The 144,179-nt window shown below is 48.7% G+C and overlaps 2 protein-coding genes across 2 annotated transcripts in view; one reads left to right on the plus strand and one right to left on the minus strand.

The window, feature by feature from the left end:
• The first annotated feature begins 56,479 nt into the window (after positions 1-56,479).
• On the plus strand, positions 56,480-91,386 carry LOC142922446 (ephrin type-A receptor 5-like). The gene is made up of 17 exons (XM_076063247.1): positions 56,480-57,236; positions 61,789-62,127; positions 65,810-65,874; positions 69,027-69,699; positions 70,313-70,468; positions 71,567-71,932; positions 73,681-73,805; positions 77,180-77,345; positions 78,254-78,356; positions 78,638-78,726; positions 82,299-82,424; positions 83,467-83,667; positions 84,989-85,050; positions 85,525-85,740; positions 86,407-86,556; positions 88,475-88,638; positions 90,494-91,386. Exons 2-17 carry the CDS (start codon positions 62,019-62,021, stop codon positions 90,591-90,593), a joined length of 2,871 nt encoding a protein of 956 aa, XP_075919362.1. The 5' UTR covers positions 56,480-57,236; positions 61,789-62,018; the 3' UTR covers positions 90,594-91,386.
• Positions 91,387-134,099: 42,713 nt separating this feature from the next.
• Positions 134,100-144,179, minus strand: part of LOC142922447 (lysosomal thioesterase PPT2-like) — an 11,752-nt gene continuing 1,672 nt past the window's right edge. The window contains exons 2-8 of the mRNA XM_076063248.1: positions 143,779-143,926; positions 142,938-143,036; positions 140,728-140,832; positions 140,065-140,148; positions 139,500-139,584; positions 138,846-138,903; positions 134,100-135,149 (exon numbers count right to left, since the gene is read on the minus strand). Coding sequence (XP_075919363.1) covers positions 135,006-135,149; positions 138,846-138,903; positions 139,500-139,584; positions 140,065-140,148; positions 140,728-140,832; positions 142,938-143,036; positions 143,779-143,926 — 723 coding nt within the window. The 3' untranslated portion in view covers positions 134,100-135,005. The remainder of the gene's footprint in view (positions 135,150-138,845; positions 138,904-139,499; positions 139,585-140,064; positions 140,149-140,727; positions 140,833-142,937; positions 143,037-143,778; positions 143,927-144,179) is intronic.

Raw genomic sequence — 144,179 nt, forward strand, 5'->3', positions numbered from 1 at the left:
TCTCTCGTCAAATACACGACACGTGGACCAAATTCAACATATTCCAAAGCGGTCGTACACCGCGGTGCCACTGTAAATGCGTTTTGGTGAGGAGAGTACGATGTTGCTGTGATGTAACAGTCGATAACGCTGGTGTTGTTGACGAGGTACAAGAAGCAATGGTCGCCGCCTCAGAGCTGAATGTGAACGTCCATTTCAATGCTATAAAATACTGTGAATTATTAAGGTCTAAAATATGAAGCGCGGTGGAAGGATGGTGTCTGATCGACTTATTGCAGGTTAGAGATGTTAACCTATTTGTATTGTATAATGTCATTGTAGTGGTGTGTGCATTGTCTTAATCAATAATCTAATGGTGTGAAATGCATTGTGTTTTAATACGCAACATACATAGGGTTCACGGCGGGAGGAGAAGGGGACGGTGGTGGTGTACCAGCTACACCAGCGGCAGCAAGAACGCGCCGGCCACGCCATGTTGCCGCTGTGTCTAGCGGTGCTCCTTCTGGCCTCCGTCGCGGTCCGAGGTAACAACCACCGTGAACGCCGACCAGTCCAGTTCGCTTATTGGTTAGAGCCCTGTGAGCCATGCGGCTCTTGAATCGGGTTGCAACCGCAACGAAACAAAAACGTAAATAAGAAACCGCAGCGGCAGCATCCAGCAAGCGTCACCGTGACGGTAATCGTCATTGACGCCGTTGTTCGGCATCGTCTTGTCTAGCATCGTCGTCATCGTCATCCGTAGACGCGTCAGCACCGCCATCGTTTAATCCGTAGTTGTGGCAGCAGGTTTCTGACATCGCGGTTATCAGCAGAGTTCATCATTTGGAGAGGCTAATAGGGTGGCTGGAATCGCCAGTGTTCTGTGCATTGAACAAATTAACAGCCCAGGGCCTGCGCTTGAGCAATGGCGAGCTACAGGAGAATGCCACACGTATCGGAGCATTCATAGCTCGGGGTGAGCAGCTCTATCATGGGATACCTTTTCACCAGTATCAAAGTATTAAATATAACAATAGGTTTGACCCTTTTGACCGAGAAAACAGATGTTATTATATTTTTATTTAAAGCTTTCGTGACTGCAGGGATTCATATTCTTGGTTCTTTCGGGTAAAGTCACCACGTAGAAGGGAAACAAAATAATAACAATATAAAACAATAAAATTCCCTTCTATGTGACTTTAGCGAAATGACCAAGAAAACATGTTATTATGTTCAAATACCAAATAGATAACTATCAAGGAATCAATTACTGCATCAACTAGACGTACTTGTGGTGAACATGCAAATAGACATGCTCTGATAAAAAAAAATATAGTGCATTGTACTCTTTGTTTTTTTCGGTAAAGTCACGTAGGTAAAAAAAATCTATAAACTAAATGAAAACAACTGAATTAAACAACAAAATTAAATGATTTAATTTAGTTGTTTTCATTTATTTTATTGATTTTTTTACCCACGTGACTTTCCCGAAAAAACCAAAGAGTATGAATCCTCGCAGTCACGAAAGCTTCAAATCTGGAACTAGCGCATTGTCTTTGTGCTGTTGTTGGCGTTCCCTGGTCTGACAATGGTGAGGCTAGCCCATTAAGAACACGGCTGTCTCTGGTGTAGACCAATCGCTTTCTCAAAGACAATGCATATAACATTATAGTTCCGTTACTTTTTTTATTTAAAGCTTTCGTGACTGCAGGGATTCATATTCTTGGTTCTTTTGGTAAAGTCACCGCGTAGAAGGGAAACAATAGAATAATAAAAATATAAAACAATAAAATTATCACGACGTTTCGACTGCAACACAAGAAGCAATCATCAGGTGTGAAAAACCACGGCAAGCAATGTTTTTATTATTTCATTGTTTCCCTTCTACGTGGTGACTTTACCGAAAGAACCAAGAATATGAACCAAGAATACAGTTGCGTTATTATTATTAAAGCACTGCATATATTATCAGAGGTTGTTTGCATGGTCACCACACGTACCGTATGTGTGGTCATTTGCAGACTTGGTTCCCTGCAAAAGGTGTCTATTTGGCGTCGGAACATCTTAACACAACTCCTCTTTGATTGCCAGAGAAAGGGTAAAAACCAGTTCTTATTTCGATTTGAAGCTTTCGTGACTGCAAGGATTCATCTTCTTTGGTTCTTTCGGTAAAGTCACCACGTAGAATGAGAATGAAATAATAAAATAACACAAAATTCTCACGACATTTCGGCCACAACGCAAGCGGCCATCTTCAGGTGAAAGGTACAGAACTGTCGGGACGACAGAGCTTCAATGAACGACGTTAAGATTCGTAGCGACTTTTAAGCTGGTTGGGAGAAGTGAGGCACCTCAGCTATTTGATATGTAAACCCCTTTATCAAGGTGCCTCACTTTAAAAGTTGCTACGAATCTTAACATCGTTCACTGAAGCTCTGTCGTCCCGACAGTTCTGTACCTTTCACCTGAAGACGGCCGCTTGCGTTGTGGCCGAAACGTCGTGAGAATTTTATTGTGTTATTTTATTATTTTATTCTCATTCTACGTGGTGGTGACTTTACCGAAAGTACCAAAGAAGATGAAGCAGTTCTTATTTTTATCATAGTGGCAATCGTTAATCGACCCCGGAGGGCGATGGACGCAACTCAACGCCTCCGACCGAGAGCCGCTCACGTTGACCCCCCCGAGCCACGCAGTCGTTTGCGTATAGCGGTCGCTGCCCTGCAAGTTCTCGCTTGTTTAAACAAAAACAAAAATCTGAAACAAAATCTGAAAATCCGCTCCGCATCGCACCGCGAAATACGTTTGTCCACGCGGCATTCGATCTGTCTGCGTGAGGGCACGGTGTGGGAGCAGGCGCCCGCGCACAGAATGGCTTTCCCAAGTCTGAGTTGTGCAATTCCCAGTTAGAGATAATAAAAAAACACGTCCCAACATTGACCTCCACGGGTAAAGACAAGCCTCTCAAGTTTGGAGCTCTCCAGGTGCCACAGTGGCTAGGAGATGTCGACTACCTCGCCTGGTCTACAGGAGGTCGTGGGTTAGATCATGTCCCTGAGAGATGTTAACTACCTCGCCTGGTATACAGGAGGTCGTGGGTTAGATCATGTCCCTGAGATATGTCAACTGCCTCGCCTGGTCTACAGGAGGGCGTGGGTTAGATCATGTCCCTGAGAGATGTCAACTACCTCGCCTGGTCTACAGGAGGGCGTGGGTTAGATCGTGTCCCTGAGAGATGTTAACTACCTCGCTTGGTATACAGGAGGTCGTGGGTTCGATCCTGACCCTGAGAGATGTCAACTACCTCGCCTTGTCTACAGGAGGTCGTGGGTTAGATCATGTCCCTGAGAGATGTTAACTACCTCGCCTGGTCTACAGGAGGTCGTGGGTTCGATCCTGACCCTGACGATGCCTGCTGCTGCTGTATATTTGGAGTTTGTGTCTCTCTCTCATCATCATGGTGGCTAGGAGATGTTAACTACCTCGCCAGGTCTACAGGAGGTCGTGGGTTCGATCCCGACCTTGACGCCTGCTGCTGCTGTATATTTAGAGTTTGCGTCTGTCTCTCACCGTTGTCCCGTGGATTTTTCTCCCAGTCCTCCAGTTTCTTCCTCCACATTTATAAACAACATCACGCATTCAGAGTTTCTTGGCTGCTATACATTTCCACACAATGACAAGTCATTAAGTTGGGCTATCACTTGTGGCCAGGTCGCTTCTGACAAAGAGCCACATAGCTCAGTGGGGCCTTACCTTGATTAATAAGAAAAATAGTTTAGTTTTTATCGTGTATGTTTTATGGAATTTCCGATCTTGCTGCAATTGCAATCTGCTGGATGACATGCTCCGGTATTTTCTTATTAAAACCTGATAAGTACAAGTTAACGACAACATCCCTGCCCAATCATTTCAGAATCAGGGATCTTGATTTATCCTGGAGGAATTCGCTGAGCTATGAAGCTTATTTTTTTTTGTTTAACTCAGGTGCCCCCCCCTCCCCAGGATTCTGTCGCACAAGGGGAATTACCCGAGTTAAAGGGCAGCTCAGCAAGAACAGCGGCAAGACGAGCGTGAGCAGCGGCCTCTGCGTTCGACATCTGTGATGGGCGTGAACCGGTCTCTCTCCTCATAATAATTCATAATAAAGGTTGTTTTTGGGTTAGATTGCGTTTTCTTTGGTTCTTTCGGTAAAGTCACGTAGAATGAGAATAAAATAATAAATTGATAAAATAAAATAACACAATAATATTCTACGTGACTTTACCGAAAGAACCAAAGAAGATGAATCATTGCAGTCACGAAAGCTTTAAATCGAAATTTAGATTGCGTTATTTATAAATGTGCCGTAACCCTCCACCACCCGACACGGGCAATTAGCAAAAAAAAAAGTGTCACGTTGACAAAAGACAAATAGTTCACTACTTTAGCCCCCCCGGTGTGTTGAAGAGTGAATCCACAACATTTACAGTGTGAGTAGTACTGTGACGTTTCGCTGGTAATTGCATCCAGCATCACCGGGCAATTCGCCAGAATGGTGAAGCCCTCGCTTGCTCCTGGTCTTAAATAGAGCAGCAGCAGGGTGACGTCATCATTTAACTCATATCAGGTGCAGTGATTAGAGGCGGAGGGGGGGGGGATTGTAATTATATAATCGATTGGTAATCAGTCAATGGTTATGATTAGTAATGAGTTGTAGATTAGTAATTAGTTGTAATGTGTGTTGTTGTGATTATATGCTAGGTTAGTAATCCGTTAATTATTATGTGTTTCCCCTATAAGGAATTGTAATATGTATTATTTAATAATACTCAAACTGTAAATGTTGTGGATTCACTCTTCAACACACCGGTGTGGGGCTAAAGTAGTGAACTATTTGTCTTTTGTTAACGTGACACTTTATTTTTTGCTGATTGGCCGTGTCGGGTGGTGGAGGGTTACGACACATTTATAAATAACGCGATCTAACCCAAAAACCATTATTATGAATAATATTGGTCGCGAAAGCCTACTACGTGTTAAACTCTCTCTCTCCTCTCTTCCCGTGCAGATGTAACGTTCGCAGCAAAGCTCCGGCTCTCCCTGCAGGAGAGGCTGGACGTGACGGAGGGGGTGAGCTTGACCATCAACTGCTCTTTCTCACCGCCGCCGACCGACCCGAATCACGTCATCGTCAAGTGGTCCGTGTTGCCCGCGTTCTACTCGAAGAACACGCCCATCGGCGGCGTCATCCAGGTGACGGGTGGACCTCATCCCGGCTCTAACTTTGAACGACTTGACTCCCCCGTCCGTGTCGCCGCTGGCATTGACACGCCGCGGTTTCTGTTTAACCGGCGGCGCGTTATTTGCGCGTGTTTGTTTTGCTCCGGAGGAGTGACGGTGTCACTCAGTGACCCAGCTAACGTCTCATCGAGTGCCACTTTTTTTGTTTTAAATAAGGATCTTGTTTTAAGAAGTTTGCCTAATTTCGTAATTGAACGGCTTCCTATTGAATGAAACTGGCACACCCAAGGGGTAAAGCCCCACTTGCACAAGGAAAGAGCGTGCGATGTTCCAAACAAATAAAGTGGACTCTTTGATTATCCACACTAACAGATCGGGAAGACGGCCGTGGATAATTCAAAGTCACGGATAATCCATAACTTTAACCAGTTTCTGTGGATCTCTATGCCAGAAACCACCAATATAAGTTATACATTACTAGACTTAAGGCTTTCGTGACTTCACGAGTTCATATTCTTTGGGTCTTTCGGTAAAATTTCGATTTAAAGTTTTTGTGACTGCAGGGATTCATCTTCTTGGTTCTTTCGGTAAAGTCACCACGTAGAAGGGAAACAATAAAATTATAAAAAGAAAACAATAATGTTATTATGTTTTATTATTTTATTATTTCCCTTCTTTCGGCAAAGTCACGTAGATAGGTTCATTTTCTTTGAACCTATCTGCGTGACTTTTACCGGAAGACCCAAAGAATATTTACATGTCACTGACGAGACGCGCATGCCGAGTGATAACACTTTACTGCCCCTGCCCAGCAGAAGGCTCCGCCCACTTAAGCGGATGACGACGGGGCCACAGCCAATCGGGCATCAATCAAATCGCGGCCGAATTCGTACGCTGCAGGAATTAAACAATAAAAAAGTCGTACATCGCGAAACTTCGCCGCCTCCTCCGCACCGGAGTCTGGGAACGCTGCGCGAGCCGCCGGGAGCCGCTGTGGGACGCTCGGGAGACACGGGCCGGAGACGGGCGGGCGGGCGGGCGGGCGGGCGGCAACACCGGATCGCGGCCTTTCCTTTTTTCTCGTCCGCAGATCTACAACTCGGGCGTCGACGTCGTCGGGGTGGCCGCGCTCGTGGGCGACGTGGTGAAGGGCGACTGCTCCGTGAGGCTCCGGCGCGTCTCCGCGGGCCTCGGCCCCGTGATTGGGTGCATGGTGGTCTGCGGGCGGTGCAACACGGAGGACGTTGCAGTGGCACGGGAGGCGACGCTGAACGTGACGGTCGCAGGTGAACGGAGCGAGCGGCGTTTTGGGGGGACCGTCCGATCACGAAGGGCCGCTTGGCAAAAGATGGGTGGGTGTGGGTTGGTTTTATTCTAGATTTGAAGGGGACTCCAAAAACCTCAACGGTAACTCCACCCAACCCCGGTCAATTAAAATCCAAAGGGGCATCCTCTTAAAAAAATCCGTCCCCAATAAACAAGGCACCGCCAGTGAACTTGAAACCAACGCCGGGACCATCCTTTCAACATCACCAATCCATATCGACGCCTTAATCTGGCTCACAATGCCTAAACTCCCGCCATTAGACACTTTTTTTTCCAAATGTTTTTTGCTGTGGTTTTCACACCTGATGATGATCGCTCGCGTTGCGGTCAAAACGTCGTGATTTTTTGGTATTTTATTTTTACCTACGTGACTTTACCGAATAGAACCAAAGAGTGTGGGTTGGTTTTATATATCTACGGGAACATTTTTGGCGGTCTCACGATGATGACGAAAAGAAGAGGCTGCTTTTTTTACCCCTTTCCGTTCGTCACGTCCTGAAGATGTTGCAGACGCCACTGCCGCCGTCTGTTGAGCTTGGGACTCTCGGTCCAAATTAGGCGACCGGACACACGGGTACCCGGTTTGTTCGTATCTCTGAAAGTTCCTAGTAGGACGTTCGTAAGTAGAGGAGTCCCTGTGATCAATTATTATAATAATATAAATTATCTTCTTTGGTTCTTTTGGTAAAGTCACACAGATTGACAATAAAATAATAAATTGATCAAATAAAATAACACAATAATATTTTATTCTCATTCTACGTGGTGACTTTACCGAAAGAACCAAAGAAGATGAATCCTTGCAGTCACGAAAGCTTTAAATCGAAATATAAATTATATTTGTAAATTCTGATATCGCGTTTAGCATCTATACACGCTAGCATAATGACTCCCCCCACCGCCCCCCTTTAACGAGGATTCCTTTAGCGCTCACTTTTCCCAGGGGGCCGCACCTCGAGCACTGAGGGAGGCCTGCCTGCAGTGTGCCGGTGGCGTGCGCGCGAGGGGAGAATTCTCGTGTAGCACGATTCACGCGGGCCCGAGGGATGAAGCCGGTGTCATCCCGTGCGACGGCCCGAGCGGGGAGCAGCGGCGTTGGCGGTTAGCGCTACGCTGCTGCTGCTACGAATCTGGCGGCCCGAGTTCGATTCCCGTTCGCGGCCAACGCCGGTGACGGTGATTTGATCCGGCGTCGGCCTGAAACGAGTTTCCGGTGCGGTTTGCAAACTTCGCCGCTGGGGAGACAAAGGCGAGCCGGGCAAGCGTGGTGCTGGACACCCACCCGCCTGGTTGTAGTGTGCCAGCTTTCATAGTCGCTGCTCGCTAGCGGCACTTGACCTAACCGTCTGTCGAGGCTACGCCTTTGATACCCTTGAGCGTCCTGCGTGATAACGTCGCACGTTTTGGTGCACATCGGTCGACCCCACGGCGCCTGCTGCTGGGTCTGTCCCCGTGACCTACCGCCAGTCTTAAAGTGCGCCGAGCCTGGCGACAAGCGCCGTGTTGTTGTTGTCGACGCCCTTAGAAGAGAGCGTGCGGGGTTAGAGTGATAACGGTGAAGATGCCCCCCCCCTCCCCCCGGTGAGCCGTGTCCAGGCAGTGCCACGTTTTAGCGATTGATCCTCCTGCCTGCCTTGCCGCAGGCGAAGTTTCAAGTTTTTTTTTTCATTTCATTTTATCGGGCGCGGCCCTGCGAGCCGTGCGGCTCTCAGGTCGGGTGCAGCAACAACAGCAGCGAACGAACAAAACGCGAAGCCGCGTTGAGCCGGTGGCGCCGCGTGCCGGTCTCACCGAGCCCCTTCTCCGTCGCCGCCCCGGTTCTCTGTCAGCCCCGCGGCGGCACGGTGGCGACGCCGCCTCCGACCCCACAGCGACCGCGCCGCTCCCCTCGCCCACGAAGGGGACGTGGCTGGTGGCGGCGGTGGTAGAGGCGGTGGCGGTGGCGACGTTGACAGCGCTGGGCTTGGTGGCCGGGGCTGCTGCCTTCGTCGCCGCGTTCGTAAATAATAATAACACGAGGACACACACACAGAGAGAGAGAAAGCACACTTAATCAAACAAACTGAGTACAGTTACGAAATGTAATGCAATGCAACACAGAGAGTCGGTCAACACACAAATAACGCATAGCCTGGTTGATTACTTTCTTACAAAGATTGCTCAACTAAGCAAGAGAATTGAAGCAAACGCGATCAGGCGAGGGCAGGAGGCAAGAGCCCACGTGGCTAGGCCCCGCGCTGTAAAGTTCCAACCTGGACATCGCTTCCATGCTCGCTGATACTCAATTGACATCCCTACGAGAGAGATAGCGAGGCTCTACCTCGGTAAACAACAACAACAACCACCACAACCACAACAACAACAACCACCACCACCACAACCGCGATGAGAATTTCTCACCTCGGATTTCAGTTCACGCGCGAAGCTGCAGCTTCCTGTTTCCTTGTGACGTCACGCAGCAGCAGGTGGCTTGACGTCGCTTCCGGGCTACGCGCAGTGCAGTCACCGCGCGTAGCTTTGCCCAAATAAGGATTGGCACCGGAACAGAAATCGGCAGCGGCCGAACGGAGGTGACGTCACGCTCAACAGAGAGCGGTGGTCGCGGGGTGGGCGACATGACGTCACTAGCAAGGCCCACCGCCCCCTGGCGTTTGACGCCGATGAGGGTCACGCTGAGCGGTGACGTTAGAGAGCAGGGGTCAGAGTTCAAGTTTGTTGACAGAAGGGGAGCGGCAGTGACGTGGTGAGCACTGCGCTCCCGACCAGCCGAGTTCCATTCCCGCTCGTGGCCAACACCGCCAGTGACGATTTTCTGAACCGGTCCTGAGCCTCCCCTACGTCGACTCAGCCTCAAACGAGTACCCGGTGCGGTGTGTAAACATCGCCACTAGGGAGACAAAAATGCAAAAATGCATTTCAAATGTAGTCTCTTAAATTACGTCCTTGCTATGAAGCAGATCAACAGACACGACATCTTTCATTTATCGATCTCTCCACGAAACAAAGGAATGTTTTACACAAACTATAACTAGCACAGCCTTCTGAGAGTGCATTATTGATTCAGTGCAAGCCACCTGTGGACCCTTATTGGTGCACAGCGTCTCAAAAGCAGCCGGGCTGCTTCAACCGATAGTTTCGGACATCCAGACGTTAATCAGTAAAGAGCATTTCTAGACCTAGTTAGACAAAATCTACGTCAACACGTAATACAAAATTATAATTCATGTTGTAGAGAATGTATCTCCTCTACGTGTAACTTTTGAGTGGTATGCCTTGTCACTGATGAATGATACGAGTGTGCTCCCTATTTCCAAGACAATGAGTTGCTCCAGAGGGAGATGCTTCCTGAAAACACAAAAACACACTTTGACCTGTATCACAAGAACAATGAGTCTCACCCGAGTTATCTATACAGGTTACTTCTAAAAGACACGCTTTGTCCTAACATCACTTAATCAATGTTTGACCCTTATAGACAAAATGTTTTTAACAAGACGATATTTGAAAAAATACACACCGTCTGCTTAACAGTGTATGTACAACATACTATTGCGCCATTCAAAACGAGTAGGCCATTGCATGCGGGCGTCTGGGTCAAAATTGAGCAAATTCCAAACATTACCTACAAACTCCACAACTGAGATGGCACGTCAGTGATCGCCCCCTACTGACAGGCTCTTGTCCACATGCAGGCCGGTGCAGGGCCACCACCTTGTGCCACACAGGGGCAGCTGCTACTTGGGGGTGCTCTTCGAGTGTTTGAGACGAGATACGATACAAAACTCCGAATTGCCAGAGGCGATGAAGCAAGCACCATATAAATGGAATTATTAGAACCTTGTGAATGCTTGGGAGCTTATTGGCTCTCGCTCCTGGTTAGAGATCTACCCAACCCACAGGTCCACAAAGACTGGCCGCTCTTACCCTGCAGGTTGCACCTAGGAATTGAGTGTTCAACTTCACATTCTTGTCATTAAAGGCCTGTGACAAAGGTGCATCTATTGGAGCGACATCGTCTCAAGCTTACACATCTACCGGGTCTCCATTTGACTTTGTATTGTCTCGGAGGAAGTCCACCCACACCTCCACTTCCACAAACTGCTGGGAATTGCCTCGCTCTGCCTCGCAGTCAGAATTCTCCTCCTGCTTCACGTTGCCTCCATCGATGTGAAGGTCCGATATAGGAGTTGAATCTTCATCTTCACATTTTACCTTCACTTCTTCGCTCTTCACCATCACTTCTTGACATTTCACCTTCACTTCTTCACTCTTCACCATCACTTCACATTTCACCTTCACTTCTTCATATTTCACCTCGATACCTTTAAAAGTGTCCAAGCTGGGATTTTCTTCCGTTTCTTGTTTCATGAGGAATGGGCTCATTGCGGCACTTTGACTTTCACAAGCTGATTTCAGACTCCACTCCTTGTGGATCTTCTGATGCTTGTGTGTTCTCTGGTGTACATGAAGAGTTGGTGACTGTGCAAACGCCATCCCACACACACTGCACTTGAAGGGTTTCTCTCCTGTGTGTGTTCTCTGGTGTGTTACAAGAGTAGATGAATGTGCAAACACCTTCCCACACACACTGCACTTGAAGGGTTTCTCTCCTGTGTGTGTTCTCTGGTGTGTTACAAGAGTAGATGAATGTGCAAACACCTTCCCACACACACTGCACTTGAAGGGTTTCTCTCCCGTGTGTGTTCTCTGGTGTGTTACAAGAGCAGATGAAACTGAAAAGGCCTTCCCACACACACTGCACTTGAAGGGTTTATCTCCTGTGTGAGTTCTCTGGTGTACATGAAGATGTGGTCAATGTGCAAACGCCTTCCCACACACCCCGCACTTGAAGGGTTTCTCTCCCGTGTGTGTTCTCTGGTGTCTTTGAAGATCTGATGACTGTGAAAACGCCTTCCCACACACACTGCACTTGAAGGTTTTCTCTCCCGTGTGTGTTCTCTGGTGTTTTACAAGAGTAGATGAATGTGCAAACGCCTTCCCACACACACTGCACAAGAAGGGTTTCTCTCCCATGTGTGTTCTCTGGTGTGTTACAAGAGTAGATGACTGTGCAAACGCCTTCCCACACACACTGCACTTGAAGGGTTTCTCTCCTGTGTGAGTTCTCTGGTGCCGTGTCAAATTTCCAGTACGATCCGTGCTGTATGCACACTTGTCGCATTGTTGCCTTTTTGCACTGATCTGCGCCGAGTGCCTTTGCTCCATCAGACAAATTCTGCAGAGGAAGCGACAGCTGCAGACAGAGAAAAAAAAACAAAATCCACACCATGTCAGTATTGATGCACAGAGGAATGCATATATACACAGTAACACGTGACTAAAGCGTCTATACTTATTCATATATTCATGTTGTAGTGAAAAGATGTCCCAAATTCATCACACGGGCTGTTATTGCACACAATGAGAGGGCAAATGGTCGTAAACATTCCTGGAAGCCCTCGTATCTTCAAAATGAATGTCAACCCAAAACTCCGAGCACACAATTTCGGCTGTCTGGCTTCAAATGGAATATTTATGAAAGCTAAATTCAGGTGACATAGAAAAGGGTGTTGAAAATAATACTATTTGTGTTATGCAGAAACGCACAAATTAATGTTCAATCGAAACTTAGAGGTGTGAAGCCAGGCACAGATGCCCTTGAATGCTGGGATGAACAGTTCCGACTTCAGCTGCACGTGTGCTGTGATAACTTCTCGACTACATTCTTAGAAAGAGTAGCAGAGGAAAACAAAAATAAACTACGGTTTTGATATAACCTCCGTGCTCAATAGAGTTAATAGACTTTACTGCAAATACAAACTTGACCCTGTCACACACTCAGAGGTGGAGCCAGGATTTTCAGGTAGGAGGGGCAACCCCTTCAGCAATGAAAAATGATAGGAGTTGTTAGTAAGTAGGGAGTTGTTAGTAAGGAGTTGATAATAAGTAAGGATTTTGATTTAAAGCTTTCGTGACTGCAGTAATTCATATTCTTAGTTTTTTCCGGTAAAGTCACGTTGAAGAGAAACAACAAAATAACAAAATATATATAAAACAATAAAAAAATTCTCTCACGACGTTTCGACCATAACTCAAACGGTCATCATCAGGTGTGTCGGTTTGCATAAATTTATTTTGAAAACGGCATATTTATATATATATATAAATAACGTTTGCGTCACGCGCAACGATGGCAGTTTGCCAGGACTAGTCCATCTATTTTTTGAAAAGAGGAGGGGGGAGACGAAATTTGTTTTTATGTATGCTGTCTGAAAGCCACTGTAAGCGTGAACAATCAATCAAGAACTGAAATGATTTATCAAATCTTTCCAATGATTGCTAAGATAGAATCCATCTTCTCGGTTGAAATTGTCTCTGTGTTTGTATATGTGGATAGCCTCATGAACGAATCTCTCATGGAAGCCAGATGGCTTACAAAGAACCTTGATTGATTGTTCACGCTTACAGTGCCTTTCAGACAGCATACATAAAAACAAATTTCGTCTCCCCCCTCCTCTTTTCAAAAAATAGATGGACTAGTCCTGGCAAACTGCCATCGTTGCGCGTGATGCAAACGTTATTTTTATATAAATAAATAAATAAAAATGGCGTTTTCAAAATAAATTTATGCAAACCGACACACCTGATGATGACCGTTTGAGTTATGGTCGAAACGTCGTGAGAGAATTTTTTTATTGTTTTATATATATTTTGTTATTTTGTTGTTTCTCTTCAACGTGACTTTACCGAAAAAACTAAGAATATAATAAGTAAGGAGTTGTTAGTAAGAAAGGAGTTGTTAGTAGGGAGTTGTTAGTAAGTAAGGAGTTGTTAGTAAGAAAGCGGTTGTTAGGGAGGAGTTGTTAGTAAGTAAGGTGTTGTTTGTAAGTAAGGAGTTAGTGAGGAGTTGTTAGTAAGTAAGGAGTTGTTATTAAGTAAGGAGTTGTTAGTAAGTAAGGACTTGTCCTATGCTTTTTATTAGACGCGTGTGAAAGGCATGGCGCTCGCTGAAGGCGTTTGCCATCAGGGAAGTCGTGTGCTGTATACGCAACTGCGCACAATTCTGTGAGTTGTTTGTAACTGCTTTGCCGTTACTTATTGCCAATTATGGACTCGGACTGTTGTCCAATCATAGAGTCCCTGGCAGGTAATAATATGCCACACGGTGGCAGTGGGAATCGCAAAATGCTGATTTATCTATATATATAAAAGAGAAATGTGTGGATACGTGTGTCTGTTCGAAATTGTTTAGCATACTTCCCAATATGCTAGACATTTGAGATTTGGCATGTGGGTAGGTTCCATAGGGTACACAATGAAAAAAGAATAAAAATAGACTTTTGTATTTTGGTGGGGGGGTGAGGGATATGATCATAGAGTGTGTGATGTCAACCCGCAAGACACCTGAGTTAAGCGCTCCGTAATGCTTACCCCTTCCATATGGCTCTTCGCGCGCCGTACTTCTAGAGCTGTTAACAGCGTGCCGGGAGATTTTAGGTGGCGCTTCGCTCCTGGCCGATGAAGCCATTAGCTTCTCGGAGTTTCAATACATATCCGTGCGAAGAACGGGTACAACGGCTATCTTAAATATGAAGCAGAAATTACATCAGTTTGTTTGTGTGAAGCAGCAAAAACCGCTCCAACGCTGAGGTCTGGCGTCATGAAATTTTCACAGCTTATGCTGTCTGGAATTTCTAAGTGAACGCCACTATTTTCAGCTCGCCACGTCATTCCCCTCCCGAGTGGCCAAAATCGACCTTGCGTAGAAGTGGATTAAGGTTAAATTTCCTTGAGTGAAAACATCCGATTTAGGTAACTTAATTTGTTTCGGATTTTTTCCTTCGTGCGAGCATCAACATTTACGGGTTTTTCAGAGAAATATAAGGGAATATGAAATGTTTCCAAGACAAGAATCCAAGTCCCGGGTGAAGCCGGGTAGTGAAGCTAGTTACTAATAAACCCCAAGGATCCGATCGAAATTAGAGATTTCGATCGGATCGTTGGGGAGGAACGTGCCACCCCACCCCCAATGGCTCCACCACTGTGACGCACTGGCATGTTTCACAGGTGGTGGTGTGTCCAGACCCACGCCTGGCCACCTTCACCTGCTCAGTATTAATGCTTCCTCACTCCACCAAGTAATTCATTGAGGATAAATCAACACAGCCGAGGCTGCGTGTCTCTCTCACTCTCCCCGTGGTTGCATGGATTTCCTTCCTGATCCCCGGGTTTCCCCTCCACATGTAGAGAGTGAACACCGCCACGCATCTAGAGTGAACACCGCCACGCGTCTAGAGTGAACACCGCCACACGTCTAGAGTGAACACCGCCACACGTCTAGAGTGAACACCGCCACGCGTCTAGATTGAACACCGCCACGCTGTTGACAAGCCCCACCTTGTTGTTGTGGGCAGGTCGCTTCTGAAAACAAGAGCGGTTTGAGCAGCTCAACGTGGGCGTGGCCTGGTAAAAAAATAAAAAAATACAACTGTGATTATTTAAAACAAAACAAAGTTACAGAGTAGCGAGCCAGGTGAAGAGAAATTTAAACTAAAGCAAGATACTCTTCGGTTATTTCGGTAAAGTCACGTAGAAAAAATAAATAAATTAAATAATAGTTTCAGTTTAACTTTATTTGGTATAGCCCTGTGAGCCATTCGGCTCTTGAATCAGGTGCAATCACAACAAACAAAAAAATAAAACGTGAACAAGAAAACATCTTGAAGTGACTATGTGACTGTGCAAACAGAATTCCAGGGAAAAACAGCAAAATATTCCACAATAAGCACCGTACACCATCGCTGTGTGCAAATAGCATACGACGTTTCGATTGCAACACAAGCAATCATCATCAGGTACAAGTGAAAAAGAGAGAACAAACCTAGAAAACTTAGAAACGTAATGCAATACAACACAGAGAGTCGGCTAACGCAACAGTCAACAACATCCCAGCTGGTTGATAACGTTCTTCCAAAGATTGCTCAATTTGAGAGAGACAAAACACAGACACGGAGACACATAGATAGAGATAACACAGAGACACACAGAGAGAGATACACGCATAGGCACACAGAGATACAACGCCTCTGTGTCGAGGCCTTAAATAGAGAGAGAGGGGGGGTAGAGAAATGAGCAAGTCAATGCAAAGCCGTAGTCATGGAGTCAACATTGGGGGGGACCAAATCTTCCAGGGGGTCTGGGAACCCCCCCCAGAAAAAAATGTAAATTTGAAAACTAATTTCCTGCCATTTCCTGCGTAAAATATTAACAAATTTCACTAACACATGGGATGGATTGTGTTTATTTGATACAATCATGTCTAATATTGTATTGTATTACATTGCTCAGTTTTTTTACTTTTCTTGTTTCATAGTATGTAATGGCAGAGATTAGGGATTCATAAAGTACAGCGCAATCATATAAACAGAAATCTATGCATTGTTATATGAAGACAAGTCCAGATTTTGTGGCCAAGGTTTAGAAAATTGTTGTTTTTATTAACATAGCATAGCAATTATTATTTAGAAAACATTTTTATAGCATATTATATAGCAATATATAGCAATATATTTGGGGGGGGGGGGACATTTTGAGCATATTTGATAATTGGGAGGGTTGTGTCCCCCAATATATATAATAATTATTATAATATATTATAATTACGGCCTTGTGTCAATGAGAGATTTGGAGCTTTGGTAACTGCAGTAAATAATAATAACACGAGGACACACAGAGAGAGAGAGAAGGCACACTTAATCAAACAAACTGAGTACAATTACGAAATCTAATGCAATGTGTGGGGGCTACCGTCCCCCGCCATCACTGAATTGTCGGGGCCGCTGCCCACCGACTCCCCCGTTCCACTCACACCGCTACCCCCCGGCGGCTCCGTCAGGTCCAGACTAACGACCCCTAACGTCTCGCCCCCCTGTACCTCTGCCTGGGATGTAGACCGCGTTTGCATAGTTTAATTAGCGGCTCGTACGCTCCGCGCTTTCGATGCGTTACACTGTGCAAAGGCGGGGTGGGGCTGTAAGCGCGCTCGCCAGTAAATCTCCGTCCCGCCCGTAAACAAACAGGCGCGGCGCGTGTTTCCCTCCCACCCGCGCTCCACGTGTGCCGACAATAACAAACACGCCCCTACCCTCTGCCCGTAAACAGACCAATCGCACACGAAGGGGTTGGAGCCGGGGGACGGGCGGGCGGGGTTTCTGCCGTGAGCGCGCCGCTGATTGGGGACGCTTGCTTGGCTCTGAGTTAAAGATCCCGCTCAAACAGTCGCGCGAATCCGCGCACGCTCGGCGCTCTAACTCGCTATCTCGCGACCAGACCCGTGTGCGGGTGCGTGACCGCGGCACCGCCACCCAGGTACGCGATCGCTAAGCACTATGGTGGGCAATCGTGCGGGCACGTAAACACCACCCGCTTCGTCTCGAGGTGCACAGCCGCGCATACACGTAGACACCCAGCGCACACTGCCCTCCACTTCACGCTCCCAAAAGGCCACGCAACACAGTTGTTTTTCCCCCCACTAGCGAATTTTATTTACCTGTGATGGTATGGTCAGTGGACGCTAACCTATCCTTCGGAGGTCTACGAGTCGATTTCCCCTACCGCTCGCCCCGCTCTCTATCCTGGATGTAAAACGGCTGAACTTACGCTTTTCTCACTCGTACTTACTTCTCCCCGATGTACTGACCGCTGTGAGGGAATGAGGCGACGAGCCTGCCGATGCTGGAGTACGTCTCACGGACGTCTCGGATGGCTGACTCTCCTGCTCCCGGGACCGCGATGATCTTGAACCAGAAGAACCCCCTTGCTACCCCGATTCCCCCCCTTTTTATCCTACCTACAACAAAGGAATGTTTGCTCTTTCCGACCCTTGGCCTCCCGTCCAATCAGGGGCTCGGATTCTCCCGCCCTTTCGATGTCCGGATCCCAGCTCAGATGACGTCGCCGCAGTGATCTCACCGACGTCCGCTCTCTGTTTTCCCGCTACCAGTCCACTGACCCGTGCATGTGTGAGGCTCCACTCGCGGTGGTTCGATGGCCCTTGCCGCGACCATGCAACTTTAATATCAGGTCGTGGCGCCGCAGTGCATGTCAGCTACAGGGGGGAGGATCGCCCAATTTCCCGGCCGCAGGAAACCATGAAGTTCGATCCCACTAGGGACTTCTGGACAAAAACCTATCAGCCGGGTGACCTCCCCTCCTGGCTCTACGTGGGGCGTGTGTACGTTCGTGTGTGGGGGGGGAGGGTGGTGAGGGTGCACAGCGTCGGCGTCGACATCCCCGGCGGCACCACAAATGCAACACAGAGAGTCGGTCAACACACAAATAACGCATAGCCTGGTTGATTACTTTCTTACAAAGATTGCTCAACTAAGCAAGAGAATTGAAGCAAACGCGATCAGGCGAGCGCAGGAGGCAAGATCCCACCTGGCTAGGCCCCGCGCTGCAAAGTTCCAACTTGGACATCGCTTCCATGATCGCTGATACTCAATTGACATCCCTACGAGAGAGAGAGCGAGGCTCTACCTCGGTAAACAACCACAACAACAACCACAATCACCACCACAAACACCACCACAACCGCGATGAGAATTTCTCACCTCGGATTTCAGTTCACGCGCGAAGCTGCAGCTTCCTGTTTCCTCGTGACGTCATGCAGCAGCAGGTGGCTTGACGTCACTTCCGGGGTACGCGCGGTGCAGTCACCGCGCGTAGCTTTGCCCAAATAAGGATTGGCACCGGAACAGAAATCGGCAGCGGCCGAACGGAGGTGACGTCACGCTCAACAGAGAGCGGTGGTCGCGGGGTGGGCGACATGACGTCACCACCGCCCCCTGGCGTTTGACGCCGATGAGGGTCACGCTGAGCGGTGACGTTAGAGAGCGGGGGTCAGAGTTGGAGTTTGTTGACAGAAGGGGAGCGGCAGTGACATGGTGAGCGCTGCGCTCCCGACCAGCCGAGTTCCATTCCCGCTCGTGGCCAACACCGCCAGTGACGATTTTCTGAACCGGTCCTGAGCCTCCCCTACGTCGACTCAGCCTCAAACGAGTACCCCGGTGCGGTGTGTAAACATCGCCACTAGGGAGACAAAGGCGGCCGGGCGTGGTGCTGGCCACCCACCGCCTCGTGTGCCGTCCCACCCTTAATAGGTGCTCGCTAACATCACTTGCCCCTACAGTCTGTCCAGGCTACACGGGGGGTCTTTGTGTTAGGTGCTCACTAAAAGCACTTGCCCCAACAGTCTGTTAAGGCTACACGGGGGATCTTTGTCTTTGTGTTAGGTGCTCACTAACTGCACTTGCCCCAACATTCTGTCCAGGCTATACGGGGGATCTTTGTCTTTGTGTTAGGTGCTCACTAACAGCACTTGCCCCAACATTCTGTCAAGACTTTATGGGGGATCTTTGTCTTTGTGTTAGGTGCTCACTAACAGCACTTGCCCCTACATTCTGTCCAGGCTATACGGGGGATCTTTGTCTTTGTGTTAGGTGCTCACTAACTGCACTTGCCGCTACATTCTGTGCAGGCTACACGGGGGATCTTTGTCTTTGTGTTAGGTGCTCGCTAACAGCACTTGCCCCTACAGTCTGTACAGGCTATACGGGGGATCTTTGTCTTTGTGTTAGGGCTCACTAACAGCACTTGCCCCAACATCGTGTCCAGGCTATACGGGGGGTCTTTGTGTGTTGGGAGCAAGTTTGAGTGGCGTGTAGCCGTGGGAGCTGAACGGGCGCCTGCTGCTACTGACAGTCGTTGACTACGGTTGGACAGACGCTGATAGACAGACACAGACAGACACAGACAGGCGGACAGACACAGACAAGAGGAACACAGAGACAGAGAAAGATAGACAGAGACAGAGACACACAGGCAGAGAGACACACAGAGGCGAACAGAGACACAGACGGACAGAGAGATGTTGAATCGAACAAACTTAACTCGCTCCATTGAAAGAGATTCCTCAACCTTTGCCCATCCCCGGAAGTCGTTCCAGTTTATATTTCATTGTGTGTGGTGTGTACGTGTAAGCAATGTGGGATATCGATGTACACAGATATGAACAAGATCATCAGATAAGACGTCTTTCATTCTCTTTGGATCTTTCAGTAAAGTCACGCAGGTAGAAAAAAGAAAATAATAATAAAATAAATCTCGACGTTTCGATCGCAACACGAGCGGTCGTCCTCAGGCGAAAACATCCAGACATTGTCGCGTCAGAAGTCACGTGAGCTACGTCACGTGACTAAGATAAGGTGACCCCCCCCGCCCACCCCCCCCCCCGTGGCTCGCCCCGCTCAGCTGAGCATCGTCTTAATGCGGTGGGCTCACGCAAAATTAATTTCTGTAAGACGAAGATACTTTGAAAACCCACTGACTATACTCTTTTATACAAGTGTTGTGTCCTTAACAAACCACACGGAGACGTCTGGTTGAGGCAACGCGTTTATTATAACAACTCTTTCGAACTCGGCTCTACACACTACTATAACACGAAGGGGTACGGCCCCTTCCACGACGATAGCCTCCGGGAGTGACAGCCTCCCCTTCTATCGCAGCCTGCACACTCCGGGCTCTGCTACCCACGGGTCCCTTAGCCCGGCGTTAGGGGAAGACTGGACGACCCGTCCCAGCCAGGGTACGGGAGCTCACCTCTGGTCCGCTACAACCCGGCTCTGGCTAGAGCCTCAGTTGAGGGTCCCCAGGTGCTGGTCCAGTCTTCAGGTCTTCGGATGTCTTCAGGCTTGAGTTCGTGAACACTGCCCGGCCCGTCCAGAGGGCCGGACTTTTAACCCCAGGTCGGGGTCACCCCTCCCCTCCTGACCCCCACCCCCCTCTCCTAGAACCTTCTGGAAGGTCTTATCTTAAGGGGCCTTAGGGATGGGTGGGGGGTCAGGGGTGTAAGTCTCTGGTCACGGGGGGGGGGCCGGGGGTTTAACCTTTGGTCGACCCCTACGCACTTCGCTCTCTCTCGGCTGCCCCCTGTTGACCCGTGAACGTGGTGGCACGTCAGCTTACAGCGCCTTGTTATGGGGCTTACGCACAACTTAGTGACTAACGCTGCACGTTCCGTCGTTTTCATGCAGGGGGCGCTGCAAACCTACGCGCCCCCTGCATGAACGACGGAGGCGCAGGGACAGTCGTTCGATCGCGTTGGAATCGATCTGCAGACGGCGGCCTTCTCGCACGGCCAGCTCTGTGTCGCCTCATCTCGATCCCACGATCCCAACCAGGTGAAAGTCCGCATCGAACCGAATCCCCCGGCAAGGCCATCTACTTAACGATGAGAGAAAATTCACACAAAATATCGTTTTCAATGAATAAGCTTTTAATGAAGAAATACAATTATCTTATTCAAAACATAATACAATTCAAAGTTTTTTTCATTTTCAAACTTCAAAACGGAGCATCGGGAGCTTGCGTGGAGGCGTCGTTCGTGTGCAATTTTTTTCGTGACTTTCCTGGCCCAAGGCCGTCAATGTTTGTGAGGGGCGCCGCAGGCGGTCAGGCTTGCTTCAACCCTTGGTTGTGAACATCCAGACGTTAATCAGCATGGACCATTTCTAGTCCTCGTTCACCAACATATAAGACGTCATGCAAAATTCTCACGAGTGTTGTTGTGGAGAATGTATCTGCTGGATGTGCTCTGCCTTGTAACCGAATAGAAATCTGTACCAAAAATGCATTTCAAATGTAGTCTCTTAAAATTACCTCCTTGCTGTGAAGCAGATCAGCAGACACGACATCTTTCATTTATCGATCTCTCCACGAAACAAAGGAATGTTTTACACAAACTATAACTAGCACAGCCTTCTGAGAGTGCATTATTGATTCAGTACAAGCCACCTGCGGACCCTTATTGGTGCACAGCGTCTCAAAAGCAGCCGGGCTGCTTCAACCGATAGTTTCGGACATCCAGACGTTAATCAGCAAAGAGCATTTCTAGACCTAGTTAGACAAAATCTACGTCAACACGTAATACAAAATTATAATTCGTGTTGTAGAGAATGTATCTCCTCTACGTGTAACTTTTGAGTGGTATGCCTTGTCACTGATGAATGATATGAGTGTGCTCCCTATTTCCAAGACAATGAGTTGCTCCAGAGGGAGATGCTTCCTGAAAACACAAAAACACACTTTGACCTGTATCACAAGAACAATGAGTCTCACCCGAGTTATCTGTACAGGTTACTTCTAAAAGACACACTTTGTCCTAACATCACTAAATCAATGTTTGACCCTTATAGACAAAATGTTTTTAGCAAGACGATATTTGAAAAAATACACACCATCTGCTTAACAGTGTATGTACAACATGCTATTGCGCCATTCAAAACGAGTAGGCCATTGCATGCTGGCGTCTGGGTCAAAATTGAGCAAATTCCAAACATTACCTACAAACTCCACAACTGAGATGGCACGTCAGTGATCGCCCCCTACTGACAGGCTCTTGTCCACATGCAGGCCGGTGCAGGGCCACCACCTTGTGCCACACAGGGGCAGCTGCTACTTGGGGGTGCTCTTCGAGTGTTTGAGACGAGATACGATACAAAACTCCGAATTGCCAGAGGCGATGAAGCAAGCACCATATAAATGGAATTATTAGAACCTTGTGAATGCTTGGGAGCTTATTGGCTCTCGCTCCTGGTTAGAGATCTACCCAACCCACAGGTCCACAAAGACTGGCCGCTCTTACCCTGCAGGTTGCACCTAGGAATTGAGTGTTCAACTTCACATTCTTGTCATTGAAGGCCTTTGACAAAGGTGCATCTATTGGAGCGACATCGTCTCAAGCTTACACATCTACCGGGTCTCCATTTGACTTTGTATTGTCTCGGAGGAAGTCCACCCACACCTCCACTTCCACAAACTGCTGGGAATTGCCTCGCTCTGCCTGCAGTCAGAATTCTCCTCCTGCTTCACGTTGCCTCCATCGATGTGAAGGTCCGATATAGGAGTTGAATCTTCATCTTCACATTTTACCTTCACTTCTTCGCTCTTCACCATCACTTCTTCACATTTCACCTTCACTTCTTCACTCTTCACCATCACTTCTTCACATTTCACCTTCACTTCTTCATATTTCACCTCGATACCTTTAAAAGTGTCCAAGCTGGGATTTTCTTCCGTTTCTTGTTTCATTGCGGCACTTTGACTTTCACAAGCTGATTTCAGACTCCACTCCTTGTGGATCTTCTGATGCTTGTGTGTTCTCTGGTGTACATGAAGAGTTGGTGACTGTGCAAACGCCATCCCACACACAATACACTTGAAGGGTTTCTCTCCTGTGTGTGTTCTCTGGTGTGTTACAAGAGTAGATGAATGTGCAAACACCTTCCCACACACACTGCACTTGAAGGGTTTCTCTCCTGTGTGTGTTATCTGGTGTGTTACAAGAGTAGATGAATGTGCAAACACCTTCCCACACACACTGCACTTGAAGGGTTTCTCTCCCGTGTGTGTTCTCTGGTGTGTTACAAGAGCAGATGAAACTGAAAAGGCCTTCCCACACACACTGCACTTGAAGGGTTTATCTCCTGTGTGAGTTCTCTAGTGTACATGAAGATGTGGTGAATGTGCAAACGCCTTCCCACACACCCCGCACTTGAAGGGTTTCTCTCCCGTGTGTGTTCTCTGGTGTCTTTGAAGATCTGATGACTGTGAAAACGCCTTCCCACACACACTGCACTTGAAGGGTTTCTCTTCTGTGTGAGTTCTCTGGTGCCGTGTCAAATTTCCAGTACGATCCGTGCTGTATGCACACTGGTCGCATTGTTGCCTTTTTGCACTGATCTGCGCCGAGTGCCTTTGCTCCATCAGACAAATTCTGCAGAGGAAGCGACAGCTGCAGACAGACAAAATCCACACCATGTCAGTATCGATGCACAGAGGAATGCATATATACACAGTAACACGTGACTAAAGCGTCTATACTTATTCATATATTCATGTTGTAATGAAAAGATGTCCCAAATTCATCACACGGGCAGTTATTGCACACAATGAGAGGGCAAATGGTCGTAAACATTCCTGGAAGCCCTCGTATCTTCAAAATGAATGTCAACCCAAAACTCCGAGCACACAATTTCGGCTGTCTGGCTTCAAATGGAATATTTATGAAAGCTAAATTCAGGTGACATAGCAAAGGGTGTTGAAAATAATACTATTTGTGTTATGCAGAAACGCACAAATTAATGTTCAATCGAAACTTAGAGGTGTGAAGCCAGGCACAGATGTCCTTGAATGCTGGGATGAACAGTTCCGACTTCAGCTGCACGTGTGCTGTGATAACTTCCCGACTACATTCTTAGAAAGAGTAGCAGAGGAAAACAAAAATAAACTACGGTTTTGATATAACCTCCGTGCTCAATAGAGTTAATAGACTTTACTGCAAATACAAACTTGACCCTGTCACACACTCAGAGGTGGAGCCAGGATTTTCAGGTAGGAGGGGCAACCCCTTCAGCAATGAAAAATGATAGGAGTTGTTAGTAAGTAGGGAGTTGTTAGTAAGGAGTTGATAATAAGTAAGGAGTTGTTAGTAAGAAAGGAGTTGTTAGTAGGGAGTTGTTAGTAAGTAAGGAGTTGTTAGTAAGAAAGGGGTTGTTAGGAAGGAGTTGTTAGTAAGTAAGGCGTTGTTTGTAAGTAAGGAGTTGTTAGTGAGGAGTTGTTAGTATGTAAGGAGTTGTTATTAAGCAAGGAGTTGTTAGTAAGTAAGGACTTAAATTTTGATTTAAAGCTTTCGTGACTGCAGTAATTCATATTCTTAGTTATTTTTGGTAAAGTCACGCTGAAGAGAAACAACAAAATAACAAAAAATATATATAAAACAATAAAAAATTCTCACGACGTTTCGACCATAACTCAAACGGTCATCATCAGGTGTGTCGGTTTGCATAAATTTATTTTGAAAACGGCATATTTATTTATATATATAAAAAATAACGTTTGCGTCACGCGCAACGATTGGCAGTTTGCCCAGGACTAGTCCATCTATTTTTTGAAAAGAGGAGGGGGGAGACGAAATTTGTTTTTATGTATGCTGTCTGAAAGCCACTGTAAGCGTGAACAATCAATCAAGAACTGAAATGATTTATCAAATCTTTCCAATGATTGCTAAGATAGAATCCATCTTCTCGGTTGAAATTGTCTCTGTGCTTGTATATGTGGATAGCCTCATGAACGAATCTCTCATGGAAGCCAGATGGCTTACAAAGAACCTCCGTCTTGGAAAAGTCAATGGCATGTGAGCCTACTGAATTAGAACAATGATCTGCTACGGCCGAGGTGTTGGTCCTACCGTGTTTAAGGTCTGCTTTATGTTCACGAATGCGGTCCGAGATATGGCGTTTGGTTTCTCCAATGTAACTACTACCACAGAGGCAACTTAGTTTGTAGACACCAGGGTATTGTATGTCCGGAATCACATCTTTTACAGACGGAACCAGATCACGGATTTTATGTAATGTGTTGAAACGGACCTGGATCTTGTGTTTATTCAAGATTTTGGAGATCTTTTTTGTGATCCCAGCAATGTAGGGTAAAGTGATGGTTTTGAAAGGCTCCTCAAGAGGGTTCTTCTTCATGGTTTGAGTGATAGCTTTGCGGATTGTATAGTCGGAGTAACCATTAGCCCTAAGAGCTTGGTGTACGTGCTTGAGTTCACTGCTTATGTGTTCCTGGTCGGATATGCATTGGGCTCTATGATACAGAGTCTTGATGAGAGAATTCTTCTGTGATGGATGGTGGTGGGAATCCGGTTTCAGATAAGCATCCGTATGGGTAGCTTTCCTGTAGACAGAGTGGCTCATTGAACCATCAGGTCTCTTTTTAATTAGGACATCCAAAAAAGGTATCTTGCCATCTATTTCGACTTCCATGGTAAATCTGATGGCTGGGTGTATGGAATTGATGTGGTCGAAGAATTGGTCTAGAGCAGGCCGGCCATGTGGCCAGATGACAAAAGTGTCATCCACGTACCTCTTCCATAAGGTTGGGCGCAGAGTGGCAGTCTGGATGGCGTCAGTCTCAAATTTCTCCATGAAAATGTTAGCTATAACTGGAGAAAGGGGGGAGCCCATTGGGGTGCCCTCAGTTTGTTTGTAGAAAGTTCCATTCCAAGTGAAGTATGTATTGGTTAAACAGTGTCTCACCAGGGGGGGTACCTCAGTGTTTAGTCCTTGATGAACCAAGTCTTCAATGATTGCAATGGTGTCAGGTACAGGAACCTTGGTGAATAAGGAAACTACATCAAAACTGACAAGCAGGTCGTCTGGGGACAGGGAAATACCCTTGATTGTTGATACCAGGTGAGTAGAATTTTGTACCGCAGAGGTGGTCTTTCCAGTGAAAGGACGCAGGATTTCAGACAAAAAACGAGCTAGTTTGTAGGTGGGGGAGCTGATAGTAGAGACTATGGGACGAAGAGGTGTATCAACTTTATGTATTTTTGGTAAGCCGTATAATCTTGGTGGCCTGGCAGCAGAAGGTTTCAACGAAAACTGTTTAGATTGATCAATTAATGCGGTTGAATCAGAAATTATTTTGTTGGTTTGTGTGACGAGGCTGTTGGTGGGATCTCTTTTTATTTTTGTATAACTACCATCGTCGAGTAATTCTTTAATTTTGTTGTTGTATTCTATTTTATCCATGATGACAGTAGCATTGCCTTTGTCAGCTGAGAGAACTACAATATCATTCCTCTTTTTTAATTTATATAATTCAAAATGCTCATCTTTGCTGAGGTTGCTAGCTGGCATCTTAGCGTTTTTGAGGGTTGCAGCGATTTCAGATCTTGCTACGTCTGCAGCGATGTGACCCAGGCCCCTGAGAGCAACGTCTACTTGGGCAATTATATCATTAACTGGTATGTGTTTAGGTGTGACTGCAAAGTTTAGACCTTTAGCTAAAACGGATTTCAGACCATCGGAAATAGAACTGTTACTGCGATTAATTACGACTTTATTAACGTCTAACTTTTTGGTGTGTGGGTCCGGTCTTTTGTTGAAGAGGAGGTTAAATTTGGAAATCAGGTTTTCCTTACATTTGGTCGACATAGTAGCAGCTGAAGAGGCAGTCATATTGTCTACATGTTCCCAATCCGATGTGGACATTATTGCCGTCAATGATAAGTGTGATTTGTAGAGTGTCTTGTCTAACTGATCTAGTTCTGTGCGTATAAGTCTGATTTTTTCTGAGATAAGAGCTAAGCTAGTTTTGAAAAGAATTCGTTTCGCATTAGAAGAAGTTACAGTAGCAGAGGTGAGTGTAAATGCGATTGGTATTACCCCAGAGTCGCGGCATCTCTTCAGGAAGGTGAGAGACTCGATCAGCTGAGCTTTCTTATCCCGGAGTTTGTTGAAGGATCTTAAAGTTATGTGAAAACCCTCCCCGTAGAGGCGATTAAATTTTGATTTAAAGCTTTCGTGACTGCAGTAATTCATATTCTTAGTTATTTTCGGTAAAGTCACGCTGAAGAGAAACAACAAAATAACAAAATATATATAAAACAATAAACAATTCTCACGACGTTTCGACCATAACTCAAACGGTCATCATCAGGTGTGTCGGTTTGCATAAATTTATTTTGAAAACGGCATATTTATTTATATATATATATATAAAAAATAACGTTTGCGTCACGCGCAACGATTGGCAGTTTGCCCAGGACTAGTCCATCTATTTTTTGAAAAGAGGAGGGGGGAGACGAAATTTGTTTTTATGTATGCTGTCTGAAAGCCACTGTAAGCGTGAACAATCAATCAAGAACTGAAATGATTTATCAAATCTTTCCAATGATTGCTAAGATAGAATCCATCTTCTCGGTTGAAATTGTCTCTGTGCTTGTATATGTGGATAGCCTCATGAACGAATCTCTCATGGAAGCCAGATGGCTTACAAAGAACCTCCGTCTTGGAAAAGTCAATGGCATGTGAGCCTACTGAATTAGAACAATGATCTGCTACGGCCGAGGTGTTGGTCCTACCGTGTTTAAGGTCTGCTTTATGTTCACGAATGCGGTCCGAGATATGGCGTTTGGTTTCTCCAATGTAACTACTACCACAGAGGCAACTTAGTTTGTAGACACCAGGGTATTGTATGTCCGGAATCACATCTTTTACAGACGGAACCAGATCACGGATTTTATGTAATGTGTTGAAACGGACCTGGATCTTGTGTTTATTCAAGATTTTGGAGATCTTTTTTGTGATCCCAGCAATGTAGGGTAAAGTGATGGTTTTGAAAGGCTCCTCAAGAGGGTTCTTCTTCATGGTTTGAGTGATAGCTTTGCGGATTGTATAGTCGGAGTAACCATTAGCCCTAAGAGCTTGGTGTACGTGCTTGAGTTCACTGCTTATGTGTTCCTGGTCGGATATGCATTGGGCTCTATGATACAGAGTCTTGATGAGAGAATTCTTCTGTGATGGATGGTGGTGGGAATCCGGTTTCAGATAAGCATCCGTATGGGTAGCTTTCCTGTAGACAGAGTGGCTCATTGAACCATCAGGTCTCTTTTTAATTAGGACATCCAAAAAAGGTATCTTGCCATCTATTTCGACTTCCATGGTAAATCTGATGGCTGGGTGTATGGAATTGATGTGGTCGAAGAATTGGTCTAGAGCAGGCCGGCCATGTGGCCAGATGACAAAAGTGTCATCCACGTACCTCTTCCATAAGGTTGGGCGCAGAGTGGCAGTCTGGATGGCGTCAGTCTCAAATTTCTCCATGAAAATGTTAGCTATAACTGGAGAAAGGGGGGAGCCCATTGGGGTGCCCTCAGTTTGTTTGTAGAAAGTTCCATTCCAAGTGAAGTATGTATTGGTTAAACAGTGTCTCACCAGGGGGGGTACCTCAGTGTTTAGTCCTTGATGAACCAAGTCTTCAATGATTGCAATGGTGTCAGGTACAGGAACCTTGGTGAATAAGGAAACTACATCAAAACTGACAAGCAGGTCGTCTGGGGACAGGGAAATACCCTTGATTGTTGATACCAGGTGAGTAGAATTTTGTACCGCAGAGGTGGTCTTTCCAGTGAAAGGACGCAGGATTTCAGACAAAAAACGAGCTAGTTTGTAGGTGGGGGAGCTGATAGTAGAGACTATGGGACAAAGAGGTGTATCAACTTTATGTATTTTTGGTAAGCCGTATAATCTTGGTGGCCTGGCAGCAGAAGGTTTCAACGAGAACTGTTTAGATTGATCAATTAATGCGGTTGAATCAGAAATTATTTTGTTGGTTTGTGTGACGAGGCTGTTGGTGGGATCTCTTTTTATTTTTGTATAACTACCATCGTCGAGTAATTCTTTAATTTTGTTGTTGTATTCTATTTTATCCATGATGACAGTAGCATTGCCTTTGTCAGCTGAGAGAACTACAATATCATTCCTCTTTTTTAATTTATATAATTCAAAACGCTCATCTTTGCTGAGGTTGCTAGCTGGCATCTTAGCGTTTTTGAGGGTTGCAGCGATTTCAGATCTTGCTACGTCTGCAGCGATGTGACCCAGGCCCCTGAGAGCAACGTCTACTTGGGCAATTATATCATTAACTGGTATGTGTTTAGGTGTGACTGCAAAGTTTAGACCTTTAGCTAAAACGGATTTCAGACCATCGGAAATAGAACTGTTACTGCGATTAATTACGACTTTATTAACGTCTAACTTTTTGGTGTGTGGGTCCGGTCTTTTGTTGAAGAGGAGGTTAAATTTGGAAATCAGGTTTTCCTTACATTTGGTCGACATAGTAGCAGCTGAAGAGGCAGTCATATTGTCTACATGTTCCCAATCCGATGTGGACATTATTGCCGTCAATGATAAGTGTGATTTGTAGAGTGTCTTGTCTAACTGATCTAGTTCTGTGCGTATAAGTCTGATTTTTTCTGAGATAAGAGCTAAGCTAGTTTTGAAAAGAATTCGTTTCGCATTAGAAGAAGTTACAGTAGCAGAGGTGAGTGTAAATGCGATTGGTATTACCCCAGAGTCGCGGCATCTCTTCAGGAAGGTGAGAGACTCGATCAGCTGAGCTTTCTTATCCCGGAGTTTGTTGAAGGATCTTAAAGTTATGTGAAAACCCTCCCCGTAGAGGCGATTAAATTTTGATTTAAAGCTTTCGTGACTGCAGTAATTCATATTCTTAGTTATTTTCGGTAAAGTCACGCTGAAGAGAAACAACAAAATAACAAAATATATATAAAACAATAAAAAATTCTCACGACGTTTCGACCATAACTCAAACGGTCATCATCAGGTGTGTCGGTTTGCATAAATTTATTTTGAAAACGGCATATTTATTTATTTATGTATATATATATAAAAAATAACGTTTGCGTCACGCGCAACGATTGGCAGTTTGCCCAGGACTAGTCCATCTATTTTTTGAAAAGAGGAGGGGGGAGACGAAATTTGTTTTTATGTATGCTGTCTGAAAGCCACTGTAAGCGTGAACAATCAATCAAGAACTGAAATGATTTATCAAATCTTTCCAATGATTGCTAAGATAGAATCCATCTTCTCGGTTGAAATTGTCTCTGTGCTTGTATATGTGGATAGCCTCATGAACGAATCTCTCATGGAAGCCAGATGGCTTACAAAGAACCTCCGTCTTGGAAAAGTCAATGGCATGTGAGCCTACTGAATTAGAACAATGATCTGCTACGGCCGAGGTGTTGGTCCTACCGTGTTTAAGGTCTGCTTTATGTTCACGAATGCGGTCCGAGATATGGCGTTTGGTTTCTCCAATGTAACTACTACCACAGAGGCAACTTAGTTTGTAGACACCAGGGTATTGTATGTCCGGAATCACATCTTTTACAGACGGAACCAGATCACGGATTTTATGTAATGTGTTGAAACGGACCTGGATCTTGTGTTTATTCAAGATTTTGGAGATCTTTTTTGTGATCCCAGCAATGTAGGGTAAAGTGATGGTTTTGAAAGGCTCCTCAAGAGGGTTCTTCTTCATGGTTTGAGTGATAGCTTTGCGGATTGTATAGTCGGAGTAACCATTAGCCCTAAGAGCTTGGTGTACGTGCTTGAGTTCACTGCTTATGTGTTCCTGGTCGGATATGCATTGGGCTCTATGATACAGAGTCTTGATGAGAGAATTCTTCTGTGATGGATGGTGGTGGGAATCCGGTTTCAGATAAGCATCCGTATGGGTAGCTTTCCTGTAGACAGAGTGGCTCATTGAACCATCAGGTCTCTTTTTAATTAGGACATCCAAAAAAGGTATCTTGCCATCTATTTCGACTTCCATGGTAAATCTGATGGCTGGGTGTATGGAATTGATGTGGTCGAAGAATTGGTCTAGAGCAGGCCGGCCATGTGGCCAGATGACAAAAGTGTCATCCACGTACCTCTTCCATAAGGTTGGGCGCAGAGTGGCAGTCTGGATGGCGTCAGTCTCAAATTTCTCCATGAAAATGTTAGCTATAACTGGAGAAAGGGGGGAGCCCATTGGGGTGCCCTCAGTTTGTTTGTAGAAAGTTCCATTCCAAGTGAAGTATGTATTGGTTAAACAGTGTCTCACCAGGGGGGGTACCTCAGTGTTTAGTCCTTGATGAACCAAGTCTTCAATGATTGCAATGGTGTCAGGTACAGGAACCTTGGTGAATAAGGAAACTACATCAAAACTGACAAGCAGGTCGTCTGGGGACAGGGAAATACCCTTGATTGTTGATACCAGGTGAGTAGAAATTTGTACCGCAGAGGTGGTCTTTCCAGTGAAAGGACGCAGGATTTCAGACAAAAAACGAGCTAGTTTGTAGGTGGGGGAGCTGATAGTAGAGACTATGGGACGAAGAGGTGTATCAACTTTATGTATTTTTGGTAAGCCGTATAATCTTGGTGGCCTGGCAGCAGAAGGTTTCAACGAAAACTGTTTAGATTGATCAATTAATGCGGTTGAATCAGAAATTATTTTGTTGGTTTGTGTGACGAGGCTGTTGGTGGGATCTCTTTTTATTTTTGTATAACTACCATCGTCGAGTAATTCTTTAATTTTGTTGTTGTATTCTATTTTATCCATGATGACAGTAGCATTGCCTTTGTCAGCTGAGAGAACTACAATATCATTCCTCTTTTTTAATTTATATAATTCAAAACGCTCATCTTTGCTGAGGTTGCTAGCTGGCATCTTAGCGTTTTTGAGGGTTGCAGCGATTTCAGATCTTGCTACGTCTGCAGCGATGTGACCCAGGCCCCTGAGAGCAACGTCTACTTGGGCAATTATATCATTAACTGGTATGTGTTTAGGTGTGACTGCAAAGTTTAGACCTTTAGCTAAAACGGATTTCAGACCATCGGAAATAGAACTGTTACTGCGATTAATTACGACTTTATTAACGTCTAACTTTTTGGTGTGTGGGTCCGGTCTTTTGTTGAAGAGGAGGTTAAATTTGGAAATCAGGTTTTCCTTACATTTGGTCGACATAGTAGCAGCTGAAGAGGCAGTCATATTGTCTACATGTTCCCAATCCGATGTGGACATTATTGCCGTCAATGATAAGTGTGATTTGTAGAGTGTCTTGTCTAACTGATCTAGTTCTGTGCGTATAAGTCTGATTTTTTCTGAGATAAGAGCTAAGCTAGTTTTGAAAAGAATTCGTTTCGCATTAGAAGAAGTTACAGTAGCAGAGGTGAGTGTAAATGCGATTGGTATTACCCCAGAGTCGCGGCATCTCTTCAGGAAGGTGAGAGACTCGATCAGCTGAGCTTTCTTATCCCGGAGTTTGTTGAAGGATCTTAAAGTTATGTGAAAACCCTCCCCGTAGAGGCGATTAAATTTTGATTTAAAGCTTTCGTGACTGCAGTAATTCATATTCTTAGTTATTTTCGGTAAAGTCACGCTGAAGAGAAACAACAAAATATATATAAAACAATAAAAAATTCTCACGACGTTTCGACCATAACTCAAACGGTCATCATCAGGTGTGTCGGTTTGCATAAATTTATTTTGAAAACGGCATATTTATTTATTTATTTATATAAAAAATAACGTTTGCGTCACGCGCAACGATTGGCAGTTTACCCAGGACTAGTCCATCTATTTTTTGAAAAGAGGAGGGGGGAGACGAAATTTGTTTTTATGTATGCTGTCTGAAAGCCACTGTAAGCGTGAACAATCAATCAAGAACTGAAATGATTTATCAAATCTTTCCAATGATTGCTAAGATAGAATCCATCTTCTCGGTTGAAATTGTCTCTGTGCTTGTATATGTGGATAGCCTCATGAACGAATCTCTCATGGAAGCCAGATGGCTTACAAAGAACCTCCGTCTTGGAAAAGTCAATGGCATGTGAGCCTACTGAATTAGAACAATGATCTGCTACGGCCGAGGTGTTGGTCCTACCGTGTTTAAGGTCTGCTTTATGTTCACGAATGCGGTCCGAGATATGGCGTTTGGTTTTTCCAATGTAACTACTACCACAGAGGCAACTTAGTTTGTAGACACCAGGGTATTGTATGTCCGGAATCACATCTTTTACAGACGGAACCAGATCACGGATTTTATGTAATGTGTTGAAACGGACCTGGATCTTGTGTTTATTCAAGATTTTGGAGATCTTTTTTGTGATCCCAGCAATGTAGGGTAAAGTGATGGTTTTGAAAGGCTCCTCAAGAGGGTTCTTCTTCATGGTTTGAGTGATAGCTTTGCGGATTGTATAGTCGGAGTAACCATTAGCCCTAAGAGCTTGGTGTACGTGCTTGAGTTCACTGCTTATGTGTTCCTGGTCGGATATGCATTGGGCTCTATGATACAGAGTCTTGATGAGAGAATTCTTCTGTGATGGATGGTGGTGGGAATCCGGTTTCAGATAAGCATCCGTATGGGTAGCTTTCCTGTAGACAGAGTGGCTCATTGAACCATCAGGTCTCTTTTTAATTAGGACATCCAAAAAAGGTATCTTGCCATCTATTTCGACTTCCATGGTAAATCTGATGGCTGGGTGTATGGAATTGATGTGGTCGAAGAATTGGTCTAGAGCAGGCCGGCCATGTGGCCAGATGACAAAAGTGTCATCCACGTACCTCTTCCATAAGGTTGGGCGCAGAGTGGCAGTCTGGATGGCGTCAGTCTCAAATTTCTCCATGAAAATGTTAGCTATAACTGGAGAAAGGGGGGAGCCCATTGGGGTGCCCTCAGTTTGTTTGTAGAAAGTTCCATTCCAAGTGAAGTATGTATTGGTTAAACAGTGTCTCACCAGGGGGGGTACCTCAGTGTTTAGTCCTTGATGAACCAAGTCTTCAATGATTGCAATGGTGTCAGGTACAGGAACCTTGGTGAATAAGGAAACTACATCAAAACTGACAAGCAGGTCGTCTGGGGACAGGGAAATACCCTTGATTGTTGATACCAGGTGAGTAGAAATTTGTACCGCAGAGGTGGTCTTTCCAGTGAAAGGACGCAGGATTTCAGACAAAAAACGAGCTAGTTTGTAGGTGGGGGAGCTGATAGTAGAGACTATGGGACGAAGAGGTGTATAAACTTTATGTATTTTTGGTAAGCCGTATAATCTTGGTGGCCTGGCAGCAGAAGGTTTCAACGAAAACTGTTTAGATTGATCAATTAATGCGGTTGAATCAGAAATTATTTTGTTGGTTTGTGTGACGAGGCTGTTGGTGGGATCTCTTTTTATTTTTGTATAACTACCATCGTCGAGTAATTCTTTAATTTTGTTGTTGTATTCTATTTTATCCATGATGACAGTAGCATTGCCTTTGTCAGCTGAGAGAACTACAATATCATTCCTCTTTTTTAATTTATATAATTCAAAACGCTCATCTTTGCTGAGGTTGCTAGCTGGCATCTTAGCGTTTTTGAGGGTTGCAGCGATTTCAGATCTTGCTACGTCTGCAGCGATGTGACCCAGGCCCCTGAGAGCAACGTCTACTTGGGCAATTATATCATTAACTGGTATGTGTTTAGGTGTGACTGCAAAGTTTAGACCTTTAGCTAAAACGGATTTCAGACCATCGGAAATAGAACTGTTACTGCGATTAATTACGACTTTATTAACATCTAACTTTTTGGTGTGTGGGTCCGGTCTTTTGTTGAAGAGGAGGTTAAATTTGGAAATCAGGTTTTCCTTACATTTGGTCGACATAGTAGCAGCTGAAGAGGCAGTCATATTGTCTACATGTTCCCAATCCGATGTGGACATTATTGCCGTCAATGATAAGTGTGATTTGTAGAGTGTCTTGTCTAACTGATCTAGTTCTGTGCGTATAAGTCTGATTTTTTCTGAGATAAGAGCTAAGCTAGTTTTGAAAAGAATTCGTTTCGCATTAGAAGAAGTTACAGTAGCAGAGGTGAGTGTAAATGCGATTGGTATTACCCCAGAGTCGCGGCATCTCTTCAGGAAGGTGAGAGACTCGATCAGCTGAGCTTTCTTATCCCGGAGTTTGTTGAAGGATCTTAAAGTTATGTGAAAACCCTCCCCGTAGAGGCGATTAAATTTTGATTTAAAGCTTTCGTGACTGCAGTAATTCATATTCTTAGTTATTTTCGGTAAAGTCACGCTGAAGAGAAACAACAAAATAACAAAATATATATAAAACAATAAAAAATTCTCACGACGTTTCGACCATAACTCAAACGGTCATCATCAGGTGTGTCGGTTTGCATAAATTTATTTTGAAAACGGCATATTTATTTATTTATTTATATAAAAAATAACGTTTGCGTCACGCGCAACGATTGGCAGTTTACCCAGGACTAGTCCATCTATTTTTTGAAAAGAGGAGGGGGGAGACGAAATTTGTTTTTATGTATGCTGTCTGAAAGCCACTGTAAGCGTGAACAATCAATCAAGAACTGAAATGATTTATCAAATCTTTCCAATGATTGCTAAGATAGAATCCATCTTCTCGGTTGAAATTGTCTCTGTGCTTGTATATGTGGATAGCCTCATGAACGAATCTCTCATGGAAGCCAGATGGCTTACAAAGAACCTCCGTCTTGGAAAAGTCAATGGCATGTGAGCCTACTGAATTAGAACAATGATCTGCTACGGCCGAGGTGTTGGTCCTACCGTGTTTAAGGTCTGCTTTATGTTCACGAATGCGGTCCGAGATATGGCGTTTGGTTTTTCCAATGTAACTACTACCACAGAGGCAACTTAGTTTGTAGACACCAGGGTATTGTATGTCCGGAATCACATCTTTTACAGACGGAACCAGATCACGGATTTTATGTAATGTGTTGAAACGGACCTGGATCTTGTGTTTATTCAAGATTTTGGAGATCTTTTTTGTGATCCCAGCAATGTAGGGTAAAGTGATGGTTTTGAAAGGCTCCTCAAGAGGGTTCTTCTTCATGGTTTGAGTGATAGCTTTGCGGATTGTATAGTCGGAGTAACCATTAGCCCTAAGAGCTTGGTGTACGTGCTTGAGTTCACTGCTTATGTGTTCCTGGTCGGATATGCATTGGGCTCTATGATACAGAGTCTTGATGAGAGAATTCTTCTGTGATGGATGGTGGTGGGAATCCGGTTTCAGATAAGCATCCGTATGGGTAGCTTTCCTGTAGACAGAGTGGCTCATTGAACCATCAGGTCTCTTTTTAATTAGGACATCCAAAAAAGGTATCTTGCCATCTATTTCGACTTCCATGGTAAATCTGATGGCTGGGTGTATGGAATTGATGTGGTCGAAGAATTGGTCTAGAGCAGGCCGGCCATGTGGCCAGATGACAAAAGTGTCATCCACGTACCTCTTCCATAAGGTTGGGCGCAGAGTGGCAGTCTGGATGGCGTCAGTCTCAAATTTCTCCATGAAAATGTTAGCTATAACTGGAGAAAGGGGGGAGCCCATTGGGGTGCCCTCAGTTTGTTTGTAGAAAGTTCCATTCCAAGTGAAGTATGTATTGGTTAAACAGTGTCTCACCAGGGGGGGTACCTCAGTGTTTAGTCCTTGATGAACCAAGTCTTCAATGATTGCAATGGTGTCAGGTACAGGAACCTTGGTGAATAAGGAAACTACATCAAAACTGACAAGCAGGTCGTCTGGGGACAGGGAAATACCCTTGATTGTTGATACCAGGTGAGTAGAAATTTGTACCGCAGAGGTGGTCTTTCCAGTGAAAGGACGCAGGATTTCAGACAAAAAACGAGCTAGTTTGTAGGTGGGGGAGCTGATAGTAGAGACTATGGGACGAAGAGGTGTATAAACTTTATGTATTTTTGGTAAGCCGTATAATCTTGGTGGCCTGGCAGCAGAAGGTTTCAACGAAAACTGTTTAGATTGATCAATTAATGCGGTTGAATCAGAAATTATTTTGTTGGTTTGTGTGACGAGGCTGTTGGTGGGATCTCTTTTTATTTTTGTATAACTACCATCGTCGAGTAATTCTTTAATTTTGTTGTTGTATTCTATTTTATCCATGATGACAGTAGCATTGCCTTTGTCAGCTGAGAGAACTACAATATCATTCCTCTTTTTTAATTTATATAATTCAAAACGCTCATCTTTGCTGAGGTTGCTAGCTGGCATCTTAGCGTTTTTGAGGGTTGCAGCGATTTCAGATCTTGCTACGTCTGCAGCGATGTGACCCAGGCCCCTGAGAGCAACGTCTACTTGGGCAATTATATCATTAACTGGTATGTGTTTAGGTGTGACTGCAAAGTTTAGACCTTTAGCTAAAACGGATTTCAGACCATCGGAAATAGAACTGTTACTGCGATTAATTACGACTTTATTAACATCTAACTTTTTGGTGTGTGGGTCCGGTCTTTTGTTGAAGAGGAGGTTAAATTTGGAAATCAGGTTTTCCTTACATTTGGTCGACATAGTAGCAGCTGAAGAGGCAGTCATATTGTCTACATGTTCCCAATCCGATGTGGACATTATTGCCGTCAATGATAAGTGTGATTTGTAGAGTGTCTTGTCTAACTGATCTAGTTCTGTGCGTATAAGTCTGATTTTTTCTGAGATAAGAGCTAAGCTAGTTTTGAAAAGAATTCGTTTCGCATTAGAAGAAGTTACAGTAGCAGAGGTGAGTGTAAATGCGATTGGTATTACCCCAGAGTCGCGGCATCTCTTCAGGAAGGTGAGAGACTCGATCAGCTGAGCTTTCTTATCCCGGAGTTTGTTGAAGGATCTTAAAGTTACGTGAAAACCCTCCCCGTAGAGGCGATTAAATTTTGATTTAAAGCTTTTGTGACTGCAGTAATTCATATTCTTAGTTATTTTCGGTAAAGTCACGCTGAAGAGAAACAACAAAATAACAGTTTTGATGTAGTTTCCTTATTCACCAAGGTTCCTGTACCTGACACCATTGCAATCATTGAAGACTTGGTTCATCAAGGACTAAACACTGAGGTACCCCCCCTGGTGAGACACTGTTTAACCAATACATACTTCACTTGGAATGGAACTTTCTACAAACAAACTGAGGGCACCCCAATGGGCTCCCCCCTTTCTCCAGTTATAGCTAACATTTTCATGGAGAAATTTGAGACTGACGCCATCCAGACTGCCACTCTGCGCCCAACCTTATGGAAGAGGTACGTGGATGACACTTTTGTCATCTGGCCACATGGCCGGCCTGCTCTAGACCAATTCTTCGACCACATCAATTCCATACACCCAGCCATCAGATTTACCATGGAAGTCGAAATAGATGGCAAGATACCTTTTTTGGATGTCCTAATTAAAAAGAGACCTGATGGTTCAATGAGCCACTCTGTCTACAGGAAAGCTACCCATACGGATGCTTATCTGAAACCGGATTCCCACCACCATCCATCACAGAAGAATTCTCTCATCAAGACTCTGTATCATAGAGCCCAATGCATATCCGACCAGGAACACATAAGCAGTGAACTCAAGCACGTACACCAAGCTCTTAGGGCTAATGGTTACTCCGACTATACAATCCGCAAAGCTATCACTCAAACCATGAAGAAGAACCCTCTTGAGGAGCCTTTCAAAACCATCACTTTACCCTACATTGCTGGGATCACAAAAAAGATCTCCAAAATCTTGAATAAACACAAGATCCAGGTCCGTTTCAACACATTACATAAAATCCGTGATCTGGTTCCGTCTGTAAAAGATGTGATTCCGGACATACAATACCCTGGTGTCTACAAACTAAGTTGCCTCTGTGGTAGTAGTTACATTGGAGAAACCAAACGCCATATCTCGGACCGCATTCGTGAACATAAAGCAGACCTTAAACACGGTAGGACCAACACCTCGGCCGTAGCAGATCATTGTTCTAATTCAGTAGGCTCACATGCCATTGACTTTTCCAAGACGGAGGTTCTTTGTAAGCCATCTGGCTTCCATGAGAGATTCGTTCATGAGGCTATCCACATATACAAGCACAGAGACAATTTCAACCGAGAAGATGGATTCTATCTTAGCAATCATTGGAAAGATTTGATAAATCATTTCAGTTCTTGATTGATTGTTCACGCTTACAGTGGCTTTCAGACAGCATACATAAAAACAAATTTCGTCTCCCCCCTCCTCTTTTCAAAAAATAGATGGACTAGTCCTGGGCAAACTGCCAATCGTTGCGCGTGACGCAAACGTTATTTTTTTTATATATAAATAAATAAATATGCCGTTTTCAAAATAAATTTATGCAAACCGACACACCTGATGATGACCGTTTGAGTTATGGTCGAAACGTCGTGAGAATTTTTTTATTGTTTTATATATATTTTGTTATTTTGTTGTTTCTCTTCAGCGTGACTTTACCGAAAATAACTAAGAATATGAATTACTGCAGTCACGAAAGCTTTAAATCAAAATTTAATCGCCTCTACGGGGAGGGTTTTCACATAACTTTAAGATCCTTCAACAAACTCCGGGATAAGAAAGCTCAGCTGATCGAGTCTCTCACCTTCCTGAAGAGATGCCGCGACTCTGGGGTAATACCAATCGCATTTACACTCACCTCTGCTACTGTAACTTCTTCTAATGCGAAACGAATTCTTTTCAAAACTAGCTTAGCTCTTATCTCAGAAAAAATCAGACTTATACGCACAGAACTAGATCAGTTAGACAAGACACTCTACAAATCACACTTATCATTGACGGCAATAATGTCCACATCGGATTGGGAACATGTAGACAATATGACTGCCTCTTCAGCTGCTACTATGTCGACCAAATGTAAGGAAAACCTGATTTCCAAATTTAACCTCCTCTTCAACAAAAGACCGGACCCACACACCAAAAAGTTAGACGTTAATAAAGTCGTAATTAATCGCAGTAACAGTTCTATTTCCGATGGTCTGAAATCCGTTTTAGCTAAAGGTCTAAACTTTGCAGTCACACCTAAACACATACCAGTTAATGATATAATTGCCCAAGTAGACGTTGCTCTCAGGGGCCTGGGTCACATCGCTGCAGACGTAGCAAGATCTGAAATCGCTGCAACCCTCAAAAACGCTAAGATGCCAGCTAGCAACCTCAGCAAAGATGAGCGTTTTGAATTATATAAATTAAAAAAGAGGAATGATATTGTAGTTCTCTCAGCTGACAAAGGCAATGCTACTGTCATCATGGATAAAATAGAATACAACAACAAAATTAAAGAATTACTCGACGATGGTAGTTATACAAAAATAAAAAGAGATCCCACCAACAGCCTCGTCACACAAACCAACAAAATAATTTCTGATTCAACCGCATTAATTGATCAATCTAAACAGTTTTCGTTGAAACCTTCTGCTGCCAGGCCACCAAGATTATACGGCTTACCAAAAATACATAAAGTTGATACACCTCTTCGTCCCATAGTCTCTACTATCAGCTCCCCCACCTACAAACTAGCTCGTTTTTTGTCTGAAATCCTGCGTCCTTTCACTGGAAAGACCACCTCTGCGGTACAAAATTCTACTCACCTGGTATCAACAATCAAGGGTATTTCCCTGTCCCCAGACGACCTGCTTGTCAGTTTTGATGTAGTTTCCTTATTCACCAAGGTTCCTGTACCTGACACCATTGCAATCATTGAAGACTTGGTTCATCAAGGACTAAACACTGAGGTACCCCCCCTGGTGAGACACTGTTTAACCAATACATACTTCACTTGGAATGGAACTTTCTACAAACAAACTGAGGGCACCCCAATGGGCTCCCCCCTTTCTCCAGTTATAGCTAACATTTTCATGGAGAAATTTGAGACTGACGCCATCCAGACTGCCACTCTGCGCCCAACCTTATGGAAGAGGTACGTGGATGACACTTTTGTCATCTGGCCACATGGCCGGCCTGCTCTAGACCAATTCTTCGACCACATCAATTCCATACACCCAGCCATCAGATTTACCATGGAAGTCGAAATAGATGGCAAGATACCTTTTTTGGATGTCCTAATTAAAAAGAGACCTGATGGTTCAATGAGCCACTCTGTCTACAGGAAAGCTACCCATACGGATGCTTATCTGAAACCGGATTCCCACCACCATCCATCACAGAAGAATTCTCTCATCAAGACTCTGTATCATAGAGCCCAATGCATATCCGACCAGGAACACATAAGCAGTGAACTCAAGCACGTACACCAAGCTCTTAGGGCTAATGGTTACTCCGACTATACAATCCGCAAAGCTATCACTCAAACCATGAAGAAGAACCCTCTTGAGGAGCCTTTCAAAACCATCACTTTACCCTACATTGCTGGGATCACAAAAAAGATCTCCAAAATCTTGAATAAACACAAGATCCAGGTCCGTTTCAACACATTACATAAAATCCGTGATCTGGTTCCGTCTGTAAAAGATGTGATTCCGGACATACAATACCCTGGTGTCTACAAACTAAGTTGCCTCTGTGGTAGTAGTTACATTGGAGAAACCAAACGCCATATCTCGGACCGCATTCGTGAACATAAAGCAGACCTTAAACACGGTAGGACCAACACCTCGGCCGTAGCAGATCATTGTTCTAATTCAGTAGGCTCACATGCCATTGACTTTTCCAAGACGGAGGTTCTTTGTAAGCCATCTGGCTTCCATGAGAGATTCGTTCATGAGGCTATCCACATATACAAGCACAGAGACAATTTCAACCGAGAAGATGGATTCTATCTTAGCAATCATTGGAAAGATTTGATAAATCATTTCAGTTCTTGATTGATTGTTCACGCTTACAGTGGCTTTCAGACAGCATACATAATAAACAAATTTCGTCTCCCCCCATCTCTTTTCAAAAAATAGATGGACTAGTCCTGGGCAAACTGCCAATCGTTGCGCGTGACGCAAACGTTATTTTTTTATATATATAAATAAATATGCCGTTTTCAAAATAAATTTATGCAAACCGACACACCTGATGATGACCGTTTGAGTTATGGTCGAAACGTCGTGAGAATTTTTTATTGTTTTATATATATTTTGTTATTTTGTTGTTTCTCTTCAGCGTGACTTTACCGAAAATAACTAAGAATAAGTAAGGACTTGTCCTATGCTTTTTATTAGACGCGTGTGAAAGGCATCGCGCTCGCTGAAGGCGTTTGCCATCAGGGAAGTCGTGTGCTGTATACGCAACTGCGCACAATTCTGTGAGTTGTTTGTAACTGCTTTGCCGTTACTTATTGCCAATTATGGACTCGGACTGTTGTCCAATCATAGAGTCCCTGGCACGTAATAATATGCCACACGGTGGCAGCGGGAATCGCAAAATGCTGATTTATCTATATATATAAAAGAGAAATGTGTGGATACGTGTGTCTGTTCGAAATTGTATAGCATACTTCCCAACATGCTACACACTTGAGATTTGGCATGTGGGTAGGTTCCATAGGGTACACAATGAAAAAAGAATAAAAATAGACTTTTGTATTTTGGTGGGGGGGTGAGGGATATAATCATAGAGTGTGTGATGTCAACCCGCAACACACCTGAGTTAAGCGCTCCGTAATGCTTACCCCTTCCATATGGCTCTTCGCGCGCCGTACTTCTAGAGCTGTTAACAGCATGCCGGGAGATTTTAGGTGGCGCTTCGCTCCTGGCCGATGAAGCCATTAGCTTCTCGGAGTTTCAATACATATCCATGCGAAGAACGGGTACAACGGCTATCTTAAATATGAAGCAGAAATTACATCAGTTTTTTTGTGTGAAGCAGCAAAAACCGCTCCAACGCTGAGGTCTGGCGTCATGAAATTTTCACAGCTTATGCTGTCTGGAATTTCTAAGTGAACGCCACTATTTTCAGCTCGCCACGTCATTCCCCTCCCGAGTGGCCAAAATCGACCTTGCGTAGAAGTGGATTAAGGTTAAATTTCCTTGAGTGAAAACATCCGATTTAGGTAACTTAATTTGTTTCGGATTTTTTCCTTCGTGCGAGCATCAACATTTACGGGTTTTTCAGTGAAATATAAGGGAATATGAAATGTTTCCAAGACAAGAATCCAAGTCCCGGGTGAAGCCGGGTAGTGAAGCTAGTTACTAATAAACCCCAAGGATCCGATCGAAATTAGAGATTTCGATCGGATCGTTGGGGAGGAACGTGCCACCCCACCCCCAATGGCTCCACCACTGTCACGCACTGGCATGGTTCACAGGTGGTGGTGTGTCCAGACCCACGCCTGGCCACCTTCACCTGCTCAGTATTAATGCTTCCTCACTCCACCAAGTAATTCATTGAGGATAAATCAACACAGCCGAGGCTGCGTGTCTCTCTCACTCTCCCCGTGGTCGCATGGATTTCCTTCCTGATCCCCGGGTTTCCCCTCCACATGTAGAGAGTGAACACCGCCACGCATCTAGAGTGAACACCGCCACGCGTCTAGAGTGAACACCGCCACACGTCTAGAGTGAACACCGCCACACGTCTAGAGTGAACACCGCCACGCGTCTAGATTGAACACCGCCACGCTGTTGACAAGCCCCACCTTGTTGTTGTGGGCAGGTCGCTTCTGAAAACAAGAGCGGTTTGAGCAGCTCAACGTGGGCGTGGCCTGGTAAAAAAATAAAAAAAATACAACTGTGAATATTTAAAACAAAACAAAGTTACAGAGTAGCGAGCCAGGTGAAGAGAAATTTAAACTAAAGCAAGATACTCTTCGGTTATTTCGGTAAAGTCACGTAGAAAAAATAAATAAATTAAATAATAGTTTCAGTTTAACTTTATTTGGTATAGCCCTGTGAGCCATTCGGCTCTTGAATCAGGTGCAATCACAACAAACAAAAAAATAAAACGTGAACAAGAAAACATCTTGAAGTGACTATGTGACTGTGCAAACAGAATTCCAGGGAAAAACAGCAAAATATTCCACAATAAGCACCGTACACCATCGCTGTGTGCAAATAGCATACGACGTTTCGATTGCAACACAAGCAATCATCATCAGGTACAAGTGAAAAAGAGAGAACAAACCTAGAAAACTTAGAAACGTAATGCAATACAACACAGAGAGTCGGCTAACGTAACAGTCAACAACACCCCAGCTATATTCTTAGTTTTTTCGGTAAAGTCACGTTGAAGAGAAACAACAAAATAACAAAACATATATAAAACAATAAAAAATTATCACGACGTTTCGACCATAACTCAAACGGTCATCATCAGGTGTGTCGGTTTGATGACCGTTTGAGTTATGGTCGAAACGTCGTGAGAATTTTTTTATTGTTTTATATATGTTTTGTTATTTTGTTGTTTCTCTTCAACGTGACTTTACCGAAAAAACTAAGAATATGAATTACTGCAGTCACGAAAGCTTTAAATCAAAAACACCCCAGCTGGTTGATAACGTTCTTCCAAAGATTGCTCAATTTGAGAGAGAGACAAAACACAGACACGGAGACACACAGACAGAGAGAGATAACACAGAGACACAGAGAGAGATACACGCATAGGCACACAGAGATACAACGCCTCTGTGTCGAGGCCTTAAATAGAGAGAGAGGGGGGGTAGAGAAATGAGCAAGTCAATGCAAGGCCGTAGTCATGGAGTCAACATTGGGGGGAACCAAATCTTCCAGGGGGTCTGGGAACCCCCCCCAGAAAAAAATTTAAATTTGAAAACTAATTTCCTGCCATTTCCTGCGTAAAATATTAACAAATTTCACTAACACATGGGATGGATTGTGTTTATTTGATACAATCATTTCTAATATTGTATTGTATTACATTGCTCAGTTTTTTTACTTTTCTTGTTTCATAGTATGTAATGGCAGAGATTAGGGATTCATAAAGTACAGCGCAATCATATAAACAGAAATCTATGCATTGTTATATGAAGACAAGTCCAGATTTTGTGGCCAAGGTTTAGAAAATTGTTTTTTTTATTAACATAGCATAGCAATTATTATTTAGAAAACATTTTTATAGCAATATTATATAGCAATATATAGCAATATTATATAGCAATATATTGGGGGGGGACATTTTGAGCATATTTGATAATTGGGAGGGTTGTGTCCCCCAATGTATATAATAATTATTATAATATATTATAATTACGGCCTTGTGTCAATGAGAGATTTGGAGCTTTGGTAACTGCAGTAAATAATAATAACACGAGGACACACAGAGAGAGAGAGAAAGCACACTTAATCAAACAAACTGAGTACAATTACGAAATCTAATGCAATGTGTGGGGGCTACCGTCCCCCGCCATCACTGAATTGTCGGGGCCGCTGCCCACCGACTCCCCCGTTCCACTCACACCGCTACCCCCCAGCGGCTCCTTCAGGTCCAGACTAACGACCCCTAACGTCTCGCCCCCCTGTACCTCTGCCTGGGATGTAGACCGCGTTTGCATAGTTTAATTAGCGGCTCGTACGCTCCGCGCTTGCGATGCGTTACACTGTGCAAAGGCGGGGTGGGGCTGTAAGCGCGCTCGCCAGTAAATCTCCGTCCCGCCCGTAAACAAACAGGCGCGTGTTTCCCTCCCACCCGCGCTCCACGTGTGCCAACAATAACAAACACGCCCCTACCCTCTGCCCGTAAACAGACCAATCGCACACGAAGGGGTTGGAGCCGGGGGACGGGCGGGCGGGGTTTCTGCCGTGCGCGCGCCGCTGATTGGGGACGCTCGCTTGGCTCTGAGTTAAAGATCCCGCTCAAACAGTCGCGCGAATACGCGCACGCTCGGCGCTCTAACTCGCTATCTCGCGACCAGACCCGTGTGCGGGTGCGTGACCGCGGCACCGCCACCCAGGTACGCGATCGCTAAGCACTATGGTGGGCAATCGTGCGGGCACGTAAACACCCCACGCTTCGTCTCGAGGTGCACAGCCGCGCATACACGTAGACACCCAGCGCACACTGCCCTCCACTTCACGCTCCCAAAAGACCACGCAACACAGTTGTTTTTCCCCCCACTAGCGAATTTTATTTACCTGTGATGGTATGGTCAGTGGACGCTAACCTATCCCTCGGAGGTCTACGAGTGGATTTCCCCTACCGCTCGCCCCGCTCTCTATCCTGGATGTAAAACGGCTGAACTTACGCCTCCCTCACTCGTACTTACTTCTCCCCGATGTACTGACCGCTGTGAGGGAATGAGGCGACGAGCTTGCCGATGCTGGAGTACGTCTCACGGACGTCTCGGATGGCTGACTCTCCTGCTCCCGGGACCGCGATGATCTTGAACCAGAAGAACCCCCTTGCTACCCCGATTCCCCCCCTTTTTATCCTACCTACAACAAAGGAATTTTTGCTCTTTCCGACCCTTGGCCTCCTGTCCAATCAGGGGCTCGGATTCTCCCGCCCTTTCGATGTCCGGATCCCAGCTCAGATGACGTCGCCGCAGTGATCTCACCGACGTCCGCTCTCTGTTCTCCCGCTACCAGTCCACTGACCCGTGCATGTGTGAGGCTCCACTCGCGGTGGTTCGATGGCCCTTGCCGCGACCATGCACCTTTAATATCAGGTCGCGGCGCCGCAGTGCATGTCAGCTACAGGGGGGAGGATCGCCCCCCCTCCTGGCTCTACGTGGGGCGTGTGTACGTTCGTGTGTGGGGGGGGGGGGGGTGGTGAGGGTGCGCAGCGTCGGCGTCGACATCCCCCGGTGGCGGCTTTGCAGCGGTGGGCACGACCTCGGCAGAGTGGCCCTGCTGCAGGGGCCTCACGACTGTGCAGGGGCCAAAACGCGGACGTCTGAGAAGGCACCGGCCCCGTGAGAGTGGCGGGAAATCCGCGGCATAGGTGATGGCGCCGGGGTAGTGGGCGCGGTTCCGCTGGAGCGGCTCCGCTGCGGCGGCACCACACAGCCCCCCGAGGTGCCAGTCCCCGTCCCGGGTTGACTGGAGCACCTCGCCTGGGTTGCCCCTACAAGGAAGCGCCGCGGGGTCCGCGGGACTCGCCCGGCTCTCGTGGCTGGTCTCGACGGTGGTGGCTCCGTCTCTTGGGGTTCCGGCGGCGGTCTCCTTCTCCACTCCAATGGTTCCCTCCGGCCCTGGGTACCTGCAGGCTTGGAGACAAACTCGGGGGCGGTAGGGTTCAGGGGGCGCCGTCCTCGCCCCCGTCCCTCCTGGCTTGGGCCGGGACCCCCTGGGGCCCGGGACCCCGTGGGGCCCATATACTCTGCGAGGCCCCCGGGTATCGGGGGTGTGGGGACCCCGGAGTTTTGGGGTCTTTGAACGGCGGGATTCTCCCTCGCTGGGGCCGCCCTCCATGGTTTTAGTCGCCGAACATTAACCACCATCTCCCGGCCCCTCTCCCCCCCCTGAATCAGTACCGTCCAGGGGGAGATCTGTCGCCCCACCGTCCAGGGCCCCCGCCAGTAGGTGGTTAGCTTCCCCACCTGCCCGGCCCCGACGCGAGGGGTGTGCAGCCATACCTTAGAGCCCGCCGAGTAGAAGGGGGGCTCCATCCGGGGTTGGGCGCCCCGCTCCTGCCGCCGGTGTGCGGTCTCGCCTTGCGGGTAGGCACGGACCCTAGCTTCTCGCAGGGTCCCCATCAGGTGCTCCACGGGGCCTGCCTACAGCAGATCAGTAGGCAGGCGAGACTCGCGACCAAACATCATTAGGAACGGGGTCTGTCCCGTGGAGGTGTGTACTGTGGTGGCGTAGGCGAACAGCGCATAGGGGAGGTGTTCGTCCCAGTCCCGTTGATTCGCGACCGCCATGCGTTTAAGCTTCCCCGCTAGGGTCTGGTTCATTCTCTACCATCCCATTTGCCTGGGGGTGATACGCCGTAGTTCGGTCCTTCTGGATCCCGAACTCCCGGCACAGTGCCTGGAATAGTTCTGCCTCGAACTCACTACCCTGGTCAGTAATGACTCGTTCGGGGATCCCGTGCTTCAGTACGTAGTGTTCCACGAACGCTCGGGCCACTACGAGGGCTGTCTTATCAGGGATGGCTACCGCTACGGGATAGCGTGTGAAGTATTCCACCGCTACAAGAATATATCGGTTGCCCCGGTGGGATCGCGGGAATGGCCCCTGCAGGTCGATCCCGACCAACTGGTTCGTCCGGCTGACGCGGAACGGCCTCAGGGGTACCTGGTATCGCGCCGGTTTCGGCCCGCATTGCTGACACGCGCGGCAGCCCTGCACCCAGGCGGCCACGTCTTGTGCCAACTTGGGCCAGAGATACTGGCGGCGCAGGGTTTCACGAGTGCGCCGTTCTCCGTCATGGCCCCCGAGCGGGTGGTCGTGCACTAATCTCAGCAGCTGGGGTCGCATCTGGGCGGGGACGCAGATGCACCCCGGCTGGCCGGCTTCGGTTCGCTCCCGTACCACCCCGTTCTGCACGCACAATCGGGCATACAAACCACTCCAGGGCCCTGGCAGGGTGTCCTCTTTCTCCCGTAGGGCCGCCTCTACCGCCGCTAGATCTGGATCCCGCAGCTGGATCCGCCTCAGCTGCTCGTCGTCCAGGCTCGGAAAGGCGCAGCCGACGTCCTCCTGGATCCGATCGGGTGGGGTTGAGCGACCCGTCGGGCCCCCTGGTGAGGGCTCCGTGTCCGCCGAGTGGTCCTCCGGGCCCCTGGTTCCTCCTACCGGGGTCTCTGTGGCACATACCGCACTGTCTCTCACCGGGGGAGGGTTAGTCTCGGTGCGCCCCTGGGGGTCCACCACCTGCCGGCAACGGCCCCCCGTGAAGCACGGGCAAGCCTCCTCCGCCCCCGTCTCGGTGCCCACCGCGGGCCGCCTCGACAGGGCGTCCGCATTTGCGTGCGTGTGCCCAGCTCGGTACTCTATTTGCAGGTTGTACTCCTGCAGCTGCGCCAACCACCGGGCCATCTGCCCCCGCGATTCCTTGAATGTAAGGATAAACTGCAGGGCATAATGGTCAGTGCGTACCCGACATTTCCTGCCGTACAAATACGGTCGGAACTGTCTACACGCGAAGACCACGGCATACAGTTCTTGACGGGTCACGCAATAATTCAGCTCAGCCCCACTCAGGGTTCGACTGGCGTATGCGATGACCCGCTCCGTCCCCCCCTTGCACCTGTGACAGCACCGCGCCCAGCCCGCTGCTGCAGGCATCGGTGTCTAAGATAAAATCCGTGGTGAAATCGGGGAAGGCGAGGGTAGGGGTGTGGGTGAGGTGGTCTTTGAGGGTGGTGAAGGCCGTTTGGCAGGCCTCCGTCCATCGATAGGGGTTCTTAGGGGAGGTGAGTTGGGTGAGGGGGCGTGCAATCCCGCTGAATCCCTTAACAAATCGACGATAATAGGTGGCGAGTCCCAAGAATGACCTGATCTCCGTTAGATTCCTGGGCCGTGGCCATTCCACTACGGCGCGCACCTTTTCCGGATCGGTGCGCACCCCCGCCCCGCTGACTCGGTGTCCGAGGTACCCTACTTCGCGCTGCGCAATGTAGCACTTACGCGGCTTGAGCTTGAGATGGGCTGCTCGTAGTCGCTGGAACACCTCTCGCAACCTGGACCAGTGCTTGGACAGAGATCTGCTGAACACTATCACGTCATTCAGGTAAATCAGGCACTGTTCCCACTGTAAGCCCCGCATTACCAACTCCATCAACGGAAGCACTCGAAACTCGAACAGCCCCATCGGGGTGGTAAACGCGGTTTTCGGCCGATCCTCCTCCGCCATCTCCACCTGCCAGTACCCGGACGCCAGGTCGAGGGTGGAAAAATACCGTGCTCCTGCGAGGCTGTCAAAGGTGTCGTCGATGCGCGGTATGGGGAAGGCGTCGCCGAGGGTGACTGCGTTCAATTTTCGGTAATCAACGCAGAATCGGGTCGACCCGTCTTTTTTCGTCACTAGCACCACCGGGGCAGACCAGGGGCTCGTCTAGGGCTGAATTATGTTATCACGTAGCATGTCCACAACTGCCTCCTTGATCTGGGTCCGTTCGGGCACGCCCACCCGGTATGCGGGGAGTTTGATCGGTCGGGCTGCACCTGTGTCAATTTGGTGCTTAACAAGGTCTGTTCGGCCTACATCTGAATCATGCTCGCTGAACACGTCGGTGTACTCCCGTAACAACCCGCGCAGCTGATCGGCCTCCCCCTTAGGTAAATCTGCCCAAGGCACATGTAATGCATCATGCAGGGAGCGATCTCGGCCCGGGGGGTTGGGCCGACCCGCCAGGCCAGATCCTGGTTGTCCTCGGAGTGGCCAGGGTCTTCCGAGTCGTTAGAGTGGTGTGCGTGCAGGGGGTGTATGGTGGCTACTGTGGTGCGTCGTCATAGCAACGCTGGGGTACTGTGTGGGTTAAACACCCGCATAACGTATATGAACAGTCTAGAACGTATATAAACAGGCTAGAACGTATATGAACAGTCTAGAACGTATATGAACAGTCTAGAACGTATATAAACAGTCTAGAACGTATATGAACAGTCTAGAACGTATATGAACAGTCTAGAACGTATATGAACAGTCTAGAACGTTTATGTTTGCAAGTTGAGGCTTTGCTACCCTGCAACTTTCACGCAAGGCGCTGCAGCGGCTGTTGCTGCCCGCTGCCAAATTAAACTCCCGCTTGCTCGAGTTGCGTGAAGACCAAAACAACGAGAACTGATTGCTCTGTTTATGGCCAAAATGCTGCCGTGATGGCAAGCGTCATTCAATTCCTCGCCGTGTTCGCGGTAGCAACTATGTAACGCACGCGTTAACACGTTTGTAATCTTTCACCCTGTCCTGAAATTGTATTTAAATAAAATAATAATAAAAATTACATAAGTGCTTCCGAAATGCTCAATTTTACCAACGCTTACAATGCTGCCTCATTGAGGCCAGACTAACGTGAATTTAACGACTCCATTAAAGTAAAACAGTTGCCGTCCAACAGGAGCAATTTCCATTCAACCGTCGGGTTTTTCTCGCTGGGAAAGACGCAAACGCCTCGCTCGCACAGAGAGGTTCAAAACATTAACAAAGCACCGACAGGCCCCACGGAACGCGACCGACGGTTTGGCACCACGCACCCCGGTGGCCCGTCGCTCCCGTGCGGCAGGTTTTATCGAAACGGAAACTTAACGGGACAGCGAAGATCGGCACGCAAAACAAAAAAGCTGCATTTCGATTTAAAGCTTTCGTGACTGCAAGGATTCATCTTCTTTTGGTTCTTTCGGTAAAGTCACGTAGAATGAGAATATTATTGTGTTATTTTATTTTATCAATTTATTATTTTATTCTCATTCTACATGACTTTACCGAAAGAACCAAACAAAAAAGCTGCATTTGCAAGCTGCATCTTTGCAAAGACTCCACCGCCACGGTAACGTTGAGCACCACAATTTAACTTTGCAGGGGAGGGGGGGGGGACGAGTGCCGCGTCCATTCAGAGTCTCGATGTTTTTCCCCGCGGTCGCGGTAGCGGTGCTCCGTTTAGCTCGGCCGGAGGCGACGACGCCGTGGGGCACGCCGTGCACGGGAGCCGGACACGATTGGGGCCTAGTCCCGCTTGGAAGGTTCAGCAGAAACCGCCGAGGATCTTGCCAATGTATGTAGAAATACAATAAGATTATATTGAAACAAAAAACAATCACGACGTTTCGATCACAACGCAAGCGATCTTCATCAGGTGTCAAGAACAAATCACGGCGGTAAATACAGCAAAAATATGAGAGACGAGAATTCAACAAACCTGAAAAAACATTACGTGAAGCACATCCAGTCAGGCCAACAACACAGCTAGACACTTCCTGGCAGACCACGAATTTCAGAAGAGTGTTACATTTCGTGTTTAACCAATGAGTAATTGTATGCAGTCACAAAAGCTTTAATACTTTATGATCTTGCGAACGCCCAACGCGGCCAGACCCGCCACGGCCCCGAACCCCGCGACGGCCACCGGCGTGTTTCTGAGCGAGCTGCCGGGCAGTCCCCCGCCCATACTCCCGCACGAACCACCCGTCCTGCGCCCGGGGGAACGCGAGCGCAGTCCGCCGTCAGTACGGTCGTGCGTGTGCACGGCGTCGGTCCCGGAAACGGCAGTGGCACGGCTAGCGATTGTACAGGCGGTGCAACTGGCGCGCTCAAGAGGCAGATGAAGGCCCAGCTGCCAAAGTTCGAAAAGAGGAGAGTGGGACACATTTGCTCTGCAACGGCGTTTTCGCAAACTTAATATGCAGGTCTTGGATTGACGAATTGGGTTATTTTTTTTGGACACATTTGACCGCTTCGAACAAACGCTTCTCCTAAAACATGGACCCGCTGAAGACCCCACAGGCAATGGCGAGAAACATATACAGATGGTATAAACGACGGGGCGATTTCTGCCGTCCGAGAGAGGGGATTAGGCGTCTCTCACGATTTAACAAACACACAAGCCGCTCGCTCCCCTGCCAGTCGCTCACTACTCTCCACAGAAGCGCCAAGCTGTCTAAGCCGACGACATCTCGCAGCAACTTGGCAAAACTCAAATAAAAAAACTAATTAAATTTCTCTTCAGTCTCGCCTGGTAACAAAAACAACAACCCCCACCCCACCCCCAATTCTCAATAATCCTCATGCCGTCTGAACCCATCACCACCGTCATAATCACCACCAAAATCACAGTTCCCACCATCTCCACTCATCACCACCACCACTACGATCAGTGTCCATCACCACCACTAATCAATGACCACCACGTCACACATCTCCACTCACCACCACCACCACTAATCAATGACAACCACCAGGTCACACATCTCCACTCACCACCACCACTAATCAATGACAACGTCACACATCTCCACTCACCACCACCAATAATCAATCACAACCACGTGGTACATCTCCACTCACCACCATCACTAATCAATGACAACCACCAGGTCACACATCTCCACACACCACCACCACTAATCAATGACAACCACCAGATCACACATCTCCACTCACCACCACCACCACTAATCAATGACCACCACCAGGTCACACATCTCCACTCATCACCACCACCACTAATCAATGACAACTACGTCACACACCACCACTCACCACCACCACTAATCAATGACAACCACCAGGTCACATATCTCCACTCACCACCACCACTAATGAATGACAACCACGTCACACACCACTCACCACCACCACTAATCAATGACAACCACGTCACACACCACCACCACTAATGAATGACAACCACGTCACACATCTCCACTCACCACCACCACCACTAATCAATGACAACCACCAGGTCACACATCTCCACACACCACCACCACTAATCAATGACAACCACCAGATCACACATCTCCACTCACCACCACCACTAATCAATGACCACCACGTCACACACCACTCACCACCACCACCACTAATCAATGACAACTACGTCACACACCACCACCACTAATGAATGACAACCACGTCACACATCTCCACTCACCACCACTAATCAATGACCACCACAGCACCACCACCACCAGCCGGAGGCAGCGCCTCGCCACTCCGCGCTGCTTCCATGGCCGCGCGGAACGCGAGACGGAGTCGGCGGAGGTCGGAGTCGCCTCATGGAATCGCGACGGTCGATTCAGCGACCGTCGAAAATCGCCGCGCGCGGGACGTAGAATCTCTTCGGCGGTTGGTCGATTTCTCATCAAGCAGGATTCGACGGGGAGAAATCGCACCGACTTTAGATGTCGAGGAATCGATGCGGCGATTGGCTTGCGACGGCAAGCGTCAGCTCAGCGCGTTTCCTGGCAAAACAAAAACCACGAAACCACGTGGTCTGGGTACAGTGAGTCCAGTCCGAGCACAGTGAATCCAGTCCGGGGCACAGTGAGTCCAGTCCGGTTACAGAGAGTCCAGTCCGGGCACAGTGAGTCCAGTCTGGGGCACAGAGAGTCCAGTCCGGTTACAGAGAGTCCAGTCCGGGGCACAGTGAGTCCAGTCCGGTTACAGAGAGTCCAGTCCGGGGTACAATGAGTCCAGTCCGGGCACAGTGAGTCCATCACAGACACAGTGAGTCCAGTCCGGGCACAGTGAGTCCAGTTCGAGGCACAGTAAGTCCAGTCCGGGGTACAGAGAGTCCAGTCCGGGTACAGTGAGTCCATCACAGACACAGTGAGTCCAGTCCGGGCACAGTGAGTCCAGTTCGAGGCACAGTAAGTCCAGTCCGGGGTACAGAGAGTCCAGTCCGGGTACAGTGAGTCCATCACAGACACAGTGAGTCCAGTCCGGGTACAGTGAGTCCATCACAGACACAGTGAGTCCAGTCCGGGTACAGTGAGTCCAGTCCGGACACAGTGAGTCCATCACAGACACAGTGAGTACATCACAGACACAGTGAGTACATCACAGACACAGTGAGTCCAGTCCGGGCACAGTGAGTCCATCACAGACACAGCGAGTCCATCACAGACACAGTGAGTACATCACAGTCAATCCATCACAGACACAGTGAGTACATCACAGACACAGTGAGTCCATCACAGACACAGCGAGTACATCACAGACACAGTGAGTACATCACAGACACAGTGAGTCCATCACAGGCACAGTACATCACAGACACAGTGAGTACATGACAGACACAGTGAGTACATCACAGACACAGTGAGTACATCACAGACACAGTGATTCCATCACAGACACAGTGAGTCCATCACAGACTCAGCGAGTACATCACAGACACAGTGAGTCCATCACAGACACAGTGAGTCCATCACAGGCACAGTGAGTCCATCACAGACACAGTGAGTCCATCACAGACTCAGCGAGTACATCACAGACACAGTGAGTCCATCACAGACACAGTGAGTCCATCACAGGCACAGTGAGTCCATGACAGACACAGTGAGTACAGTCGGGGCACAGTGAGTCCATCACAGACACAGTGAGTCCATCACAGACACAGTGAGTCCATCACAGACACAGTGAGTACATCACAGACACAGTGAGTCCATCACAGACACAGTGAGTACATCACAGACACAGTGAGTCTATCACAGGCACAGTGAGTACATCACAGACACAGTGAGTCTATCACAGGCACAGTGAGTACAGTCCGGGCCACACGTGCTGCTGCTTGTGGTGAACGTGAATGAAACTTGCTCAGATAATAATATAATATTACCACGCGTTGTCTTTACAAAGTGATTGGTCTACGCCAGAGGCAGCAGCAGCAGCAGCCTGCTTGAGGGGCCTCGTCTCACCAACCGGTGCGAGAGCAACAGAACAACGCCCGGAGTCAAGCGGTACAAGCGCAATGCACTCTCCTGCAGTGCTGTAAGCGACGTTGATAATCGATTATCCGGGCTGCTGCTTGCAACGTTGTCCGGCGGTCCCATGCCAATCCGGCACGCAACCGCTCCAAAGGGCCGCAACCGGGTCAGGAGATTGTCACCATTTGATTTCAGTGTCGGATGTGTTATGTACCTTGTATACTACATACACATTAATGACAACACTGCACCCGCGTGCATCATCGCCCCGCGTGGAGCTTTCGAGATTGGAGTGGTAAATACGGCACAGTGAGTACGCTAACCTTTAAAGCAGGACATTTATTTATGCCAATTTCACGTGGTGAACGAACGTGATACACTAAACAGACATGCGGCGACACCTTACAAACATTGCATGCAATTGTGCAAGTACGTGCAAAAATAAGCAATTTAAATAATGATGATTAGTGATTATCCATCGGTATTTAAAATCCGGTGTATCCACACGCCCCACGAAGCCGTCGGATTATCATTATCGATGATCGACCCCACGTCTACGTTGAATTTCTCTTGCACTGTACATAGCCAACCGCGATAATCGGAGGTGCGGGGGGGGGAAAGGACAAACAAGCTAGACACAGCAGAAACAGTTCTAAAGAAATGATACTCTTTGGTTCTATTCGGTAAAGTCACGTAGGTAAAAATAAAACAACAAAAATCACGACGTTTCGGCCACAACACAAGCGGCCTTCATCAGGTGAAGGGACCAGGCTGTCTCGAAGACAGCGCTGGAGTGAAAGTCTTCTAGACAGTCTGGACCCTTCACCTGATGAAGGCCGCTTGTGTTGTGGCCGAAACGTCGTGATTTTTGTTGTTTTATTTTTTACCTACGTGACTTTACCGAATAGAACCAAAGAGTATGGATCCTTGCAGTCACGAAAGCTTCAAATCTAGAACTAGAGAAACGAGTTTGTCAATCGAGACGAATTAACAAGTTGCACAACTCCGGTGGCTTCCTGACGTCGCAAGGGAAGAGCGTTCCAGACGGCCGCAGAAGCGCATCCGAAAGCGCCGCTCTGCTACGCGGTGACCGCCGTCTGTAAGTGAAGCCTCTCCCTGCCGACGTGCCCCCCCCCGCCGAACGAGGCGAGACGCAGTCCGGAGCGCGTCGCTTGCCGTCGTCATCTGGAAGTCGCGACTCGAATACCGCAAAAGTGTTGCCGCCAGTTTTAATACGAAACGCGCCGAGGTTGTTATTTTGATTGAAAGCTTTCGTGACTGCAGTAATTCATATTCTTAGCTCTTTCGGTAAAGTCACGTTGAAGGGAAACAATAAAATAATAAAAAGAGCTAAGAATATGAGGTTATTGTTATTACTTTTTTTTTAACGGAATTAAATGGTCGTCTTTTTTTTTGTGATGAAATGGTCGTTTTTTTTGTTGTTGCCTTTTAAGGGACGGCATGACCCACCGTCAACTTCGAGCCGAACGAGCCGACAGACGAGGTCCCATTTGCCCTTCCCAGATCACGTCCCGTGACCATGAATCGCCCTCGCACCGCGAGACGCCGCCCGGACCACCGGGCGGAAGGAGACCTGTTCCCCGCCGGGCACGCCTGCACCTCGGACGGCCTCCTCGGCGGCGGCAAGCCGCCGACTTTGCCGGCGGCGGGGGAACAGGCTCGCCAGGGCCGAGCGTGGCGCCCGGAGGACGTTGACGGCACCGTGTTCGGAGAACAGGCGGCGGCGGCGGCGCGTGGAGCCCGGCCGGAACGCGGCGCCGGCGTCGGCGGCTTCGTCGCCAGCGCCGGCGGCCGCGAGTACCCCGAGGGAGCCGCCACCGCCGGTGCCGCGCGAGACGACTCCGCGGGGTCCCCTCGCGAGTCGGAGAGGCGCGCGGGCGGCGTGGGCGTCGAGGAGCTGGCGACGCGGGGGCGAGGCGCTCGCGGGGCGAGGAGGACGCGGCCGCCTTGAGGCGGGACGGCGGAGGGAGGAGGCAGGACGACGACGATGACGCGGCGCAGGTTCGCGGGTCGAAGCCCGCGCCAAGCGCGTCGGAAGCGGCCGGGGGCGAGCCGAGGGCTCGCTGCGAGCGCCTGCAGAACGATCTGCGGGTGGGTTTGGCCGCTCGGCAGGAGGCGGACGGGCGGGCGAAGCGCTGCCGGAGGCTCGAGCGTCAGGTGCAGCAGCTAGAGAAGTCGCTTGGAGCCCTGCAGGAGGTGAGAGGAAGCACGGTAACGTCATCTATCGCGGGGGTCACCAAACTACGGCCCACGGGCCAGATCCGGCCCACGACGTCAGTCCATCAGGCCCGCCGACGGTACTTGAATTTGGTTGATAAAACGTATGGAACACGAGACGTTGTGATACAATTTAAATTTAAATATCATGTTTAGAATACTAGGAGATCTTCACGCGTGCGGAGACCTCCTGACTGCTATGTGCCTTAAATTTACTATTTACAATGTTAAATGATTGTATCTAGATGTTATTGTTTATTGTAATGTTTGCTTATTTCGCGCCATCCCAAGTCCTTCCCCGGCTCGTGGTAGCTCCGCCTACGCTCTGACGTTACCATGGTTTCCATGGCAACGTCATGGCAACACGTTACCATGGTTTCCATGGCAACACAAACACGCATCTTTCCCGCCCCCAAGTATTGAACAGAATGATTTTGCGGCCCGCGCTCGTCATTCTCTCCGTTATCCGGCCCGCTGTGAAAAAAGTTTGGTGACCCCTGATCTATCGCGTTGCTCTCTCCTCGCCCGATGTGTTTTGACGGAACTGAATGGTCTAAGTATGACATGTGACTGAATATGCCCATAATGCGCCCGATTTTGTCATATCTAAGAAGCTAAGCGGGTTGAGTGTGGATTGTGCCAAGGACTCACGGCGGGGCTGCTTGCTGCATCCCACGTCCACACTCCTCGCCTTCAGAAAGTCTCGTTGACCATTCTGGCGAAGTATGGTCAAATAACCCCGCACGAACTCCGTGGCGTGGACAGGGCCTCATCCATCCAGTAGATTGACGAAGGGCTTTGCGTGCATTTCCTTTCCGTAAAAAAACAAAAATTAAAATTCTGCCTGTTACCAAATCACACTAAATGTACCTGATCTCATCGGATCTCAGAGGCTAAGCAGGGTCGAACGCGGTTAGTACTTGAATTCTAAAACCTTCAGCAGTTCGGAATATGGTGGTGTTTAGTGTGACACTTTTGTATTTGTGGGGTTTCTCTGGGTGCTGTCATTTTTGTTTCCCCACACGGAGCCCAAACACTTGTTGGTGTCGGCAAAGAAGAATTGCAAAGCGGCACGCTCCAGAAAAAGTCTCCAGACTCAGTGTGGGGGGCTTTGCTGAGCGCTATTTCACGCACGTAATTAACATCGTGGTATCCGGGGACTCCTCTACTTACAAACATTCGACTTACGAACTTTCAGCGATAATAACAAACCCCTGTCCATATGTCCAGTCGGCCTGTTCGGACCGAGATTCGTAAGTTCAACCTCCCAAGTTGGCATCTACATCTACAGGAGATTACACAACTTGTAAACCCATTCCCCGTGTTGACTTCAGGATGTGACTATGTTACACACACACACACAGCTTCAGGACGTGACTATGTTACACACACATACAGGATGTGCCTATGTTACACACACACAGGATGTGACTATGTTACACACACACACACACAGGATGTGATTATGTTACACACACATCACACACACGATGTGACTATGTTACACACACACACACAGCTTCAGGACGTGACTATGTGACACACATACACAGCTTCAGGACGTGACTATGTTACACACACACAGCTTCAGGATGTGACTATGTTACACACACACACACAGCTTCAGGACGTGACTATGTTACACACACATACAGGATGTGATTATGTTACACACACATCACACACACGATGTGACTATGTTACACACACATACACACAGGATGTGACTATGTTACACACACATACAGGATGTGATTATGTTACACACACATCACACACACGATGTGACTATGTTACACACACATACACACAGGATGTGATTATGTTACACACACACATATACAGGATGTGACTATGTTACACACACAGGATGTGACTATGTTACACACACACACAGGATGTGATTATGTTACACACACACACATACAGGATGTGACTATGTTACACACACACATACAGGATGTGACTATGTTACACACACACAAACAGGATGTGACTATGTTACACACACACACACAAACAGGACGTGACTATGTTACACACACAGCTACAGGATGTGATTATGTTACACACACACATACAGGATGTGATTATATTACACACACACAGGATGTGACTGTTACACACACACACAGCTACAGGATGTGATTATGTTACACACACACACATACAGGATGTGATTATGTTACACACACACACAGGATCTGATTATGTTACACACACACACAGGATGTGACTATGTTACACACACACACACGATGTGACTATGTTACACACACAGGATGTGATTATGTTACACACACACACATACAGGATGTGACTATGTTACACACACACACACAGGATGTGACTATGTTACACACACACATACACACAGGATGTCACTATGTTACACACACATACAGGATGTGACTATGTTACACACACACATACAGGATGTGATTATGTTACACACACACAGGATGTGACTATGTTACACACACATACAGGATGTGACTATGTTACACACACACACATACAGGATGTGATTATGTTACACACACACACAGCTCAAGTCCCAACTCGACCTGAGACCACACCCGAACAAACATGCAGGCGCTTTATACAGTGAGGGAAAAAAGTATTTGATCCCCTGTTGATTTTGTACGTTTGCCCACTGACAAAGAAATGATCAGTCTATAATTTTAATGGTAGGTTTATTTGAACAGTGAGAGACAGAATAACAACAACAAAAAATCCAGAAAAACGCATGTCAAGAATGTTATAAATTGATTGCATTATCTCTCCCTGTGTAACATTCTTGACATGCGTTTTTCTGGATTTTTGTTGTTGTTATTCTGTCTCTCACTGTTCAAATAAACCTACCATTAAAATTATAGACTGATAATTTCTTTGTCAGTGGGCAAACGTACAAAATCAACAGGGGATCAAATACTTTTTTCCCTCACTGTATCTCTCCCCCGTGTATCTCTCCCCGTGTATCTCTCCCCCTGTATCTCTCCCCGTGTATCTCTCCCCCTGTATCTCTCCCCGTGTATCTCTCCTTGTGTATCTCTCCCCGTGTATCTCTCCCCGTGTATCTCTCCCCGTGTATCTCTCCCCCGTGTATCTCTCCCCCGTGTAACTCTTCCCCTTTATCTCTCCCCGTGTATCTCTCCTTGTGTATCTCTCCCCGTGTATCTCTCCCCGTGTGTCTCTCCCCGTGTATCTCTCCCCCGTGTATCTCTCCTCGTGTATCTCTCCCCCGTGTATCTCTCCCCCGTGTAACTCTCCCCCTGTATCTCTCCCCGTGTATCTCTACCCCTGTATCTCTCCCCCTGTATCTCTCCCCGTGTATCTCTCCCCGTGTATCTCTCCCCCTGTATCTCTCCCCCTGTATCTCTCCCCCTGTATCTCTCCCCGTGTATCTCTCCCCCTGTATCTCTCCCCTTGTATCTCTCCCCGTGTATGTCTACCCCTGTATCTCTCCCCGTGTATCTCTCCCCCTGTATCTCTCCCCCTGTATCTCTCCCCCGTGTATCTCTCCCGTGTATCTCTCCCCGTGTATCTCTCCCCCTGTATCTCTCCCCCTGTATCTCTCCCCCGTGTATCTCTCCCGTGTATCTCTCCCCCGTGTATCTCTCCCCCTGTATTTCTCCCCGTGTATCTCTCCCCGTGTATCTCTCACACGTACACACACTCACACGTACACACACTCACACGTACACACTCACACGTACACACACTCACACGTGCACACACGTACACACACTCACACGTACACACACTCACACGTACACACACTCACACGTACACACTCACACGTACACACACTCACACGAACACACACTCACACGTACACACACTCACACGTACACACACTCACACGTACACACACTCACACGTGCACACACGTACACACACTCACACGTACACACACTCACACGTACACACACTCACACGTGCACACACGTACACACACTCACACGTACACACACTCACACGTACACACACTCACACGTACACACTCACACGTACACACACGAACACACACTCACACGTACACACTCACACGTACACACACTCACACGTACACACTCACACGTACACACACGAACACACACTCACACGTACACACTCACACGTACACACACTCACACGTACACACACTCACACGTACACACACTCACACGTGCACACACGTACACACACTCACACGTACACACACTCACACGTACACACACGTACACACTCACACGTACACACGTACACACACTCACGTACACACACTCACACGTGCACACACTCACACGTACACACACTCACACGTACACACACTCACACGTACACACAAGGAGAGAGATGTGTGGAGTGGTTTTGGATGGAGGGAGGTGGGAGGGGAGCCGAAAGCCTCAACAAACCTTCACTTCTGCCAGGGTTAATAATTCATTGGTGTCTTCTCCAGCTGGGTCAATCATTAATCGTACACACCCCACTCACTCTGACTCATTCCATTATTTTAAATCCTCTCGCCTGCTCGTCTCCCTTGCAGGAGGAAAAGAGGAGGGTTGGTGAACCGAGCCGATCCATGCATCACCACCACCAGTAGCAGCACCACCACCACCAGCACCACCAGCACCACCACCACCAGCAGCAGCACCACCAGCAGCAGCACCACCACCAGTAGCAGCACCACCACCAGCACCACCACCACCAGCACTACCACCAGCACCACCACCACCAGCAGCACCACCACCAACAGCACCACCAGCACCAGCAGAAATGTCCCCAGGCTCCGTCTCCGCGCCCCTCCGCAGCTGCAGGAGTCTGGCTCCATCTCCTGTCGCCGTTGGCATCGTCGCCGTCTTGGCGGTGGCCGCTGCTTACGAAGGTGGGCGCAGCGTTGGTGGTGCACCAGGGGTTGGTGGTACACACACAGCGTTCGTGGTGTACACACAGTGTTGGTGGTGTACACACAGCGTTGGTGGTGTACACACAGCGTTGGTGGTGTACACACAGTGTTGGTGGTGTACACACAGCGTTGGTGGTGCACCAGGGATTGGTGGTGTACACAGCGTTGGTGGTGCACACGCAGCGTTGGTGGTGTACACACAGTGTTGGTGGTGTACACACAGCGTTGGTGGTGTACACACAGTGTTGGTGGTGTACACACAGTGTTGGTGGTGCACCAGGGGTTGGTGGTGCACCAGGGGTTGGTGGTGTACACACAGTGTTGGTGGTGTACACACAGTGTTGGTGGTGTACACACAGTGTTGGTGGTACACACACAGCGTTGGTGGTGTACGGTGCTTTTTTCAGGAATATTTTTGCATGCGTTTTTTTTCACGGATTTTCTGTTTACGCAGTCACCACATAGTCACTCTGTTTTCTCGTTCGTGTTTTTGTGTTTGTTGCGGTTGGACCCGATTCAAGAGCCGAACGGCTCACAGGGGCTATAACCAAAATAAACTGAAACTGTAGAAAAAAAACATCTGATAAACTGAAGGTGACAAAAACACAAAGCGGCTCGTGGCTCCGCACAACGATGGCTCTTTGAAAGCTCCACGTCTCTCTCCGCGTCTCTCTCGTTCCCCGCGGAGTCAACTCGTTCGCCGAGATGGAGCGCTCCGACGGAGCCTTTGACGCTAGCAGGCGAGGCTGCTCGCTTGTTTAGACGACGCCGACGCCGCTCGAAGCGTCTCACCGCGTGCTGAGATGATGCACAGCGAGCGGTGACCACAAACTGATGATGATGATGCCCCGCGTGGCGGCCACGTCCATTCTTGATGTGGGGGTGGGGGTGGTGGGGGAAGCGGAGGACACGGAGGGAAAAATCCACGCGACCACATGAAGAGAGAGTGTGTACGTGTGTGTACGTGTGAGTGTGTGTTTGTGTACGTGTGAGTGTGTGGACGTGTGTGTACGTGTGTATGTATGTGCGATAGTGTAGCGGTTAGCGCGCTGCGCTATGAACCTGCCAACCCGGGTTCGATTCCCGCTCACGGCCAACACCAGTGACGATTATTCGAACCGGTCCCGGGCCTCCCTTAGGTCGACTCAGCCTCAAATGAGTACATTGCCACTAGGGAGACAAAGGCGGTTGGGCGTGGTGCTGGCCACCCACCCCCTCGTGTACCGTTTCGGCCTTCATAGGTGCTCGCTAACAGCACTTGCCCCTACAGTCTGTTAAGGCTATATGGGGATCTTTGTCTTGTCTTGTACGTGAGTGTGTCTGTGTACGTGTGAGTGTACGTGTGAGTGTACGTGTGAGTGTACGTGTGAGTGTGTGTCTGTGTACGTGTGTGAGTGTGTGTCTGTGAGTGTATGTACATGTATGTACGTGTGAGTGTGTGTCTGTGTACGTGTGAGTGTGTGTCTGAGTACGTGTGAGTGTGTGTCTGTGTACGTGTGTGAGTGTGTGTGTCTGTACCGGGGGAATCTCCATTTGGTACAGCTATAATGGGAGGCTGATCGATGCCCGGGTGCGGTCAAGGGATGGCTCCCTATTGCTCAACCACGTTATGTATGCTGATGATTTGGTAATAGCTGCTCATTCAGAGGAGGAGTTGGAGACTGCTGCTGAGACTGGAGCGTGCCACTAAGAGATGGGGGCCTTACCTTCAGCCACACTAAAACTAGGCACCTGCCTGGATATTTTGTACCATCGGACACTCCACCCCCACAACTCCCAATCGGTGATGGGGCAGTTGTGGAGAGAGTGGAGAGTTTCCCATACCTGGGCAGTGTGCTTATGACTGGCTCCAGTTTAACAGCAGAGGTCTCACTCCGAATCAGTCGAGCGGCAATATCTTTTCATCGGTTGCGTAACGCTGTGTGGAAGCTACCTGGTCTGTCGCTCCGCACTAAGCTTCAGGTCTTCTCGGCCACGGTCATTCCCTCCCTTCTCTACGCTTGCGAAACGTGGACCCCCCTAATGGAACATCTTCGCCGGTTAGAAACATTTAGGCTGGCCTGCCTACGATCCATCCTGGGTTTAACCAGACTGGATTGTGTGAGGAGCTCACAAATCCTTGAAAGATCTGGGCAGGGTCCCATCGGTGAGCTCCTCCGGCAGGCAAGGCTGCGATGGCTGGGTCATGTAGCCCGCATGCCCAGCCACCGCATGCCGAAACAGCTTTTGTTTGGCCGGATTGAGGGGGCTAAGCGGGCGCGGCACGGGCTAGAGAAGAGATGGAGTGATGTGGTACAGGAGGACGTGGAGCTGAGTGGACTTGCCGATGACTAGTACCAGCGGTGTCAAGATCGGCCTCTGTGGAGGAGGCTCGTGAAGGATGCTACTGGGCAGTTGGAGGCAGTCGCCCTCCAACAACAACGGAGGGCGGAGGAGCGACGCTCACAACAGCGAGCGGAGCGCCGGGTGGCTAAAGCACAGCAGGTTGGCACAGTAGGGGGCACAGGTGGTGCATCAGCCAGTCATCTCAGTCAGTCGACCCGTGGCACCTGGGTCTGCCCCGTGACCTCCTGCCGGCGGGCGTTCGACACTTCACGTGGCCTCAGGGTGCACATAGCCTGGCACAAGCGTCGTGGTGACGTCACCGCCACTTAGTGGCGAATGGCGGTTGTTGTTGTTAGCGCGCTGCGCTACGAACCCGGCGACCCAAGTTCGATTCCCTCTCACGGCCAACACCGTCAGTGACGATTCTCTGAACCGGTCCTGGGCCTCCCCTAGGTCGACTCAAGCTCAAATGAGTAACCTGGTGCGGTGTGTAGTAAACATCGCCACTGGGGAGACAAAGGCGGCCGGGCGTGGTGCTGGCCACCCACGCCCTCGTGTGCCACAGTGCCGGTAGCCTTGGTAGGTGCTGCTACTCGTGAGCAGCAGCAGCAGCACTTGCCCCGGCAGTCCGTGACAGCCGTCGTGTACACGGTGGTGGGGATTTTTTGCACGCGGCGTTTTATATTAAATATTTGCTGTTTTTTTTTCCAGGATGTTTCTGTTACGCGTTGTCGCTTTAAGATGTTCTGTGTTCATATTTTGTTTGTTGCGGCTGCACCCGACTTGAGAGCCGCATGGCTCACAACGCTATCTCCATAGATATAAAAGGCAAAGTTGTGATTGTGCGTGTCTGTTCAAAATGTTTAGCGTACTTCCCGACATGCAACAAACTGGAAATTTGCCACGTGGATGCTTTCCAGACTGTACACCATCCTAAAATTATAAAAATACACTTTTGCTTTTTCTTTAGGGGGGTAGCTCAATAATGCATCTATTTTTTTTGCACGTCAAGTGAGCTGTGACGTCAAATCTGTCACGTGACCCGCGCACGTGGAAGCGTAACGCGTTGTAGTGTAGTGACCCGAGTTCGATTCCCGCTCACGGCCACCGCCGGTGACGATTATTTTTTTACCGGTCCTGGGCCTTCCCTAGGTCGACTCGGCATCAAACGAGTACCTGCTCTGCTGTGTGAACATCGCCACTGGGGGGACGTGGTGAATCCTCGTCCCGGGCGTAGCCGGGTAGTACAGCTCGTACCTAACAAACTTGAAACTTCGTCTCTCTCTGTGTGCGCGCGTGCGCGTGTCTCTCCCCCCACCCACCCACCCCGCCGCAGTGGACCTGCTCGACACGGAGACCGTGCAGGGCGACCTCGGCTGGGTCGCCTCCCCGCCCGACGGGGTGAGTCGAGCGTGGAGGCCACGAGACCTCCGTGGATGTTCGGGGGGGGAGGGGCGTCCATAGATGACGTCACGCACTTAGGGGGCGGGGTCAGACATTTGTGACGATGCGTGACGAGAGAGGGAGGTTTGAGAAATGTGACGTCACATCATCAAAATGCGCAACTTTAAATAAATACAGACAACGCTAAGTTGCCTCGGTGGGAGTAGTTATATTGGAGAAACCAAATGACATGTCTCGGACCGCATTCGTGAACACAAAGCAGACCTGAAACACGGTAGGACCAACACCTCGGCCGTGGCAGATCACTGTTATAATTCAGTAGGCTCACATGACATTGACTTCTCCAAGACAGAGGTTCTTTGCAAGCCATCTGGCTACCATGAGAGATTCGTTCATGAGTCTATTCACATATACAAACACAGAGACAATTTCAACCGAGAAGATGGATTTTGGCTTAGCAATCATTGGAAGGATTTGATAAACCATTTCGGGTCTTAATTGATTGTTCACGCTTACGGTGGCCTTCAGACCTCATCCATTATTTTTCGTCTCCCCCCTCCTCTTTTCCGAACATAGATGGACTCGTCCTTCTGAACTGCCAAATCGCTCTCCGTGGTGCTAACGTTAAAAAAACGCCACTTTTTTCTAAATTTCTTGCTGTGGTTTTCACACCTGATGATGATTATGTTAGGGTCGTCGGCCCCCGGGATCTCTCCTGCCTGCGACCCTGCCCGCAAAGTACCGACGCCCCCAGACTCTCCACTAGTGTGGGAGCTGCCGCCGCTGCACTCCTCACCGGGCGGGGAAGGGCCGCCGCGCTCCTGTTCCCCCCCCTGGGCTGTCGAGAGTGATGCCTTACCGGCAGGAAACCCAATCTTCCTCGCTCGCCTCATGGTCCTTGTCGTGTGCAGGTCCTCGAGGGTTGGTAGATTGCAGGCAATTACCTTCTCAGCAGTGTGGATGATACGCTGCAGTCTGCTCTTGTCTTTGGCAGTGGCAGCAGCGTACCAGACGGTTATGGAGGAGGTGAGGATGGATTCAATTATTGCTGTATAGAATTGCACCATCATTGTCTTTGGCAGGTTGAATTTCTTCAGCTGCCATAGAAAGTAAATCCTCTGTTGAGCTTTCTTGGTGAGGGAGCTGATGTTCAGTTCCCACTTGAGGTCCCAGGAGAGAATAGTGCCCAGGAAGCGGAAGGACTCTACACTTTTGACTGGGGAGTCTAACAGGGTGATGGGGGTGAGTGGGGCTGTATTCTTCTTGAAGTCCACAACCATCTCAACTGTCTTTAGAGCATTTAGCTCTAAGTTGTTCTGGCTACACCAGGTCACCAGGTTGTCAGCTTCCCACCTATAGTCAGACTCATCCCCACCAGAGATCAGCCCAATGAGGGTGGTGTCGTCCGCAAACTTCAAGAGTTTGACGGACAGATGATTGGAGGTGCAGCTGTTGGTATACAGAGAGAAGAGCAGTGGGGAAAGGACGCAGCCCTGAGGAGTTCTGGTGCTGATGGAGCTGGAGTCAGAGACTTGTGTTCCCAGCTTAACGCACTGCTTCCTGTCAGACAGGAAGTCTGTGATCCAGTAGGGCACGTTCAGCTGGAAGAGCTTGTCCTGAAGCAGGGCAGGGATGATGGTGTTGAAGGCAGAGCTGAAGTCCACAAACAGGATCCTAGCGTAGGATGCTGGGGCGTCCAGATGCTGTAGGATGAAGTGGAGGGCCATGTTAACTGCGTCGTCCACAGACCTGTTGGCTCTGTAGGCAAACTGAAGGGGGTCCAGGAGAGGGTCTGTGATGGCTTTGAGGTGTGCCAGGACCAGGCGCTCAAAAGACTTCATTACCACAGATGTAAGGGCGACCGGCCTGTAATCATTTAGTCCTGTTGGCCTTAGCTTTTTGGGCACAGGGATGATGGTGGAGGACTTGAGACAGGCTGGTACATGGCATGTCTCCAGGGAGGTGTTAAAGAGGTAGATGAACACCGGAGACAGCTGGTCAGCGCAGTGCCTGAGGGTGGCTGGAGAGACAGAGTCCGGCCCGGTTGCTTTGCGTGGATTCTGCCTCTTGAAAAGTCTATTAATGTCTCCCTCCTGAAAGGAGAGAGTCGTCTCTGTAGTATGGGTGGGGGATGGGGCCTCTTGAGTGGGAAGGGGTAGTTCAGGACAGTCCAATTGTCTTTCAAATCTGCAGTAGAACTCGTTCAGGTCGTTGGCCAGGCGGGAGTCGTTAGTGGTGTGGGGAGCTCTGGGCTTGTAGTTGGTGATCTGCCTGAGCCCTCTCCAGACAGAAGCAGAGTCGTTAGTAGAGAACTGGTGTTTTAGTCTCTCTGAGTACAGTCGTTTAGCCTCTCTCACCGCTTTGCTAAACCTGTTCTTCGACTCCTTGAATCTGTCTCTATCTCCACTCCTAAACGCTTCCTCCTTCTCCAACCTCAACCTTCTGAGCTTTGCTGAGAACCAGGGCTTGTTGTTGTTAAAGTTCACCCTGTTACGTGTTGGGATACAGCAGTCCTCACAGAAGCTGATGTAGGACGTCACAGCCTCTGTGAGTTCATCCAGACTATTGGTAGCAGTCGTGAACATATCCCAGTCAGTACAGTCTAAGCACGCCCGCAAATCTTCCACAGCCTCACTGGTCCACTGTTTAGATGTCCTCACAGCAGGTTTACAGAGTTTTAGTTTCTGCCTGTATGCAGGAATCAGGTGGACCATGGCATGGTCAGAGTGTCCTAGTGCTGCTCGGGGGACGGCGTGGTAGGCTCTACTGACTGTAGTGTAGCAGTGATCCAGAGTGTTCCCTTCTCTGGTTGGGCATTTAATGAATTGTATGTATTTGGGGAGTTCGTGGCTGAGATTACCTTTGTTAAAGTCGCCAAGTACGATAACCAACGAATCTGGATTTGCTCGCTCCACACTCAGAATCTGATCGGCGAGCATGCGTTGGGCCTCTTTAACCTGAGGACACGGCGGCAAATAAACTCCGACCAAAATGAGCGACGCGAACTCGCGAGGCGAGTAAAACGGTTTACAGGTTATAAAAATTGATTCAAGGAGTGGAGAACAATGTTTCAGAATCACTGTGACATCTACACTCCCCCCCACACTCCCTCCCACACTCCACTCCCTCTCCCCTCACCACGACCGCAGTGGCAGCAGCCTACGAGTGGCCAACGCTCAAGGCCCAGGCTGTACCAGGCGCAGTGCCGCCCCGCCGTGCCCAGGCAGGACAAGTGGCTGCGCACCGCCTGGATCCCGCGCGGCGACGCTCGCCGCATCTTCCTCGAGTTCCGCTTCAGCTTACGGCGCCGGTGCCCCCGTCGCCTCCCGGCCGCCGCCGCCTCCGCCGCCGGCTGCGACGACGACACGTTGGACGTTTACTACCGGGAGTCGGACGACCCCGGCGACGTCGCCGCCGGGGTCTTCGCCGACGACGAGCGGCGGCTCTTCTCCAAGGTCGACGTCGTCGGCTCGGGCGGGTCGGAGGTCGAGGCGGCGGGCGACGTGGGGCCCCTCTCCCGGGGCGGCCTCCGTCTGGCGTTCCGCGACACGGGGGCCTGCGCGTGGCTGGCGTCCGTGCGCGTCTACCGCAGGCGCTGCCCGGCCCTCGCGGTCCGCCTCGCCGAGTTCCCCGACGCTCCGGCCGCCGGCGACGGGCCGTGGGCGCTGTCGGAGGTGACGGGGGCGTGCGTGGGCCACGCGCTCCGGCCCGAGGGGGAGCCGGAGCCGGCGATGTTCTGCAACGCCGACGGCGAGTGGGAGGGCCACCCCGGGAGCTGCGTCTGCCGTGCCGGGTACCAGCAGGCGGGGAACGCCTGCCAAGGTGACGCGTTGGGATTTGTTTTAGTAGATTCATCATCGCTTACCCTCGAGAGAGATGTGGAAAGACCCAGCGGACCTCCCACACACTCACTCGCCCACTCACCCACTCACTCACCCACTCACTCACCTACTCACTCACTCACCCACCCACCCACCCAACCACTTATCCTCCCACCCACTCACTCACTCACCCACTGACTCACCCACTCACTCACTCAACCACTCACCCACCCACTCACTCACTCGCCCACCCACTCACTCACTCACCCACCCACCCACTCACTCACTCACCCATTCACCCAACCACTCACTCACCCACTCACTCACTCACTCACCCACTCACCCACTCACCCACCCACTCACCCACCCACATACCTACTCATCCACTCACTCACCCACTTTCTCACTCACCCAACCACTTACCCACCCACGCACTCTCTCACCCACCCCATCTCATCTCTCTCCCCATCTGCTCATCTCTCTCCCCATCTGCTCATCTCTCTCCCCATCTCTCGCTACTGACAGCACCAACAGTCTGTAAAGGTTCATAATAAAGGTGTTAAACTGAGTCTGTAAAGGCTACAGGTCGGGGGGCGGGACCTTTGTGCGTGCAGTGTGTGAGCAGGGCTCTTATAAGGAGACGGCCCAAGACAGCTCCTGCTCCCGGTGTCCGCCACACAGCACGGGCAGCGTCATCGGAGCGACGTCCTGCACCTGCCACGATGGATACTTCCGGCCCAGCGGCGAGCCCCAGTCTGTGGCCTGTGCAAGTTCGTTCACTATGCGCCATACACTACACTATACACTACTACACTATACACTACTACACTACACTATACAGTACTACACTACACTATACACTACACTACTACACTACACTATACACTACACTATACACTACACTATACACTACCTACTACACTACACTACACACTACACTATACACTACACTATACACTACACTATACACTACTACACTACACTATACACTACACTACTACACTACACTATGCACTACACTATACACTACTACACTGCACTATACACTACTACACTATACTATACACTACTACACTACACTATACACTACTACACTACACTCTACACTACTACACTACACTATACACTACTACACTATACACTACTACACTACACTATACACTACCTACTACACTACACTACACACTACACTATACACTACACTATACACTACACTATACACTACTGCACTACACTATACACTACTACACTACACTATACACTACACTATACACTACTACACTGCACTATACACTACTACACTATACTATACACTACTACACTACACTATACACTACTACACTACACTCTACACTACTACACTACACTATACACTACTACACTATACACTACTACACTACACTATACACTACCTACTACACTACACTACACACTACACTATACACTACACTATACACTACACTATACACTACTACACTATACACTACACTATACACTACTACACTATACACTATACTATACACTACACTATACACTGCTATGCACTATACACTACTACACTATACACTACACTATACACTACCTACTACACTACACTATACACTACACTATAAACTACTACCCTACACTATACACTACACTACACTATACACTACTATACACTACACTATACACTACACTATACACTACCTACTACACTACACTATACACTACACTATACACTACACTATACACTACACTATACACTACTACTATACAGTACTACACTACACTATACACTACTACGCTATACACTACACTATACACTACACTATACACTACCTACTACACTACTCTATAAACTCCGTTCCGCCCCCCCCCCCGGCCAGAGCCGCCGTCGGCCCCCAGGGACGTCGTCACCTCGCCGCTCTCCGCCGCCGCCTCGGTGACGCTCCGGTGGAGCCCGCCGGCGAATCCCGGCGGGCGCTCCGACCTCGCCTACTCCGTCGTGTGCCGGCTCCACCCGCCCCCCCTGCGGGGGGGGGGTGGGGAGAGGGGCCAGGAGCCGGCGCCGCCATGCGGCCCGGCCGTGAGGTTCCGGCCTCCGCTCCCGCTGACGAACGCCTCGGTGGAGGTGAGCGGCCTGCGTGAGAACGCCGCCTACACCCTGGAGGTGCACGCCACCAATGGCGTCTCCCGCCTGAGCGGCGTCCCCTCGGCGTTCGCGGCCGTCCACGTCGCCACGTCACGGGATCGTGAGTCGTCGTCCCCCCCCTCCTCCTCTCGCTCACGGCCATCGTCTTTCTTTTTTTGAAATCTCTTTTTCATCTTTAGATATTTAGTTGCTTTTGTCAAATATTTTTTTTCTATCTTTTTTAAATGGTTTTTTAAAATATTTTTTTAAAAATACATTCTCCTTTTTTAAAAGCTATAACATGCACATAACATTATAATAATATTATTCTTAAATGCTATGCAAAAACATGATAATTATATTATGATTAAAGACAATGCCGCCTGCATTTGCAGCCAGCCAATCACCGCTCTGCATCTTAGTTGGCATTTGCAGCCGGCCAATCACCGCTCTGCATCTTAGTTGTCCGCCTGCATTTGCAGCCAGCCAATCACCACTCTGCATCTAAATTGTCCGCCTGCATTTGCAGCCAGCCAATCACCGCTCTGCATCTAAATTGGCCGCCTGCATTTGCAGCCAGCCAATCACCGCTCTGCATCTAAATTGGCCGCCTGCATTTGCAACCAGCCAATCACCGCTCTGCATCTTAGTTGTCCGCCTGCATTTGCAGCCAGCCAATCACCGCTCTGCATCTAAATTGGCCGCCTGCATTTGCAGCCAGCCAATCACCGCTCTGCATCTTAGTTGTCCGCCTGCATTTGCAGCCAGCCAATCACTGCTCTGCATCTAAATTGGCCGCCTGCATTTGCAGCCAGCCAATCACCGCTCTGCATCTAAATTGTCCGCCTGCATTTGCAGCCAGTCAATCACCGCTCTGCATCTTAGTTGTCCGCCTGCATTTGCAGCCAGCCAATCACCACTCTGCATCTAAATTGTCCGCCTGCATTTGCAGCCAGCCAATCACTGCTCTGCATCTAAATTGGCCGCCTGCATTTGCAGCCAGCCAATCACCGCTCTGCATCTTAGTTGTCCGCCTGCATCTGCAGCCAGCCAATCACCGCTCTGCATCTAAATTGGCCGCCTGAATTTGCAGCCAGCCAATCACCGCTCTGCATCTTAGTTGTCTGCCTGCATTTGCAGCCAGCCAATCACTGCTCTCCATCTAAATTGTCCTCCTGCATTTGCAGCCAGCCAATCACCGCTCTGCATCTAAATTGGCCACCTGCATTTGCAGCCAGCCAATCACCGCTCTGCATCTTAGTTGTCCGCCTGCATTTGCAGCCAGCCAATCACCGCTCTGCATCTAAATTGTCCGCCTGCATTTGCAGCCAGCCAATCATCGCTCTTCATCTTAGTTGTCCGCCTGCATTTGCAGCCAGCCAATCACCGCTCTGCATCTAAATTGTCCGCCTGCATTGGCAGCCAGCCAATCACCGCTCTGCATCTTTTTTGGGCGTCTCTCGCTGCTCCTGCTCGCCCCGATGCGACCTCACACATCCGTGCACACCGCTTGCAAACCCCCCCAGCGCGCGTGTTACTCCACTACACATGTAACATTATAATTATATTATTCTTAATGCATATACCACTCTAATTATTATTCTTAAAGACATCTGTTATAATTATCATCATCATAGCCATGTTCGCATGTTCACCACAAAGCACCGCGTGTGTGGCTGTTGCAAGTTGAGTTGATTGCTCGCAAAGCGGCGTCCGTCTGCTTGGTGTTTGAACATCTCACCGCAACTCGTATTTCATTCAGCAGCAAGGGGAAACGCACACCGATTGTCACTCACCGCACCTCGAGACGTTGGCCAGGGGGGTAAACAAACGAGTTAGCGCGTGACCACATGCTGTGATTGCCCGCAGCACCGTCACCCGTGGTGCGTGTCCACACGGAGATCGTCTCTGAAGACGCCGTCCTGTTGACCTGGGCCGAGCCGGAGCAGCCCAATGGCATCGTTATGGACTATGAAGTCAAATGCTTTGACGAGGTGCGTAGCGGCTCGCGATTATCCATTTTACTTGCGCGCGTGTGCGTGTGAATGTGCACGCGCGTGCGTGCTGAGCGGTGGTGCAGCGATACGCGCTACGCTGCGCTACGAACTCGGCGTCTCGAGTTCGATTCCCGCTCACGGCAACCGGCACCGGTGACGATAATCTGAACGAGTCCTGGGTCTCCCCTAGGTCGACTCAGCCTCAAATTGAGTACCCTGGTGCGGTGTGTAGTAAACATTGTTGTATATATAGGTGTTATGAAATTCGCATAATTTATCCGAAATTATGTTAATCAGTGTAATTATGTGCATAAATTATGCTGATTCGAGAGATAATCGTATTAATTTATGCGAGTGAGCGTGGTTATGATAATGCAGGTCGTTATGGATTATAAGGTCGAGCCTCGGTGACGAGGATTGTGTTATGAATTGGAATAACGCAATTAATCGTATGCAGTGACGCAGGCGTTGTGAGCGTGAATGAGAGAGAGTCGATTCGACTCTGCTCTTTAATTCCGTATTATCGATAAGGATACGATTACTCTCGATTGAACATTATGAATTATGTGTGTTATGGATTATGTGTGGTGATAGTGTACTTATGATAGGTCCCCAGGATTCAGATCTCATACGCAGAACAATATTATGCAGGATTTCAGGAAGAATCACACACAAACGTTCTGCTTTTATCAATTTTATTTCTAGCTAACTTTAATTTTTGGATAATATGAAAACTCAATCTCTGGATTTGGAATTTCAACACAGCGTTAACATAATAACATCACGATTGCGTTGTTTCACCTCGATAGCGGCACCTGTGGTTAATTCCCGACGCGTAACGCAATCGATCGGTTGTTGAGAGAGAGATTAAAAATATGCGAACTATTCTATCAAACCTTAACTTTATAATATGCAAACTCGTATACTTGAATTGTTACACAATACGGCACTTGGTCTTTGATTCGTATCCAATCCTTAATACATTCTGATATGCGAAGTTATTATGCTTGAAATCGTCAGCACAGTACCACGTTGATGTTCGTTCATTGATTCATAACGATTATGAATTTAAAGCGTTCGACTGAAATACTTCTAATTACCTTATCAACAACACTCGATGGCCGCAATGCTTCGTTACTTGAATTGTCACACAACACAGCATTCGGTCATTGATCATGCGCGGCCCTTAATGCAATTATTGTCACGTTGTTAACAATAGGATGACTAATTATTATGCAACGCTACTCGTTGAAAGGGCACTCCAACCAGTATTATTCTTGGAGGCACAAATATGCGTTTGAATTCGTTATTTCATTCGTGGATACCAGCAAGATTATGTAGAAAGAAAATATTAACGAACGACTCAAGTATTTCTAATCGACTTCTCAACGCGACTCAATGGGTGGCGATGTTTCCTTTTTAGATCCTTATCTCGGGCCAATCTTTTAATTAATTGTGGCCAGATCCCTGACAGGGAACCGGTTGAGCACGCTCTTCACCCCCGCGAGCGGCGCTCCGTGGTGAGGTGCCAAGAATTAATCCTTGTTAATGGGTCAGTTGGTAATTTATGCGGTTAGAAGTACAGCCCCAGCACAATATTACAGAGGAAAATTATGAACACTCTTAAAAACGATGGATTATTCACTCGGTCGTTGCGATGTTTCCACAATCACGGATGGTTCAATGGCTTGAGGTTTTAGGCTTTGTTAATGACCCGTGTGTGTGTGTGTTGAATGGTATGAGTGGTGAAAGAGTAGGCCAATGTTCGGAATCGATTCTTTGCGTCAAGCAGACGTCTGGTTTGTCGTGTAGTGGGGGGCAGTGTATCATACGTATCAGTTGATTCTTCTTTCAGTAGTTGGTTCGGACTCGACGGATGTTGGTGAACGAGTAGATACGCTCTTTTGCTGCCCGTGTGCAGGGTGGGGTGGGGGCCACTACTAAGTCCCGTGTGTGGCAGATGGTCCCCGCGATAACGATCTGTTTGCCCTGGCGTGAAATTCCTCTCTCGCGCTCTTCGGGAGAGACAAAGGTGGTCGGGAGCACCTCTTTATACTTTCGACTTATATTTCTCAAATACCATTTGGTCCCATGTTCGCCAAGACTCGTGTTTGTAACTACGTCCTCCCGACACCTCTCGGTTTTACCGAGGTTCGAATTGTTATGATAGAATTATTAAAAAGAAAAATAATTATCATCCTGAGTTTAAGAGGTCCGTTTCTTGATTGTTGGAATCCATATCCCTTGGTTCTGTAAGGTTCTATAATGGAATGTCGTGTAAGGTTAACACGTTGTTATTATTAATATTATATTGCAATTTTCTTTAAAACTGTCTTTGCCTGGTTGCCGTGTGTGGGGTGGGGTGTGTCTCCTCATCAAACCCGGCTGGCTTTTCCAGATGGCCCCTTGTGATAAGGTGTAATTCCTGCTTCTCCGCGCTGTGAGAGGGACAAAGGTGGTCGGGGTTGCTTGGGATATTGTTTAAATTATTTTGCAAGTTTACCCGTTGTCTCATTCCTTCTCGATAACCTTTGATGTGACTTGGTATTCCTGCTCCAAGCTTTGTTTTAACAGTAAAAGTATTAAAGGTGAAAATCATTTGATAGCGAATTAATCATTGGATAATATTCACTGATGTGTCTGGTGGCCTGTTCTTAATTGGAGTGAGCGTTAGGATCGCTAATTCTATCTTATTCTTGTTGTTGCCTTTTTTTTTACTGGCAAATAAGGAAAAGAATATGTATACGATTTACCCTGTTGGCGTCTCCGTGTCTACTCTCTTGGTGTTCTGACCTCGGAGGGACCTTTCCTAAGGGCCCATCAAACTCTTGTTCACCTGGAGATGTTTGCCGATAGCTGTTACATCCTCCTCGCCTTGAGAGTTTTATTATTTCTTTATATATATATGGCCTGTTTATGACCGACATCTGGTTTTTCGTGTTTCTGGCTTACGGGTTTTATTCATTAAAAAATATAAATTGTTTGTCACGAAAGAAAGGAAAAAGAAATCTAGGTGTATGCATCCGTAAATATTCTTATGGATATTAATTGTGGAAAAAGGGCCGTATACAACAACATCACCACTGTGGATACAAAGGCGGCCGGGCGTGGTGCTGACCACCCACCCCCTCGTGTGCCTCCATAGGTGGCCGCTAACAGCACTCGCCCCGACAGTCTGCTGACACTATACGGGGGTTCTTTGTCTTTGCATTAGCAAGTGGAGGGCAGTAGAGTTAACACAACAATATGCTGTGAACCACGTGACCCAGGTTCAATGGGTCTCTGTGGGATGAGTCTGAACCCATCCCCCCCCCATCTGTACCCCCCCATCTGTACCCCCCCCCCCCCATCTGTACCCCCCCCCCCACCAGGATGACGACGACGAGAGAGAGGTAATGAGGCTGATCTCCAGCGTGCCGAGCATCAACGTGACGGGGCTCCGGCATGCCGCGGTTTACTCACTGCAGGTCCGCGCTCGCAACGCCGCCGGCTACGGAGACTACAGCCCCACACTCCACTTCCAGACGTCTCCCGCACGTGAGCAACAACACCACCATCCAATCACCACCACCACCCAATCACCACCACCACCCAATCACCACCACCACCCAATCACCACCACCACCCAATCACCACCACCACCCAATCACCACCACCACCCAATCACCACCACCACCCAATCATCACCACCACCCAATCCAGCCACCACCCACCACCACCAGCCACCACCACCCAATCACCACCAACCAGCATCAACCCTACCCAACCACTACCCAACCACTACCCACCCACCACCAACCAGCACCAACCCCACCACCACCAACCACCACCAACCCCACCACCACCAACCCCCAACCACCACCCCACCACCACCAACTAGCACCACCCACCACCAATCACCACCCACCCACCACCAACCACTACCAACCCCACCACCACCAACCACCACCCCAGCACCATCCCCACCCAACCACTACGCCGCCACCACCACCACCCCACCACCACCACTCACCAGCACCACTCACCAGCACCATCCCCATCACCTCAGCACCATCCCCACCCAACCACTACGCCACCACCACCACCCATCCACCACCACTCACCAGCACCATCCCCACCCAACCACTACGCCACAAGGACCACCACCACCACCACCCACCACCACCACCACTCACCAGCACCATCCCCACCCAACCACTACGCCACCACCAACCCCACTACCAACCTACCACGACCCCACCAACAGCACCACCACCCCACCCGTCCTGTCTGTTGTAGTTGTTGTGGTTGTTGTTGTAGGTGTTGTCCTGTTGTTTGTTGTTGTGTTGGTGGTTATTGTGGTGTTGTTGTAGTTGTTGTGTTTGTTGTTGTGGTTGTTGTGGTTGTTGTGGTTGTTGTAGTAAGTGAAGGATGTGTTTGTAACTCTTTCCCTCCCCCTCCCCCAGCACAAGCGACTCAGGAAGTGACCCTCTGGGCCTCCTCGCTGTCCGCTGGCCTCGTGGGGCTGATACTGCTCATCGCTACTGCCTGCATCATCGTCAAGAAGAGGTGGGGGGGGTCACACTGGGGGGGGGGGGTCACACTGGGGGGGGTCACACTGGGGGGTCACACTGAGGGGGTCACACTGGGGGGGGGGTCACACTGGGGGGGGTCACACTGGGGGGGGGGGTCCAACGGGCGTTCTGAGTGTTCCCACGTGATCTGGCTGCACCACCAAGAGGCAATCTCCCTGAACGTTGGGTAAGAGGCGGCACCCTCCAGAGCGAACTCGCTTCTTCAGCACTGCCGCCGCCGCCTTGATGGCTGCGTGCATCGCGTTGCGTTTGAAGGAGGAGGAGCAGGAGGAGGAGTGGTCACTGGCAAGCAGCAGAGTCGGAGCCTCGCGAAGAGAGACGACCTCGCTTCTACAGCGTGCGGGGTAAACGCTGCTCCACCTCGCGCGCACAGACACACACACCACCTCTAAAACACACACACACACATCTCATACACACACACATCTCTCATACACACACACCACTCACACACACACCTCTCACACACACACCTCATACACACACACCACTCATACACACACATACACACACCACTCATACACACACACACACCACTCATACACACACACCTCTAATACACACACACCTCTCATACACACACACACACCTCTAATACACACACACACACCACCTCTCACACACACACACCACTCCTCATACACACACACACCACCTCTCATACACACACACACACCTCATACACACCACTCCTCATACACACACACACCACTCATACACACACACACACCACTTCTCATACACACACACCTCTCACACACACACACACCACCACTCATACACACACACACCACTCCTCATACACACACACACACCTCACACACACACACCACTCATACACCCACACACACACCACTCCTCATACACACGCACACACCACTCACACACACACACCACCCCTCATACACACACACCACCCCTCATACACACACACACACCACCCCTCATACACACACACCTCTCACACACATACACACACACCACCCCTCACACACCACCCCTCACACACCACCCCTCATACACTCACAACAACAACCGCCATTCGCCACTAAGTGGCGGTGACGTCACCACGACGCTTGTGCCAGGCTATGTGCACCCTGAGGCCACGCGAAGTGTCGAACGCCCACTGGCAGGAGGTCACGGGGCAGACCCAGCAGGTGCCACGGGTCGACTGACTGAGATGACTGGCTGATGCACCACCTGTGCCCCCTACTGTGCCAACCCGCTGTGCTTTAGCCACCCGGCGCTCCGCTCGTTGTTGTGAGCATTGCTCCTCCACCCTCCGATGTTGGTGGTGGTAGTGGTACGCCACTCAAGACATTGATGCATGCACAAGTCGCTCTCCGCTCCTCCACTATTGAGAGACAGTGTTCTTCCTCTTCCCACGAAGAGGTGGCAAAAACCCCACCTGCCACCAGCACACCAACCACAATCACCGTTACCGCCATTGCCATCTTCACCCTCGAGCAACGGGGACGGAGCGAAGCGCGTGACAACGAGCGTGCGACTGGGAATCATGTCGCAGCTGGAGAGGGCGGTGTGACCTGGCCTTGACCAGGTCACTAAAGCAGAGATGTAGGTCTTGCTGGAATTCCCTACACATCTGCTGTAGCAGACGGACAGAAAATATCGCATCTGTGCAGGACCGCCCTTTCCTGAAACCGCATTTGGGCTCCGCAAGCCTCTCCTCAGCGTGCCTGGCAAGGCGATGTTGAATAATCCTTGCCAGGACCTTTCCCGGCACACTGAGGAGTGAGATGCCCCTGTAGTTGTTACAGTCTGTGCGGTCCCCCTTCTTAAAAAGGGGGACCGCCAGGGCATCCTTACAATCCTGCGGAACCCGTCCAGTGGTCCAGACTGTTGTTATGATGTCATATAGGGCAGTCTGTGCACAAACGCCACCCTCCCTCAGCATTTCGCTTGGGAGATCATCTCTGCCCGGTGCCTTTCCTGGTCTCAGACTCCGGATCGCCTTCAGTGCTTCCTCAACAGATGGCACCTCAGCCAGCCACTCACAGGGGGTGACTTCTTCCAATATTTGAGGCACCGCAGCCTCAGCAGGGTCATCCCCACTTTGTGCCATGATGTTTTCCTAGCTGAGAGATTTTCCCTCCTCCAGGACCTCACAGAAATGCTCAGCAAATCTGCAAACCGGTTCCTGGGGGTCGGAGATTGGATCACCGTTTTTTCCCCTAATGTTGGTAATAGGTGTGGCGCTGCAGGTTGCTTTTTTGATGGAGTTAAATAGAGATTTGTGATCACGGGCCACTGAGGCAGACTCCATCTCCTCAGCAACCCACGACCACCACCCATCCTTGCAGCGCCTCACGGCTCTCCGAACCTCCGAGCGAAGGATGCGGTAAGCCTCCTCATTCTCTGATGTGGGATTCTGTAGCCGATGACAGTGGGCCTGTCGCTTTTTCTAAACTATCCTGATCACCTCCTCTGTCAGCCAGGGTCTCTGGGGAGGTCTGGACTGCGTAACCAAAGCAGCCAATGCAGCTGCATGAGTCACAGTCCTAAACCTCGCCCATTTACCCTCGACATCAGGAGGAGTGGGGGACGATGCCAACCCCAGCCTCAAGCGATGATGAAATTTTCGCTTGCAACTTTCATCAGATAACTGAGACTAGGCCACTTTAGGTTGGAATGGGGTCCTGGGTGTACACCCACCACCGGAGTGGAAGAATGGCAGGCGCATCTCACAGATGACTAGTCGATGGTCAGAGGGCAGATCAGCTCCACGGTAGGTCCTGGTGTCAAAGACATGGGCTCGCATCCGCTGATTCGTCACTATGTAGTCCAGCAGATGTTCTTGCTTGGACCCGGCATGCATCCATGATGTTGTGTGGATGCGCCAATGTCGGAACAGCGTGTTGGTAATTACAAGCCCATGGGCTGAACAAAAATCAAGCAGCCTCCTACCGTTGTTATTGAGCTGATCTGGCCCATGCCCTCCAATCACTCCAGACCAGGTGCCAGCATCATGACCAACTCGGGCATTGAAGTCACCAAACAAGATGACTCTATCCCGAGGGGCCACTTTAGCCAGCACCTGTGACAGGTCATAGAAGGCATCTGACTCATCGGCTTTGCCTGCATCCCTCCACAGATGTTCGTCTTCGGTGGGGGCATAAGTAACCACGACCACCACTCCTCGTCTCCGGTTGATGGGAAGGCGAGCCCAAAGTAGCCTGGGGCTTACAGCTTCCCACACCTCATCACCACGCTCCCACGCCCCCTTCATTCTTGTGTTCAAAAGAAGAGCCACACCCTGTTGTTTGGCAGTCTGCTGCCTCGAGTAGAGGACTGTCCACCCCTCATTGTGACAGGAGCCAGAACCGGTCCACCGGACCTCCTGAATGCCACAGAGATCCAGGCGGTACCGGTCCAGCTCCCGACAGAGGAGTGGCAGCCTCTCCTCCGCAGTGAGCGTTCGAACATTCCACGTGGCCACACGAAGTGGCTTTTCGTTGTTTCTGGAGGAGACCCGAGGGTAGAGATTCAATCTCCTGGCTCTGCCAATTGGGGTTTGGCCAGGAGACGTCATAGACGCCTGTCCCCCCGGGGCCTCCGGCACAAGCTTATTAGTTACATTTTTTATTCGTAGTTTCGTGGTAAAAATGTTGAAGGTGGAGGGGTTACCGGCCCCTCGTACCCGTCCAGAGCCCCCGTTTAGCCACTGTGGTGGTCACAGACGCCATGAGAGGAGGGGCCAATCGGAATTGGCCCTCCCCCCACAGCACTGTCCACGACAGAGTTTCCCGTCCGGCACCGCGAGGAGGTAGGGGGTTGTTTTGCCGGACACTCACACACACACCACCCCACACACACCACCCCTCACACACCACCCCTCATACACTCACACACACACACACACCCTGTGCACGGTTGATTTCGCCGTTGCCACCCACAGTGAAGATGCCGGGCTTCAGGCTCTACATTGACCCACACGACTACGACGAGCCCAGCGATGCTCTCCGCGAGTTCGCGACGGAAATCGACGCCTCGCGAATCAAACTTGGACGCGTCATCGGAGCAGGTGAACGGGGGGGGGGGGGGGGACGGGGGCGGGCACGTCTGTACCGTGGTACCCGTTAACTAAAACTTACTCACAGGGCGCCCACTTCAAATGTTGACACTGCTGAGAATTTGCAACGCCGCCGCAAGAAATGTTTGTGCCTCCGGGGCTCTGGAGACCGCCTGGAGAAGGTTCCAGGCGCACGGTGACAACGACGGCGAACGAGTGGGAGAAACTCTTTGACTTTTGGAAGCTATTAACGTTACATTTGTTATCATGTTTAACACGTAGGCTTTCGCGAACCCAGATCATCCATACGTGACAAGCCTTACTAGTTGGCTGGGTCGGGTGGTGGCGAGTTTAACCATACATTTATAAATTTACGTGCACTAACCAGAGAAAAAAAATCTCCATTATGGATTTGTTATCATGTTACAGCGTAGTATTATTATTATCCGTTCTCTTTCCATGAAAAACCAATAGTCCAATATGTGTTAACATTTTCTTTGGTTCTTTCGGTAAAGTCACGTAGAATGAGAATAAAATAATAAATTGATAAAATAAAATAACACAATAATATTCTCACGACGTTTCGGCCACAACACAAGCGGCCTTCATCAGGTGAAGGGGACGAGACTGTCTGGACAGCGCTGTCCTCCAGACAGTCTCGTCCCCTTCACCTGATGAAGGCCGCTTGCGTTGTGGCCGAAACGTCGTGAGAGTTTTACCGCGTTATTTTATTTTAGCAATTTATTATTTTAGTCTCATTCTACGTGGTGGTGACTTTAGCGAAAGAACCAAAGAAGATGAATCCTCGCAGTCACGAAAGCTTCAAATCGAAAAGTGTTAACATTGTTTTGCAGCACCCCGTCGTTTGCCGTGGGTTCACACTCCCCAACGCATGCACCACACAGCGACCGGCCAGTGCACAACCAGCAAGCAATCGGCACGTTTTATTCACGTGACGAACCTTACTTAGCAGCTGGACGGGGGGGGGGGGGGGGGGGGGGTCCTCACACCTGCTCTACGTGCTACCCACTGTCATCGACCCCTCGGCCCGCAGGAGAGTTTGAGAAGGTGCACGTCGGATACCTGAAGCGCCAGGGCAGCAGCGGAGGGGCGGCGACAGTGCGCGTGGCCATCAAGACGCTGAAGGGCGGATCCAGCAAGCAGCAGCAGCAGCAGGACTTCCTGTGTGAGGCGAGCATCATGGGACAGTTCGAGCATGACAACATCGTCCGCCTGGAGGGCGTCGTCACCAAGAGTGAGCTTCGAGAACGTCCAATCGATGCCACACGCATTTTAAACAAACTAAAAACTGGCAATTAATCTTTGTTTGTTTTTTCCGGTAAAGTCACATATAAATAAGAAGTAATAAAATAACATAATAGCGTACGACGTTTCGGTTGCAACGCAAGCAGCCATCATCAGGTACAGAAGAACTAAATTTAAGAGAGAGGGGAAATACATAACCCCAGATGTATACAACCGAAACGTCGGACGCTATTATGTTATTTTATTATTTCTTATTTATACGTGACTTTACCGAAAAAACCAAAGATTAATTCCTGCAGTCACAAAAGCTTCGAACCAAGTTTAAAACTGGCAAGTCTGTTATGTAGCTGGCTGTCCAGTTGATTATGCCCGTTGTTGTAATCACTGGTGATTGTACTCAGATTGGAAATGTTGTGGATTTGCTCTCCAACACACCGGTGTGGTGTACTTCTATACTACACTATACACACTGCACATTACACTATACACAACACTATACACGACTATACACTACACTCCTCTATACTACATTATACACTACTATACACTACATGCCACTGGTTCTTTATGTTCTAAAGATGTAGATGCCACTGGTTCCTCACGTGCTGCAGATGTAGATGCCACTGGTTCTTCACGTTCTGCAGATGTAGATACCACTGGTTCTTCACGTTCTGCAGATGTAGATGCCACTGGTTCTTCACGTTCTGTAGATGTAGATGCCACTGGTTCTTCATATTCTGCAGCTGTAGATGCCACTGGTTCTTCACATTCTGCAGATGTAGATGCACTGGTTCTTCACATTCTGCAGATGTAGATGCCACTGGTTCTTCACGTTCTGCAGATGTAGATGCCACTGGTTCTTCACGTTCTGCAGATGTAGATGCCACTGGTTCTTCACGTTCTGCAGATGTAGATGCACTGGTTCTTCACGTTCTGCAGATGTAGATGCACTGGTTCTTCACGTTCTGCAGATGTAGATGCCACTGGTTCTTCACGTTCTGCAGATGTAGATGCCACTGGTTCTTCACGTTCTGCAGATGTAGATGCCACCACCATCTATTGCGCAGAGGTTGAACCTCTGACTCTCGGTTCAGAACGGGCAACCGGACGTACGAACAGGTTTGTTTGTACCTCTGAGAGTTCGTAAGAGGAACATTCGTAAGTAGAGGAGTCCCTGTGTATGAACCCACAGCGACGCATCTTGGCAGAGATACAAGGTGTGTATGTGACCAAGTGATGATGTTACGGTATAAGTCGTGAATGCTGTGCGTGGATTGCTAACGTTTGGTTTTCTTGTCCTCTCGACGAAGGTAAACCTGTCATGATCATCACCGAATTCATGGAAAACCATTCCTTGGATTTATTCCTCAGGGTAAGAAGTGGCAATGCCAAATGATGCGATCATCGGTGTGTTGCAGTCTCACACTCCTCAGCGGTTGTGTGTGTAACTGTCCACAAATGGAGAGCACACGGTGGCATTGTTGTGTGTGTGTGCCGTAGATCCTACTAACCGGGGCTCCGCTTGTGGTGACAACTGCACGCGTCTGCGTCAAACTTCCTTTGTACCTTACGTAGCCAACTGGCGCGGGGGGGGGGGGGGACAAACTAAACACAACAAGCGAGAGTTCTAAACAAATTAGTTTAGACAACGATGACTTAAACGCACATAGCAGCTCCCGGAAGAGCATTTCAGACGGCCGCACAACAAGCAGCACAACGTCACCCAGGCGGCTCCTCATCGCCTCCTCTTCTCCCTCCCTTCCTTCTCCCCCCTCTCCTCCCCCCTCTCCCCCCTCTCCTCCCCTCCTCCCTCCCTCTCTCCCCCCTCTGGCCGGGCACGGTTTAGATGAAGAAGGGGCACCTCGTGGTGACCCAGCTGCTCGGGATGCTGCGTGACGTCGCATCGGGCATGGAGTACCTGTCCCGCAGGGGCTATGTGCACCGCGACCTGGCCGCCCGCAACGTGCTCGTGAGTGGCGAGCTGACGTGCAAGGTGTCCGACTTTGGCCTCTCGCGGACGCTTCTACTGGACGCCGACCCCGAGGGAGCGTACACCTCCCGGGTAAGGCGGGGCAGGAAAAAAGAAGCGCCGGCGTCGTCGACGGCCGACGTTCGGCCGACGTTCGGCCGACGTTCGGCCGACGTTCGGCCGGAGTCGAGGAGAAGGCAAAGCCGCGCCGGCCCGGCGTGTGTCGGCGCGGCGTTACCGCTCCCTAAGGGGCTTCCGTTTTTCGCCGAAAGTACTTGCCGCCGCCGTGCGTCGAGCGAAATGCATTAACCTCACACACACACACACGCACACACGCACACACACACACACGCATACACACACACGCACACACACACACACGCACACACGCACACACACACGCACACACACACACACACGCACACGCACACACACACACACGCACACACACGCACACACACACGCACACACGCACACACGCACATACACACGCGCACACACACACACGCACACATGCACACACGCGCGGTGAAAGTGCGAACGTGCAGCGTACGGTGCCGTTGTCTTTGGGATTCACGGGTCCACACCGGAGACGGTGTGGACCCGTGAATCTCGACGCTCGGCGCGTCGAGGCGGCGCGAACTCGCGACGCCGGCTTTGACCCGGCAAACCCTTCGCCGCGTGCCGACGACGTCGGGCCGCGAGAGCCCCGCGTGCCGGACCCGAGGGCGAGGTCCCGTTGTGAATGTTCCCCACCAGGGGGGGAAGATCCCGATCCGCTGGACCGCCCCGGAGGCCATCGCACAGCTCAGGTTCACGTCGGCGAGCGACGTGTGGAGCTACGGCATCGTCGTGTGGGAGGTGACGTCGTACGGCGAACGGCCGTACTGGGACATGAGCAACCGGGACGTGAGTTCAGCATCGGCACCCCTGTGTGTGTGTCTGTGGTCTCTGTGTGTGTGTCTGTGGTCTCTGTGTGCGGCTGTGGGTCTCTGTGTGAGTACTCTATGGGTCTCTGTGTGTAGTCTATGGGTCTCTGTGTGAGTACTCTATGGGTCTCTGTGTGTAGTCTATGGGTCTCTGTGTGAGTAGTCTGTGGTCTCTGTGTGCGGCTGTGGGTCTCTGTGTGAGTAGTCTATGGGTCTCTGTGTGAGTAGTCTATGGGTCTCTGTGTGTGTGTCTGCGGTCTCTGTGTGAGTAGTCTGTGGTCTCTGTGTGCGGCTGTGGGTCTCTGTGTGATTAGTCTATGGGTTTCTGTGTGAGTAGTCTATGGGTCTCTGTGTGGTGAGTCTATGGGTCTCTGTGCGAGTAGTCCATGGGTCTCTATGCGAGTAGTCTGTGGGTCTCTGTGTGAGTAGTTTATGGGTCTCTGTGTGAGTAGTCTATGGGTCTCTGTGTGAGTAGTCTATGGGTCTCTGTGTGAGTAGTCTATGGGTCTCTGTGTGAGTAGTCTATGGGTCTCTGTGTGAGTAGTTTATGGGTCTCTGTGTGAGTAGTCTATGGGTCTTTGTGTGAGTACTCTATGGGTCTCTGTGTGAGTAGTCTATGGGTCTCTGTGTGAGCAGTCTATGGGTCTCTGTGTGAGTAGTCTATGGGTCTCTGTGCGAGTAGTTTATGGGTCTCTGTGAGTAGTCTATGGGTCTCTGTGAGTACTCTATGGGTCTCTGTGTGAGTAGTCTATGGGTCTCTGTGTGAGTAGTCTATGGGTCTCTGCGTGAGTACTCTATGGGTCTCTGTGTGTAGTCTCTGGGTCTCTGCGTGAGTACTCTATGGGTCTCTGTGTGTAGTCTATGGGTCTCTGTGTGAGCAGTCTATGGGTCTCTCTGTGAGTAGTCTATGGGTCTCTGTGTGAGTCGTCTATGGGTCTCTGTGTGAGTAGTCTATGGGTCTCTGTGTGAGTAGTCTATGGGTCTCTGTGTGAGTAGTACTCTATGGGTCTCTGTGTGAGTAGTACTCTATGGGTCTCTGTGTGAGTAGTACTCTATGGGTCTCTCTGTGAGTAGTCTATGGGTCTCTGTGTGAGTAGTACTCTATGGGTCTCTGTGTGAGTAGTACTCTATGGGTCTCTGTGTGAGTAGTACTCTATGGGTCTCTCTGTGAGTAGTCTATGGGTCTCTGTGTGAGTAGTACTCTATGGGTCTCTGTGTGAGTACTCTATGGGTCTCTGTGTGTAGTCTATGGGTCTCTGTACGTGTAGTCTATGGGTCTCTGTGTGAGTAGTCTATGGGTCTCTGTGTGAGTAGTCTATGGGTCTCTGTGTGAGTAGTAGTCTATGGGTCTTTTTGTGAGTAGTCTATGGGTCTCTGTGTGAGTAGTACTCTATGGGTCTCTGTGCGAGTAGTCTATGGGTCTCTGTGAGTAGTCTATGGGTCTCTGTGTGAGTAGTACTCTATGGGTCTCTGTGTGAGTAGTACTCTATGGGTCTCTGTGTGAGTAGTACTCTATGGGTCTCTGTGTGAGTAGTACTCTATGGGTCTCTGTGTGAGTAGTACTCTATGGGTCTCTGTCAGTAGTCTATGGGTCTCTGTGTGGGTAGTCTATGGGTCTCTGTGTGAGTACTCTATGGGTCTCTGTGTGAGTAGTCTATGGGTCTCTGTGTGAGTACTCTATGGGTCTCTGTGTGAGTAGTACTCTATGGGTCTCTGTGTGAGTAGTACTCTATGGGTCTCTGTGTGAGTACTCTATGGGTCTCTGTGTGAGTACTCTATGGGTCTCTGTGTGAGTAGTACTCTATTGGTCTCTGTGTGAGTAGTACTCTATGGGTCTCTGTGTGAGTAGTACTGTATGGGTCTCTGTGTGAGTAGTCTATGGGTCTCGTACCCCCCAGGTGATGGAGGCAGTAGAGGGCGGCTGGCGTCTGCCGTGCCCCATGGACTGCCCCATGCTTCTCCGCCGCCTCATGCTGAGCTGCTGGCAGCAGGAGAGCTCCTGGCGGCCCTCGTTCAGCCGCCTCGTTACCGCCGTCACTGACGCGCTGCACGACACGGCCAGGTGCGTTTGTGTGTGTGCGTCTGTGTGTGTGTGAGTTTGTCTGTGTGTGCGTGTGTCTGTGTGTGTGTGTGGGGAGCAAGAAAACAACCCCCTACCTCTTCGTGGTGCCGGACTGCAACGCTGTCGTGGGCGGTGCCGTGGGAGGAGGGACAATTTAAATTGGCCTTTCCCTTCATGATGTTTGTGACCACCACAGCGACCAAATGGGGGATCTGGACGGGTGCGAGGGGTTGGTAACCCCTCCACCTTCAATTAATTACGACTAAATCATGAATGAAATTTTTAATTAATAAGCTTGTGCCGGAGGACAGGCATCTATGACATCTCCTGGCCAAAACCCCATTTGGCGGAGCCGGGAGACTGAATCCTCACCATCGGAGCTCCTCCAGAAACAACAACAAAAAACCACTACGCGTGGCCACGTGGAATGTTCGAACGCTCACTGCGGAGGAGAGGCTGCCACTCCTCTGTCGGGAGCTGGACCGGAACCGCCTGGATCTCTGCGATATTCAGCAGGTCCGGTAGACCGGCTCTGGCTCCTGCCACCATGAGGGGTGGATAGTCCTCTACTCGGGGCAGGAGACTGCTAAACAACAGAGAGCGAGTGGCTCTTCTATCTAAACAAAAGAATGAAAGGGGCGTGGAAGCGTGGCGGTGAGGTGGGGGAAGCTGTAAGCCCCAGGCTACTTTGGGCTCGCCTTCCCATCAACCGGAGGCAAGGAGTGGTGGTCGTGGTTAGTTATGCCCCCACCGAAGACGAACATCCGTGGAGGGATGCAGGCAAGGCCGATGAGTCAGGTGAGCACCTGTCAAAGGTGCTCACCTGAGTTGGTCATGATGCTGTCACCTGGTCTGGAGTGATTGGAAGGCATGAGCCAGATCAGCTCAATAACAGCGGCAGGAGGCTGCTAAATTTTTGTGCAGCCCATGGGCTTGTCATTACCAACACGCTGTTCCGGCATCGGCGCATCCACGCACCATCATGGATGCAAGCAAGAACATCTGCTGAACTACATAGTGACAGAAGAGCATGTTCTGTCAGTCAACCCGTGGCACCTGCTGGGTCTGTCCCGTGACCTCCTGCCAGCGGGCGTTAGACACTCCACGTGGCCTCAAGGTGTGCATGGCCTGGCACAAGCGTCGTGGTGACGTCACCGCCACTTAGTGGCGAATGGCGGTTGTTGTTATGTATGTGTGTATGTGTGTGTATGTGTGTGTGTATGTGTGTATGTATGTTTGTATATGTGTGTATGTGTGTGTATGTTTGTATGTATGTTTGTATGTGTGTGTGTATGTGTGTGTGTATGTGTGTGTATGTATGTGTGTGTATGTGTGTATGTATGTATGTGTGTATGTATGTATGTGTGTACGTATGTGTGTACATGTGTATGTATGTGTGTGTGTGCATGTGTGTATGTGTGAGCGATAGTGTAGCGATAGTGTATGTGTGTGTGTATATGTGTGTGTATGTGTGTGTGTATGTGTGTATGTGTGTGTGTGCGTGTGGGGAGCGGTGGTATAGTGGTCAGCACACCGCCCTACGAACCCGGCGACACCGGATTTGATTCCCGCTCACGGCCAACACCAATGACGATTATCTGAACCGGTCCTGGGCCTCCACTAGGTCGACTCGGCCTCAAACGAGTACCCGGTGCGTTGTGTAGTAAGCATCGCTAGCACTGGGGCGACGTGATGATGACGCGCACCGCTTCCCAGTAAAACAAAAACAGGAAACGAGAGCGGGCGGCACAAACGTCGCGACCACTTTGGCCTTCTCACGGTCCCAATGAGGGTCTGCCCGGTGGTCGGTGTTCCACCCTCGTCACCTTCCACTCCCTTCTCTCCCCCTGCCCAGCTTGTCGTCTCCGGCGGCGGTGGCCTCCATTCACGGCGACGCCTTCTCACCGCCAACGCCAACGCCGATTCCGCCGCCGTCTCCTCCCACTCGGTTGTAGTCGTGTTCGCTGGCGCGTCCTCCACTCGGGGTCTCAGCGTTTGCCTCTCGTGTCCCGTTGGGTTTTTCTCACGGCGCTCCCCCGTCGGTTTTAACACTTTCTATTGTTTTTCCCCCGCTCACGACGACCTGCGTCTTCCCCGTGCTCGTTTGTTGTTCGCGTGCCTCCTCTTTGATCCCTTAACTTGTGTAATGACAGGGTGACACCTGCCGGCCTGTAGGGGTAATTGACGGTCGTGGCTGCATCACATCGTCTCTTCGTGTTCTTTACTAACCACACAGACTATAGTGGAAGCAGGGCCGACGACTTACACAATCCCTGGTCAGCTCCTCTCTCCGCTGCTGGATGACGCCGTTACTGCTGCTGCTGCTGCGTGCGGCCGTGATTCGACTGCTGCTGCTGCCACGTCTCCAGGCGTTTGAGTTGTGCGCTGAGTTGAGGCTCTTTATGTAATCACTACCTGGGGGCTGCTGCGTTGGTTCATCCACTAAGGGGGAGTTGGGACATCGCCCCACAAAGCAGCTCGAGATGACAAATTACTTTTCTAATAAAAAAATTAACTTTTCCCGCAAATTGTTTTGTCGTGTTTCAAAAAAAAAGTCGTATTGTCTATAAGCGCCCGCCGCCGGTAGATGAGACAGTTTTATCACTTTCATGGGAAGCCCCGCCTAGTGGCAATGTCACGGAGCGACGTCGCAATGGCAACCTGTGGCGGAACGAACGAGCGAGGAGCCAAAGTGGAATGGCAGAAGCTCACGCGGCAGGAGGTCGCAAGACAATTCGGATTGTGGTGGGGAGGTCAACTGACTGGGTGGGTGGGGGGGCGACTGGCAGAGCTGCCCACCATGCCAACTCCACCAGCAGGGAGAGCCGCCACCTCACGCCCGTGGTGCCTTTCAAATTGCGGTTGAAACTTGAACTTTTGAACTTGCGGTTGAAACTTGAACTTTTGAACTTGCGGTTGAAACTTGAACTTTTGAACTTGCGGTTGAAACTTGAACTTTTGAACTTGCGGTTGAAACTTGAACTTTTGAACTTGCGGTTGAAACTTGAACTTTTGAACTTGCGGTTGAAACTTGAACTTTTGGACTTGCGGTTGAAACTTGAACTTTTGAACTTGCGGTTGAAACTTGAACTTTTGGACTTGCGGTTGAAACTTGAAATTTGAACTTGCGGTTGAAACTTGAACTTTTGAACTTGCGGTTGAAACTTGAACTTTTGAACTTGCGGTTGAAACTTGAACTTTTGGACTTGCGGTTGAAACTTGAACTTTTGAACTTGCGGTTGAAACTTGAACTTTTGAACTTGCGGTTAAAACTTGAACTTTTGAACTTGCGGTTGAAACTTGAACTTTTTGAACTTGAGGTTGAAACTTGAAATTTTGGACTTGCGGTTGAAAGTTGAACTTTTGAACTTGCGGTTGAAACTTGAACTTTTGAACTTGCGGTTGAAACTTGAACTTTTGAACTTGCGGTTGAAACTTGAACTTTTGAACTTGCGGTTGAAACTTGAACTTTTGAACTTGCGGTTGAAACTTGAACTTTTGGACTTGCGGTTGAAACTTGAACTTTTGAACTTGCGGTTGAAACTTGAACTTTTGGACTTGCGGTTGAAACTTGAAATTTGAACTTGCGGTTGAAACTTGAACTTTTGAACTTGCGGTTGAAACTTGAACTTTTGAACTTGCGGTTGAAACTTGAACTTTTGGACTTGCGGTTGAAACTTGAACTTTTGAACTTGCGGTTGAAACTTGAACTTTTGAACTTGCGGTTAAAACTTGAACTTTTGAACTTGCGGTTGAAACTTGAACTTTTTGAACTTGAGGTTGAAACTTGAAATTTTGGACTTGCGGTTGAAACTTGAACTTTTGAACTTGCGGTTAAAACTTGAACTTTTTGAACTTGAGGTTGAAACTTGAACTTTTGAACTTGCGGTTGAAACTTGAACTTTTGGACTTGCGGTTGAAACTTGAAATTTTGGACTTGCGGTTGAAACTTGAACTTTTGAACTTGCGGTTGAAAATACTCTTTGTTTTTTTCGGTAAAGTCACGTAGAAATAATAAATAATAATGAAATAAAATTACATGATAGCATACGACGTTTTGATTGCAAAGCAAGCAATCATCATCAGGTATAGAAGAGCTAAATTTAAGGGAGAGAGGAAACACAGAGAGATGGAGAAGCACATCAAATTGAAACAAGATTTAGTAAAATTTTGGAAACAATATAATGCAGCACAGAGGGTCGGTCAAAACACAATTAACGCATGGTCTGGCTGATTAAGTTATTTCAAAGATTGCTAAATTATAGGTTAAGAGTGATAGAGTACAGATCACAGACACATATACTGACATCCAAGCAGAGAGAGCCAGCACAGAGACACAGAGAGAGACACACACATGGGACAGAGTGAAACAATGCTTCTATTTAGCTATCAACACATACATTACATTATACACTACACTATAAACTACACAGAACATTTTTTTTGTTCCTCTCACACAGCTTAAAAGCCGTGATCTGAACGTGGCTCTCTCACTCCAGCGCTGTCCTACCAGACAGTCTCGCCCCCTTCACCTGATGAAGGCCGCTTGTGTTGTGGCCGAAACGTCGTGAGAATATTATTGTGTTATTTTATTTTATCAATTTATTATTTTATTCTCATTCTACGTGACTTTACCGAAAGAACCAAAGAAGATACACAGAACATCTATATACATAGCTATCAACACATACACTACATTATACACTACACTATAAACTACACACAACATCTATATACATAGCTATCAACACATACACTACACTATAAACTATACACACCATATATATACATAGCTATCAACACATACACTACACTATACACTACATAATAAACTACACTCATCTATATACATAGCTATCAACACATACACTACACTATACACTACACACACAACATCTATATACATAGCTATCAACACATACACTACACTATACACTACACACACAACATCTATACACCCACATCAACCGTCACCACCAACCCCCACATCAACCATCATCATCACCACCCACATGAACCATCACCACCACCACCCACATCAACCATCACCACCACCACCAACATCACCACCACCCACATCAACCATCACCACCACCACCCACATCACCACCACCCACATCAACCATCACCACCACCACCCACATCAACCATCATCACCACCACCACCCACATCAACCACACCATCACCACCACCCACATCACAACCACCCACATCAACCATCATCACCACGACCCACATCAACCATCATCACCACCCACATGAACCATCACCACCACCACCCACATCAACCATCACCACCACCACCAACATCACCACCACCCACATCAACCATCATCATCACCATCCACATCAACCATCACCACCACCACCCACATCACCACCACCCACATCAACCATCACCACCACCACCCACATCAACCATCATCACCACCACCACCATCCACATCAACCACACCATCACCACCACCCACATCACAACCACCCACATCAACCATCAACACGACCCACATCAACCATCATCACCACCACCCACATCACAACCACCCACATCAACCATCATCACCACCACCCACATCACCACAACCCACATCACAACCACCCACATCAACCATCATCACCACGACCCACATCAACCATCATCACCACCACCCACATCACAACCACCCACATCAACCATCATCACCACCACCCACATCACCACAACCCACATCACAACCACCCACATCAACCATCATCACCACAACCCACATCACAACCACCCACATCAACCACACCATCACCACGACCCACATCAACCATCATCACCACCACCCACATCAACCATCATCACCACCACCCACATCAACCATCATCACCACCACCCACATCAACCACCATCACCACGACCCACATCAACCATCATCACCACCACCCACATCACAACCACCCACATCAATCACACCATCACCACCACCCACATCAACCATCATCACCACCACCCACATCAACCATCATCACCACCACCCACATTAACCATCATCACCACCACCCACATCAACCATCATCACCACCACCCACATCAACCATCATCACCACCACCCACATCAACCATCATCACCACCACCCACATTAACCATCATCACCACCACCCACATCAACCATCATCACCACCACCCACATCAACCATCATCACCACCACCCACATTAACCATCATCACCACCACCCACATCAACCATCATCACCACCACCCACATCAACGACCCTCACGTGTTGCACACTGCGCATCGACTTGCCCCTCGGTCAACTGTACGCACGGCGTATTTCACTACACTACAGTGTGTGTGTGTGCGCATGTTGGAACTATACGTGTAGCGCGTACTATAGTGTAGACTCTAGTGTATACTATAGTGTATAGTGTAAGGTGTACTATAGTGTCGTGTGTACTATAGTGTACTGTAGTGTGGTGTGTACTGTAGTGTAGTGTGTACTGTATACTGCAGTGTAGTGCGTACTATATACTATAGTGTAGTGTGTACTATAGTGTCGTGTGTACTATAGTGTACTGTAGTGTAGTATGTACTGTAGTGTGTACTGTAGTGTGGTGTGTACTACAGTGTAGTGTGTACTATAGTGTAGTGTGTACTACAGTGTAGTGTGTACTATAGTGTACTGTATACTGTAGTGTAGTGTGTACTATAGTGTAGTGTGCAGTGTAGTGTACTGTATACTACAGTGTAGTGTGTACTATAGTGTAGTGTGTACTGTAGTGTGGTGTGTACTATAGTGTAGTGTGTACTATAGTATAGTCTGCTGTATACTACAGTGTAGTGTGTACTATAGTGTAGTGTGTACTATAGTGTGGTGTGTACTATAGTGTAGTGTGTACTATAGTGTAGTGTGTACTATAGTGTAGTGTACTGTATACTACAGTGTAGTGTGTACTATAGTGTAGTGTGTACTGTAGTGTGTACTATAGTGTAGTGTGTACTATAGTGTAGTGTGTACTCTAGTGTAGTGTGTACTATAGTGTAGTGTAGCTATCAACACATACACTACACTATACGCTACACTATAAACTACACACATCTATATACATAGCTATCAACACATACACTACACTATACACTACACACACAACATCTATACACCCACATCGACCATCACCACCACCACCCACATCAACCATCATCATCACCACCACCCACATGAACCATCACCACCACCACCGCCCACATCACCACCACCACATCAACCATCATCACCACCACCCACATCAACCATCATCACCACCACCCACATCACCACCACCCACATCATCACCACCCACATCAACCATCATCACCACCACCCACATCAACCATCATCACCACCACTCACATCAACCATCATCACCACCACCACCCACATCAACCATCATCACAACCACCCACATCAACCACCATCACCACCACCCACATCAACCATCATCACCACCACCCACATCAACCATCATCACCACCACCCACATCAACCATCATCACCACCACCCACATCAACCATCATCACCACCACCCACATCAACCATCATCACCACCACCCACATCAACCATCATTACCACCACCACCCACATGAACCATCATCACCACCACCCACATCAACCATCATCACCACCACCCACATCAACCATCATCACCACCACCCACATCAACCATCATCACCACCACCCACATCAACCATCATCACCACCACCACCCACATCAACCATCATCACCACAACCCACATCAACCATCATCACCACCACCCACATCAACCATCATCACCACCACCCACATCAACCATCATCACCACCACCCACATCAACCATCATCACCACCACCCACATCAACGACCCTCACGTGTTGCACACTGCGCATCGACTTGCCCCTCGGCCAACTGTGCGCACGGCATATTTCACTACACTGCAGTGTGTGTGCACGTTGGAACTATACGTGTAGCGTGTACTATAGTGTATACTATAGCGTATAGTGTAGGGTGTACTATAGTGTAGTGTGGTGTGTACTATAGTGTAGTGTGTACTGTATACTACAGTGTAGTGTGTACTATATACTATAGTGTAGTGTGTACTCTAGTGTAGTGTGTACTGTATACTATAGTGTAGTGTGTACTGTATACTATAGTGTGTACTATAGTGTAGTGTGTACTGTAGTGTGGTGTGTACTGTATACTATAGTGTAGTGTGTACTGTATACTATAGTGTGTACTGTAGTGTAGTATGTACTATAGTATGTACTGCAGTGTATAGTGTAGTGTAATAACGCGGGTTTGTGACGGTGTAAGGGGCACTGACGGCAGGGGGCAGTGCACACGTTGGCGTGAGGAGATCACGTGGGGAGCCCAGGACAGGGGTCCATCTGGAAGCTGAGAACCCGCAAGTCGCTTTTAGAAGGGGAGGCGTGGCTATGTAGGGCGTGGCTAGGTAGGGCGTGGCTAGGTAGGGCGTGGTTAGGTTGGGCGTGGCTAGGTAGGGCGCGACTAGGTAGGGCGTGGCTAGGTATGGCGTGGCTGTGTAGGGCGTGGCTATGTAGGGCGCGGCTATGTAGGGCACGGCTAGGTAGTGCATGACTAGGTAGGGCGTGGCTATGTAGGGCGTGGCTAGGGCGTGACCTCGCCCCGCCCTTGCCAGGATATGAGAGGGGCCCGGGGCCGTTGCTGGCAGTGTCGCCCTTCGTCTCGACCAGTGACGTGCGGTGAGGTCAATGGCTAGGCAGGCACTGGCCAGTGTCAGAGCCAGATTCACACACTGAGGGGGGCGTGGCCTCACTGAGAGGGGGCGTGGCCTCACTGAGGAGGCGTGTTAGACACGTCCCCCTCAGTGAGGCAGATGTGATAGCTGCCTCCCCCGATGCTTTTTCATTGCAGTTTCACGATGAGACCAGCGAGTCTAAATATCTTTATACACATACGTGAAGTAAGTTACCTGGACTATGGAAGGCGAGGACATGAAATGAAGGGGTCTACAAACATTACATTAGTGACATATTGAGACAGTAACAGGCACGCGCTTATTGCCCGCGCTCCATCCAGTTATTGAGGGGTTGCGCAATCAGAGGGGAGGCTGAGCTCGTCGCTGCCTCACCTCTCACCCCTCCCTGTATTTGCAGCGGAGCTCCGCAAATTTGGCGATTTTAACTGTAAAAAATGATCGTGGAGTCATACAGAAATGGCATAACACAGATCAGTGGGACAAACGTAATCTTTATTTGATCAGATTTTTTTTTACTTTTAGTAACAGCTTATTTTCATTGTGGCATGACAGGTAAAGGCTCTGCCTCCCCTGCCTCCCGTGACCGCACGTCCCAGGTCTCGACCACCTTTAGGCGACGTCGCTAGCTGGCTGGCCAGGCAGCCTGCCGACTGCGCTAGCGAGGCAGTACCTCCACGCGATGGACGTGCGGCTGACTTGCAGTCAGCGCGCAGGGCGTCTGGGGTTCCCTTACGTGTAGAAATGAAGGCGGTGTCTTAAGAACCCCGTCTCGGAGTGAGTCGCTACAGTAGTGTAGTGTTTACTGTAGTGTAGTGTATAGTGTAGTGTATACTATAGTGTAGTGTATACTGTATACTATAGTATAGTGTGTACTATAGTGTATACTATAGTGTAGTGTATACTATAGTGTAGTGTATACTATAGTGTAGTGTGTACTGTAGTGTAGTGTGTACTATAGTGTAGTGTATAGTGTAGTGTGTACTATAGTGTAGTGTATACTATAGTGTGTACTATAGTGTAGTGTATACTATAGTGTAGTGTGTACTATATACTATAGTGTAGTGTGTACTATAGTGTAGTGTATACTATAGTGTAGTGTATAGTGTAGTGTGTACTATAGTGTAGTGTATACTATAGTGTGTACTATAGTGTAGTGTATACTATAGTGTACTGTATACTTCAGTGAAGTGTGCACTATATACTATAGTGTAGTGTGCACTATAGTGTAGTGTGTACTATATACTATAGTGTAGTGTGTACTATAGTGTAGTGTGTACTGTATACTATAGTGTATACTATAGTGTAGTGTACTGTATACTACAGTGTAGTGTGTACTATATACTATACTGTGGTGTGTACTATAGTGTAGTGTGTACTGTATACTATAGTGTACTGTGTACTATAGTGTCGTGTGTACTATAGTGTACTGTAGTGTGGTGTGTACTGTAATGTAGTGTGTACTGTAGTGTGGTGTGCACTATAGTGTAGTGTGTACTACAGTGTAGTGTGTACTACAGTGTAGTGTGTACTATAGTGTAGTGTGTACTGTAGTGTAGTGTACTATATACTACAGTATATTGTGTACTATAGTGTAGTGTGTACTGTAGTGTGGTGTGTACTATAGTGTAGTGTGTACTATAGTGTAGTGTGTACTGTAGTGTAGTGTACTATATACTACAGTATAGTGTGTACTATAGTGTAGTGTACTATATACTACAGTGTAGTGTGTACTATAGTGTAGTGTGTACTGTAGTGTGGTTTGTACTATAGTGTAGCGTGTACTATAGTGTAGTGTGTACTATAGTGTAGTCTACTGTATACTACAGTGTAGTGTGTACTATATACTATAGTGTAGTGTGTACTGTAGTGTAGTGTGTACTGTATACTACAGTGTAGTGTGTACTATATGCTATAGTGTAGTGTGTACTATAGTGTAGTGTGTACTGCATACTATAGTGTAGTGTGTACTATGTACTATAGTGTGTACTATAGTGTAGTGTGTACTGTATACCATAGTGTATACTATAGTGTAGTGTGTTCTATAGTGTCGTGTGTACTATAGTGTACTGTAGTGTAGTGTGTACTATAGTGTAGTGTATACTATAGTGTTGTGTATAGTGTAGTGTGTACGATAGTGTAGTGTATACTATAGTGTGTACTATAGTGTAGTGTATACTATAGTGTACTGTATACTTCAGTGTAGTGTGCACTATATACTATAGTGTAGTGTGTACTATAGTGTAGTGTGTACTATATACTATAGTGTAGTGTGTACTATAGTGTAGTGTGTACTGTATACTATAGTGTATACTATAGTGTAGTGTACTGTATACTACAGTGTAGTGTGTACTATATACTATACTGTAGTGTGTACTATAGTGTAGTGTGTACTGTATACTATAGTGTAGTGTGTACTATAGTGTCGTGTGTACTATAGTGTACTGTAGTGTGGTGTGTACTGTAATGTAGTGTGTACTGTAGTGTGGTGTGCACTATAGTGTAGTGTGTACTATAGTGTAGTGTGTACTATAGTGTAGTGTGTACTACAGTGTAGTGTGTACTATAGTGTAGTGTGTACTATAGTGTAGTGTGTAGTGTAGTGTACTATATACTACAGTGTAGTGTGTACTATAGTGTAGTGTGTACTGTAGTGTGGTGTGTACTATAGTGTAGTGTGTAATGTAGTGTGTACTATAGTGTAGTGTGTACTATAGTGTAGCGTGTACTGTAGTGTGGTGTGTACTATAGTGTAGTGTGTAAACATTAAAAAGTCTATTTAATTAAGTAGAACGTGTTGTCTATTTAAAGTTGCGCAATTTGATGTGACGTCACATTTCTCAAACCCCCCACCCCCCCCCTTGTCACACATCGTCACAAATGTCTGACCCCCCCCCCTAGGTGCGTGACGTCATTTACGGACGGCCCCTAACTGTCAACAGCCTCCACACGGAACAGGCAGTGACGTCACGCGTAACAGACCCAACATAGTGACGTCACGCGTAACAGACCTAACATAGCAGTGACGTCATGTGTTTACAGACACAACACAGCAGTGACGTCACGCGTGTACTGGACCCGACACGGCAGTGACGTCACGCGCGCACCGGACCCGACACGGCAGTGACGTCATACATCGCTACGCATATATAAGGTGTAATACAGTTTAGTGACGACGCCTAGCTCGCTGCTTTCTCGGCACTTGACGTTGATGGCACACCCGCCTTAGCGCAGTGTCAGTGGATTCACTCGAGGAGGAGGGTGCAGCCCCTCGTGCTACTGCTGGTCCGTCGTGCTCCCCACCCGCCCCTGGTCCATCATGGCCCATGCACCTCCTACATACATCGTGCTCAATTCTACGCTAATTCCTTTGTCAAAGCGTTTTGCTTCCTCCCACACAGCTTAAAGGACGCGTCCTGGGCTTGGCTGTTTTCACTCCAACGCTGTCCTCGTGACAGCACGGTCCCCTTCACCTGATGAAGGCCACTTGTGTTGTGGCCGAAACGTCGTGATTTTTTGTTATTTTATTTTTTGTTGTCTTTTATGTGATTTTACCGAATAGAACCAAAGAGTATGGAGGGTGGAGCTCTGTAGACCCCCTCTAAAGGGGATTCCCAAGCTGCCTCTTCCACGTTGGTCAGATGTCTTGGAAGCGGTGGCAGTACCACGCGGTTTACTCCACCACACGCGATCTCTTGATTCATTCACTGTGGTGATGGACCCGTGGATACTGCTCTAGACGAGACTGTCTGGAGGACAGCGCTGGAGTGAAAAAGCCACGCTCAGATCGCGACCTTTAAGCTGTGTGAGAAGAAACAAAGCGCCTTAGAGTCGCGGCATCTGAGCGTGGCTTTGTTCACTCCAGCGCTGTCCTCCAGACAGTCTCGTCCCTTCACCTGATGAAGGCCGCTTGTGTTGTGGCCGAAACGTCGTGAGAATTTTATTGTGTTATTTTATTTTATCAATTTATTATTTTATTCTCATTCTACGTGGTGGTGACTTTACCGAAAGAACCAAAGAAGATGAATCCTTGCAGTCACGAAAGCTTTAAATCGAAGAATAAAATGTTTCGCTCCGGATGAACAGCCGCAAAGTATTATCTGCGTTTTGATTTAGCGTGCCGATCTTAAAGGTGCATTGAGAAATGTGATACTCCGACCGATGCTCCTGTTGTTTGTGGAGTAACTCATGTAGCCAGCTATGGCTCTAGGATTTGGTGTTACATGTTGTTTATGTAGTTTATTGTTAAAAATTCGGTCACAGTCCCTATGGTCACTGTTACGTTGCATTTATGGCTTTATTTTGGTGATTTCGAAAAGTTTTTTGGTTTGACTATGTTTTTGTTTATTGTAGTACGGAGTTAGACTGATGGCCTCAATCTAAGTTGTCTTTTCTAGATTTAAAGCTTTCGTGACTGCTAGGATCCATACTCTTTGGTTTTATTGGGTAAAGTCACGTAGGTGAAAATAAAATAACAAAAAAAATAACAATTAATTGTCTTGTGGTTGTTGTTGTTGTTTGACTTGCATCCCACTGGGATTATAGCACACAGCGTTGGTGTACGGTGCTTTTTCCAGGAATGTTTTTGCTGTTTTTTTTCCCTATGGATTTTCTGTTTTTACACAGTCAACACAAAGTCACTTTAAGATGTTTTTCTTGTTCGTGTTTTTGTTTTTTGTGTTTGTTGTGGTTGCACCCGATTCAAGAGCCGAATGGCTCACAGGGCTATACCAAAATAAACTGAACTGATTGCAATTCCAGAATTCCACCAAGGATCTCAATCTGCGACGGTGCAGAGTTAACAGTGACAAGGGGATTGGTAAAACAGACCTTGAACGCCATGTCAGACAGCACCTTGCTGAGGCCGTGAAGGCTAGCAGGCACGTGTCTGTGTCTTCTTAGGGCTGTAGCCCAGGCAATGGACGTACTGCAGTCTCCAGAATCAGATCAAAATGCAGTCTGCCGTGTGTTAACATTCACGACAGCTGCGTTTCATTAGGGATTTTGCTTTCATTTTTAATATTGCTGCTTCGGCCAATCAGCGCCCGGGGATTTCGACCCTCCCCCCACCTCCGGGAGGGGGAGTGGCTTAGAGTGGAGGGGGGAGTGGCTTAGAGTGGAGGGGGGAGTGGCGTAGAGCACGTGGGCAAGTGACCCCCCCGGGGGGGAGTGGCTTAGAGAGGAGGGGGGAGTGGCTTATAGTGGAGGGGGGAGTGGCTTAGAGTGGAGGGGGGAGTGGCTTAGAGTGGAGGGGGAGAGGCTTAGAGTGGAGGCGGGAGTGGCCGTAGAGCACGTGGCAAGTGGCTCTGAGCAAGATGGCCCAGCTGTTGACACCACCAGGAAGGGGACCCACAATGACAACTCCCGCCCGGCCGCCTTTGTCTCTCTCGGCGCCACACGCAGGTACCGGGCTGCTGCTGCTTGTTACTCGCCCCGCGAGGTGTAGCTCACGTTAAGGGCTGCTAGAGGCATTTCTGTAGAGTCCACGATGGGCCAGGCGGTGGTGTTGGTTAGGGGGGCGGGGGGGTAAAGTGTGGGGGTGGGAAGCTCTCGGCCGAACGTCCAACTGTAGGTGCCAGGCTAGGTGCACGTACTGTCCACCAGCACGTACTAGTAATCGATGCTCGATTCCTATTAAACATAAATCGATTCTTCCACCGTTCAACAAAGGGGGCGGTGGAACCGATTATATGAAACTATCATCGATTCCACGAATCGATTATCCATTGTTTTGTTTGGGGAGCGGTGGGTGTAGTGGTGAGCGCTGCGTTGCGCTACGAAACTGGCGACTTGGCTTGGGCAAGGTGAGGTAATTTACCTTTGCCACTGGGTAAAAGTGTAAAGGTAAAGGTGAAGTATCACCCGGTAAATACGGTGCCTTGTTTACCGCCACAAAGCTCCGTGGCCCTGTCCGTGGCCTACATTTAATAAGTAATATTAAAAGAATGTTTTATTAAAAACACGCTTTAATGAAATGTGCGAGTAGTAATGTCAGAACTACCTATGAGATCTTCACTCAAAACTGCTCTAGAGGAGTTGTACACCTCTAGCTGCCACTGCTATTCAGTGGCCTAACATATGGCTCTAGATTTTGGTGTTATAATTTATTTACGTAGTTTATTGTAAAAAAATTCGGTCACAGTCCCTATGATCACTGTTACATTGCATTTATGGCTTTATTTTGGTGATTTCGAAAAGTTTTTTTTTGTTTTGGCCATGTTTTTGTTTATTGTAGTACGAAGTTAGACTGATGGCCTTAATCTTAGTTGTCTTGTGGTTGTTGTTGTTTGACTTGCATCCCACTGGGATTTTTTGCACACAGCGTTGGTGTTCGGTGCAATTTCAGGAATATTTTTGATGCTTTTTTTTCCCTGGATTTTCTGTTTGCACAGTCACACAAAGTCACTTTAAGATGTTTTCTTGTTCATGTTTTTTTGTGTTTGTTGCGGTTGCACCCGATTCAAGAGCCGAATGGCTCACAGGGCTATACCAAACTAAATGAAACTATGAACTAACTATGAGAACTCCACCACGACTCCGGGCAGTGGGCCCGAGCTCGCCACGACGTAAGGGGCCGTGGGCAATTAGACGCAAGCCGAAACATAACATGTACAAAATAATGTTTAAGATATATTTTTATTTTATTTTTAATGATAGAATATGGTATTGTCATCAGTATGACATAAGTATACCGAGCTTGCAGTCGATACCACATTGGGAAGTGGGTTAAAATTGAGTTACAAGATTTGAAGATACAACGACAGACAGAGTGAGTTAAAAGAAAGCGTGTACAATTGGAATCATTGAGAGTATTCTTTGGTTTTTCCGGTAAAGTCACGTAGAAATAATAACATAAGATAATAGTGTATGACGTTTCGATTGCAACACAAGCAATCATCATCAGGTACAGAAGAGCTAAATTTACGAGAGCGAGGAGACACGTAACCGCAGATATATGTACAGACACAGATACAACAGGGGATACAGCGAGAGAGAAACGTGGGAGCACACTAAATATAATTCCTGCAGTCACGAAAGCTCCAAACTCAAGTATCATTGAGAGTATTCTATATGAATAAAGCACTCTACCTAGCATGTACCTGCATGTGTAGTAGTACCCCAGTAATTAGTACCCTGTAATGGGGTCATTTGTATGGGGTAAGCGTAAAAGGTCGGGTAAAGGTAGGCTCGTTGTTTTTAACCTTTAACCTTACCTGCTGAAGGGTAAAAGGTAGGTAGAGTGATTGTATTGTGGTAAGGTAAAAGGTAGGGAAAAGGTAGGCTCGTTGTTTTTAACCTTTTTCCTTACCTGCTGAAGGGTAAAAGGTAGATAGAGTGATTGTATTGTGGTAAGGTAAAAGGTAGGAAAAAAGTAGGCTCGTTGTTTTTTTACCTTTTACGTCACGACAACTTAAAATGTAGCAATGTGAGAGATCCTCGCCACGCGGTTGGCTAGGAGATGTTAACTCCCTCGCCTGGTCTACAGAGGTCCGTGGGTTCGATCCCGACCCTGGCGACACCTTCTGCTGCTGCTACTGAATGTTTGAAGTCTGTATCTCTCTGTCTCGCTCCCAGGTGCCCCTCGGACCACGAGGATGGAGGAGGAGATGAGGAGGGCCGGAGGTGGCGACCATCAGAGAGGAAGGGGAGGAGGAGGAGGTGGTGGAGGTGGTGGAGGTGGTGGAGGAGGTGGTGGAGGTGGTGGAGGTGGTGAAGAAGCTTGGGCGAGGATGTGGGCTGGTTGGGGAGGGTGGCATGGACTTACCAGAGAGGGGGCCTGGTGGCACTATGATGGCAGTGGTGGTGGTGGCTATGGTGGTGGCTATGGTGGTGGAGGTGGTGGTGGAGGTGGCTATAGTGGAGGTGTCTATGGTGGTGGTGGAGGTGGTGGTGGTGCCACGATCTGTGACGTGCTACAGAGACCCCAGCAGGTGCAGAGGGGATACGTGGAAGGAGGTGAAGGATCTGGAGGAGGTGAAGGAGGAGGTGAAGGATCTGGAGGAGGTGAAGAAGCTTGGGCGTGGATGTGGGCTGGTTGGGGAGGGTGGTGTGCACTTGCCAGAGAGGGGGCCTGGTGGCGCTATGATGGCAGTGGTGGTGGTTGCTATAGCGGAGGTGTCTATGGTGGTGGCTATGGTGGTAGCTATAGCGGAGGTGTCTATGGTGGTGTCTATGGTGGTGGCTATGGTGGTAGCTATAGCGGAGGTGTCTCTGGTGGTGGCTATAGCGGAGGTGGCTATGGTGGTGGCTATGGTGGTAGCTATAGCGGAGGTGTCTCTGGTGGTGTCTATGGTGGTAGCTATAGCGGAGGTGTCTCTGGTGGTGGCTATGGTGGTAGCTATAGCGGAGGTGTCTATGGTGGTGTCCATGGTGGTAGCTATAGCGGAGGTGTCTCTGGTGGTGGCTATTTGGTGTCTATGGTGGTGCCACGATCGGTGACGTGCTACAGAGACACCAGCAGGTGCAGGGGGGAGACGTGGGAGGAGGTGAAGGATCTGGAGGAGGTGAAGCAGCTGGAGGAGGAGGAGGAGGTGAAGGAGAAGGTGAAGGAGCTGGAGAAGATGAAGGAGGAGGTGAAGAAGAAGGAGCTGGAAGAGGAGGAGGTGAAGGAGCTGGAGGAGATGAAGGAGGAGGTGAAGGAGGAGATGAAGGAGGAGGTGAAGGAGGAGGTGGAGGAGGAGGGGGTGGAGGAGGTGGAGGAGCTGGAGAAGATGAAGGAGGAGGTGAAGAAGAAGGAGCTGGAAGAGGAGGAGGAGGAGGTGAAGGAGGAGGTGAAGGAGGAGATGAAGGAGGAGGTGGAGGAGGAGGGGGTGGAGGAGCTGGAGGAGGTGAAGCAGCTGGAGGAGGAGGAGGTGAAGGAGCTGGAGGAGATGAAGGAGGAGGTGAAGGAGGAGATGAAGGAGGAGGTGAAGGAGGAGGTGGAGGAGGAGGGAGTGGAAGAGGTGGAGGAGCTGGAGGAGGTAAAGCAGCTGGAGGAGGAGGAGGTGAAGGAGCTGGAGAAGATGAAGGAGGAGGTGAAGGAGGAGGTGAAGAAGCTGGAAGAGGAGGAGGTGAAGGAGCTGGAGGAGATGAAGGAGGAGGTGAAGGAGGAGATGAAGGAGGAGGTGAAGGAGGAGGAGCTAGAGGAGGTGGGGGGGTTGGGGGCCACCACCACCGTGGGAGGACAAGAAGGAGAGCGCCAACAGCAGAAGCAGGTGGTGAGTGTGGTGGTGGTGAGTGTGGTGGTGGTGAGTGTGGTGGTGAGTGTGGTGGTGAGTGTGGTGGTGAGTGTGGTGGTGACCTACCTGATGTTCATCTTCTCTCTCTGCCCCCTCTGTCCCCACTCCCCTCCCAGCTGACTCACCGCCCGGTGAGGAGTCAACGCGGCCTGACTCAACCTGGGGTCAATCTCCCCCCCTGGGGGAGTCGCTCCCAGGCGGTGTATCGCCAGGCTCCTGTCAGTCACCCCCAGCTTGTGAGCCGCCCACAGCTGGCTCAGCAGCTGAGTCACCCCTGGATGATGAACCCCCAGATCCAGTACCACTGGGTGATCCACCCCCCACAGCTGACTCACCCCCCCCAGCTGACTCACCCCCCACAGCTGACTCACCCCCCACAGCTGACTCACGCCCCCCAGCTGACTCAACCACGCCAGGTGATTTACCTACAGCTGACTCACCCCCCCAGCTGACTCAACCCCCAGCTGACTCACCCCCCCCAGCTGACTCACCCCCACAGCTGACTCAACCACGCCAGGTGATTTACCTACAGGTGACTCACCTCCCCCCAGCTGACTCACCCCCCTCAGCTGACTCACCCCCCTCAGCTGACTCACCCCCCCAGGTGACTCACCCCCCCCAGCTGACTCACCCCCACAGCTGACTCAACCACGCCAGGTGATTTACCTACAGGTGACTCACCTCCCCCCAGCTGACTCACCCCCCCAGCTGACTCACCCCCCTCAGCTGACTCACCCCCCCAGCTGACTCACCCCCCACAGCTGACTCACCCCCCACAGCTGACTCACCCCCCACAGCTGACTCACCCCCCTCCCAGGTGACTCACCCCCCCAGCTGACTCACCCCCCACAGCTGACTCACCCCCACAGCTGACTCAACCACGCCAGGTGATTTACCTACAGCTGACTCACCCCCCCAGCTGACTTACCCCCACAGCTGACTCACCCCCACAGCTGACTCACGCCCCCCAGCTGACTCACCCCCCACAGCTGACTCACCCCCCACAGCTGACTCACCCCCCTCCCAGGTGACTCACCCCCCCAGCTGACTCACCCCCCTCCCAGGTGACTCACCCCCCCAGCTGACTCACCCCCACAGCTGACTCACCCCCCCCAGCTGACTCAACCCCCAGGTGACTCACCCCCCCAGCTGACTCACCCCCACAGCTGACTCACCCCCCCCCAGCTGACTCACCCCCCACAGCTGACTCACCCCCCCAGCTGACTCACCCCCCACAGCTGACTCACCCCCCCCAGCTGACTCACCCCCCACAGCTGACTCACCCCCCTCAGCTGACTCACCCCCACAGCTGACTCACCCCCCCCAGCTGACTCACCCCCCACAGCTGACTCACCCCCCACAGCTGACTCACCCCCCCAGCTGACTCACCCCCCACAGCTAACTCACCCCCCTCCCAGGTGACTCACCCCCCCCAGGTGATTTACCCACAGCTGACTCACCCCCATTGGGTGGTGTGGGATTGTCAGGTGGTTCCTGCCATGGCCAGGACACGGCGCTCACCACACAACGTGAAGATGTAACGTGTACAGCCTGGGGTGTCAACAAGCCTGGAGTGTGGTACGTGTTGTGATGTTATTAAAGTTTTACTAAATATGGAAATGTAACATACAATCTGGATTGAGGTTGAATATTTTGTGATGTTATAAAAGTTGTACTAAATATGCAAATGTAACATACAATCTGGATTGAGGTTGTATATTTTGTGATGTTATAAAAGTTTTACTAAATATGGAAATGCAACATACAATCTGGATTGAGGTTGTATATTTTGTGATGTTATAAAAGTTTTACTAAATATGGAAATGTAACATACAATCTGGATTGAGGTTGCATATTTTGTGATGTTATAAAAGTTTTACTAAATATGGAAATGTAACATACAATCTGGATTGAGGTTGTGTATTTTGTGATGTTATAAACGTTTTAATAAATATGGAAATGTAATGTACAATCTGGATTGGCGTTGTATATTTTGTGATCTTATAAAAGTTTTACTAAATATGGAAATGTAACGTACAATCTGGATTGGGGTTGTGTATTTTGTGATGTTATAAAAGTTTTACTAAAAATGGAAAGGTAACATACAATCTGGATTGGCGTTGTTTATTTTGTGATGTTATAAAAGTTTAACTAAATATGGAAATGTAACATACAATCTGGATTGGTGTTGTTTATTTTGTGATGTTATAAAAGTTTAACTAAATATGGAAATGTAACATACAATCTGGATTGAGGTTGTATATTTTGTGATGTTATAAAAGTTTTACTAAATGTGGAAATGTAACATACAATCTGGATTGGCGTTGTTTATTTTGTGATGTTATAAAAGTTTAACTAAATATGGAAATGTAACATACAATCTGGATTGGCGTTGTTTATTTTGTGATGTTATAAAAGTTTAACTAAATATGGAAATGTAACATACAATCTGGATTGAGGTTGTATATTTTGTGATGTTATAAAAGTTTTACTAAATATGGAAATGTAACATACAAACTGGATTGGCGTTGTTTATTTTGTGATGTTATAAAAGTTTTAATAAATATGGAAATGTAACATACAATCTGGATTGGCGTTGTTTGTTTTGTGATGTTATAAAAGTTTGACTAAATATGGAAATGAAACATACAATCTGGATTGGCGTTGTGTATTTTGTGATGTTATAAAAGTTTCAATAAATATGGAAATGTAACATACAATCTGGATTGGTGTTGTATATTTTGTGATTTTATAAAAGTTTTAATAAATATGGAAATGTAACATACAATCTGGATTGGGGTTGTGTATTTTGTGATGTTATAAAAGTTTTACTAAATATGGAAATGTAACATACAATCTGGATTGACGTTGTATATTTTGTGATCTTATAAAAGTTTTACTAAATGTGGAAATGTAACATACAATCTGGATTGGCGTTGTGTATTTTGTGATGTTATAAAAGTTTTAATAAATATGGAAATGTAACATACAATCTGGATTGGCGTTGTTTATTTTGTGATTTTATAAAAGTTTTAATAAATATGGAAATGTAACATACAATCTGGATTGGTGTTGTATATTTTGTGATTTTATAAAAGTTTTAATAAATATGGAAATGTAACATACAATCTGGATTGGCGTTGTTTATTTTGTGATGTTATAAAAGTTTAACTAAATATGGAAATGTAACATACAATCTGGATTGAGGTTGTATATTTTGTGATGTTATAAAAGTTTTACTAAATATGGAAATGTAACATACAATCTGGATTGAGGTTGCATATTTTGTGATGTTATAAAAGTTTTACTAAATATGGAAATGTAACATACAATCTGGATTGAGGTTGTGTATTTTGTGATGTTATAAACGTTTTAATAAATATGGAAATGTAATGTACAATCTGGATTGGCGTTGTATATTTTGTGATCTTATAAAAGTTTTACTGAATATGGAAATGTAACGTACAATCTGGATTGGGGTTGTGTATTTTGTGATGTTATAAAAGTTTTACTAAAAATGGAAAGGTAACATACAATCTGGATTGGCGTTGTTTATTTTGTGATGTTATAAAAGTTTAACTAAATATGGAAATGTAACATACAATCTGGATTGAGGTTGTATATTTTGTGATGTTATAAAAGTTTTACTAAATGTGGAAATGTAACATACAATCTGGATTGGCGTTGTTTATTTTGTGATGTTATAAAAGTTTAACTAAATATGGAAATGTAACATACAATCTGGATTGGCGTTGTTTATTTTGTGATGTTATAAAAGTTTAACTAAATATGGAAATGAAACATACAATCTGGATTGAGGTTGTATATTTTGTGATGTTATAAAAGTTTTACTAAATATGGAAATGTAACATACAAACTGGATTGGCGTTGTTTATTTTGTGATGTTATAAAAGTTTTAATAAATATGGAAATGTAACATACAATCTGGATTGGCGTTGTTTGTTTTGTGATGTTATAAAAGTTTGACTAAATATGGAAATGAAACATACAATCTGGATTGGCGTTGTGTATTTTGTGATGTTATAAAAGTTTCAATAAATATGGAAATGTAACATACAATCTGGATTGGTGTTGTATATTTTGTGATTTTATAAAAGTTTTAATAAATATGGAAATGTAACATACAATCTGGATTGGGGTTGTGTATTTTGTGATGTTATAAAAGTTTTACTAAATATGGAAATGTAACATACAATCTGGATTGACGTTGTATATTTTGTGATCTTATAAAAGTTTTACTAAATGTGGAAATGTAACATACAATCTGGATTGGCGTTGTGTATTTTGTGATGTTACAAAAGTTTTAATAAATATGGAAATGTAACATACAATCTGGATTGGCGTTGTTTATTTTGTGATTTTATAAAAGTTTTAATAAATATGGAAATGTAACATACAATCTGGATTGGTGTTGTATATTTTGTGATTTTATAAAAGTTTTAATAAATATGGAAATGTAACATACAATCTGGATTGGCGTTGTTTATTTTGTGATGTTATAAAAGTTTAACTAAATATGGAAATGTAACATACAATCTGGATTGAGGTTGTATATTTTGTGATGTTATAAAAGTTTTACTAAATATGGAAATGTAACATACAATCTGGATTGAGGTTGCATATTTTGTGATGTTATAAAAGTTTTACTAAATATGGAAATGTAACATACAATCTGGATTGAGTTAGTGTATTTTGTGATGTTATAAACGTTTTAATAAATATGGAAATGTAATGTACAATCTGGATTGGCGTTGTATATTTTGTGATCTTATAAAAGTTTTACTAAATATGGAAATGTAACGTACAATCTGGATTGGGGTTGTGTATTTTGTGATGTTATAAAAGTTTTACTAAAAATGGAAAGGTAACATACAATCTGGATTGGCGTTGTTTATTTTGTGATGTTATAAAAGTTTAACTAAATATGGAAATGTAACATATAATCTGGATTGGCGTTGTTTATTTTGTGATGTTATAAAAGTTTAACTAAATATGGAAATGTAACATACAATCTGGATTGAGGTTGTATATTTTGTGATGTTATAAAAGTTTTACTAAATGTGGAAATGTAACATACAATCTGGATTGGCGTTGTTTATTTTGTGATGTTATAAAAGTTTAACTAAATATGGAAATGTAACATACAATCTGGATTGGCGTTGTTTATTTTGTGATGTTATAAAAGTTTAACTAAATATGGAAATGAAACATACAATCTGGATTGAGGTTGTATATTTTGTGATGTTATGAAAGTTTTACTAAATATGGAAATGTAACATACAAACTGGATTGGCGTTGTTTATTTTGTGATGTTATAAAAGTTTTAATAAATATGGAAATGTAACATACAATCTGGATTGGCGTTGTTTGTTTTGTGATGTTATAAAAGTTTGACTAAATATGGAAATGAAACATACAATCTGGATTGGCGTTGTGTATTTTGTGATGTTATAAAAGTTTCAATAAATATGGAAATGTAACATACAATCTGGATTGGTGTTGTATATTTTGTGATTTTATAAAAGTTTTAATAAATATGGAAATGTAACATACAATCTGGATTGGGGTTGTGTATTTTGTGATGTTATAAAAGTTTTACTAAATATGGAAATGTAACATACAATCTGGATTGACGTTGTATATTTTGTGATCTTATAAAAGTTTTACTAAATGTGGAAATGTAACATACAATCTGGATTGGCGTTGTGTATTTTGTGATGTTATAAAAGTTTTAATAAATATGGAAATGTAACATACAATCTGGATTGGCGTTGTTTATTTTGTGATTTTATAAAAGTTTTAATAAATATGGAAATGTAACATACAATCTGGATTGGTGTTGTATATTTTGTGATTTTATAAAAGTTTTAATAAATATGGAAATGTAACATACAATCTGGATTGGCGTTGTTTATTTTGTGATGTTATAAAAGTTTAACTAAATATGGAAATGTAACATACAATCTGGATTGAGGTTGTATATTTTGTGATGTTATAAAAGTTTAACTAAATATGGAAATGTAACATACAATCTGGATTGAGGTTGTATATTTTGTGATGTTATAAAAGTTTTACTAAATATGGAAATGTAACATACAATCTGGATTGAGGTTGTGTATTTTGTGATATTATAAAAGTTTTACTTTTATTCCATCGTTCCGTACACACAGTAATTCTCTCCGTGCTCCACCAACTCGGACACTCCGATTTACTTCAGCATCGTCCGTCCATCCCCTTCCACACACAGTGTTTCTTCCTCTATCTCTTCACACACAGTGTCTTCCCTTCCACACACAGTGGTTCGTCTTCTATCTCTTCCACACACAGTGGTTCGTCTTCTATCTCCTCACACACAGTATCGCCGCTATCTCTTCACACGCAGTGACTTCTATCTATTCACACACAGTGACTCTATCTATCTCCGCTAACGCTGACTCTCCCTATTGCTATTTACTGTCTTTGGGGTCCGGCTCTCTATCTATTCTTCCCTAACATTTCCAGCTGTCTTCTTTGTATCGCTTCACCTCTCGCCAACAACTGCCCAGCAACAACTCTCCAGCAACAACTCCCCAGCAGCCACTCTCCAACAGCAACTCCCCCTCCGTTCAAACCACCTCGCGTTTTATCCCCTCTCGCATTAGCCTTAATTAATTGCCACGTGGCTCACTGGCCATTTCCCGCCAGCCCGCACCTGTCCCCTTCATCAGACATTCAGACGCCACCACTTAACGCTAACAGCCTCTCGACCAATCACAGCCCTCGTGCCACGACTCCCTTAATTACTTGGGTTTGTTTACGCCACTCGTGACTCGACATCATGTTCGACCTCGTGTGACCCGTTCTCCTTGTCTTTCTGTATTTACTGTATATGGCCAATTTACCCATGTGTATTTTCTATTCCACTAAATCACCCCCCCCCCCCACCCCGTGATGAAAGAACCTAGCCGTCCCCGGCTACGATATACTCGAATTGGAGTAGTGGAGTGAAGCGGACGGAACGATGACAACATATATACATAACGCATTTGCAATATACAACCATTTTGTACACTCACGCAACGACAAGCACACAAGACCTTTATACAGAATTCCCAACCCCCAAAGTCAATGTATTGCATTCCTCCTGGAACGGGTTCCCGCTGCCGGTCCATCTCCTCTGCACGGGAATCTCTTCGGTAAGGGAGGGCCTTGCTCGTCTTGCCAATGAACCCTGCGCCCATCCCTGTCCCCGCGACACTCAGCTGGTGGGGCTGTCCGTCGTTCATGGTCGGGACGGCCATTGGTCCGGATCTGTGGCCGTTCAATCGGCGTCCGGTCGGTAACCCTGCCCAAAAAGGGCGATCCTGCAGGCATACGGGGGGCAGATTTCTGGGACACGCGCACTTGTGACCTCCCCACAGGTTCGTCGGACACATCCAATACAGGCCGCTCTCGGATGGGGGATGACGCATCATATGGTAACACAAATTTATTCAGGCGCGACGGGTGAACAAACCATGTCCGACGACCGAATTTTATTCGCACACTCTGATCCCGTAAAACCTCCACAATATCAACGGGCCCCTGCCAGGGGCGGTGAAATTTCGGGGACGTTCCCACCGGCACCATGGGGCAGTGCAACCAGGCTTTATCTCCAACACTCCACGGCTCTCGTGGCCACTGCCTGCCGAACAATCTTTCGTTAGCGGCTTGTCATCGTGCCGTATTTTTCAATGCAGCCTCTCGGCTTCTCTTAGACGGTCCAAAGCCACCTGCATCGGAGCAGGCACCGTCGTAGATTTCTCCCGTTTTCGAATTCCCAATTTCACAATAGCCGGCGATTCCGGTTCCCGTCCATACATCAGAAAAAATGGCGAGTACCCCGTTGAGGCATGCGGGGCCAATCTATACGCGGCCAGCGTCACTGCAACATGCAGATCCCAATCATCTTGAGTGGTGTTTACTTGGTGACAAAGCATGGACGTCAGCGTCCTATGCCGCCGCTCGACCATCCCGTCAGTCTGCGGGTGGTACGGGGACGTCCGAATCTTTTTGCTCCCCAGCGAGTCACACACGTCCTTAATCAATTTCGATGAAAAATTTCTGCCTTGGTCAGGAAGCAAATGTTCCGGGGCCCCCTTATCTAATATGTATCCATTCAAGAAAGCCTCAGCGATCAACGTCGCTGACTGGTCTACTAGTGGCCATGCCATCGGCCAACAAGTTAAATATTCCACCCCGACGAGCAAATATCTGTGCCCTCGAGAGGTGACGGGAAACGGACCAAAAATATCCAGTGCCACAATTTCGTTCACTTTCGAAACTTGAATCGATTGCAAAGGGACACGATATGGCCGTGCCGGCGCTTTCCTCCGTGCACATTCCTGGCACGCTTTTACATGCTGTTTCACATCGTTAAACATTCCCGGCCAGTAAAATTCACTCCCCACCATCAACGCGGTCTTCTTCTCCCCCAGATGCATCAATTTCTCATGTATCTCGTTAATCAGTTTCCCCCGCAACACCTTCGGGACAACAATACAAAATTTTTGTGCTTCCACATCCCAGCAAACAAGCAACCCCTCCGTTAACATCAAAAATGGGCGATCCTCCGATTCCCTTGAACGAGAGGCACGCAGCCTCATCCTGGTCAGCGAGGAATCTTCCACCTGCAGTTGCTTCCACTGCTTCAATGACAACCCCAACAGTCCAATTTCTGCTCCAGGGATTATCCCTGGCACCCCCGAACCCGCTGCAGCGACCGTTTGCGGAACCTCCTGCAGCGGCGGGCCGCAACGCAGCGAGCCCTCTTTGCACCGACACGTCTCAGCCGGTCGCGGCAACCTCGACAAAGCATCCGCGTTTACATGGTGCGTCCCTTTCCTATGCTGGATCGTGAAAGAGTACTCCTGGAGGGTCTCAATCCAGCGAGCCATTTGCCCCGATGGCTGACCTATGCGCAGCGAGTACTGTAGCGCCGCGTGATCAGTGCGGATCAAAAATTCCCTGCCGTATAGATACGGTCGGTACTGGCACACAAAATGGACAATCGCCAATAATTCCCTACGCGTCACACAGTATTTTTGCTCTGCCAGCGATAACACCCGGCTGCCATATGGCACCACTCTCTCGACGCCATCAACCATTTGTGACAAAACCGCGCCTATGCCCGTATCACAGGCATCCGTGTCAAGTATAAATTGCTTCGTAAAATCCGGGTATCCCAACGGCGGTGCGTCCGCCAGTGCGGCCCGCAACGCTTCAAACGATTTTTGTTCAGCAATCCCCCATTGAAACTTTACACCTTTCCCGGTCAGCGTATGCAATGGTCGAGCAATCGTGGCAAAATCCTTAACGAACCGCCGATAATACGATGCAAAGCCCACAAAGCTACGCACTTCCCCTGCTGTTTTCGGCACTGGCCATGTACGCACACAACTCGTCTTTTCCGGATCAGTGGCCACTCCTGACGCACTAACGACGTGCCCCAAATACTTCACCGATGTTCTCAACAATTGGCACTTCTGTGGTTTAAATTTCAATCCAGCGCGCCGCACTCTGCCAAAAACGGCGCGCAGCCGTTGCAAATGTTCATCGAAATTCCTACTGAAAACAATCACATCATCTAAATATATCAAGCACGACTCCCACTGCAGGCCCGACAACACGAGTTCCATTAATCGCTGGAAGGTCGCCGGCGCTGAGTGGAGTCCCATCGGGAGCACGTTAAATTGATACAATCCTTGTGGTGTCCGAAATGCCGTTTTAGGTTTTGACTCTTTATCCAGGGGCAATTGCCAAAAGCCCTACAACAAATCGAGGGTTGAAAAGATTCTGGCGCCGGACAGGGCGTCCAGCGAATCATCAATTCATGGAAGCGGGTACGCTTCCGCCACCGAAACTTTATTCAATTTCCGATAGTCAAAACAAAATCGCATGGTTCAGTCACGTTTTTTAACGAGGACAATAGGGGCTGGACGATGGGGCGATAATATCGTGCTCTAGCATTTCATCAACAGATCGCCGAATACATTCTTTCTCAAGAGGACCTACACGATGCGAATTTAACCTGATCGGGGGTGCGTTCCCCGTGTCAATACGATGCTGCAACAACGTCGTTCGACCCACGTCGTATTTCCCTGAACTGAACACATCTTTAAATTCCACTAGCAACGCATGCAAACCCGACTGCTGCACAGGCAATAACTCTGGGTTTTGTTTGTAAAGATCCCTTAACCATTCCGGATCGTCTTCCTCCCTTGACAACATTTCATCCTGTCCCCTAGGCAAGCATGTTTTCGTTTCTGGACCCGGCGCACCCATCGCGTGCGCCAACGTAGTGCCCTCTTGAATAACAACCTCTTCGTGCCCCGTGTTTACAATTTGAATGAAAGGATCGCAATACGTTGGCATTGTGGTCAAAGCCCCTACCACGGTGGGCATTCTCGATACAGCATTTGAGGGTGTTAACAGCAATCCCTCCTGCAGCTCATCCCAAGGCAATTCCTTCTTTAACCGTAGAGGTATCAATATTTGCGATGCAGGTGGGACACGCACGGTGCGGCTCACCACGGCCTGCACCACAGCGTTCGCCACCGCAAATTTCGAAGGTGTCCCCAAAAATTTCATACATCTCCCCGACGGTAATTCCAAACAACCTCTTTCCACTGAAATCTTAATTGGCATCTTTTGCAAGAAATCTGTGCCCAACAAACACGGTACCGCCAAGGCCGTTGAAACCAAAACACTTCCCGTCACAATCACCTCCCCAATTTGAATTGTCGCAACCACGCAGCCCATAATGCCCAAACTACCCCCGATTGCCGCTACGCATGGCCCTTCCACTGGCGCTAACGAGCCAGGTGACGTCGGCAGCGACCGAAAAGTTTGCAACGAAATGAGAGTCGCCGACGCCCCATCACATCCAACGATCCTGGCGCGGCCCCCAACACACGATGTACCAACGCGCCCCACGTATCCCGGCCATGCGTTGTATCCGAACCCGATGAATACGGGTGAGATGACGCGGATGAGTGATGTGGATAGGGCGGCCCTGTATTGAATGCATCTCGACTCACCCGGGATCCTTGGTCTTGGGGGAACCGCCCGCTGTAGTAGTTCGGCGCCCATGGAGGACAACCTCTTCATCTCCAGCAGTCGCGGGCGAGATGACCCCTCCGCCCGCACTCGTAGCATGTCCGATGCACGCCATCTCCATATGCCCCGGGACGACGCCGTCGGTCTCCGGTCGACACCCCGGCCACCGCTGCCATCGGCGGCGCCTCGTCCACCACCACCGCCACCGTGCTCGCAGCCCCGGCAGGGGCCGTCCAATCTCCCACCTTGGCCTCAAATCGTTGTACGTGTAGCCGTCGTGGCGGTCCCTCCGACGGGTCGTCTTCGTCGTCAGATTCTTCCAACCGCTCCGGCTGAGCGGCAACCTCCGGCGGTGGACCCGGTACGGGTAGTTGAATGCGGTTCTCCGTCAAGAAGTTCTGGAATTCCTCCAACAACTTCTCCATTCTGGCCTCCCACTGGGTCATGAGGACTCACCCAATCTTCCGGCGATCCCGGGCCTTCAGCACCACCCGAACCGCTGTCACCGTCCGGAGTACTGCCGGCCATCTGGCCGGGCTGCAAATCGTTGTTGTCGCTGTCGCCGCTCGAGTCCACTGGCACATTTCTCTTCTTTGCCGCTTTCCTGACATTGTGGCGTGTTCCGTACTTTTTCTGACACCAAATGTAGTGCCGTGAATTCACCCGGACGACAACCGTCTCTTTTTCCGCCGTCACTTTTATTCCATCGTTCCGTACACACAGTAATTCTCTCCGTGCTCCGCCAACTCGGACGCTCCGATTTACTTCAGCATCGTCCGTGCATCTCCTTCCACACACAGTGTTTCTTCGCCTATCTCTTCACACACAGTGTCTTCCCTTCCACACACAGTGGTTCGTCTTCTATCTCTTCCACACACAGTGGTTCACCTTTTATCTCCTCACACACAGTATCGCTGCTATCTCTTCACACGCAGTGACTTCCATCTATCCACACACAGTGACTCTATCTATCTCCGCTAACGCTGACTCTCCCTATCGCTATTTACTGTCTTTGGGATCCGGCTCTCTATCTATTCTTCCAGAACATTTCCAGCTGTCTTCTCCGTATCTCTTCACCTCTCGCCAACAACTGCCCAGCAACAACTTCCCAGCAGCAACTCTCCAACCGTAACTCCCCAACAGCAACCCCCCTCTGTTCAAACCACCTCGCGTTTTATCCCCTCTCGCATTAGCCTTAATTAATTGCCACGTGGCTCGCTGGCCGTTTCCCGCCAGCCCGCACCTGTCCCCCTCATCAGACATTCCAACGCCACCACTTAACGCTAACAGCCTCTCGACCAATCACAGCCCTCGTGTCACAACTCTCTTAATTACTTGGGTTTGGTTACGGCACTTGCGACTCGACCACCTGTTCGCCCTCGTGTGACCCGTTCTCCTTGTCTGTCTGTATGTACTGTACACGGCCAATTCCCATGCGCATTATCTACTCCACTACATCAATAATACAAATAAAACATAAGTAATACAAATAAAACATAATAAAATATTATTTTATTTTATTATTTTATTATTTCCCTTCTACGTGGTGACTTTACCGAAATAATCCAAGAAGATGAATCCCTGCAGTCACGAAAGCTTTAAATCGATAAATTGTGAGACTTGTGTAGACCTTGGCAGTCGAGCTTGGGTGAAGTCCAGTAAAGTGAACGATGGGAGTTGACAGGGTAGGCTGAGTAAAAGTTGTCAATAGGTAACTTGAGACTGCACGTGTGGCATAGACTCTGACCCTAGGATTCAACACACAACACGCTCGTATTTTTGTTCAGAAAAACAAAATATGCATTAAATTTTGATTTAAAGCTTTCGTGACTGCAGGGATTCATATTCTTGGTTCTTTCGGTAAAGTCACCACGTAGAAGGGAAACAATAAAATGATAAAAATATAAAACAATACAATTCTCACGACGTTTCGACTGCAACACAAGAAGCAATCATCATCAGGTGTGAAAACCACAGCAAGAACAATTTGAAATTTTCTTGCTGTGGTTTTCACACCTGATGATGATTGCTTATGTTGCAGTCTAAACGTCGTGATACATTTTATTGTTTTATATTTTTATTATTTTATTGTTTCCCTTCTACGTGGTGACTTTATCGAAAGAACCAAGAATAAAAATACGCATTGTAAATAATTTCTGTCAATTTTGAGTCAAAGTCTAGGCCCCAGCCAAAGTGTAATGACAAGCTGCCACAGGGCATAACGTCACGAGGTATGATGATGCAGTGCGGTTGGTTCACGACGTTTCCCCCATCGCTGCTGTTTGCTCATTGTGGGAGGTCGTTATGGTACCGATGACATCCGACAGTGCCACAATTTCTGCACTCACAGACAAGGACATCAAAAGACACAGAACCAGAGCCACGCGTACAAACATAGAACACAACAACCGCCATTCGCCACTAAGTGGCGGTGACGTCACCACGGCGCTTGTGCCAGGCTATGTGCACGTTGAGGCCACGTGACGTGAAACCACAAAGGACATCCATAGACGCACACGGTCACACATTTGCACACTGCACGTTTGATGTCACGCCAAAAAAAAATGTTATTTCTAACATTGTTTGTACTGAAAAACTGTATAATACATACACATTGAATGTATTGTCAAAAAGTGTCACTCATTGGAGAGTTAACCTGTATTATGGACATTTCTTTGCTGATGAAAAACTTCTCCTTTGAAAAGGCGTTCATTACAAATTGACAGTTTTTTTGCAGCTGTTAAGACATTGTGCATATGTGGGATAAATAAATCTACGTACTTTGTGTGCCAAACCATCCCCCCCCCCTTGGCTAGAAATAATTTTCACGCCTTAAGATGTCGAGACATGCACGGACAGGGTAGAGGGCGACGCGGTGCGTGTCTCAGCATCTGTCAGCGTCTCTCAGGATCGATGCACGGTCAGGGTAGAGGGCGACGCGGTGCGTGTCTCAGCATCTGTCAGCGTCTCTCAGGATCGATGCACAGACAGGGTAGAGGGCGACGCGGTGCGTGTCTCAGCATCTGCCAGCGTCTCTCAGGATTGATGCACGGACAGGGTAGAGGGCGACGCGGTACGTGTCTCAGCATCTGTCAGCATCTCTCAGGATCGCTCCGCACCGCCCTGGAGTCGGGAAACACCAAACTTGGGAACGGGTGGCACTGCCCATTGTTTAACAAAAAATCTTTAATTTTACGACTGAAGTGAAAAGGATTGTACGTAAACAATCGCCAGGGGCAGCCGGGGCTGCCGTTCGGGGCCCTGGATTTTGAGTGGTCCACAAAACATCTCCTGCTTCATACCGGTTAACAATTCTGTTGCGCGAGCAGGTCAGCGGTGGCCAATGCGTGGATCGTGATTCATGGGTGGATCGCAAAATATTTTTTGTTTGTGGATCTCGGGATAAGTCGGCACGTTACGCTGTCATAAGCAGACGGAAATTGTCGTGATGGCTGATGGCGCATAAAAAAGTCCCCAAGAATCCACGCTTTAAAACAGCATAACGTCTATCAATATATGGTGCAAGTACTTGGTATGCCCATGCATGTTCAGTATATTACCGTACAGGGTTAAATCCATCGGGGTAATTGTCGGCCATGGCTGTCCCGCTTGATGCCCACCTCCAAGCCGATGGATCGTGCCATTGCTCGCTAGACTTGACCCCAATCATCGACCCGTAACTGCCTCCCGAACGAGCCAGAATCCAGAACCGGCCGTGGCCGCTGCTGACAGACCGTCGCCTTCAGCGCCCTCATAGCGGCTAGCTTCTAGCGTCGACAGAAAACCGGCACGGCGACGACCGGCCTCTCCGCTGCTGCCTTTCACGCTCCTTGGCATCGTGGCCTGCTGCTGAAGTCTGTTCCACTGTGAAGCTGACCGACGCGATGTTTCCTACGTGCAGAGGGAAAAACCGGAGGAGCCGGAGGAAAAATCCACTCAACCACGCGGGGAGAGAGGCCTGCAAAACTCCAAATACGCAGGCCTCGGGATCGCACCGCGAGCTGCATAACGGGCGAGGTGTGGTTAACACCCCGGCCACTGCGGCGTGCACGCGGCCTGACGCACGTGCCGCTGGACAGTTCCCGCGCGCGCGAAGCCTCCGCGGCGAGCGCGGCCACAAGCGAGCGCGGAGCTGTGGGGGGACCAGGCGGCGTCCAGCGCAGCCTGACCGCCGCACCGCAGGGTGGGCACGGGGGGACGTCGTGGTCCACCCTCCCACAGCCGCACGCTCCCGTCGGAGGAGCCGCTCGGGAAGATTCCCGGCTCGAAGGGAGGCCGCGGCACGCGGTAGACTGGGCCCTGTGCCGCACGGACGTCGGGTGGCGATTTAGCCGACCGCGCCTCCGGTTAGCGCGGTTGGCTACGTACGGTGCTAAAGAAGTTCAACGTGCGTGCGTACAAGTTTGTCTCCGTCAACGCACGTTTTTAAGCCACGTCTAACGTGACAAATGGTTATTTTAGGTTGACAGGTTTACTTTATTACACACCCAGGGGGAAACCCCTGTTGAGACCACAGCTGGTGATAATGCAGGCAAGTTCAGACACGAACGCACAGTCGCAAATCACAAATTCCCACGAAAGTCCGCGAGCTCTGCCCGAGTAATTTTCGGCGTCATCATTTCACGTGGGCCGCATGGCCCACTTCGCCAACGGCGGGGGGCTCCAGCCACTCTGAGCGGGGCCCGACCCTCGGAAAGCCTCGTGGCTTCACGGCAAAGATGCGCGTTTGCTAACGGCGTCTGTCGGTTATGTCGACTCACGGATCCGCGTTTTTCAACGTTCAAAAAAGTGAATGCGGAAAAATCTCGAAAGCGACGTAAAAAAACGAAATTTTGATTTAAAGCTTTCGTACTGCAGTAATTCATATTCTTAGCTCTTTCGGTAAAGTCACGTTGAAGGGAAACAATAAAATAATAAAATATACATAAAACAATAAAAATTCTCACGACGTTTCGACCATAACACAAACGACACACGTGATGACGACCGTTTGTGTTATGGTCGAAACATCGTGAGAATTTTTTATTGTTTTATATATATTATATATTTTATTGTTTCCCTTCAACGTGACTTTACCGAAAGAGCTAAAAAACGAAAGCTTTGAGGGGGGGGGGGGCGGGGGTAACACCGGCTAACCCCAAACATGCATTGAACCTTCAATTCTGATCACTTCTCCGCCGTGATGGCGAGGAGGGGGGCGGAAGGGAGGGGTCGAGCCAGTGGCCCGGGGTAGAAACCTGAGCTGGGCTTGGCCTTCTCAGGAACGGATCTGCACGGCGTGGGTCTGATTGCTTCAGGCCCGGTAGAAATTCAGCTCGTCATTTTATTGTTACTACTACTGCTGCACTTGTGTTCACCGAGTGCCGTGTGACTTGCATAGGAAGATCCTGCCAAGTTGTAATAATAAGAGGGTTTTTCCCCTTTTTTCTGGCAACAAAACTGAAACCTTTTTACAAGGATTCATGTCACTGCATTAACCACAATACCTGCAGTCAAAATGCAAACAAAAAACACACTATGATAATATATGATGCATTGTCCTTGAAACTGATTGGTCCACACCAAGTGACGGCTTTCTTTTTGAGCCTCGACCCAATTGGTGCTCGACCAGATGACGCCAGAAGACGTCACACAGCTCAAAGACAATGCCGCTATCAAAGTAATGAGGGCTCGGGGTGAGCATCTACATCATTAGACCTCCTTTGCCAAGTTCTTGCCGTAGGGGGCGATGATCGCTGCGTCTATTCCGACAGAGTGATTTGCGGGGCCATGACGCCAATGGGACACAATGGCCTCCTCTTGCGAATGATGTCGCGGGATTTGACCGTGACATGGTGTAGCCGATGGCGCGTAGTAATAATACGTCCACAGTAATATAACCAGGGTGGCCCCCGCTGGATTTGAACCGCGAACCTCTGCACCGAGCAGCGAGCGTGTTACCGCTGGGCCATGGCACCACCCAGAACGACATCGGTGTTTCGCTTGCAATGTGACACACAGCAGTCGTGACGCGCACCCTCTGCCTCGACTGTTTCTGATGTGGTGGCAAAGGGCGCAGTCGCGGCGTAGAGAATAGCACACGATGAGCACGGAGGACGATGACCATTGTGACGTCGCACCATAAAATACGATGTCGGATAGCAAAAAAATGCGCACCGTGATGTCACTGACGATTACTTTTCCGCGAAACTAAAATTAATGGATAAATAGATCAAATATCTTGAAGCGCTTTACATCTCTTCTAGATTTGAAACTTTCGTGACCGCAAGGATCCACACTCTTTGGTTCTATTCGGTAAAGTCACGTAGGTGACTTACATCGTGAGCCAATGGATATTTCGGATAACAAAAAAAAAGTTGAAATGCGCAACGAGGGAAAGAGCGTTGGAACGTGAGAGATGGCAGCGGACGCAGCAAATGGTGGCCGTGCGCAGCCCGGCGCGTGGCGTTGTGGGGGCGTATGCCTCACCTGGTGAGCGGAGCCGCTGCGCAGGTGCCGCTCGCTGCAGGAGCACCTGCACCTGTGGACGGAGCCCTCCTCCGTGCCCGGGCCAGGTGCACGTCGACCTCCTTGCACGTGCGCTCATGAGCGCGAGCGCACGCAGAGATAAACGCGCGCAGGTGAGCGCGTCTGTGCGTACACACAGACACGCAGGTGAGCACGTCCGTGCGTGTACACGCGTACACGCAGGTGAGTGCGTCCGTGCGTGTACACGCGTACACGCAGACGCTTCAATGTGGGGGCCGCTCGCTTGCCTCGCTTGCATTCGTCGACGGTAGGGCTCGTCAACGACATGTCCGGTCGCATAACCGGCATGAGGAGGAGAGTGATGGTGAGGCGCGGTGGCCTCAGTGGTGATGATGACCACTAGGATGTTAACTGCCTCGCCTCGTACACAAGCGGTCGCGGGTTGGACCCCAACCCTGATGATGCCTGCTGCTGCTGTATGCTTGGAGTTTGCGGTGTCTCTCTCTCTCTCTCCCCGTGGTTGCGTGGATTTTTCTCCGGGTCCTCTGGTTTTTCCCTCCGCATTTGGGATCAACGTCACCACTTGTTTAAGAGTGTTTGGCTGCTATAAATTTCCACACTCAGTGGACCTTGCGTGGTAAGAAAATTCATTAATAGTTTAGTATTTGAACTGGATTCAATTAGGCATGCGTACCCTGAGGATGGAAGTCGACGCAGGTTCCACGAGCCAGCCTCCAAATGAGCGCCTCATCCTCATCCTTACGTTCCCCGCTTCAGCCTCGTCAGATCTGACGCGCGCGTGTGTGTGCGTGTTAGACATTAGGTTTAACTGCGCGTTACAACACAACTGAAAAGACCGTTGCTCAACTGACGGCGATAATTCCACACGCGCACATGCCGCACGATACCGCCATGTGTGTGTGTGTGCGCGTCTCACCCTGGCAATCAAGGCCTCTGCGGACGGCCTAGCGGGTGACACGACCGTCAGCTGAGATGGATGCGAGGGTCTCCCCACAGTCCTCCTCCCCCACCTCCTCCTCGCTCGACCCTCACTCGCTGCACCTGCCGCACTGCACACATGTGGTTGCCCGACTCGCTGACAGACGGCATCCAAATGCACACGTGAGTTCAACCTCATGGAATCAAGAAACGTTTCTTTAAAGAGATTTGAAGCTTTCGTGACTGCAGGGATCCACACTCTTTGGTTCTATTCGGTAAAGTCACGTGGGTAAAAAATAAAACAATAAAAAATCACGACGTTTCGGCCACAACACAAGTGGCCTTCATCAGGTGAAGGGACCGGACTGTCCAGAGGACCTGATGAAGGCCGCTTGTGTTGTGGCCGAAACGTCGTGATTTTTTATTGTTTTATTTTTTACCTACATGACTTTACCGAATAGAACCAAAGAACGTTTCTATTTGTTCACAGTTTGGGTCTTGCTCCCTCAGTATTGCCACGGTGGAGAGATGTTAACCCCCTCGCCTGGTATGTCAGAGGTCGTGGGTTCGATCCCAATCCTGATGCACTACACTTGGATGTTTAGAATTTGCATGTTTTCCCCGTGGTCGCGTGAAATTCTCACCAGGCCCTCCGGTTTTCGCCTCCGCATTTAGAAACACGCGTTTAGAGTATTTGGCCGCTATAAATTCCCACCTGAGGAGCCACTTCGTCGACCTGTTATGTGTGGCCAGGTTGCTTCTGTAAAAGAGCTACGTAGCTCAGTGGGAATCACCTGGTAAAATAAACAAAGACACGTTGCTTGTTTAATAAACAATAGTTTAGTTTAGCGTTCTTCCTGTGTGCTATTGGCAGCAATGCCTTGAGACACAGGATCATGTAAGAGAATGTTAGAGCAGTGTACCCCATGTGTCATAGAATAGTTGCAGAATTGATATTTTTACAGGACTTTCACCAAAGAAACCTTCGTGTGCCCTTTTTACCTTTACACAGTAGGGGGCGCACTTTCTATGCATTGCAATGGGATTGTTGCATGGCAGTCAAACCGAAGATTTACATTCTTAAGAGCTGCAATCTTGATAAATCGAGCGCAAAACCGAAATAAACTGCGGTGTTTTGTCAACGAGGTCTCCTGCTACTCGATCCGAAGCACGCATTTAGATCGGGGAAGATTTTACTCACCACAATCGTGCCATCATCAGGGCATTCACCTTGAACATGAACATTCGCCCTGTTTGCGATTCGAGGTTGCGATTGCACTCAACACATTTTTTTTAAAGCCTCTGAATGTCGCGCCTCTGGTGGCAGCAGGGGTCACGTGACCAACTGACATACAACGAATGTGATTTAAAAAAATCGATTTTCACACACACACGCGTTAATGGATGAATCGTTTACACCCCCAGCAATATGTTGATGCATTCAGGAAAACCTCCTTGAGTCTCAAGAATATGTTCAAGCGCCAGGCCGTGCGTTGGGAAGTGATGCCATTCACACGTTCAGCAATTCGCATGAGAAGTAATCCTTGAAGTCTTAGTTGGCGCCAGTGGTGTATGTGGAGTTTACAGTGGCTGCATAATTTACAAGAACTAATAACATGCAGTATGTAACCATGATAATAATTTTCAGCCATCTGTAAATTCCCTGATGGATGAAAGCCTCCCCATGGCGTGTTCGATTAGCGCGGTTGGCTACGTACGGTGCGAATAGAAGTTCATCACACGTACGTACAGTTCTGGGGGTGTGTTTGACCATACTTCACCACAATGGTCAGTAAGGGCTGGTAAAGGCGGAGGACCAGTTAGCCGTGGCAGCGAATCCGAGTCTGGTCACCGGGTAAAAAATTCAGTACGTCAACCAGTGCCCCACCGCTCCACCATGGCGTATGTATGAGTGAAAAAGCAATTGCTTGTTACGTACAGAATTCAAAACAATAATGACATCCACAGTCCTATTCCACTGTTACAGTTTGTTAGGAAAGAAAAACTGAAATCGTGCTGAGGCATTAAGCTGCCAACAACTACGCCCGCCATTCGCCACTGCGCGGCGGTGATGTCACCACGACTCTTGTGCCAAGCTACGTGCACTTTAAGGCCACGTTAAGCAACCGGGCATTGTGGCGCATCCCTGTGGTTTTGAAGCAACGGTTGGTGGATCGCAGATTTGTTAAATGCCCAAATCTGCCCGACTGCAAGGTGGCCAAGAGAAAGCAGTGCAGCAAATTGGCTAATTGATCTGCGTGCCACTTAGAGTGAAATCCCCTCGTCCGCTCGAGTTTTTTTTTTTCTCTGGGTCACTCCGTCTCCCTCCCGCACGCAGAGCAGTACCTTAACAACACGGAATTATATTCTTGGTTCTTTCGGTAAAGTCACCACGTAGAAAGGAAACGATAAAATAATAAAAATATAAAACAATACAATTCTCACGATGTTTCGACAGCAACACAAGAAGCAATCATCATCAGGTGTGAAAACCACAGCAAGAAAATTTGAAAAAAGTGGCGTTTTTTTTGACGTCAGCACCACGGAGAGCGATTTGGCAGTTGTTCAGATGGACGAGTCCATCTATGTTTTGACTTAAAGCTTTCGTGATTGCAGGGATTCATATTCTTGGTTCTTTCGGTAAAGTCACCACGTAGAAGGGAAACAATAAAATAATAAACAAATTAAAACAATACAATTCTCACGACGTTTCGACTGCGACACAAGAAGCAATCACCTGATGATGAACATACAAATACAAACCATCCCCATCCTACCAGGTAAAGCCTATTTATTAACTTATCTGGGCCACGAATGATAGCCCAACCGGCTCATTGTAGCAGCAGAAATATTAAAGCAACATCGTAATGTCAGTTATTGGGGAATCGTGTGGCTTGAGCCAATGACAAGACGAAAGAAAAAGCAACACAAAACGGAATGCCACGTTTGTAGCTAAGAATGTGGTCTGTGCATCGGGGCGGTGAGAGATGAGCGTGAACCTGTCGCTGGTGAGAGGAGAAGAAGGCAACGATGACGTTACGTGCGGTTGCTCTGACTGGCCAGGTCGCTTCTGAAATGGAAGCTCATAGCTCAGTGGGCCGTACCTGGTAAGATGAAAAAACACAACTTGTACAGTAAAACCTTGGATGGCGAGTAACTTGGTCTGCGAGTGTTTTGCAAGACGAGCAAAATTTATAAATAAATATTAACTTGATAAACGAGCGAGGGTCTTGCAATACGAGCAGCACGTGTAGATGCTTTGTCTGCCGAGCGTCACGTGATCACACAACTGATATACTACGAGTGCTTTGATGTACGTAGTGCTTTGGATTACAAACACGTTTCGGGAACGAATTATGCTCGCAATCCAAGGTTTTTACTGTATTTGTCTATATTTGTGTAAGTTATTGTTTACCTTTCCTACACTTTGCACTCCTATCATGTGTTTTTATATTGCCTATTGTTGAAGCGTTCTGACCTGCCCCGTCTCGTACATCTGTGAAAAAAAGAGCTTTGTAGCTCAATCGGATTCCTCCAGCGAAGAATGAACATTGCGATTCCGATCCTGTCTCTCCACCACCATCCACCTTCAATTGGCCAAACATCTGAATGCTTAAAAAACATACCTGCGAGTTTTACAAAATTGCCTGCAAATTACTCAATCGCACGCAATGATTGCATCGCACTCCAACTGTGCGAAACTTGGCAGGGCTTTGAAGCTTTCGTGACTGCAAGGATCCACACTCTTTGGTTCTATTCGGTAAAGTCACGTAGGTAAAAAATAAAACAACAAAAAAAACACGATGTTTCGGCCACAACACAAGTGGCCTTCATCAGGTGAAGGGACTGCGCTGTCACAAGGACAGCGTTGTCCTCATGACAGCACGGTCCCTTCACCTGATGAAGGCCACTTGTGTTGTGGCCGAAACGTCGTGATTTTTTTGTTTTGATTTAAAGCTTTCGTGACTGCAGTAATTCATATTCTTAGCTCTTTTGGTAAAGTCACGTTGAAGGGAAACAATAAAATAATAAAATATATTATATATTATTGTTTCCCTTCAACGTGACTTTACCGAAAGAGCTAAGGATATGATTTTTGTTGTTGTTTTATTTTTTACCTACGTGACTTTACCGAATAGAACCAAAGAGTTTGGCAGGGCTTTCCTGAAACAGTATTCGCACTCAAGTTACACGCTCCTGGGTAAACAAGCGTCAAGTTAAAGTAACTACGTAGGTGTTCAGATCTGTAAGACACTCAAGCTGCCTTGCACCCCGCAATTCGCTGTGAGCTCTTTGTCACGACGAGTGCAGCAGACACATCGCAGGGAAGCCTTCATTCAGCTGCGGATTGAATGTGGCGGACAGATGGCAGTGCCACGTGACACGTTTTGCGATTCTAGATTTAAAGCTTTCGTGACTGCTAGGATCCACACTCTTTGGTTCTATTGGGTAAAGTCGCGAAGGTGAAAATAAATACTTTAACTTAGCTATTTCAATGAGCTATTTCAATGCTAAATTCTATGCTAATTTCTTTGTCAAGGGGTACCTCTGCGGATGTGTATACTTTAACTTAGCTATTTCAATGAGCCATTTCAATGCTAAATTCTATGCTAATTCCTTTGTCAAGGGGTGCCTCTGCGGATGTGTATACTTTAACTTAGCTATTTCAATGAGCCATTTCAATGCTAAATTATATGCTAATTCCTTTGTCAAGGCGCTTTGTGTTTTTCTTCTCACACAGCTTAAAGGTCGCGATCTAAGCGTGGCTTCTCCCACTCCAGCGCTGTCCTCCAGACAGTCTCGTCCCTTCACCTGATGAAGGCCGCTTGTGTTGTGGCCGAAACGTCGTGATTTTTTGTTATTTTATTTTCACCTACGTGACTTTACCCAATAGAACCAAAGAGTATGGATCCTAGCAGTCACGAAAGCTTTAAATCTAGAACTACGTAGGTGTTCAGATCCGTAAGACACTCAAGCTGCCTTGCACCCCGCAATTCGCTGTGAGCTCTTTGTCACGACGAGTGCAGCAGACACATCGCAGGGAAGCCTTAATTCAGCTGCGGATTCAATGTGGCGGACAGATGGCAGTGCCACGTGACACGTTTTGCGATGACAGTTTTTTCGCAACGTCACTTTTACTCGTAGCTTCGCTTTTATCTTGCGCCTTTTTAAAACTTCGTTTTGGTCTCGGTGCGAATAGAGATTGCACAATAGTTATTCAACTACAGTTCGCTCAGCCTGTGCCCGCCGTAATGCTGCAAACACGTGCTGACAGTTACACGGACAGTAACAGAAGGGGTAAATTAACTACGGAAGTTGATTACATAATTGAATCGCCACGTCATATACCCATGAAAACGTTTTACACAGCATTAATTTCACGGATAATAGAATGTTTGCTTGCTTCATTAACCATTGGGTTTGTTATTTCATAAACGTTTCGTCAGGAAATGCGATGTTTTAGAACAAAATATACGCGCAAAGATAATCACCGAATGACTACCGTCATGAAAACGGAACTTATATTGTCGCGATACATCGCAGCATCGCCAGGTCACGGCGACTCTAGGTTTGACCAAATGATCAGCTCGTCATTTGCGTGACTTTCACGTTAATTGCCCTGTGCCACGGAGCTCCAGTGTTTAGTTTGGCAATGGCCACCCTGCTCACTGCTCTGATTGCGTGTCTATTGGAGAATGTGTCCGTGCCTACGTACACACGGCTGTGGCTTATGGCCAACATCGGTGAGGAACGCCTGAAGTGGTCCTAGGCCTCCCCCGGGTCTACTCGGCCTTGAGCGCGGTGCCTTGGCCGTCCTTTGTGTCGGCATCGGCACTGGGAAGACAAAGGCGGCCGTGGTCTTGGTTCCACTCCTCCCTCGTGCGCAGTGCTGACCTCTGTAGGTGCTGGCTCACAGCACTTGGCCCCGACAGGCTGCTAAAGACCTTATAAGGGGGGGGGGTCTTTGCGCGTCATTCTACAATTATAAGTCTAATCTGCCCGAGTCAACTGATGTTGCAACTTATTACTTTACTTATATATTTATGTGCGTGTAATTTTTGTTCCATTTCTCATGTGGAAGTAAATTTCTCTCCGATTTTTTAAAATTTGTTTCCAAGCTGTAGTTTTTTTTATTTTAGCTTTTGTTAATTTTCGTGACGCAGACTGTGTCCTGCACTCGTGATTTCTCATTTGGTTAAATGCTTGTGCGTGTGTGTGCATGCACGCACAAGCGTGTGTATGTGCGCACTGCGCGTGCCATGCATGTGTGCGTGTGCATGTACGCACAAGCGTGTGTATGTGCGCACTGCGCGTGCCATGCATGTACGTGCGTATGCACGCACGCACAAGCGTGTGTATGTGCGCACTGCGCGTGCCATGCATGTACGTGCGTATGCACGCACGCACAAGCGTGTGTATGTGCGCACTGCGCGTGCCATGCGTATGTGCGCGTGCGTGTGCACGCACGCACAAGCGTGTGTGTGTACGCACTGCGCGTGCCATGCATGTACATGCATGCGTGCGTGTGCACACGCACACGTGTGCACACGTGCGTGCGGCGCTGGCCACAACACCACCCCCATGCGCCGTGCCCACCTTCATTGCCGTTCTCCAGCAAGCGCTTGCCTTAACACTCCGTGTAGCATACATGGGGAATATTTGTCTTTGCGTGCTCCTCCAGGGTCTGTTCAGCAATGCTGGTGTTCTGCTCAAGCCCAGCGGCCTCCTGGCTCTGCAAGGGGTACGTCCGCTACCGAGCGTGACCGAGCGCTAACGGATTTGCTGTTTTTGTTGCAGAGGTCCATCGTTTAAACCACTCCCCCCCCCTCCCCTCCTACACGCAGCCACCCTGGTTAATACTGCGGGTGTATAGACCATAGATGTGCACCGCCTGCTTCACAGTGGAAGGCAAAGATCCCGTGACGTCGTTCTAAACAAGAGTAGGGCCGCGTGCTCGCCGCACGCTGCAAATCAGAGAATCGCCGGCAAATTGCTCAAATCGGGATGACGCGTGGCGGGCACTGGTCCACTGGCAGACTTCTGCCGCAGGTCACCCGTGCAGACGAGACTCATCCTGATCGCTTGGTGTTCTCAGCAGGTTCATAAAAATGACGCTTGCCAACAGCGGTTTTCACTCCTCACGCAGCAGCCTTAGTTCTCACCGGGTTAAACAAGAGCAGAGGCGCTCACGGCTGTTTGAACTCCTCCTCACGCAGCCTTACGCAAGTGAACGGGATCGTCTTCCCGCAGAGCAACGCGGATCTTGACGCCGTCTTGCGCGAGAGGTGAGCTCAGCATTCCCTCGCCGATTCTGCTCGCGGTTCGGCAAAGCTTTCGTTCATCCAGCAGAGCCATCAACATCGTGACCAACGCCACGGCTGGTGGGTTCAGAGCTTCTGGGTACCGGGGGTTGTAGTTGAGGAGTGTCACACGGTGGTTGTTGTTGTTGTTGTTTGACCATACCTCACCATGCTGGTGGGTGATTGATAAGGGAGCACATTGTCTCGCCTCTGGCCAAGTACGCGACCGGTATGGGTGCTGATATCCACTGTCTACCGTCTGTGGTCTTCCAAGGCTCTTGGCCACGCCTAGGCTGTACTCCATTGAATATTTTATTAAATATTTTAATGTATGCATGCAGAATGGACCTTGTTGAAATAACGGGGTTAAAATTGTACTCCACGATTGGCGGGTGGACTGATGGCACGGCGGTCGACGTACTGCGGTTTAGAACCGTCAACCCGAGTTCCATTCCAGGCCATGGCTAACATCGGTGGCAAGTGATATCAGAACCGGTCCTGGGCCTCACTCCGTCAATCCCGCACTGGCCAGTAGTGTGGTGAAGATGGGCAAACAACCATAATACACATACTGTGGCAATGGCTTCGTCTAGCAGTGGCTTTAAATTACTATAGTTATTGAATAAAATATATGAATGTCAAACGTTCCACCGCATCGTGATTAGCAGCCTCGTTTGCTGAAGTCTATAGGCGTTTCCACACAGTTAACCAATCCATGCGAGTGATGTGTTTGGAGGCGGTAGCGATGTGCTTGGTGGTTGCCCCATGGCGTCCTTCTAGCTGGTCATGGCGCTTGTGTTCAGAGCTAGCTCCACGCGGGCCACATCGCTGGCGGGGTGGGTGGATGGGCGTTGATGGCAGGTGAGGATTGCTAGCCCCTGTGGTTGTCGTGCCAGGAACCCGGAGTGGGGACTGCAGGATGTCAGCATGCTCCAGCAGCTGGCGCTCGCCAATGGCTTGCGTCTCCAGAGGATGGCGAGTCCGAGTTCAGCTACTCACCCACCCCTTGCACCTTGGGCAGTTTGATCAGTTGCTGCAATTTGTGGCGCCGATTCAATTTCAAAAGCATACTATCTTTTTAAACCTTTGTATTGCAGGTGTTCGTTTCTTTGCTCCGTTTATCTGAAATGTAACATTAGAATGCGAATATAGGTTATATACATCAGGTGTGGTGTGTGCACTGACCAGTATGAACGAGGTCCATCTTTAAAAATGTACTTTAACTTTTTCTTACCCCCGTTCTATTCAGGTGGAATTGCCAGGCAACAGCAAGTGCCTGCTGGTCTTCCAAAAGACAGGGTACAGACGGCAGTTGGATGACAAGAAGCTAATTCAGGAGTCCCTCATTTGTGTTTGGCAAATCTTTTTCTTTTTTTCAAAACTAGCACAGCTTTAGATGAAATGTCATTTTATCTCGATCGGTATCTTGAGACTTTAAGTATTCCAATCTCTCGCAAAGCAGTGCAACCTTTCGTTTTCACGTTGGCTGGCCCACGGAATTGGATACCACAGAGCTACTTCTGACACATCCCTTGCAGTGACCTCTGGTCCAAAGAGGCAAGGGCAGCACTGTTCAGCCCCCGCTCTGCGGCCAGTAATATTGATTACATGACGGTGACGCAGGTCATTCTTAACGTGGACCCAAATGTTTTGTTTTTGTGCAGTCGTTGGTGACCTGGGCAGCGTTTTAGATAAAAATGAAACGGACCGGCAAGTATTTATAGTTAACTTTATTGCAGGACAGGCTCTTACACGCGGCCACACGGACTGGTTAGGTATGTGTGGTGTGTGTGTGTGGTGCGTGTGTATGTGTGGTGCGTGTGGGTGTGTGTGGTGCGTGTGTGTGGGTGTGTGAGGGGTGTGGGTGTGTATGTGTGGTGCGTGTGTGTGGGGTGTGTGGGTGTGTATGTGTGTGCGTGTGTGTGGTACGTGTGTGTGTGTGTGGTGCGTGTGTGTGTGGGTGTGTGGTGCGTGTGTGTGGGTGTGTGTGGTGCGTGTGTGTGGTGTGTGTGTGGTGCGTGTGTGTGGTGTGTGGTGCGTGTGGGTGTGTGAGGGGTGTGGGTGTGTGGTGTGTGTGTGGTGCGTGTGTGTGTGCGTGGTGCGTGTGTGTGGGTGTGTATGTGTGTGCGTGCGTTCCTGTAACGTTATGAAAATGGCCGTGACGTGACAGTAACTGACGTGGATTCTACCCAGGGGGGGAATTTACAGCAACCCCATTGAGACATCTGAAGCAAAATGAACGCTCTACTCCTACCCCTATCTCTACACACACATACACACAGACACACACAGAGACAGACACACAGACACACACAGACACTCAGACACACAGACAGACACACAGACACACACAGACAGGCATGCAGACAGACACACAGACACATACTACCCCTGTCTTCCTCCCCGTGTCTCTCTCTCTCTCTGTGTCTCTCTCTCGCTGTGTCTCCCCGTGTCTCTCTCCCCATGTCTCTGTGTCTCTGTCCCCGTGTCTCTCTCCCCGTGTCTCCCCATATCTCCTTGTCTCTCTCTCCTCGTGTCTCTCTCTCTCCCCGTGTCTCCCTCTCCCCGTGTCTACCTCTCCCCGCGTCTGCTTGCCCGTGTCTCTCTCCCCGGGTCTCTGTCTACGTGAGGTGAGGCTGTATACATCGCACGAAGGCCGTTTCGCTATGGACCCACGCCTTGTGCACCACCCCTGGCACGGAGCAGGTGACCAGACCTCCCCTCCTGTCCAGCGTCCGCAGGCCAAACAGATCCTGGACGTAGACCTGGAAGAGGGGGGCACAGGTAAAGGTACCCCAGGTAGTGTAAGCAGGCCACCAGCGGCAAGTGGCGCTTGGGAGATATGCACACAAGATACATTATACGCAGATGCGTACACACGGACACACACAACACATGGAGACACACACAGATACACACATTATATACAGATACACACATACACGCAAGATACATTATATGCAGATGCGTAGACACGGACACACAGATACAAAGACACATACAGACACACAGATACAAACAGATATATTATAAATACAGATGCATACACACATACATACACACACGTACACACAAAGATAAAAGACAAAGATCCCCCATATAGCCTTAACAGACTGTAGGGGCAAGTGCTGTTAGCGAGCACCTATGAAGGCCGAAACGGTACACGGGGTGGGTGGCCAGCACCACGCCCGACCGCCTTTGTCTCCCTAGTGGCAATGTTTACACACCGCACCAGGTACTCATTTCAGGCTGAGTCGATCTAGGGGAAGCCCAGGACCGGTTCAGATAATCGACACTGGTGTTGGTTGTGAGCGAGAATCGAACCCGGGTCGCCAGGTTCATAGCGCAGCGTAGCGCTAACCGCTACACTATCGCTCCCCACACAGGTACACACATACACACACAGACACACATATACAGCGACACACAGATATATTATATATACAGACACATACACACAGATAAAGATACACAAAGATACAGAGTTAGTGAGTGTGTGAGTGGGTCTGCGAGTGTGTGAGTGAGTGTATGAGTGTGTAAGTGTGTGTGTATGTCTGGCAAATCAACCCCTTACCTCCTCGTGGTGCCGGACGGGCAACGCTGCCAATTCCGATTGGCTCCTCCCCTCATGGCATTTGTGACCACCACAGCGGCCAAATGGGGGCTCTGGACGGGTGCGAGGGGCTGGTAACCCCTCCACCTTCAATTAATTACCGTTAAACCACGGGGGATTTATTTATGTGTTTATTTATTTATTAATAAGCTTGTGCCGGAGGCCCCGGGTGGACAAGCGTCTATGACATCTCCTGGCCAAACCCCATTTGGCGGAGCCAGGAGATTGAATATTTACCCTCAGGGCTCCTCTAGAAACAACAAAAAGCCACTACGTGTGGCCACATGGAATGTTCGAACGCTCACTGCAAATGAGAGGCTGCCACTCCTCTGTTGGGAGCTGGACCGGTACCGTCTGGATCTCTGTGGTATTCAGGAGGTCCGGTGGACCAGCTCTGGCTCATGCCACCATGAAGGGTGGACAGTCCTCTACTCGGGGCAGGAGACTGCCAAACAACAGGTTGTGGCTCTTCTTCTGAATAAAAGAATGAAGGGGGCGTGGGAGCGTGGCGGTGAGGTGTGGGAACCTGTAATCCCCAGGCTACTTTGGGCTCGCCTTCCCATCAACCAGAGTTGGTCGTGGTTACTTATGCCCCCACTGAAGACGAACATCCGTGGAGGGATGCAGGCAAGGCCGATGAGTCAGATGCCTTCTATGACCTCCTGTCACAGGTGCTAGCTAAAGTGGCCCCTCGGGATAGAGTCATCTTGTTGGGAAACTTAAATGACCGAGTTGGTCATGATGCTGGCACCTGGTCTGGAGTGATTGGAAGGCATGGGCCAGATCAGCTCAATAACGGCAGGAGGCTGCTAGTTTTTTGGTGCAGCTCATGGTCTTGTAATTACCAACACGCTGTTCCGGCATCGGCGCATTCACACAACATCATGGATGCATGCCGGGTCCAAGCAAGAACATCTGCTGGACTACATCGTGACGGAACAGCAGATGCGGGCCCATGTCCTTTACACCAGGACCTACCGTGGAGCTGATCTGCCCACTGACCATCGACTTGTCATCTGTAAGATGTGCCTGCCATTCTTCCACTCTAGTGGTGGGGGTTCACCCAGGACCCCATTCAAACCCTTAGTGGCATGGTCTCAGCTAGTTGTTGAAAGTTGCAAGCAAGAATTTCATCATCGCTTGAGGCTGGGGTTGGCATCGTTTCCCACTCCTCCTGATGTCGAGGGTAAATGGGCGAGGTTTAGAACTGTGACTCATGAGGCTGCAATGGCTGCTTTGGGTACACGGTCCAGACCTCCCCAGAGACCCTGGCTGACAGAGGAGGTGTTCAAGCTGGCTGAGAAAAAGCGACAGGCCCACTCTCATCGGCTACAGCATCCCACGTCGGGAGAATGAGGAGGCTTACCGCAGCCTTTGCTCAGAGGTTCGGAGAGCCATGAGGCGCTGCAAGGACGGGTGGTGGTCGCGGGTTGCTGAGGAGATGAGTCTGCCTCAGTGGCCCGCGATCACAAATCGCTCTTTAATTCCATCAAAAAGTAACCTGCAGAGCCACAACTATTACCATCAGAGGAAAGAACAGTGATCCAATCTCCGACCCCCAGGAATAGGTTTGCAGATTTCATGAGCATTGCTGTGAGGTCCTGGGGGAGGGGACATCCCTCAGCCAGGATAATACCATGGGACAAAGTGGGCATGACCCAGCCAAGGCTGCGGTGCCTCAAATATCGGAAGAAGTCACCCCCTGTGAGTGGCTGTCTGAGGTGCCATCTGTTCAGGAAGTACTGAAGGCGATCCAGAGTCTAAGACCAGGAAAGGCACTGGGCAGAGATGATCTCCCAAGCGAAATGCTGAGGGAGGGTGGCGTTTGTGCAAAGACTGCCCTACATGACATCATAACAACAGTCTGGACCACTGGACGGGTTCCACAGGACTGGAAGGATGCCCTGGTGGTCCCCCTCTTTAAGGTTTAACAGCAGAGGTCTCACTCCGAATCAGTCGAGCGGCATTATCTTTTCATCGGTTGCGTAACGCTGTGTAGAAGCTACTTGGTCTGTCGCTCCGCACGAAGCTTCAGGTCTTCTCGGCCAGAGTCATTCCCTCCCTTCTCTACGCTTGCGAAACGTGGAACCCCCTAATGGAACATCTTCACCGGTTAGAAACATTTAAGCTGGCCTGCCTACGATCCATCCTGGGTTTAACCAGGCTGGATTGTGTGAGGAGCTCACAAATCCTTGAAAGAGCTGGGCAAGGTCCCATCGGTGAGCTCCTCTGGCAGGCAAGGCTGCGTTGGTTGGGTCATGTAGCCCGCATGCCCAGCCACCGCATGCCGAAACAGCTTTTGTTCGGCCGGATAAAGGGGGCTAAACGGGCGCGGGACGGACTAGAGAGGAGATGGAGTGATGTGGTACATGAGGACGTGGAGCTGAGTGGACTTGCCAATGACTGGTACCAGCGGTGTGAAGATCGGCCTCTGTGGAGGAGGCTCGTGAAGGACGCTACTGGGCAGTTGGAGGCAGTCGCCCTCCAACAACAACGTAGGGGAGAGGAGCGACGCTCACAACAACGAGCGGAGCGCCGGGTGGCAAAAGCACAGCAAGTTGGCACAGTAGGGGGCACAGGTGGTGCATCAGCCAGTCATCTCAGTCAGTCGACCCGTGGCAACTGGGTCTGCCCCGTGACCTCCTGCCAGCAGGCGTTCGACACTTCACGTGGCCTCAAGGTGCACATAGCCTGGCATAAGTGTCGTAGAGACGTCACTGCCACTTAGTGGCAAATGGCGGTTGTTGTTGTTGTGTAAGTGTGTGTGTATGAGTGTATGAGTGTGTGTGTATGTAATGGCGAATGGCGGTTGTTGTTGTGTATGTAAGTGTGTGTGTGAGTCTCTTACAGGCTGATTGACCATGTCGATAACTGTAGAAGCGTTGCTGTCAAAGAATCCAAATAAACTGCAACAGCAACATCACCAACATCATAATCAACATAATCAGGACCATCACCAGCATCATCAACATCATCATCTACATCAGCAGCAACATCATCATAATCAACATCATCATCAGCACCACCATCATCATCAGTACCACCACCATCAGCACCACCATCAACATCATCATCAATATCATCAGCACCACCGTCATCAGAATCATCAGCAGCAACATCATCATAATCAACATCATCATCAGCACCACCATCATCAGCACCACCATCATCATCAGCACCACCACCATCATCAGCACCACCACCAGCATCATCAGCACCACCACCATCATCATCAGCACCACCATCAACATCATCATCAATATCATCAGCACCACCGTCATCAGAATCATCAGCACCACCGTCATCATAACCATCATCTTCAGCCTATTCATACCGTTTTAACAATGAACCCACCACCACCGCCACTACCACATCAGCAACCGAACCGCACTGTCACCGCACTGTCACCGGCACCGCACCAGCACCGCACCGGCACCGTACCGGCACCGCACCGGGTGCGCCTTCAATCCAGCAGCGGACAAAGCCCATAGAGGGACCTCACCTCGTCTGCCACGGTCTCAGCTCCCCGTCCCCCGAGCCTCCCACCAGCACGAGACGCCTCAGCTGCACAAAGTTTCCCTTGAACACTGCAGAGGGAGGAGGGAGGATGTTGACTGCCTCGCCTGGTACGCGGGAGGTTCGTGGGTTCGATCCCGGACCCCGAGTCTGCGTCTCTCGCTCTCTTTGTGGTGAAATGTTGACTACCTCGCCTGGTATGTGAGTTCGATCCAAGACCAAGTCTGCATCTCTGTCTCATCATCATCACAGTGGCTAGGAGATGTTGACTACATCACCTGGTACACGAGAGGTCGTGGGTTCGATCTCCCGATCCTGACGAGTACGATGGCAACCCGCCCCTTATAAAGATGGCAGCCCGTCCCCTGAGCACGATGCAAGATGGCCACGTGTCCCCTGAGCAAAATGGCCGCCTGTCCCCTGAGCAAAATGGCAGCCCATCCCCTGAGCAAGATGGCAGCCCGTCCCCTGAGCAAGATGGCAGCCCATCCCCTGACCAAGATGGCAGCCCGTCCCCTAAGCAAGATGGCGTCTGTGTGTGTGCCCATCACCGTGAGCCATGCGGTGAGGCGTCTCGTTATTGATGATGGGCAGGAACAGGTTCTTCTGCAGGTAACGCTGCTGCTGGGTTGGGTCTGGGGTGGGAGAGGAGAGAGACATGAGCATGGATCACTGGGTCTGTGTCCCCACATCTCCCCGTGTCTCCCCGTGTCTCCTCATATCTCCCCGCGTCTCCCCTGTGTCTCCCCCGTGTCTCCCTCGTGTCTCCCCTGCGTCTCCCCCGTGTCTCCCCCATGTCTCCCCATATCTCCCCGCGTCTCCCCTGCGTCTCCCCCCAACACATCTCCCGCCACGCATCTGCCAGCATCTCCCCCGTGTCTCCCCCGTGTCTCCCCCGTGTCTCCTCGCATCTCCCAGAATCTCCCCCGTGTCTCTTCCCCCCTCACCTCACGGTGTCTCCCCCCATGCATCTCCCCCCCACGCGTCTCCCCCAATGCGTCTGCAAGCGTCTCCCCCATGTCTCCCCCCACGCATCTCCCCATGTCTCCCCATCTCTCCCCCGTGTCTCCCCCCACGCGTCTCCCCATGTCTCCCCCGTATCTCCGTGTCTCTCCCCACGCGTCTCCCCATGTCTCCCCATCTCTCCCCGGTGTCTCCCCCCACGCGTCTCCCCCCCACGAGTCTCCCCCCCACAAGTCTCCCCCCACGCGTACCGTGCCAGTAGTTACAAACGGACACCTCCTGTCCCAGACGCCAGTAGCAGAGGGCGGAGATCACGGACAGCAACCAGGGGAAGGCGCTCTGAACCCACAGAGGCTCTGAGACACACGGGGAGACACGGGGAGACAGGGTGAGACACACACGGAGACACAGGGAGACACGGGGAGACAGGGTGAGACACACACGGAGACACGGGGAGACAGGGTGAGACACACACAGAGACAGGGAGACACGGGGAGACGGGGTGAGACACACACGGAGACACAGGGAGACAGGGTGAGACACACACGGTGAGACACACGGGGAGACACGGGGAGACAGGGTGAGACACACACGGAGACACAGGGAGACACGGGGAGACAGGGTGAGACACACACGGAGACACACGGGGAGACACGGGGAGACAGGGTGAGACACACACGGAGACACACGGAGACACGGGAAGACAGGGTGAGACACACACGGAGACACACAGGGAGACACGGGGAGACACAGGGAGACATACACGGAGACAGGGAGACACGGGGAGACGGGGTGAGACACACACGGAGACACAGGGAGACAGGGTGAGACAGGGTGAGACACACGAAAACACAGGGAGACAGGGTGAGACACACGGAGACACAGGGAGACACGGGGAGACGGGGTGAGACACACACGGAGACACGGGGAGACACGGGGAGACAGGGTGAGACACGGGGAGACACGGGGAGACAGGGTGAGACACACACGGAGACACACGGGGAGACAGGGTGAGACACACACGGAGACACAGGGAGACACGGGGAGACAGGGTGAGACACACACGGAGACACAGGGAGACACGGGGAGACGGGGTGAGACACACACGGAGACACAGGGAGACACGGGGAGACAGGGTGAGACACACACGGAGACACAGGGAGACACGGGGAGACAGGGTGAGACACACACGGAGACACAGGGAGACACGGGCAAACAGGGTGAGACACACACGGAGACAGGGAGACACGGGGAGACAGGGTGAGACACACACGGAGACACAGGGAGACACGGGGAGACGGGGTGAGACACACGGAGACACAGGGAGACACGGGGAGACGGTGTGAGACACACACGGAGACACGGGGAGACACGGGGAGATGGGGTGAGACACACACGGAGACACACGGGGAGACACGGGGAGACAGGGTGAGACACACACGGAGACACAGGGAGACACGGGGAGACAGGGTGAGACACACACGGAGACACAGGGAGACATGGGGAGACGGGGTGAGATACACACGGAGACACAGGGAGACACGGGGAGACAGGGTGAGACACACACGGAGACACACGGGGAGACACGGGGAGACAGGGTGAGACACACACGGAGACACGGGGAGACACGGGGAGACAGGGTGAGACACACACGGAGACACAGGGAGACACAGGAAGACAGGGAGACACGGGGAGAAAGGGTGAGACACACACGGAGACACAGGGAGACATGGGGAGACACGGAAAAACGCGGGGAGACACGGTGAGACTCAGGGAGACACGGGGAGAGGCGTGGAGACACGGGGAGACACACGGAGATAGGGGGAGACACGTTGAGACACGGGAAGACATAGGGAGACACGGTGAGACACGGGGAGACACAGATACACGGTGAGACACAAATTCTCTGTATGAGTATATCTCGGGGTATCTGTGTGTGAATCTGTCTGTCTGTGTCTCTGTGTATGTGTGAGTGCTGTGTATGTTTGTCTGTATCTGTGTGTGAATCTGTGTCTCTGAGTCTGTGTGTCTGTGTTTGTCTGTATCTGTGTGTGTGTGAGTGTCTGTGCGAGTGTATGTGTGTCTGTCTGTTTATCTGTGTGTGTGTCTGTGTATCTATGTGCGAGTGTCTCTGTGTGTGGCTATGTGTCTGTGTCTCTATGTGAGTGTCTGTGTTTCTATGTGTGTGTCTGTGTCTCTGTGTGTGTGTCTTTGTGTGTGTCTGTGTGTGTCTGTGTGTGTGTCTGTGTGTGTGTCTTTGTGTGTGTCTGTGAGTGTCTGTATGTATGTATGTGTTTGTGTCTGTATGTGTGTGTGTCTGTGTGTGTGTATGTCTGTATATGTGTGTGTCTGTATGTATATGTATGTGTGTGTCTGTATGTGTGTGTGTGTCTGTGTGTGTGTCTGTGTGTGTGTGTCTGTATGTGTGTGTGTCTGTGTGTGTGTGTCTGTGTGTCCGCACCTCCTCCATAGACTCCCATCAGTGGACCTCCCAGGGAGATGAAGGTGTGAACTCTGTGATGGTGAACCATGGAGAGGATAGCTCGACACACCATCGCCCCTACATCAACACCATCAACATCACCGTCAACATCACCATCAACATCACCATCACCCCCCCACCATCACCACCCCACCACCACCATCACCACCACCCCCACTACCAACACCACCATCAACACCACCCCCATCACCCCCAACACCACCACCATCTCCACCACCACCAACACCACCACCATCACCACCACCACCACCACCATCACCACCGACATCACCATCACCAACATCACCACCGACACCACCACCACCATCACCACCACCCCACCACCGCCACCCCCACCACCATCACCACCGACATCATCACCACCATCACCATCACCACCATCACCACCACCCCATCACCACCACACCACCCCTGCCACCACCATCACCACCACCACCACTGCCATCACCACCACCACCCCCACCACCATCACCACTGCCATCACCACCACCATCACCATCACCACCGACATCACCATCACCATCACCACCATCACCACCACCACTGCTACCACCACCACCATCACCACCAACACCACCATCACCACCAACACCATCACCACCCCCACCACCACCCCCACCACCATCACTACCACCACCCCCATCACCACCATCACCACCATCACCACCACCATCACCACCACCACCCCCACCACCACCATCACCACCATCACCACCCCCACCACCACCATCACCACCACCACCACTGCCATCACCACCATCACCACCACCACCACTGCCATCACCATCACCACCACCACCTTGCGATACACAGATGATGGTGAGTCCGTGGCTGGAGTTGACTCGCTCCATCTCCCTCCAGAAAGACCTGAGCTGCCTCCAGAGAGCCATGATGCTGACGTCATCGCTGAAGGCGCCAAGCACCACGACTGGGGTCCCAGGCAGGGCCTGCACTAGCAGCAGCAGCAGCATTAGTAGCAGTAGCATCATCATCAGTAGTATCATCATCATCAGAAGTATCATCATCATTATCAGTAGTATCATCAGTATCATCAGTAGTAGTAGCATCATCATCAGTAGTATCATCATCAGTAGTATCATCATCATCATCAGTAGTATCATCATCAGTAGTATCATCATCATGATGAGACCCATAGAGACCCATAGACTCATCACATACAGACCCATAGACTCACCACAC

The sequence above is a fragment of the Petromyzon marinus genome, unplaced genomic scaffold (assembly GCF_048934315.1).
Source record: "Petromyzon marinus isolate PM22_M1 ecotype Great Lakes invasive population unplaced genomic scaffold, UKy_Petmar_22M1.pri1.0 PM_G_Scaffold_96, whole genome shotgun sequence".
In the NCBI taxonomy this organism is placed as follows: Eukaryota; Metazoa; Chordata; class Hyperoartia; order Petromyzontiformes; family Petromyzontidae; genus Petromyzon; species Petromyzon marinus.

Bases quoted from the DNA above. Each gene is read 5' to 3' on its own strand.
- LOC142922446 (XM_076063247.1), top strand. From the start codon at position 62,019: ATGTCCCCAGGCTCCGTCTCCGCGCCCCTCCGCAGCTGCAGGAGTCTG. The intron at 86,557-88,474 runs GTGAGTTCAGCA...CGTACCCCCCAG, and splicing joins GGGACATGAGCAACCGGGAC to GTGATGGAGGCAGTAGAGGG. The intron at 88,639-90,493 runs GTGCGTTTGTGT...CCCCCTGCCCAG, and splicing joins GCGCTGCACGACACGGCCAG to CTTGTCGTCTCCGGCGGCGG.